The sequence below is a fragment of the Cervus elaphus genome, chromosome 16, assembly GCF_910594005.1.
Source record: "Cervus elaphus chromosome 16, mCerEla1.1, whole genome shotgun sequence".
Lineage (NCBI taxonomy): Eukaryota > Metazoa > Chordata > Mammalia > Artiodactyla > Cervidae > Cervus > Cervus elaphus.
The window spans coordinates 44452586-44596764 of record NC_057830.1 but is presented as its reverse complement, the minus strand read 5'-3'; the positions used below and the strand labels follow the sequence as shown (position 1 = coordinate 44596764).

The 144179-nt window shown below is 43.4% G+C and overlaps 2 protein-coding genes and 1 pseudogene across 2 annotated transcripts; 2 read left to right on the top strand and 1 right to left on the bottom strand.

Annotated features, from left to right (window-relative positions):
* Positions 1-29746: 29746 nt before the first annotated feature.
* On the top strand, positions 29747-30496 carry LOC122710055 (annotated as a pseudogene).
* Positions 30497-32368: 1872 nt separating this feature from the next.
* On the bottom strand, positions 32369-82320 carry SLC18A1 (solute carrier family 18 member A1). The gene is made up of 16 exons (XM_043870584.1): positions 82194-82320; positions 63086-63300; positions 60307-60667; positions 59650-59708; positions 54627-54710; positions 53666-53758; positions 51289-51378; positions 51002-51045; positions 47838-47898; positions 47661-47756; positions 38757-38835; positions 37780-37831; positions 35208-35271; positions 34811-34930; positions 34456-34589; positions 32369-33157 (listed from the first exon to the last, which is right to left on the bottom strand). The coding sequence occupies exons 2-16, from the start codon at positions 63207-63209 to the stop codon at positions 33047-33049; spliced, it is 1572 nt and encodes a 523-aa protein (XP_043726519.1). The 5' UTR covers positions 63210-63300; positions 82194-82320; the 3' UTR covers positions 32369-33046.
* Positions 82321-86724: 4404 nt separating this feature from the next.
* Positions 86725-110770, top strand: ATP6V1B2 (ATPase H+ transporting V1 subunit B2). The gene is made up of 14 exons (XM_043927679.1): positions 86725-86914; positions 94162-94217; positions 98514-98612; positions 99812-99905; positions 100060-100137; positions 100569-100708; positions 101046-101147; positions 101517-101614; positions 102225-102348; positions 104277-104427; positions 105837-105919; positions 107170-107274; positions 108494-108623; positions 110495-110770. The coding sequence occupies exons 1-14, from the start codon at positions 86779-86781 to the stop codon at positions 110632-110634; spliced, it is 1536 nt and encodes a 511-aa protein (XP_043783614.1). The 5' UTR covers positions 86725-86778; the 3' UTR covers positions 110635-110770.
* Positions 110771-144179: the final 33409 nt, after the last annotated feature.

Sequence of the window (144179 nt, the reverse complement as noted above, 5' to 3'; positions counted from 1 at the left end):
CCATGTAAGTAAATTAATGAAAATAAATAAATAATGGACCTGAGTTTGAGCAAATTCTGGGAGCTGGTAATGGACAGGGAAGCCTGGCATGCTGTAGTCTATGGGGTTGCAAAGAGTTGGACATGACTGAGCAACTGAGCTAAACTAAAGAAAAAAAAAAAATATGCAACAGAAACCTTATTTCAAAAACAGAAAAAGAAAGAAAGTGACACAGGCATTTGGAATGCTATGAAGTTGTGGCTGCCAGCTTCCAAGGCTGGAAGGTGCTTTAAGGACACGCTGAAACATACAAGCTGGTCCACGTGCTCGCCCTGCCCCCAGCACTGTGTGACCTACCAGTTCACCTCTTCCCAAGACCATTTCCACTGCTACCCCATGTTCATTTCAGCCTCTTGAGTAAATGAGCCAAATCCATTCATTCATACTCTCCTGCGTGTCATTGACTCATCAGATGCTTTTTGAGCACCTTCTGTGTCCAAAGCACTGGCCAGGTGCAGTGAGGAACTCAGGGTGACTCCCCAAGCACCAGAGAGTCCTGCCACCTTCACCATCTCCTACTGGCTCCAACACAGCCCGCACCATATCCCCTGCTGCTGTCCACATCCCCTGCCTGAATTAACTTTGTCTTCAATAGAAATTTTAGAGACCTTATCCTTACCAGAGGGTAAAAGCAAGATTCCTAAAATCAGCAGAGTGCTGTTCTAGGAAAATAAAAGTCCAGGTTAGCTAAATGCTGCTGGGTGTCAGGAACTGTGTGCAAGCAAAGAAATTATCTGGAGGGGAATGTGCTCCTCAGCTGTTCACAGGAGGTCAATACAGGCCCATGTGCTGACTTACCAGGGCGGGCTCAACCCCCCCCACCGCCCCGCCCTTTTTAAAATATTTATTTATTTGGCTGTGCCGGGTCTTAGGCTTCCCAGTTTGCATTAGTGGTAAAGAACTCACCTGCCAATGCAGGAGATGTAAGAGACTATGGTTCCATCCCTGGGTCAGAAGATCCCCTGGAGAAGGGCATGGAAACCCACTCCAGTATTCTTGCCTGAAGAATCCCATAAACAGAGAAGCTTGGCAGGATACAGTCCATGGAGTCACAAAGAGTCGGACACAATTGAAGTGTCTTAGCGCTCACGCATGCTGGGTCTTAGTTGCAGCATTAGGGATCTAGTTCCCTGACTGGGGATTGAACCCAGGGCCTCTGCACTGGCAGCACAGAGTTCTAGACACTGGACCACCAGGGACCTCCCGAGAGTGGGCTTCCTAAGAAAGATGGTGGGGCCAGGAATTTTCAAATAGGACGCATGCTGTTTGTTCCAGACCTGACTTCCCCAGCTCCTTCTCCTGAGCCTACTGGATGACAGAGATATTTGACAGTTTGGGGTTTTTTTTTTTCCTTTTAATTGGAGGATAATTGCTTTACAAAATTGTGTTGGTTTCTGCCACACATCAACATGAATCAGCCAGAGGCGTACATATGTCCCCTTCCTCTTGAACCACCCTGCCACCTCCCACCCCATCCCACCCCTAAAGGTTGTCACAGAGCGCCAGTTTGAGCTCCCTGCATCACATGGCAAAGTTCTACTAGCTACCTAATTTTACTTCAGTTCAGTTCAGTTCAGTCACTCAGTCGTGTCCGACTCTTTACAACCCCATGAATAGCAGCACACCAGGCCTCCCTGTCCATCACCAACTCCCGGAGTTTACGCAAACTCATGCCCATCAAGTCTGTGATGCCATCCAGCCATCTCGTCTTCTGTCGTCCCCTTCTCCTCCTGCCCCAATCCCTCCCAGCATCAGGGTCTTTTCCAATGAGACAACTCTTCGCATCAGGTGGCCAAAGTATTGGAGTTTCAGCTTCAGCATCAGTCCTTCCAATGAACACCCAGGACTGATCTCCCTTAGGATGGACTGGTTGGATCTCCTTGCAGTCCCAGGGACTCTCAAGAGTCTTCTCCAACACCACAGTTCAAAAGCACCAATTTTTCGGCACTCAGGTTTCTTCACAGTCCAACTCTCACATCCATACATGACCACTGGAAAAACCATAGCCTTGACCAGACGGACCTTTGTTGGCAAAGTAACGTCTCTGCTAATGGTAATGCATATGTTTCAGTGCTACTCTCTCAATTCATCTTACTCCCCCCTTTCCCCACTGTGTCCCCACTGCTGCCCTGCAAACAGGTTCATCAGTGTTGTCTCTCTAGATTCCATACATACGCATTAAGATATGATATTTGTCTTTCTCTTTCCTACTTCACTCTTCATAATAGGCTCTAGGTTCATCCATCTCCTTAGAACTGAGTCAAATGTTCCCTTTTATATTCCTTTTCATGGCTGAGCAATATTCCATTGTGCATATGTACTACAACTTGTTTATCCATTTATCTGTTGATGGTCATAGAAGCTGCTCCCATGTCCTAGCTACTGTAAACAGTGCTGCGATGAACGTTGGGCTGCATGTGTCTTTTTCAAATATGGTTTTCTTAGAGTATATGTCCAGTAGTGGGCTTGCCGGGTCACACGGTAGTTTTATTCTTCGCTTTTTAAGGACCCTCCATACTGTTCTCCACAGTGGCCGTCAACAGTGCAAGAGAGTTCCCTTTCCTCCACACCCTCTCCATTGGCGGGATTTTTGAGTGCTCAGGCTATCTAGCTCTAAACTAGATACCAAGAAAACTTCAGCAATTAGAAGTCCCACTTTCAGGCTGGGAAGAGCCCGGACAGTGATCTGTACAGAGAAGATCCACGGGTACATATAAACTTACAGTCAAACACGGGGGCTGTCGGCAACCCCAAGTAGAAGGAAATCTCATTGTCAGGAACCCTTTATTAGAAATATCTGCAAATAAAAAACTTAGAATTCACTTGGGACTGCTGAGGCAACACCTTGGGTGTTTTTGCATGTATGATACCATTAAACCCCAGCACAAGGCCTGAAGGAAGATGTTACCCCTTTTCCTCAGAAGAAAACAGGTACAGGGGGACTCCGCTGGTGGTCCAGTGGTTAAGAATCCAGTTTGCAATGCAGGGGATGTGGCTCCGATCACTGGTCGGGGAAGCTAGGATCCCACATGCCACAGGGCGGCTGAGCACACACACCACAGCTGCAGAGCCTGTGTGCTGAAAATAAGACTCAACACGGTTAAATAAATTAAAGACAGAAAAACCTACAACCTGAGGAGCAGAGGCAATCTCACTTGCCTGGTGTGACAACGGGCAGGACATGGATGGGTGCCTCATTCTGTCTAATCGCTCCTCTCAGGCTTGTCCCAGAAATCAACGCCCCACAATTCTCTCCTCTGAGACACACAAGAGACAGGGCTGCCCATTCAGCCAATGGGGAAACCGAGGCCCACTGAGTGGAGCTTTGGGGTGCTGCCAACTGAAAAGTTCCCCTCAAAATCTACCCAGCAGTGCCTGAAATTCAGACCAAAATTGTTCCCCTGGTTTGAACTGTTAAGTACATTTATCTATATTTGCTCTCTTCCTTTTTGCTGACTTCCCCTCAGCCACCACAAAACATTCAACTCCAAAATTTCTCAAAATCTTTGACACAGAGGGGGAAGGAGAGGGTGGACAAATGGAGAGAGTAGCATTGAAACATGTACATTACCATATGTAAAATTAGGCGGCCAGTGGGAATTTGCTAAATTGACACAGCAAGCTCAAATCCGGTGCTCTGTGACAACCCAAAAGGGTGCGAAAGGGTGGGAGGTGGGAGGGAAACTCAAGAGAGAGCAGACATACATAAACCTATGGCTGACTCATGTTGATGTTTGACAGAAACCAACATATTGTAAAGCAATTATCCTCCAATTAAAAATAAATTTAAATTAAAAAAAAAAAACTTTGCACATTTCTGTCTCCCTACTTATAGCCTTCCTTTCAATAGTCCAGCCCTGGAAGAGAAGCATCAAGGTGCTAATGAGTTTCTTCATCATCCTGTAGCCCGTCCCCAGGTCCACTAAGCCAAGCCTTCATATGGTCCTGGTGACCCCAACATGTCCCTGTAATGATATCCTTTGGCTCCTCTTCCTGCCTGGCCTTTCCACAGCATCCGATGTCTTAACTACCTCTTTCTTGAACTGTCTTCTTTCTCAGCTTCAGGCAAACTCCATCTTTTCAGGACTCACTTATGCTGTTCTGTTTCTCCCTCTTCTTTGCCTGACTGGCCTCTAAGGTAAAATCCACACCGCCCCCTCATCTTACTCCTCCTTTATTCTCACTCTTGGTCAAAGTCTTCACCATAGAAACCATCTCCCAGATTGAAGACACACGGCCTCATTTTTGGACACCTCCTTCTATTCCTTGCTAACGGTGTTCATCTTAACCAAGTCCCATAATTCTCCTTTCACTCATCCTGTCTCCTCTGTTATCTCTGCTTCTGCCCCTTCTCGGGTCCTTCTCCTTTCTCATGTGTAATGAAGAGATTCTGAGCAGGTATTCCTTTTCAGAGTGTCTCCCAACCTCATAGAACCTCCACATGTTTGTCAGAGAGATCTTTTAAAAATGTAAACATGGCCGTGTCAGGACACGAATAAAACCCCTAAATAATCCCAACTGACCATGGATTAATGTCCAAACTCGCTGGTCTGGCCTTTCAGCCCCTTGACAAATGAATCCCCCTGTGCTTTGCTGGCTGCCTCTATCCTCTCCCACCACTCACCTGGCCTTCCAGACCATCAGAAGGACCTGACCCTCTTCAAAAGTCATACCCGCTTTCTCTGCTGCTCCCCTTCCCTTTATGAGAAACACACTCCTAACCCTCTCCCAGGGCCAACTCAATATCACCTCCCCTGGCCAAGTCTCTCTCCTTCTCCAAGGATGGTTGAACTTAGGTGCCTTTCATGGCCCCATAGCACTTTCATCCTTCTGCTAATAGAGCCCCACTCCAAATTCCTCTTTAATATTGAGTCAGTGGTCCAGAGGCTAAGTCTCCAAGCTCCCAGTTCAGGGGACCTGGGTTCAATCCCTGGTCAGGGAACCTAATCCCACATGCCACAAAGAAGAGTGGTGATCCCTTGTGCCACAGTTAAGACCTATCAGAGCCAAATAAATAATTTAAAATAATAATAATAATAATAATATTGAGTCAATGGACAGGTAACAGCCAGGTTTTACTTAACATTGTTTTTCTAGAACAGTAACCAATACCTCATAGGAACTTGAAAGTGAAAGTGTTAGTCAGTCATATCCAACTCTGCAACCCCATAGCCCATCAGGCTCCTCTGTCCAGGGAATTTTCCAAACAAGAATACTGAAGTGGTTTTCCATTCCCTTCCCCAGATGATCTTCCGGGCCCATGGATCAAACCTGGGTCTTCTGTATTACAGGAGGATTCTTTATCGTCTGAGCCGCCAAGGAAGACTGTTTTTGTTTTTCTAGAACAGTAACCAATACTTCATAGGAGCTTAATAAATAATAATGATGACCATGAAAATATATCCAGGGGATATTCCCAAGTCAGGGATCAAACCAACATGTCCTGCGTCTCCTGTGTTGGCAAGTGGATTCCTTACCACTGTGCCACCTGGGAAGTCATAAATTATCTTATTAGCTTATAAATATGGTTGCATAAATACATCTGGATCTCCAGCTATATTTATTTTTTATTGAACTGTAATTGATTTACAATGATGCGTTAGTTTCACATGTGTAGCAAAGTGATTCAGTCACACATGTGTTTATCTATCCTTTTTCAGATTCTTTTCCCTTATAGGTCATTACAGAGTATTGAGAAGAGTCCCCTGTGCTATACAGTGAAATCTTGTGGCTTATCTATTTTATGTATAGTAGTGTGTATATCTGGAGAAGGAAATGGCAACCCACTCCAGTGTTCTTGCCTGGAGAATCCCAGGGACGGGGGAGCCTGGTGGGCTGCCGTCTATTGGGTCCAACCAAGTCGGACACAACCGAAGTGACTCAGCCCCAGCAGTAGCAGCGTGTATATGTCAGTCCCAAACTCTTAATTTATCCTCCCCAACCTTTTCTCTTTGGTAACCGTAAGTCTGCTTTCTATATCTGTGGGTCTATTTCTCTTTTGTACATAATTTCACTTGTACGCTAGCCTTATTTAGATGAAAGGGCTAGGTAGACTTTATCCGGCGGATTGTTGGCTGGCAGTGCAGCCGCTTTGGGCGCTGTCTTTGGATCCCCAGGTCAGGTAAGAAGCAGCAGTGAGCAGACCCCACCCTGGACGTGGCGAGGGGCTGTTCCTGGCCTCCAGAAGACCTTTGCATTCTAACCTGAAAAGGGATAAAAGAATGAGCAAAATTGCCACTTCACAGTTTTCCCTTGAACCTTTTTGTGGAGTAGCAGCTTTCCACGCCTGAAGAAAACTGCCTGCGATGGGAAAAAAATGAGGCGCTTTCGAAGAGGAGCTTTACTTCAATACTGTAGTTAGAGCGCCACCTAGTGGAACGATATACAAAAGAACCGTTCAGTCGCTCCGTCGTGTCGGAATCTGGGACCCCATTGAGTGCAGCACGCCAGGCTTCCCTGTCCATCACGAACTCCGGGAGCCTGCTCAAACTCATCTCCATCGAATCGGTGATGCCATCAACCCTCTCATCCTCTGTCGTCCCCTTCTCCTCCTGCCTTCAATCTTTCTCAGCATCAGGGTCTTTTCAAATGAGTCGGTGTTTCGTTATCGTGTGGCCAAAGTATTGGAGTTTCAGCTTCGACATTAGTCCTTCCAATGAACATTTAGGACTGATTTCCTTTAGGATGGACTGGTTTGATCTCCTTTCAGTCCAAGAGACTCTCAAGAGTCTTCTCCAACACCACAGTTCAGAAGCATCAATTCTTTGGCGCTCAGCTTTCTTTATAGTCCAACTCTCACATCCACACATGACTGCTGGAAAAGCCATAGTTTTGACTAGACTGACCTTTGTTAGCAAACTCTTTCATATACTCTCAAGGTTGGTCATAACTTTTCTTCCAAGGAGCAAGCGTCTTTTAATTTCATGGCTGCAATCACCATATACAGTGATTTTGGAGCCCAAATAAATAAAGTCTCCCACTGTTTTCATTGTTTTCCCCATCTATTTGCCATGAAATGGTGGAACTGGATGCCATGATCTTAGTTTTCTGAATGTAGAGTTTTAAGCCAACTTTTTCACTCTCCTCTTTCACTTTCATCAAGAGGCTCTTCAGTTCTTCTTCACTTTCTGCCATAAGGGTGGTGTCATCTGCATACCTGAGGTTATTGATATTTCTCCCGGCAATCTTGATTCCAGCTTGTGCTTCTTCCAGCCCAGTGTTTCTCTTGATGTACTCTGCATTTAAGTTAAATGAGCAGGGTGACAATATACAGCCCTGACGTTCTCCTTTCCCAATTTGGAGCCAGTCTGTTGTTTCATGTCCAGTTCTAACTGTTGCTTCTTGACTTGCATATAGATCTCTTAGGTAAGGTCATCTGGTATTCCCACCTCTTGAAAAATTTTCCAGTATGTTGTGATCCACACAGTTAAAGGCTTTGGCATAGTCAATAAAGCAGAAGTAGATGTTTTTCTGGGACTCTCTTGCTTTCTCGATGATCCAACGGATGTTGGCAATTTGATCTCTGATTCCTCTGCCTTTTCTAAAACCAGCTTGAACATCTGGAAGTTCATGGTTCTCATACTGTTGAAGCCTGGCTTGGAGAACTTTGAGCATTACTTTGCTAGTGTGTGAGATGAGTGCAACTGTGCGGTAGTTAGAACATTCTTTGGCATTGCCTTTCTTAGGGATTGGAATGAAAACTGACCTCTTCCAGTCCTGTGGCCACTGCTGAGTTTTCCAAATTTGCTGGCATATTGAGTGCAACACTTTCACAGCATTATCTTTCAGGAGTTGAAATAGCTCAACTGGAATTCCATCACCTCTATTAACTTTGTTCATAATGATACTTCCTAAGGCCCACTTGACTTCACATTCCAGGATGTCAGGCTCTAGGTGAGTGATCCCACCATCGTGGTTATTTAGGTCATGAAGATCTTTTTTGTATAGTTCTGTGTATTCTTGCCACCTCTTCTTAATATCTTCTGAACAAAGAAGCCTAATTCTCTCATTCATTTATTCAACTTTCTCTTCATCAGTTTTTGTATCTGTATTTGTTTTATATTGATGGGTTACAAGTTATGACAAACTTAATGACTTAAAACAACATAAACATTATGTTATGGCTCTCTAGGTTAGAAAGTCAAAATGAGGCTTATTAGGCTAATATCAAGGAGTTGAAAGGGCTGCCTTTCTTCTGGAGGCTGGTAAATTTCTCTCAGTTGAAATGGATTAGGGGTAGCATTTCCTGAATGCTTTATCCAGGCCTAGAGCCTGCTCTATCACTCTTTATAGCCATCTCCTTTCCATAGAAGAAGGAATGCTATTTAAAAAGCAGGGGATGCTTAAATGTTCAAAAACTGTCATTCCTAGAAGGTATGGGAGCCATTGGGAAACATAGGTTTTAATTTTTTTAATTGATATTTATCCTCAAAAATTTTATCTGGATATTCAATAAGCAAAACAAGTGAAAACAGAGCTCCCTTAAATAACGGTACCACTAGACTGGTGGCTCAGACAGTAAGGAATCTGTCGGCAATGCGGGAGACCCAAGTTCGATTCCTGGGTTGGGAAGATACCCTGGAGGAGGAAATGGCAACCCTCTCCAGTATTCTTGCCTGGAGAATCCCATGGACAGAGGAGCCTAGCGGGCTACTGCTCATGGGGTCAAAAACGAGTCAGACATGACTTAGCAACTAAACAACAACAAAGTAATGGTCACCCTTGAGCTCAACTGACTGATTGGGGCAGCAGGGAGCCTTCTGGGGTGCTACAATTCCTTTATATCTTGACCTAGGGGTGGCTCCCCATGTGCTAGTGAAAGTCGCTCAGTCGTGTCTGACTCTTTGTGAGCCTATGGACTATACAGTCCATGGAATTCTCCAGGCCAGAGAGTGGAGTGTGTAGCCTTTCCCTTCTCCAGGGGATCTTCCCAACCCAGGGGTTGAACCCAGGTCTCCCACCTTCGAGGTGGATTCATTACCAGCTGAGCCACAAGGAAGCCCAAGAATACTGGAGTGGATCTTCCCGACCTAGGAATTGAACTGGGGTCTCCTGCCTTGCAGGCGGATTCTTTACCAGCTGAGCTATCAGGGGTGCATACATATGTAAAATGGTTTCATAAAAACCCTGCTCTGGGGCCCCAGGACAATATTTTAGAAGAAGCCTTTGTCTTGGACCGTAGTTTGAAGTCCACCAACTTGTTTTGAACATAAACTTTGGAGAAGGCACCCTATGTAAGGTACAGAGTGGGTCCAAATTAAGTGCAGATCCAAGCTCTTTGATGTGATTAAGTCTAGAAGGGAGAACACAGCCCAATCTCTCATAAGTAAACACATTCCCTCATAAGTAAACACCTAGATAAAATATCATATACACACAGAATAGTGATTGAAACCTAAATGAATGTACCCATGAATCCGCTATCAAAATCAAGAAATAGAGCATCTCTCTCTCTCTCTCTCACACACACACACACACACACACCATGCCCCACCCACTGTTCAGCCATACCTTCCTCCTAGAATAACCCCTGACTTCTAACCCCATAAATCAGCTTTACCTGATTTTGAACTTTATATAAATAGACTCTTACAGAATATATTCTTTTCCATCTGGTTTTTCTTTTCTCTCAATAGCATGCTTCGGGATTTATCTATCTTGTTGAAGATAACAGTAGTTCATTTATTCCTAATGCTGCATAGTATTTCTTGCGTAAGAATGGTGCTGTTTATTTATCTATTTTTGCAAATGATTTATATCTGGATTGTTTTCAACCTTTCTATCCCCCCGAAACCTAAAGAAAGTGATGCTTTTGAGAGCATCAAGTAGTAGAAGCAGATATATATAACTGAATCACTGTGCCATACACCTGAACCTAACACAGCACTGTAAATCAACTGCACTTCAATTTAAAAAATGGAGCAGGTAAGACTGGAAGCTGAGTCCAGCATCAGGCTTCCACAGCACCCTCAGGCCATATGATAGCCACAGCATCAGACACAACTTACTGACCTAATGTATCCACCTGTGTGTGTAAGTACCCAGACCTCCCCAGCCAGGCTAAGAGCCCCTGGAGGGCCAGATCAATTTCCCTCTGTCACGCCAGCTCCCAGCACGGTGCCGAGCGCCTGCAGATGCTCACAGGTCTCTGTGTAATGAAGGCCTGTTCCCCACTACTTCCCACGGCAGGCTTAGAACTGATCCCTTTGCCTTCCAACTTTCTCCTGCTAATTTGCAAAAAAAAAAAAAAATCAAAAGAAGATAAATTTCTGTTATTATAATGGAAGAGCCTCAGAAGAAGGAGGCCCCGAAGCTGTCTGCAGTCCCTTGCATCTCAGTGTGACGGCTGATTTACAACGTTGTGTTAATTTTTGCTATATGGTAGAGTGATTCATTTATACATACATATATTCTTTTTCATATTCTTTTCCCTTATGATCTATCACAGGATATTGAATATAGCTCCCTGTTCTATACAATGAGGTTTTGTTGTTTGCCCAAGTGCAAGTGCAAATGAAGTTGCTCAATCGTGTCCAACTCTTTGCAACCCCATGGGCTGTAACCTACCAGGCTCCTCCGTCCATGGAATTTTCCAGGCAAGAATACTGGAGTGGGTTGCCGTTTCCTTCTCCAGGGGATCTTCCCGACCCAGGGATTGAACCTGGGTCTCCCACACTGCAGGCAGACGCTTTACCATCTGAGCCACGGGGAAGCTGTTTACCCATCCTGTATGTAATAGCTTGCCTCTGCTAAAATCCCAAACTCCTGTCGATGGACATTTAGACTGTTTCCATTTCTTGGCTACTGTAAATAGACTCAGTGTGAGTATTTATCAGAGAGCCCTCCTCCCTACAGACAGCTCCCTGAGACCCTTCCGAGAGGCCCTTGGCTACAGCCCTCGCTCTAATCCAGACCTCACTCTGCCGCACGGCAGCCACTCTGCTGTAGGACATCCCCTCACTGTAAAAATGAGCCATGTCTCTGCCTGGACAGGCAGCCTGATCTGGGCAATGTCCATCTCTATTGCTTCCTCCACCATCCCCAAGGGGAGCGTTTAAGAGGCTCCCATGGAGCCCAGAGACCATGCAGGGGATTGATCCCCAACCTTGTGTCTTTAGTCTTTAAGCAACATAATCTTTTGTTGAAACAAGATTTTAGGTGAACATTTTGGGGAAACACTGACTGTACCTACCCATCTTTATAGATTGCCCTCGGAGAAGGTAATGGCACCCCACTCCAGTACTCTTTCCTGGAAAATCCCATGGACAGAGGAGCCTGGTGGGCTGCAGTCCATGGGGTCGCTAAGAGTCGGGCACAACTGAGCGACTTCACTTTCACTTTTCACTTTCATGCATTGGAGAAGGAAATGGCAACCCACTCCAGTGTTCTTGCCTGGAGAATCCCAGGGATGGGGGAGCCTGGTGGGCTGCCGTTTATGGGGTCGCACAGAGTCGGACACGACTGACGTGACTTAGCAGCAGAGCTCCGGGAGGACAAGTAAAAATCTCTACTTTCTTTGACCAAACAAAGAAGTTAACCAAAGTCCAGAGAGTGACCACTGGACTTTGCTGGTGGCTCAGATGGTAAAGAATCTGCCTGCAATGCAGAAGACCCGGGTTCGATCCCTGCGTCAGAAACATGCCCTGGAGAAGGGAATGGCTATCCATTCCAGTATTCTTGCCTGGAGAATTCCATGGACAGAAGATCCTGACAGTCCATTAGGTGGCAGAGTTGAACACACGTGAGCGGCTAACACATACATGTGTACATAGAGAGTGACTGCTACTCCGGTGGATGGTACCATAATTCTTCCTCATGTTAAAGCCTGTGGTACACTCGAGGGCTGGACCAGAGGAGCGTGTCATGCCTTGTGTAACAACCCTGAAAGGAAAAGATGCAGAGAACTTAATTTCAGAGGACGCTGTTAACGGGCTTGCCCATCAGATTCCCTCCAGTGAAGATTAGTGAAATTCTTCTAATTGGAGCTACAGAGAAGTTCAAGACCTTCCACCTCACAAGAAGACCGCTCCTCTCTGACTGAGGGAGCCAAGAGCTTTCTTGGACCCAAGAGCTTTCTTGGACCCAGAGCCTCTTCTGAGCTATAGGGAGGTCGGGGTGCCCCCTGCTGGCCAGACTGCAACAGAGCACTCTGGGTTTCTTCCAAAGGACAAAGGAACTGAAGTGATGAGCTCCTTATAGACCCAAAGCTTCAAGCTAAGTCTGGAAATTAATTTCTAACAAATTGGCAGGAAGGGTCTTTCCACTTTTGGTTTATTGCAAAGTTCATGGATTACAAAAACATTTCTTGCAGAGTGGGCCACACACAGCCCTGGGACAAAAGAGGGGCCATGGATGAAATGCTTCCCATGCAGGCCTCCTCTAATGCCACCTCACGAGTCAACCTCATAAGACACTTCTGGGGACAATATGGTTTGGTGCACCATCACCTATTCATAATGCAAATTCACTGAAGAGCTATAAAACAAAAAGATTTCTTGTTTGTGTTCATGGCCACAACTATTGAGGCCATGACCTGGAGCCCAAGTGCTGCAACTACTGGAGCTGGTGAGCCCTAGAGCCCATGCTCTGCAACAAGAGAAGCCACTGCAATGAGAAGCTGGGGCCCCACAACTAGAAAACAGCCCCAGCTTGCCACAGCTAGAGAAAGCCTGCACATAGCAATGAAGACCCAGGACAGCCAGTAATAAGTAAACAAACATATTTTTTAAACAGTGAATTTGTTTTGAAAAAATACATAAATAAAAACAGGTGGGTAAAGTGTTTACCTTTCGATCCTGTCTCTCAGAATTATTCTGCACTGCAGTTCAAGGAAATTCATGTCCAATACTTTGATCTAACGGCTGGAGATGCTACATGTAAAGCAAATGAGGCATCTGGCAGTGAAATTTTGGATAGAAACTTAGAAACACTGTGCCAAGTTCGGGCAGAAATGCACCAGACGTCACGCCAGCAGTCAGATGCTTCCAGTCCCTGAATTGTAAAAGGCATCAATCTTGTTGGAAGATGTACATTCAAGCCTTTCAAAAGATATACCGATGCGCACCTATTAAGAATACGTTTCCTGGGACTTTCCATATTGGTCCAGTGGTTGATTCCACACTTTCAGTGCTTCCACTGCAGGAGGTGCAGGTTTGGTCCCTGGTCAGGGTACTAAGATCCCACATGCTGTGCGACGCAGTCAAAAATAAAATAAAGAAATGGATAGCACCATTAAAAAATACATGACTAGAGTCAAACCTTAAATTAAAAAAAAGTAAATAGATAAATGGTACATTTAAAAAATAAGTAAAAGGATACCTTTCCTGAAATCCTCCCAGGAAGGCAACTTCCATGAAACTAGTTCTAACAGAAAGGATGCACAAAGGAGAATTTCATTGCAGGGTAAAATTTTTTTCTTTACAGATCAGAAAAACACGACCCAAACAGAGCAATGGATTCTCCTTTTCTGTCCCCTATAAAGAACACAAATATCAGTTCTTCTGGACTCTAACATATTGACTTCATTTTTCAAATGGTCACTTCATTTTCCCTGTGAGGCAGCCATGCATTACCCAGGGGACAATCCCATGATTTCTTCAATAAGCCCGGGAGCCTGCAGCCTGAGTGGTCCTGAGGAATCAAACAGAAAAGGTTTCTCCACAGCTACATGTTCCTTTAGTGTCTGGGCTATTGAACACACACTCACTGGATAATTTGTCTTCAATGAATCCATGTCTATTTCTAAAGATGTTAACTGTGCATTCTTCTTTTTTTTCTTTTTAAATTTTATTTACTTTTTAAAACACCAAAAACATTTTGTATTGGGGTATAGCTGATTAACAGCATCGTGATAGTTTCAGGTGATCAGTGGAGGGACTCAGCCATACATAAACATGTATCTGTTCTCCCCCGACCTACCTGTTGTGTTTCCGTCTTGATGAACATGCTGTCTTCACGTTGGCAGGTGGATTCTTTACCGCTAGCACCACCTGGGAAGCTCTACTGTGGGAATTGGAAAAACAGGCCCAGAGAGGTTGTGCAGTTTGTCCCAGGTCACACAGGTCTGGTCTCCTCAGCTGGACTTTAAGATATCTGAGGCTGGCTCTTCTCTTTGCACTCTCCTTGCCATATTTGTTTGCTGGTTTTTTAATTTGGTTGCAATATGCAGCATGCCGGATTTTAGCTCCCCAAACAGGGATCAAACCCTTACCCCCAACAGTGGAAGTGTCAAGTCTTAACTACTGGACTTCCAGGAAATCCAGGAACTTCCTCCTTGCCATCTTTGGTAAAGACACTAACACTAAATGCTAACTAGATGATACATGTGTGTGACTCACAGGCTATCCTTCAGCCTGCCAGCCTAGACCCTGCACCAACACAAGCATGAAGTGTTTGTGCAGACATAGATCGGGGCACCGTGAGCTGGTTCCTGACTTCAAAACCACAGACAGAAGGTCCCTGCTGGAAATATGTCACGTGTGTATGTTCATTGTGTCCCTGGCTTTGTACCAACACATGCTGATCAGATGGTTCAGGCTGAGCCGGCTTCCTCTCTTCCCAGCTGGACTTGTGACTAGTCAAGGAGTTTACAGGGATCGGTTCAGCATTTGAATGTGCCAGCTTTCCTCCTTCCTGGTCCTTGCCTCCTAAAATAAGATTCAGATGCTCAGACGCTGGCACCTGTGTTAACCCCAGTTGGTGCTGAAAACTGATGCACTGGGCCTTCTCCTCCTCCTTCCCACAGTCATCTCTTCTGTGGGTTAAAAACCCAGCATCGGGCTTCCCTAGTGGCTCAGTGGTAAAGAATCTGCTTGCCAGTGCTAGAGACACCAGTTCGATCCCTGGTCCAGGAAGATCCCACAAGCTGTGACGCAGCGAAGTCCGTGCGTCACGACCACTGAGCCTGTGCTCTGGCGCCCGGGAGCCACGACCATTGAGATGGCCTGCTGCAGCTCCTGAAGCCCAAGCTCCCTGGAGCCTGTGCTCCATGAGAAGAGGAGCCTGCAGCCACGACTAAAGGAAAGCCCGTGAAGCAACAAAGAGCTAGCACAGTCATAAATAAACACATTAAAACACCGGCCTCCACAAGACCCAGCTGAACTCATCAAGATGTTCTAGAAAGGAAGGAAGCTTTCCAAAGTCCTTGAGGCCTGAGACATGTCCATCACCATTTGGGCAGCACTTTGGGGCCCTCGAGGTAACTTCCCATGTGTGACCCTAGTTGGCCCTGAGATTCTGGCTTAAGTATTAGTTACACCCAGCACCCAGACCAAAACCCCAGACCCTGAAACGTGGAGCCTTTTCCGCACTGTCTAGTTGGTCTATAGAGCAAGGTTTGGCTGCCCCTTGGCAAAGGGGTGAGCAAGACATTCGGGGCTGAGATCCAGAGACATGAGTGGTGGTGGGATGAGGAAGTTCCAGGGCGAGCAGGCTCTGCTCAGATGCACTGGGCAGATGACAGCAGATCATGGGGACCAAAACTAAACTTTAGCACTCATGATGGCCACACTTGGGTGCTGAATCTGAGACGGTAGCTTGTCGGAATTCTAAGTGTTTGAGGACACAGCCCAGGGTGGGCCATATCCTGTCCCATGGGCCTGACCCATGAGGGGACTCTAAGGGGTCCTGACCTGGTGTCACTGTCCTTGTCCTGATGCCTGCAGAGCTGAGCCATGGACATGGGGACACCCCGGGCGAGGCTGTCAGGGGACAGAGACCACAGGGGCAGCCAGAGGGGCATGAGTGCCCCCGGGCGAGAGGACTAGGAGACCAGCGTCAAAAACGGAGCAGAACTGATGAAAGCCACCCAAACAGACAGCACCGCACGCTGGACTAAACATGCAAAATTAAGTGCTCTGTGAGGGCAAGAAATGTGGCCAGATGATGCTTAGAGTCCAGCTCCATCTTCTGGACCCCTTCATCCAGTGTGACACAGCCAAGCCCCTCTTTCCCACAGGCTTTGACCTTGGATTTCTTTCTGATTCCTGGTGCCGGCAGAAGACAGCCGGTAGACCCCAGTCTGTGGCTACCATCTCCTGTCGCGACCTCACCACCTTTCCACTCTTGTCTCCTCACTGAAGGCCCCTCGCACACCCTGTAAGGTGACCTGCTCCCTCACTTGCCCAAGCCAGCCTGACACGTAAGACATGAGTCTCACACTCAAGGGAATGGGATTCAACAAGGTGAAGCCCTCACCTCCCTTGGGTCCCTAGAGGATTCTGAACAGGACTTCATTTTGAAGCCCAGGCTTGTTCCCACTGTTTGACAATTATTTTAGAAAATGAACACACCAAAACTAATATTTTGAGGTTTTTAATACCCACGAAGTGTGTCCATTACTCTTAATAAATAATTTCTGAACTTCACATAAAAAAAAAAAACCTTTGTTTATACTTTAATTCTATTTTCTTAACTTTTTATTTTGTATTGGAGTGTAGCTAATTCCAAGTATTGTGATAGTTTCAGGTGGAAGCAGCCTTACATGTACATGAATCCATTCTCCCCCAAACTCCCCTTCCATCCAGGCTGCCACATAACACAGAGTTCCCTGTGCTACACAGTAGGTCCTTGCTGGTTACCCATTTTAAATATTTCAGTGTGTGCCTGTCCATCTCAGACTCCCTAACTATCCCTTCCCCCGTCCTTCCCCCCAACAACCATAAGTTCCTGTTCGAAGTCTGTGAGTTTGTTTCTGTTTTGTAAATAAGTTCATTTGTATCATTTCTTTTTAGATTCCACATATAAGGGATGTCATATGATGTTTCTGCTTCTCCGTCTGATTTATCTCACTCAGGATGACATTCTCTATGACCCTCACATTTTTCATGATCTCCTTTGTCCTTAGCATTGAATACCATTTCAAGTCTGATCAACAATGAATTAAATCTTTTAACGGAACACAAATGTGAAGCAATGTCATCAACTGTAAGACAACATTATCAGATTCACATGACATCATTGTGTTTCATAAACAAATCTACCTTTTGTTGTTATTTTTGTTCAATTACTGAGTCATGTCCGATTCTGTGACCCCACGGACTGCAGCACCCCAGGCTCCTCTGTCCTCCACTGTCTACTGGAGTTTGCTCAAACTCATGTCCATTGAGTCAGTGATGCTGTCTAACCAGCTCATCCTCTGCCGCCCTCTTCTCCTTTTGCCTTCAGTCTTTTCCAGCATCAGGGTCTTTTCCAATGAGTCGGCTCTTTACATCAGGTGGCCAAAGTATCTACTTAGCGAGCCATTTATTTGAATGCAGATTTTTCTTCAATTTAGTCTTATGCCAAGGAAAGCTCTGCTGGTGACCTGCTCTCCTGGCCCTTTGGGAGAGCTTTGTTCTCCATTTCTCTGCAGCCTTTTAGTGATCTAAATGTAACGCTTCTATTGTTTCTGAAGAGCAAAGCTGATGCCAAAGCAAACGCAGAACTTTCATCTAATGTGGTGAAACCTCCCAGGTTTCAACCAAACCTCCTTGTCCCCCTTTGACTCCTGAGAACTCACCTGATATTGACATGCGCCCCGCCCCCTCCTCTGCCACACCAACTTCCCCCACCAAGTAACTGCCTGATCTCAGCCACTCTGACATTTCTCTATGCAGACCCTAAAAAAGACTAGCATACACAGAATTCCAGAATGGCGGGATTGGTAAGGACCAACCTTTCTGTTTAACACATGAAGACACCGTTCCCACACTGGGGAAATTCAAGCTAGTAAGGGCTAGTGTCAGTGAAAGATTCATCCAGCAATCTAAGAAAGAAGTGGAACATTTTATTCAAGCCAAATTTGAAGATTATAACCCAGGAAGAGCATCTCAGAAAACTCTGAGAACTGTTTCAAGTCAAAACACAGTTTATGTTTACATAAGATTTTTTTGAAGACAGAAGGCTGTTAAAGGTACATTAAACCATGTATTCAATATTATTGTCAGTTTACATAATCCAGATCTAAGCACCATTGTGGTTCACCATGTGACTCTTACAAGATCAAGAAGGAATGTTATCTCTTAAGGAGTTGTGTTGGTGTGGGCAGAGTCACTGTTTATGGTTAAGCAGGTATCCATTCCCGCCTGTGGGGGAGGTCTGGTGATGCATAATGCAGATACAAAATGCACAGTGAGCAGAGAGGAAGCCAAAAGGCAGAGATTTTTCTGTTTCAATTTTGCTCATCTTGCCATAAAAATAGAACTTTTATTTCACACGAGCAACAGGACTCTCACCCTAAGTTTCAATCAATGAAGACTTTCTAAGCTAATGTACATGGAAAGTTACAAGGGGGTCAAAAATTGTGCATCATGGAAGGATCCTTGGGGAACCCATAATCTGGCTGAGGGAGGTGCCATTCATGCAGTCAGAACGTGTGCATATGTGCTAAGTCGTTTCAGTCTGACTCTACGACCCCATGGACTGTAGCCCGCCAGGCTCCTCTGTCCATAGGATTCTCCAGGCAAGAATACTGGGGTGGGTTGCCATGCCCTCCTCCAGGAGATTTTCCCAACCCAGGGATCGAACCATTGTCTCTTGTATTGGCAGTGGGTCCTTTATCACTAGTGCCGTCTGGGAAGCCCACAGTCAGAATAATAAAGATGAACACAAGGCAACGTAGACAACAACCCAGGTAAGGGATACAGCCGTGAGGTCTATGGGACATCAAAGGCAGAAGGGGTCAATCAAGCTCGCCGAGGTTTGAGTAGTGAGGCAGAGGATTTTCTCCACCAACTGCAGATGAATGGCAAGTTCGGCACTAAAGTAAGATCTTTGTTGTTGTCTAGTTGCTCAGCCGTGTCAGACTCTGTGCGACCCCACAGACTATAGTCCACCAGGCTCCTCTGTCCATGGGATTCTCCAGGCAAGAATATTGGAGTCAACTGCATTTTCTTTTCCAGAAAGTAAACTCTTAAGTTACAAGAATTAGACTTTCAGTGATCCTCCAAGGCCTCTAACTCCTGTAGTCTCTGCACCTTGAATCTGGACTCACCCACACATGCACGGCTGCATAGGGGTCTTCAAAGACTTGTGTGGGCACCTGGGCTTAAAAAGTGCCAGGCACTTAGTAAAGGCATGGTAAGTGTCAGTTATTTTTATTTCTGGGCTTCCCTGATGGCTCAGTGGTAAAGAATCACCCTGCCAGTGCAGAAGACTTGGGTTTGATTCCTGGGTCTGAAAGAGCCCCTGGAGAAGGAAATGGCAACCCACTCCAGTATTCTTGCCTGGAAAAATCCCAAGGACAGGAAGCCTGGCAGGCTATAGTCCATGGGGTAGCAAAAGAGTCAGCCACGACTTGGCAACTAAACAACAACAACAAAATTGTTACTTGTAGTTTCCAGGTTTTTTTAACTATCTTATAGATTTGGCCAATACTAACCAGATGTTCAGAGAAGGCAATGGCACCCCACTCCAGCACTCTTGCCTGGAAAATCCCATGGACGGAGGAGCCTGGTGGGCTGCAGTCCATGGGGTCCTGGGAGTCGGACACGACTGAGCGACTTCACTTTCACTTTTCACTTTCATGCATTGGAGAAGGAAATGACAACCCACTCCAGTGTTCTTGCCTGGAGAATCCCAGGGATGGAGGAGCCTGGTGGGCTACCGTCTATGGGGTCGCACAGGGTCGGGCACGACTGAAGCGACTTAGCAGCAGCAGCAGCAACCAGATGTTAGGCTATGCTTGTTGCGCTGGAGTCAGCCATTAGCAGTCACTTTGAGGTAAGCCATAAACACAAACCACCAAACATCTTTCTAGGACTGACTTTGGAAGAAAACAGAGCCCAAAGGAAGCAGAATCCTCTCTCACTCACTTTGCAGCTGGGAGGAGGTCAGGAGCAGGGAAAGTGAGAGGCTTCAGTAAGAAAAAAGAAAAGAAGAATGTACAATCTGTTTGTAGGACATATATTAAGTTAACCTTAAAATGCATTCTAATATACATTAGGTGCAAACAAATACTGTTTGATTCCACTTATGCAAGGTTACTCGCATGTATGCTAGGTCGATTCAGCCCTGTCTGACTCTGTGACTCCATGGACTGAAGCTTGCCTGCCAGGCTCCTCTGTCCATGGGATTCTCCAGGCAAGAATACTGGGGTGGGTTGCCATGCCCTTCTCCAGGCAAGGTGTCTAGAATAGTCAAATTCACAGAGTCAGAAAATACACTGGTAGGTGCCAGGGGCTGGAGCGGGGTGGGGATGGAGGTGGGGGTACGGAGTGCAAGCTGATGTTCAATGGGGACAAAGTTTCAGTTTAGGAAGGTGAAAAACCCGAGAGACTACGACGGCGAGAGCTGCCGGACAGCGTGGGTGCACTCAGCGCCGCTGAGCCGCGCAGGGAACACGGTTACAGTAGCGCGCTTTGCAGGGCGTGACTGAGGCTTCCCAGGTGGTTCAGAGGGTAGAGAGTCTGTCTGTAAAGGAGAGTTCAAAAGGAGACATAGGTTCGATCACCTGGCGGAAGAAATACTAACTCAATCCAGTATTCTTGCATGGAGAATAGACAGAGACCTCTGGTGGGGTCCCGTAGAGACTGAGCAACAAACACTTTCACTTTTTTTCACCGCAATTAAAAAATAAAAAAAGAGAGACGGTCAGGTTGTGGATGAGTTCTAACCAATTTAGTGTGGACGCTGCTGCCCTCTTCTGGAAAGAATGGAGAATTGACCATTATTCTTGATGGTATAAATCGATCAAAAAGACTAGAAGCCCTGTTGTTGCACCGTGGAAATCGGGGCAGAATTTGGTAGGTGTTTCGAAAGGAAGGGGGGCTTCCCTTGTAGCTCAGACGGTAAAGCGTCTGCCTACAGTGCGGGAGACCCGGGTTCGATCCCTGGGTCGGGAAGATCCACTGGAGAAGGAAATGGCAACCCGCTCCAGTACTCTTGCCAGGAAAATCCCATGGACCGAGGAGCAGGGGTAGGCTACAGTTCATGGGGTCGCAAAGAGTCGGACACGACTGAGCAACTTCACTTCACTTCACTTCGAGGGGAAGGAGAAGCTGGGTGGGAGCAAAAATGATAATGTAGCATATTTCTCAAAATATACAGAAAAGATTCTACAGTCCCTCCAAACTTTAGTAATAATTCACTGCTGTGAAAAAGGGCCCTGCACTAAATTTTGTTCATGTGTAGAAGGCATTTGTTGAGATGCTAGTTCGCAGAGGAAAGAGCTCAAACTTTGGAGGCAGGCCAACATGAATTTAAATCTGGACTCTGCTGTTTGTTCTCTGAGAAGGTGAGCTCAAGCTGATTATTTAACCTCTCAACCTGTCTTTCCGCTGTAAAATGGGGACAGTAACACCTAACCCAGGAAGATGAAGTGAGATGCCATGTTTAAAAGGTCCAATACATCCATAGATTTTCCTTTCAGAAATTTAAGGGGCAAGATGGTGGTGTAAAGGATTAGAAGATACAAACTACTATTTATAAAATAGATAAGCAATAATGATATATTATACAGCACAGGCTTCTCTCATGGCTCAGATAGTAAAGAATCTGCCTGTAAAGCAGGAGATCCAGGTTCAATCCCTGGGTCAGGAAGATCCCCTGGAGAAGGGAATGGCTACCTACTCCAGTATTCTTGCCTGGAGTATCCTCCCATGGACAGAGGAGCCTGGTGGGCTACAGTCCATGGAGTCACAAAGAGTCAGACACGACTGAGCGAATACCACTTTCATGGGGAAATATAGCTATTATTTTGTAATAACCTTAAATGGAGTATAATCTATAAAAATATTGAATCATCATGTTGTATACCTAAAACTAATTTAATATTGTAAATCAATTATACATTCATCAAGAAAAGGAACAAAAGGAAATTTATTTGAAGAAAATTATAAAATCATCTTGAGAAAAATAAAGAGGAAGTGGAGAAATATATATGAAGTTCAAAAACAGGCAAAAACAACTGAAGGGGATAAAAGTCAGAAGAGTATTTATACTTGGGTGCAAGGGTGGGTGTTGCTTGAAGAAGGAGAGCCTTCTGGGGTGATGGGAGTGTTCTATATTTTTATCTGAGTGGTAGTTACACAGTCATACGTACATTTATCCGGCATAGGAGAGGGTGTAGACAAAAGGGACCCCTCCTACACTGTTGGTGGGAATGTAAATTGGTACAGCCACTACCGAGAATAGCTGAAGTTCCTCAAAAAACTGAAAACAGAGTAACAATACAATCCTGCAATCACAATCCTGGGCATATATCTGGACTATAATTCAAAAAGATACATGCACTCCAATGTTACCAGCAGCACTGTTTACAATAGCCAAGACATGGAAGCCACCTCAACAAATGAAAGGATAAAGAAGATGGATTACTTAGCTATAAGGAAAAAATGAAACAATGAAATCTGCAGCAACGTGGGTGAACCTAGAGATCATCATCCTTAGTCAGAGAAAGACAAATACTATGTTATCACTTACATGTGAAATCTACAATATGACGCAAATGGACTTATATACAAAACAGAAACAGATTCTATTCAGACACAGAGAAAAGATTTGTGGTTGCCAAGAGGGAGGAAGGGTGAGGAAGGGATGGGTTGTGAGTTTAGGGTTAGCAGATGCAAACGATTATGAATGAATCAACAACAACGTAGTACTGTATAGCACAGGGAACTACACTCACTATCTTGTAATGAACCATAGTGGGCAAGAATGTGTGTATGTGTAAGTGGATCATTTCTCTGTACACCAGAAACTAATACAACACTGTAAATCAACTATTATACTTCAAGAACAAATAAATTTAAAAAACAAAGAAAAGGAAAAGTTCTCAGGGCTTCCTCAGTCGTCCAGTGGTTAAGAACTCACCTTGGAGTGCAGGGCACACCAGTTCAATCCCTGGTCTGGGAAGACCCCACATGCCATGGGGCAGTGAAGGCCATGGACCATGACTGCCAAATGAAGCCTGCACGCCCTACAGCCCGTGCTCCACAGCAAGAGAGGCCACGGCGATGATAAGCCCATGCACTGCAACTAGAGAGTAGCCCCCTACTCGCCACAACTAGAGAAAGCCCATGTACAGCAACGAAGACCAGAGTGACGAAGAACAAATAAATACTTTTTAAAATATATATATTTCTTCCAGGGCTTCCCAGGTGGCTCAGTGGTAAAGAACCCGCATGCCATTGCAGGAGATGCAGCGTCAACCCTTGAGTTGGGAAGATATTCTGGAAAAAGAAATGGCACCCACCCCAGTATTCTTGCCTGGGAAATCCCATGGACAGAGGAGTCTGGAAGGCTACAGTCCATGGGGCTGCAAAAGAGTCAGACATGACTTAACAACTAAACAACAATAACAAATATTTCTTTCAAGCCCCCAAATACTGATATAAGAAAAAGGGAAAGCTCTCAGAAATAAATAAATACATGTCTCCAGTATACCCTTATTAGTACCTGTAGGGTCAGGCCACTCAAGACAGCTGTTCCCTTGCTCTCTGTGCATTTCCTTCTGGACCTGTGCCTGTCCCACCTATATCCAACTCCTATGACTGAACTTCTACATACTTATTCCAGACCCCAGCCCCTCTGCTGCGTTCCCTGGTAACAGTGAGCCAGCCCGACATCAGTTCCCTCTATAACTGACAGTCACCCTCTCCCCTGGTGACAAAGACTGCCACCATGCCCTGCCCACTGCCCACTGCATATAGTGGGCTGTGACTCCAGGATCTTGCCTCAGATGTGTAAGATTCCACATCCATTAAACCCCTGACATCTCTGTCACTGATTCAGGGCTCTTTCTTTGGTCTAAAAGCTGGATGAGTGCAACCCAACCATGCACTTTTCTGTATATATAGCATACATAAATATTTTAAAAAGGAGAGAAGAGAAGGGGAGGAAAAGGAAGTGGGGGAGAAGAAAAGAGAAAAAGAATGGAAAGGAAAAGGGAAAATGTTTAAGAAAACTGCAGGGGGAGTGGGGAAGTCAGAACTGGAGTCAAGATAGTGGTCTAAGCGCTTTTAACTCTACCCCACCCCACCCCTCATCCATGGCCCTCCGGACATGACCGGGCAACTGAAAAACAACAACAGCCCACTCTTCCTAAGGGCTCATTAAATGGCCTGTATCGGTCCTGGAACCAATGGGAAGAGACATCCTCTTGCTGAGACTATGAGGAATTTCTGCTGATAATGATGTAAGGAGATAGAGCAAAAGTAGACTGACCTATGAATCACCAATGTGAAGGGAAAGCCTGTGCAGAGTGCATGAAAGTGATTTCTGTAAGAAACTCCTTGGCTCATAATGCCCAGGACTGGAGGCCACGATAGAGCAAGAGGCCAGAGTAGAGTTAGGTATGTAAAACTGGCTGCTATCACAAGTTCTGGGGGCTTCCCAGGCACTAGTGGTAAAGAACCCACCGGCCAATGCAAGAGACATGAGATGCAGGTTCTATCCTTGGGTCAGGAGAGTCCCCTGGAGAAGGGCATGGCAACCCACTCCAGTACTCTTGCCTGGAGAATCCCATGGACAGAGGAGCCTGGTGGGCTACAGTCCACGGGGTCACAAAGATTCGGACATGACTGAAGCGACTGAGCACGCATGCATAGCTTCTGGAACGTGCTCAGGATGCAGGGGTCAACACAGTCATTCACCCATGGCCTTGTGTCAACTACAAATGGGCACTTTCCAAGAGCATTGCCAATGACTGAACAACAAAGGCATTTGCCATCTGCCTCTGTGGAAACTGAACCCCATGCTGCTATAGCTGTTGACCTTTCAACAACCCCTGGGTGGAATGAGGCACCCTGTGATCCAGGGAATCTGGTGGGACAGGTCTTTAGATAGCTGGATATTTTTAGGAATGGATTTTATGATCTCCATCCTTGCATCTCCTCATATCTAGAGAAGCAATAAATCCCTTCATGGTGATATCAGATCCTCATGACTAACAAAAAAAAAAAAACTTTTGTAAAATGAGTACTTCATGGTATTGAACTCCCCCTTCATCAAAACCTTATATATTGGCCTTCCCCCACTGCCGCTTTGGAGCAGTCTCTCAGAGCTATCTGAGATACTGCCTCCCGGGCTGCAGTCCTCATTTTGTCCCAAATAAAACTTAACTCAAAACTTTCAAGTTGTACATCTTTTTTGTCAACACTTGCATGCCAAAAACAAGTTCTACCGTGGTCCTGCCCCCAACTAATTGCTAACAAGAGCAATCAGGCCAATTACAAAAATAAAGGACTTAACTTCAGACTACTCCAGCAAATGTGAAAAATAAATGCAGGCACAGGCCAAACTCTCTTCCAAACTTGTCTCAACTCTGGCTCTTTTCAATGTCTTTATAAGCAAACTGAAACTATGAGCAATTTTTCCCTCCATCTTTCTTTAAATGAGCTAGAAAGATTTCAACTCACATAAGCTTCTATAGCTACCCTATGAAAGGATTCAGAAGAAAGATTTGGGAAAAGTAGATGAAACTACATGAAATAGTAAGAATTTTTTGGAAATCATTGGGATGAAAATGTTGGATAAATAAATACAGGTGGCAAACAGGCACATGAAAAGATGCTCAGCATCACTGATCATCAGAGAAATGCAAATCACAATCATAATGAGATATCATCTCACACCTGTCATAATGGCTAATATTAAAAAGACCACAGTGTTGGCGAAGATGTGGAGAAAAGGGATTCCTTTTACATTGTTGGTGAGCATGTAAATTGATGCAGGCACCATGGAAAACAGTATAGAAGTTCCTCAAAAAAATAAAAATAAAATTACTATTGATACAATAATTTCACTCCCAGTTATATATCTAAAGCAAATGAAAACCCTAATTGGAAAAGATAAATGCACCTCAATGTTCATAGCAGCATTATTTACCATAATGAAGATATGAAAGTAATGTAAGTGTCCATCAACAGATGAATGGATAAAGAAGACATAGAATAAATACACGATGGAATACCATTCAGCGATAAAAAATGAAATTTTACCATTTGTAACGACATGGATAGACCTGGAGGGTATTGCACTTAATGAAATAAGTTATATAGGATAGATAAATACTGTATGGTATCACTTTTATGGGAAATCTAAAAAATAAAACAAAGTAGTGAATATAACAAAAAAGAGACAGACTTACAGATATACAGAACAAACTAGTGGCAACCAGTGGGGAGAGGAAAGGAGGGAGGGGCAATATAGGGGTAAGTGATTAAGTAGCACAAACTACTATGTATAAAATAAACAAGAACCAGAGGGATCGGGTAGAGAGGGAGGTGGGAGGGGGATCGGGATGGGGAATACATGTAACTCCATGGCTGATTCATGTCAATGTATGACAAAACCCACTACAATATTGTAAAGTAATTAGCCAAAAAAAATAAATAAACAAGCAACAAGAATATATCATATAGCACAGGGATTTTAGCCAATATTTTATAACTGTAACTAGAGTATAATCTATAAAAATATTGAATCAGTATGTTGTACATTTGAAACTAATGTAATATTGTATATCAACTATACCTCAGTTTTAAAAAACTCAATTAATGTTGACAGATATCACCTTACCCAAGTGATCAAGGTTAAAATTGCCAATAATAAGAGATATTATGTTTTCCTTGATGTGATGCATTGGGAAGAGTTGATCATCTCTGTAGTGCATGTCTCAAAAATGCAAAACGTCAATCTAATCATAAGAAGACATCAGAAAAACAAAGATTAAAGGATATGATACTAGTGATAAAGGACCCACCTGCCAATGCAGAAGACATCATAAGCGACATAGGTTCAATCTCTGGGTTGGGAAGGCCCCCCAGAGGAGGGCATGGTAACCCACTCCAGTATTCCTGCCTGGAGAATCCCATGGACAGAGGAGCCTGGCAAGCTATAGTTCAAGGACTTCATGATTGATAAAGTGTATTCTTATTTCATCTATTATTATCTCATTTAATCTTCATCACACACAATAATAGCATTGCTATTATTTTCACTTTACAAATAAGGACATTTTCATCGTCACGTTGCTTCTATGCAGTGGAGTTCTGCCACCAGCTCTGCTGCCCTGTCCTCGGATCCCCGACACTCCACTCTTCATGGGTGATCTCGGGTGAGCGCCAGGCCATCTGCACACTGTCACGTCCCTCTATTGCGCTGCACCTGTCTACACAGAGCTGCTTGCTTTCCTGCGAGGATTTGCTCAGCAATCAGTCATGACATCCACCTTGTCTGGCTGGCCCTTCAAGACCAAGGACCATGCAGTTCTCCCTTTAAGAATAGTTGTCAGGGGACTTCCCTGGAGGTCTGGTGGTTAAGACTCCACTTCCAGTGCAGGGGGCACAGATTCAGTCCCTGGTTGAGGAGCTAAAGATCCAGTATGCCACTCGGCACAGCCCAAAATAAATAAAATAAAATAAAACTTAAAAAAAAAAAGAATAGTTGTCTGTTACTGACATGAACCAAGAGTCTGAGTAGCCGAAACAAGCAAGATGTGACCCAACAACCTCAATCTTCTCCCTTGTGACTTCGGGAGACTGTATAGTGACTCAGCTTGGAAGATGAATGAAAACAGACCTTGATCAGGCCTCTGCTTACCCTATGCTCTTCACCTTTCAGAAGAAGAGCAAAGAAGAAAGGGGGAAAGGGGAAGAAGAACAGGTGGACGAAGAGGATGGGGAAGAAGAAAGAGAGGAGGAGGAGGAGGAAGGAACATAGTCTATTTCCAATAATCTCCTGAATACAGGAACTCAAGCCTCAAGTCACATTTGTATTTCTGAGTTGCTGCCGGAGCACTGGATGGACTTCTCGTCTCTGACTCGGCCTTTCACATGGGCCCACTCCTGGTACTCACTGAAGATGGCCCCCAAAATAAGCCAGTACCGAGATGGAACCACAGAAAGCCAGATTTGCAGGGTGAGGGCATGCTAGAGCCCAGAGGTGTGAAATGACCCGTCCCAGGACACGTAGCTGGTAAACAGGTCTGATCTGGTCTTCCTTCTATCACCTTATGACCTCAGCATTCCTCTCTCAAGACCCTCACAGCAAGGGAGGGGGGTGCTGGGTGCCAAAGCCACTTGTTTCGACCCTCCCTTGTTCGAGAGAAAGTTGTACTCCTCTCAACAGCATCGTATAGGTGAACTCAGCATGACTAGTTGGTGTGACTCAGTGACCCTGGTGCATCACCCACAAAGCTCAGTCTACAGGTGGAGGACAAGCAGGCATTGGAGATGACAGAGACAGATTCAGGCCACTCAAGAATGCTGTATGGAAGGGCTACGCTGCCTTTTCTTCAGGTCAGCCTCAGAGAATTGACTTACATGAGCATTACAGGGTTGCCTCCAGAAACACTTAAATTTTCCTAGAAAATTTATTTTTTTCAGTTTGGGCTATATCTTGGAGTTATGATACTCCAAAAAGTAAAACAAACCAGTGGGGGATAATATTCCCCAATATTAACTCTTGCCTTAGCTATGTAGTGCTTTTTTTTTTTTTTTTTTTAAATTTTTATTTATTTTGTTTAGTTATTTTTGGCTGCTCTGGGTCTTTGTTGCTGTGAAGGGGCTACTCTCCAGTTGTGGTGCACAGGCTGCTCATTGCAATTTCTCTTGTTTCAGAGCATGGGCTCTAGGCTTGGGGGCTCAGTCGTTGCGGCACTTGGGCCTAGTTGCTTCTCAGCATGTGGGATCTTCCTGGACTGGGAGCTGAACAGGTGTCCTCTGAATTGCAAGCCGAACTCTTAACCACTGGACCACCATATAGTGTATTTGAAATAGCCCCTTGTGGAAGTGTTCCGCAACTCAATGGCCACCCAGACGGAGTCTTTCTTAAAAGTTTTAGCTATTTTACTGACTGCCCTTTGGGTTTGGTCCCTCCCTCCTGTCTCTCTTCACACCACGCTCCCTGCCACTCATTTATCCTCTCATGTGCCTCTTCTGTATTTTCTCCCACTTCATAGTTACTGCCTTAATTTGTGCAGCTCTGGCTTCCACCCAGTTTTTGTACTTTGGAAATAAAATATCTCCTGATTTGTTTCCAACACTCTGAGAAACCCAGTATTTTCTGGCCTGTTGGTGATTGGACAGCATCATTGATTCAATGGACATGAACTTAAGCAAACTCTGGGAAATAGTGAAGGACAGGGAATCCTGGCTTGCTACAGTCCACGGATCACAAAGAGTCAGACATGACTCAGTGACTAAACAACACAAATTGAGCACAATAGTTTGAGTTCCACTGTCTTATTTGTGGCATCTAATTGGTAGTTTGAGCTTCTCACCCTATAAATACATTTATAGTCTCTGCCTCTGCAGCTCCTCCCTTTCATAAGACTCTTCAACCTTTTTATGGTAGAGGCCATCTAACACTTCATGCTACTTACACACACACACACACACACACAAAACCACCACCCCAAACTAAAAACCAAACAAAAGGAAACTTCTTATTGCTCATTTTTGCTGGGTTGGTGTTTTCATTTTTAGAAGAATTTAGTGTCACCTGTGAATGTGAACGTTTACCATGAATTCTTTTCCTAATGTCATTTGTAAAAGCACTAATAAAGACTATTTTTCTATTTTTATGGGATTCTCTTTCTTCTAATAATCTTCCATATATAGGCTATATTTTTTCCTATTTCTGACCTATAATTTAAAAAATAATGTGGAGGGGGGATCGGGATGGGGAATATGTGTAACTCTACGGCTGATTCATATCAATTATGACAAAACCCACTGAAATGTTGTGAAGTAATTAGCCTCCAACTAATAAAAAAAAATAAAAAATAATGTGGACAGTCTTCGCGGAGAGTCGCCGCGGTTTCCTGCTTCAACAGTGCTTGGAGGGAACCCGGCTGCTCGTCTCCCCCAGCCCCGGCAGGCTACGCAGAGCCAGCCCTCGTTACCACTTGCCAACACCCTCCGACCGGCCCAGGGTCCCGGCCGCCGCTCCAGCGCAGCGCAGCCGTCGCCCCTTCCCTTCTCATCCGCCCGCCGTGACGGCCGCATCCCCCTCGCAGCTGCGCCGGAACTGCCGCCAGGCCTCGGAGGCGCCATCAACCGCCAGATCCGCCTGGAGCTCTCCGCCTCCCATGTGTCCCTGTCCATGTCCTACTATTTTGACCAAGATGATGTGGCTTTGAAGAACTTTGCCAAGTACTTTCTTCACCCATCTCATGAGGAGAGGGAACATGCTGAGTGACCAATGAAGCTGCAGAACCAGCGAGGCGGCCGAATCTTCCTTCAGGGTATCAAGAAACCAGACCGTGATGACTGGGAGAATGGGCTGAATGCAATGGAATGTGCGCTGTGCTTGGAAAGAAGTGTGAATCAATCACTACTGGAACTGCACAAACTGACCGCTGAAAAAAATGATCCCCATCTGTGTGATTTCATTGAGACTCATTACCTGAATGAGCAGGTGGAAGCCATCAAAGAATTGGGTGACCACCTAACCAACCTGCGCAAGATGGGGCCCTGGATCTGGCATGGCAGAGTACCTCTTTGGCAAGTCCACCCTGGGACACAGTGAGCGCTGAGCCTCAGGCTGGCTTCCCACGCCACAGGGTGACTCCTCTGGTCACCAAGGCAGTGCATGCACATTTCGGTTACCTTCACCTTTTCTATAAGTTGTAACAAAACATCTACTTAAGTTCTTTCTTTAGTACCATTCCTTCAAATAAAGTAATTTGGTACCCCCAAAAAATAAAAATAAAAAAATGTGTCCTGACTCACTTTGTAGTGTTTGGTGTTGACTCTTATCAACATTATTTTGAAAGCCTGACTAAATTACATCCATTGTTTTTCCTTAAACATGTTTTAAACTGCTAAATGTTAACTGGCAAGTTAAAGATGGATTACTCCCTTAAAAACTCTTCCTATTTCTTTTTTTTCTTCCTATTACTTTAATGTGTGAACAATTTCTGTAACAAGCCTGTCCTTTATTATAAATTGTCCTCCTAGTGGATATGAGAATCAGCAGTGCATTGTTGTCATGCTTCCCTGGTGGCTCAGATGATAAAGAATCCACCTGCAATGCAGGAGACCTGGGTTTGACCCCTGGGTCCAGAGGAGCCCCTGGAGGAGAGCATGGCAACCCACTTCAGTATTCTTGCCTGGAGAATCCCATGGACAGAAGAGCCTGGTGGGCTATAGTCCATGAGGTCACAGAGTCGGACATGACTGAACCAACTTAGCACACATGCACGCGCACACCATTGTCAGTGCCCCTGATGCCTCCACACCTACCCTATTCCACTCCCACCTTGTATAAGAGTCACAGTGGCCACACACTCAGTCTAAATTTGCAGTCTCAGTTTCCATATTTTGACAAATTATTTCCTGATCTTATCTTTGAGCGCCTTCAAAATCTGAGATAACATTATCCTGACTAAATGGTGATACAAGTAGGATGATGTAAGTCGAGTTTTGCAAATCAAGTAAGTCTAGTTAATGCCTACCCCTGAAAAAACACATCCATAAATCACATAGCCATTGTCCAAGTGGTACGAATTCTTTGAGGTTCGGCCGGAATGTGTTCTGATGATTCAGGGCTTGCACTAAACCCACCAAACTCTTGCAGAGGAGTTCCATCATCAGAGCCAGGCACCATTCCAGAGTAAAGTCTGATCACCCCCAATCTAACATCCAGGAGCCCCAAGTCTGTGCCTATGGGTCTTTCCATACCTGCCTCTGCCACTACCTCCACCTTTATTTCCCACCCAGACCATGAGCATGCCTGGATGTATATTCTGGAATACAGGGTATATACAAACCTGCAGCACTGATCATTTTTATTTGGTGTATATCCACTTTGGAGCTTCCCAAGTGGCACTAGTGGCCAAGAATCTGCCTGCCAGTGCAGGAGACAGACACAAGAGATTTGGGTTTGATCCCTGGGTCAGGAGGGTCCTGTGGTGGAGAAAAGGCAACCTGCTCCAGTATTCTTGCTTAGGAAATCCCAAGGACCGTGGAGCCTGACGGGCTTCAGTCCATTTATGGGTTCGCAAAGAGTTGAGCACAACTGAGCCACTGACCACGCACACACATCCAGTTTGCCTAAAGGGATGGAAAGCTACGTGAAGGTAAGTGCTCTGTCTCCCATCTCTGAAATCTTATGTCTTAGCAATTATTACAAAAAAATTTTTGCCAAATGTCAAAATATTTATAGGACTTACTATATTTCCCCCCACACTCTCCTATGCTATAAAAATGTTCCCCTGTCTGCATTAGGGAATAATTTAGTCATTAGCAAATGTGAACAATGCCTCATGATAATCCTTGTGTTAGGAAACCCACAGCTGGAAGGGATTTCAGCACAGCTGCTTTACTTCTTCCCATGAAATCACATTTTCTCTCCTCTTATATTTATTTCTCAGAATCAAAGAAATTTAAGGTAAGGCAGACAAAGCCCACAGAGGACATCATGAGAATGTCAGTAACTCAAGCACAAGAGAAGCAGACTTTTTCCCGTTTCCCCTTGGTAATGAGGAATATAGGAGCCCTCCTGTCACTGAAGACAGACTCATTTCAGCAACTGTAAGTCTGGCCACAGAGAAAACACTCAGCTTAGAAAAAAACGGCCAAAGGATGTCCCAAGTTGGCCACGTAGCAGCAATACAAAGTTGAGGACACTCTAACTCATCTAGGGAAACTCAGGGAAGACCACGTCGAGGAACAGAGAACGAAACTCTTATAGACTGCTGGGAAGTTGCCAGAGAAAATCAGATAACAGATGAAATGAGGTTTGTCAGCCAGCCCACTGGTTTCAGGGAACACAGTGCTCACTGCCGCCTCCATGAAATGAGTCACTCCTTGCAGAACCCATCACAGCCCTACAGAAGCCGAGGAAGAAACAGCACTCCGTCCTCCCACCAAAGGTAGGCCAGCTGAGGCATCAAAGCTGAGAGGGAGAGGTGTCAGTGACAGGTGAGGACAGAACCTGAGGACAGCACCCGCGGGAGGGGAGGAAAGGAGACAGCAGGGAGGCAGTGAAGCTCTGAACAGTCAGTGGTGATCCAGGTCCAGGAACAAAGCGGTCACTGAAGTCTGAGCCTCATGTGACAAGGTCCGGGGGCCGGTTTCTGCAGCTACTCCTCACAGCCAGGCTCCCCATCGCTGTCCGCCCGAGGAAACGGCCTTGTGTGTTTCTCGGCTGCGTACATCCGGGTCTCCATGGGGCAGTCCTGGCTCAGAACCGCCTGCAGCAAGAAGCAGGAAGAGAAATCACTGCCCATCTCTTACCAGCTTCCCCTTCTAAACTAGCTCTTCCCAACTAGCTCATCCAACTAGCTCTTCCCCTTCCCAAACTAGCTCATCCAAGTCTAGGGTTGCTCAGAAAAGACTCAAGGAACCAGCCGAGGACGCTTGTTCTGCTTCATATATGTGCACCGTCCACCCAAAGCACCAAGGTGGAGCCATGCTGGTCAAGACAACCATCTGATATGCTTTTCATTGAGTCCTGGCTATAGCCAGGAGCCGGCTGAAATGGGCATCACCCCTCATCGGACTTCCTGTCTTTCTGTTCCTTTAAGCAGCTTCCACATCCACACCCTTGGGCTTACCAGGTAGCACTAGTAATAAAGAACCCGCCTGCCAAGGCAGGAGATGTAAGTAAGAGACATGGGTTCAATCCCTGGGTCAGGAAGATCCCCTGGAGGACGGGATGGCAACACACTCCAGTATTCTTGCCTGGAAAATCCCATGGACAGAGGAGCCTGGCAGGCTAAAGTCCATGGGTTGCAGAGTCGGACATGACTGAAGTGACTTAGCATGCAGCACACACATCTGCCCCCAACCCGCCCAGACCCTCAAGGTCCTCCTGCTACAGTAAGAAGAAAGTATCTATTAACTAAAATAATCTGTTGTAGTTCTCTCCCCTGGGCTGTTGGTACTTTAGGAAAAGACCTGATAAGGATAATGACAGATGTGACTGAATGAATGAATGCATGAATATGCCCAGTGGAATTCTGTCCATGTTGTGGGCATGATTTGGTAATTCACACCTTGCTAGTAAGTACTGCAAGTACAGGACGCCTTTGATGGTCCTTGACCCCAGCGCATTACAAGCCTCCCATTTTCCTTCTGTACTCAGGACCCTTCCTAACTGACCAGTATGAGAGAGAAAGTGGTTGTGTAGAGAAGGAAAAAGTAAGGAGGGGGACAAAGGAAAGATAGAGATGAAAGGGGAATCAGAAAACATGGCAGAACAGAGAGCCTATCAAAGAGGAAGGAAATAGGAGCACAGGATAGGTATTTCCCAGGTGGTCCAGTGGTTAAGACTCGGCGCTCCCAAAGCAGGGGGCCTGGGTTTGATCCCTGGTCAGGGAACTAGGTTCCATATGCCCCAACTAAGGTCCCGCATGCCACAACTAAGACCCAGCACAGCCAAATAAATAAATAAAAACAAATATATAAAAAAAGAAGCACAGGATGAAAAGGAACGAGAGAGACATGAAAGAAACAAATTATTTTTTCAGCAGTAGTTAGAGTCCCTTACGAGCTTTTCCTCCTTGGCAGGGGGGCTCCTCAAGTAGTAGCAGAGAGGGGCGTAGATGATGTCAGTGACCCCAGTGATGACCATGAGCCAGGGGAAGCCAATGGCCCTCACAATGGCACCCCCGGTGGACGGACCTGTGAGGAATAAAGCAAATCTGCAAGCATCTACTGATTCGTGATCGCTTGGAGGACACCATGCTAGGGGCCGAAGGTGACCCAGAGGATGCCCCAGGGCCAAATATCTCAGAACCCTAGGAGGATGAGCCTCTTGGCTCCACTTCCAGCAGGTAAACCGTCCATAAAGGGAGATTTGAGTTACCAGGTCCTGGTGCTCTCCTGTCTCTCGGCCAACATACCTACTGCAAAGCCCATGCAAAAAGCCACATCAGCGATGGCATAGACACTGCCATAGACCGGGGCATGGCGCAGGTCCACCAAGTGTCCCATGACGGGCATCATAGAGGAATCCACCATGCCTGTGGTCAGAGCAGGTAGGACACCGCCGTCAGTCCTGCCCACAGCCCCCTCCCTGTCTGTAACATGCCCCTCCTCCCCTCCCCACTTTACCCCACTGTCTCTGCCGGCTGTCTGTCCTCCCTCATCACCGACACCCATTCCCACCAGGAGTCATGAGCCTGTCTCTCAACACCCCTGCTGGCTGCTCTCCTATCCCCCCTGCCCTTCCATATACCCCCTCTGATCTGACCCCAAGCCGACATTCAGGGTCTTCCAGTCTCCATGGGTACTTCTTACTTATGGAAATGCCAAGCCCTGCATTAGGGCCAATGAGACCAAAAATATCATGAGCCAGAGGAACCTGCAGGAGGAAAGGAGGAAGAATTATCAGGAATCCGGGCATGGGGTGGGGTGTGGGAAGGATCAGGTTGGACAGAACATAAATAAAGGGTTTTCCTATGAAACACACTTATCAACCAGGTACTATGTGCCACATGTGTTATCTCCTTGGATTCTTATACCTCTGATGAAAAAGAATCTTTACCTCCATTTACAGAGATGAAATCTAAACTGGTGCCATTTGGGTTCAATGTCCCATCAAGAGTTTCAGAACATAAGCAGTGAGATCAAGTGTGAACCTCCGATTTGACTCTGGAGCCACAGCAATGAATGGCCCATGGACGCTCCCTCCCCTTCCTCTGCCCCCTCCACCCAGACATGCACTTCTGTCCTCATTCTACCTAGAGTGGAGTTTCCCCTCTTTTCTATCTGCTATCATCCACAGGTGCTGTTGTTGTTATTTTTTATATCTTTTTTGTAATTGGTGTATAGTTGCTTTCCAATGCTGTGTTAGTTTCTTCTGCACAATGAACTGAATCAGCCATGTGCACACATACATCCTCTCTCTCTTGCCCCTCCCTCCTTCCTCCTCCCCATCCCACACCTCTAGACCATCATAGAGCACCAAGCTGAGCTCCCTGTGCTATACAGGAGCTTCTCACTAGCTAGCTATTTTACACACAGTAGAGTATATATGTCAGTTCCAATCTCCTAATTCATCCCGTCTTCCCTTCCCCCATCCCCATCCTTGTCTGTGTCTGCATCTCTGGACCTAGAGTCTGTCATACAGAGTGAAGTAAGTCAGAAAGAGAAAAACAAATACTGTATATTAACGCATATATGTGGAATCTAGAAAAATGGTACAGATGAATCTATTTGCGAGGCAGAAGTAGAGACACATAAAGAGGTTTTAGTAAAACCCTGGCTTGAAGCCAGTGGAGCAAGAAGACAAAGAGTCGCCAACAACCAATTACCCACAAGCTAGAGGGGCAGGTGGCGTGGTTTGTGTGGCTGCTTCAGCGGCTTGTGACATTCACTCTCTTACCCTCCCGATCCCCAAGAGAAGCCTTGTTTTCCTCTTTTGCTGGGTCCTTACCTCCCTCCCTGGGCATCTGTCTCCCGTATTTCCTACACTTGCATACTCACCCCTGAGAGGTTTTACTAGCTAAAAACAGGGCGTTAGGAATGAATTTTTTAAAATTTTTAATTAATTCATTTTAAATTTTATTTATTTATTGATGTGCTAGGTCTTTGTTGCCATGTGGGCTTTTTTTCCTCTAGTTACACTGAGCAGTGGCTATTCTTCATTGCCGTGTGTGGGCTGCTCACTGTGGTGGCTTCTCTTGTTGTGGAGCACAGGCTCTAAGCACGCAGGCTTCCACAGTTGTGGCACATGGGCTTAGCTGCTCCACAGCATATGGGATCTTCTCAGACCAGAGATCGAACCCACGTCTCCTGCATTGGCAGGAGGATTCTTTATCATTGAGCCACCAGGGAAGCCCGTGGGGGATATTTCTATTTTATTACTAGTACTGGTTAAGATTCACTGTGGGATCCCTATGAGCCAGACGCCGCTGCAGTTTTGGTCTGGATAATCCTTTCAGATGGCATCAGAATCCTCTCTACACAGATGTGGATGCTGAGCCAAGGGAGGTGATGTGATGAACTCAGAGTCACACGAGCAGCAAATGGCCAAACTGGGATTGGACCCAGCCCCCGATCAGGATTTCCTGCCTTTCTTGAGCACTGTACTCAGGGCTTTGCTGCCGTCTCATTTCCCCTCAAGCTTAGGAGGCAAGGGTGCTTCTGATCTCCATGCTGGACAGGAGAAAATGTAGGTTTAGAGAGCTTGGAGGGGACTCCTGAAAATGGAAAAGCCCTTCTTTCTTTCTTCCTCTACCAAACACTCTGGTGCTAGAGATGGAAGCACAGATAATGGTTCCTCTGGTGGCTTCTGGGATCCTGTCGCTGTGAGGTATGTCAGTGAAGGCATAAAATGCACCATTCTACAGACCCCCAAAATAGATGCCAACATGTATTGCTTCATGTGCGTGCATGCTAAGTCCCTTGAGTCGTATCTGACTCTGTGAGACTCTGTGGACTGTAGCCCACCAGGCTCCTCCATCCATGAGATTCTACAGGCAAGAATACTGGAATGGGTTGCCACTTCCTCCTCCAGGAGGTCTTCCTGACCCAGGGATTGAATGCCCATCTCTCTCATCTCCTGCAATGGCAGGCAGGTTCTTCACCACTTGCACCACCTGAGAAGCTCATTGCTTCATGTGGCCATCCATAAAGCCTCAGATTTCCGTCTTCAGGGCCCCCACTGCCCTCTCCCTCTCCTTCCCCACCTCCTTCAGTGGGATGGCGTAGCATCTCCCCTAAGGGTAAATTCCTGCCTACACGGAAACAGTTTTTCTGACAGTCCTTGCCAAGTCAATCCTCTGCTCATTTCAAAGGGAAGTTGTCTTTAAGTGTCTGACACTCTCCCCACCCTTTGACTGTCCCCAAAAGACCTTATTGTACTCACACAAAGCAAGCTGGTACCTACTATCAACATCCCAAGCAGGGCACACAGCCACCTAAAAAAGGAAAACAAATAGCAGTTTTCAAACAGCGCTAAGGGTGGAGATTCCTTCCACTTGCTACCGCATCACCAGCTCACTGGCCAGTCCTACTACCCCTAATTCCAGGAACCCGCTGGGATGTGAGAAGATAAACACATCTCTACAGGACCAGTTTATACTCAGGTGAGCCTTTCCCCAGGCCCTTATTCACCCCTCATCTCTTCCCTGACTCCACACCTCTTCCCATAGTAGAAGCAGATGAGGAGCAATGGGACATAGTCTTCCTTCCCTTAGAAGAGGAATCAGTTGACTCAGAAGGTCCTTTCCCCTTGGGAATAATGCTCTGACTTAATGTTGCTGTTGCTCAACTCAGCCTATACCTCTCATCAATACATATTCCATCTGGTCTTCAGGGTCCATCTCAAAAACCAAAACATACCAAACTTCCTTTCTTCTCTGATTTCCTATGGAGATGGTTTTTAAAATTACTTTTCAAATCTTTATATCACACTCCAAAGGTAAAACTAAAGCTGCTCTCACTGTAGTTGGAGGAATGAAATTCAGACTTGTACCTCTTAGTCCCCACCCTTTTCCACTTGATGGCCTCTGTAGAGCTCTCTGAGGTTCCAACGAAAACAGTTTGACAACCAACTGCCTCTGGGTACTGTTTTCTCCATACCTGTTCTCTGTGGAGTTATTTTATCTCTTCAACTGGACAACAAACATCTGGAAAGTAAAGGTTGCCCCTCATATATTCACTGTATCTTCCATAGCAACAAGCTCAGAACCAATCCTTTCTCTCATTCCCACCCTTAGAACAAGCATTTGCGGGTACTTGTTCTAAATTTTCAACCTCAAGCTATCCCCCATCATCCCAGCTGCAGGGAGCACCTCAGAAGACTCTCCCGTCTGACTTCTCCCAGATCCCCAGGCTACATACCGACCCATCTTGTTGGCCAGCACGCCAAAGAGGCTGGTACCAATGAGGTAGGACACACTGGCGGGCAAGAAGGCTAGACCTGCAGAAAGACACAGGTCCTCACTTAGGCTACTCTGAAACAGCTTGTGTCTTACAGGACAGTGACGTCTCCCCATTACCTTCAAGGATCCCAAACCATGGTTTTGTGGGTTAGAGATCCCTGTGCAAACCCAGAGCAGATGACATAGGGCTCCCATGCCTCTGCTGTCCTCAAGAGCAGGGCTTTGTTTAGATTTTCTTGGGCTCCAAAATCACTGCAGACAGTGACTTCAGCCAGGAAATTAAAAGACACTTGCTCCTTGGAAGAAAAGCTATGACAAACCTAGACAGCGTATTAAAAAGCAGAGACATCACTTTGCTGACTAAGGTCCATATAGTCAAAGCTATGGTTTTTTCAGTAGTCATGTACAGATGGGAGACCTGGACCATAAAGAAGGCTGAGCACTGAAGAACTGATGCTATCAAACTGTGGTACTGGAGAAGACTCTTGAGAATTCCTTGGACTGTAGGGAGATCAAACCAATCAATCCTAAAGGAAATCAACCCCCTGAATATTCATTGGAAGTACTGATGGTGAAGTTTCAATACTTTGGCCACCTGATGTGAAGAACTGACTCATTGGAAAAAACCCCGATGCTGGGAAAGAATGAGGGCAGGAGGAGAAGGGAATGACAGAGGATGAGATGGTTGGATGGCACCACCAACTCAATGGAGGTGAGTTTGAGCAAACTCCAGGAAATAGTGAAGCCTGGCACGCTGCAGTCCATGGGGTTGCAAAGAGTCAAACCAACTTAGCGAGTGAACAAACACATTTAATGTCACGTCCCCCTCCAGCTCCCCTCTTAGACTTCCTGATGAATGACTTTGCTGAGCCATTCTCATGTATAAAATACCCGTGATTATCAGCATAAGAGCATGAGCTTTAGAGAAAGACATACTTCCTGGGAAGTAAAATTTCTACCTGCTCTTCTATTGCTCTGACAGTGCCTTTTATTTTTGGCCACACCACACAGCTTGTGGAAACTTAGTTCCCCAACCAGGGATTGAACCCATGCCCTCTGCAGTGAAAGCATGGAGTCCTGGTCCACCACTGGACTGCCAGGGAATTCCCTCTGATGGTGACTTTGAATAAGTTACTAAACCTTTCTGATCTTTGGTTTCCGCATCCAGTAAACACAAAGCTGTGATTCTATCACATCAGATTACATGAAGAAGCAAATCAGATTAATAAGTGTATGTAAAAGAATATTGTAAACTGGAGCCCTGTCCCATTGTTTTCTGTGAGAATAGAGTCAAGTACCCTGGGGCATGGGCTTTGCTGCTGGGTTCAAACTGTGGCTTAACCACTCTGTGACCATGGGAAATTTGCCCTCTCTGAGTCTTATTTTTTCTTTCATTTTTTGTTTCAGCATTTTTAATGAGCTTTTACTATGTAGCAGGTATTCCAGGAAACAGGATTAGAAGAGTGAATAAAATAGACAAAATCCTAGCCTCCAGGGAGCTTACATTCCAAGGGAGAGAGATAGACAATAAACAAGTAAGTAAATAAATGAAAAAAGATGACTTTGACAGTGATAAGTTCTGTGAAGAAAGTTTAATGTGGTGATATGGAAGAGTGACCAGGAATAAGGGCTAACTTAGATTCAGGGGGTTAGGGAAGACTCCTTTGAGGAGGTAGTATTTAAACTGGGAACTGAATAACCAAAACAGAAGGTTATTTTAGCCAGAAAAACAAACAAAAACACCTAATGCAAATAGGAAGGCTTACTGAATGGACAAGTCTAGAGTTCTGAAGAGAGATTCTAATGAAAAATAAAAGGGTTTAACTAATTGGTTTATGAATTAGTTTTCTTTTTTTTAATTTTTTTAACATTTATTTATTTATTTGTCTATGTCAAGTCTTAGCTTTGTCGTGGGAAATCTTTGCTGCGGTATGCACTATCTTTAGTTGCAGCCTGTGTGATCTCGTTCCCTGTGTTTGTGTGTGTGTACTCAGTTGGGTCAGATTCTTTGCAACCCCACGGACTGTAGCCCTTCAGGGTCCTCTATCAATGGAATTGTCCAGGCAAGAATACTGGAGTGGGTTGCTATTTCCTTCTACAGGGGATCTATCCAACCCAGGAATCTAACCCGAGCCTCTTATATCTCCTGATGCTACTGCTGCTGCTGCTGCTGCTAAGTCACTTCAGTCATGTCCGACTCTGCGACCCCATAGACGGCAGCCCACCAGGCTTCCCTGTCCCTGGGATTCTCCAGGCAAGAACACTGGACTGGGTTGCCATTTCCTTCTCCAATGCATCAAAGTGAAAAGTGAAAGTGAAGTCGCTCAGCCGTGTCTGACTCTTCACGATCCCATGGACTGCAGCCCACCAGGCTCCTCTGCCCATGGGATTTTCCAGGCAAGAGTGCTGGAGCGGGGTGTCATTGCCTTCTCTGTACATCTCCTGCACTGGCAGGCAAATTCTTTACCACTAGCGCCACCTGGGAAGTCACCTGACCGGGGATCAAACCTGGGCCGCCTGCATTAGCAGTGTGGAGCCTCAGCCACTGGACCACCAAGGAAAGTGAAGTCGTTCAGTCATGTCTGACTCTTTGCAACCCCATGGACAGAGGAGCCTGCACCAGGCTCCTCTGTCCATGGGATTTTCTAGGCAAGAGTACTGGAGTGGGCTGCCATTTCCTTCTCCAGGGAATCTTCCCAACCCAGGGATTGAACCTAGGTCTCCTGCATTGTAAACAGACGCTTGACCATCTGAGCCACCAGGGAAGTCCAGACCACCAAGGAAGTCCCTACCAACTCAATTCTTAAAGCCAGGGGAATGGCTGGGATGACCCATGAAGGTCCAGAAAGAGAACACGTATCTATGGTCTGAGCCTTCAGGGACTCCTTCCTTTAAAAGTTAACAAAAGAGGAGGTGATAGCAAAGGTGATATGTAGCCAATTAAGTAGATGAGAGGAAATGGAATCCAGAAGGGAAAGGAAAAGGAAAGAAAATAAAAAAGAAGTTTGGCCTCTGAAGGAGCTGGAACATTTCAACCATACAGAGAAGACCCCAGATGTACACACAGGTCCAGAGTAGTAAGTATATCTAGTGATGAGAACATGCAAGGCCCCTTTTTGTTGCTTCTATTTCCTCAATGAATGACTAGGATTTGAGAATGATGAAGGCAAAGGGATGAGAATGTGGAGGAGGTCTGAATGGAATAGTGTAAGCCAGTCCTTTCAGAAAGTAGGAAGAATGAAATTAGGGACTTAAAAGAAAGATTATCTAAGTGTGATAGTGTGAAAGTCCACTTCAGATTTATGGCCTTTTTCTTTTTTTGGTACCTTTTTTTTTTCTTTTTCCTGTCCTTTTTAAAAATTTTTCATTTTTTCCTTTTTTTTTTTTTTTTAACTTTAGATTTATGGCCATTGATATAAGGTGAGACCAATAGCCAAGAATGTTTTCCTATAGCTCCATTTCTGGAGAAGGCAATGGCACCCCACCCAGGACTCTTGCCGGGAAAATCCCATGGGCAGAGGAGCCTGGTGGGCTGCAGTCCATGGGGTCGCTGGGAGTCAGACACAACTGAGCGACTTCACTTTCACTTTTCACTTTCATGCATTGGAGAAGGAAATGGCAACCCAGTCCAGTGTTCTTGCCTGGAGAATCCCAGGGATGGGGGAGCCTGGTGGGCTGCCGTCTATGGGGTCGCTCAGAGTTGGACATGACTGAAGCGACTTAGCAGCAGCAGTAGCATGGCCCCATTTCACTGCTCAGGTGCAGGCAAGGAGTGGGCAACCAGACAGGCTTAACGAGACTTAAGGCTTCTCATGTGACAATCCCAGAGGGAGAAGGAATGGGGCAAAGGCATTAACAATGCTTTCAAAGGAGTGACATTAATGATGGACGTGGATTCATCATATGAACTCCAAACTGAGTAAAGAAAGAACTGCAGGGACCTCTCTGGTGGTCTGGAGATTAAAACTCTGTGTTTCTGATGCCAAGGATATGAGTTCGATCCCTAGCTCATGGGAGAGAACTAAGATCCCACATGCCTCACAGTCAATAAATAAATAAGAAAGAAGTGAACACATGAGTAGTGATGTGAACAGAGAAAGAACCAAATGGACTGGTGATCTCAGTGTAGCCAAAATGTGTTAATATAAGGGTATTAGAAGACCTAATACCCTGGTGGCGTTGGAGAAGATTCTTGGACTGCAAGGAGATCCAACCAATCCATCCTAAAGGAAATCAGTCCTGAATATTCATTGGAAGGACTGGTGTTGAAGCTGAAACTCCAATACTTTGGCCACCTGATGCAAACAGGTGACTCATTTGAAAAGACCCTGATGCTGGGAAAGACTGAAGGCAGGAGGAGAAGGAGACGACAGAGGATGAGATGGTTGGATGGCATCACTGACTCAACAGACATGAATTTGAGTAAGCTCCGGGAGTTGGTGATGGATAGGGAGGCCTGGTGTGCTGCAGGCCATGGGGTCGCAAAAGTCAGACACGACTGAGCGACTAAACTGATACTGATTAGAAGACCTGAGCAGAGAATACGGAAGGTGATAACCTGGAGTTGACATTTCAGAGGTGTTTAAATTCATGTTGATTTCAAGGTCCATATTACAGAAACGCTTGATTGGTTATGGTGGAGAGGAGAAGATCATTGCAAGAAAGTAGATTAAGGAATAGGCCGAGATGCTGGTAGAGTTATCCACCTGGATACTGAAGTCACCAAAAGTGCTGACAGGAGTAAAGGTGAAAAGAATATGAACCAGGTGTTGGTGGATTTAATGAATGAGAAGGGATACCCCAGGGGTCAGTAGATAATTGCAATGAAGAGTGGTGGGGTGGTACAAGCTGATGACATGATCTTCAATGGAATCAGGGTCTTTTTTCCTTCAAGGCTGTACCAGGCAGCATGAACCAGTGGGATCTTGGTTCCCTGACCAAGGATCTATCTAACCTCCGCCCCACGGCTTTAGAAGCACAAAGTCTTAACCATTGGACCACCAGGGAATCAGGGTTGAAGGAAAATGAGGAAGAAATGACTTAGAAGCGGCAAAAGAAAGCCAAGTCTGAAGGAATGTGTGTGTGTGTGTGTGTGCGCACACTTAGTTTCTCAGTTGTGTCTGATGATTTGTGACCCCATGGACTGTAACCCACCAGTCTCCTCTGTCCATGGGATTCTCCAAGCAAGAATACTGGAGTGGGTTTGCCATTCCCTTCTCCAGGGGATCTTCCTGGGTTTCCTGCATTTCAGGTGGATTCTTTACCATCTGAACCACCAGGGAAGCCCCAGAATTTCCATCAGTGGGAGTGTGGGAAAATGGCGTTCTCAGAAAACATTCAGGTCTTAGGGCAAGAAGATGAAAGAAGTGTTCGGAGAAGAGGCTGAGGGCATATGGACACTTGCCTGTGGCAGAGACTTCCACAGGGCTCAGGATTTGGGAGGGCAGTGGGAAATTGGTTCAGATTAAGAAATCTCTGAAATATGGGAATAATAATTCCTACCAGACAGGCTAGTTATCAGGCATAAGTGACCATTAACGTACAACAACTGTTTGGCAAGGCTCCCGGCACAGAGTAAGTGCCCCCCTGAGTATCATCCTTAGCCGGCATCTCCATAGCCAGCGGGTAGCACGCCCAAGACTTGAAACCAGACCTTCTCCCTCTGACGGCAGGGGCCTCCACCACCCACACCAGCACTGTGGCCGCACAGATGGCTCTGGAAAAAACAGCTGTGTGGAATCAGCAGGATGAGTTTCCTTCCGTCTTACTAGCTTCCCTCTGTCTCTCTGCATGGAGAGGAAACAGTGCTGCCTAATAGAAACTGTCGTGATAATTACAAATAAACCAAAAGTCAATAATTCACCAGTTACTGGCTGATGTCTTGTTTGCTTTTAATATCCTCTTCTATGGGCTGGAGGTGACACACACCTTAATATATTTGTCTAGTCTATCTGTGCAGGCGCAATCTGTCTCAAACTGTAACCATGCAACCATGTATTTGTTTCATTGCTTCAAAAAAAAAAGTTAATGGTATAGCCACTCAATTGTTTGAGGCTTCCCAGGTAGCTCAGTGGTAAAGAACCTGCCTGCCAATCCAGGAGATTTGGGTTTGATCCCTGGATCAGAGAGATCCCCTGGAGAAGGAAATAGCAACCCACTCTAGTATTCTTGCCTGGGAAATCCCACAGACAGAGAAGCCTGGAGGGTTACAGTCAGGAATCACAAAAAGTCAGACATAACTTAGCGACTAAACAACCACCCCTCAATTGTTTACCTCATATCTGGAAATGGGCACCAGCAGGAAGACCACAGGCCTGCTAGATCCATCTCCTTGACATCGTTTCAAGTGATGTGGCATTTCCTGAATGAGATTTTCCTCAGTCAACGTGGCTTGTTCTTCAGGATCTGAGTGTAACTTGCAATTCAGTAGCATTTTGTGCAAATGAGTTGTTCCATACTCTATGTCTACAGACATATTATATTTCACAGCATATCTTCAAGGGTTGGGGATTACACATAGCTGTGACTGCTAACGTGATTTCAGCAAAAACAATGATGAAAATAGAAATGGGTTTTATTTCCTGAGTATATACTGTATCCCAAGCGCCATGCCTTTAGAATATGTGTGTGTGCGCTAAGTCGTGTCTGACTCTTTGCGGCCCCATGAACTGTAGCCTTCCAGGCTCCTCTGTATATGGGATTTTCAAGGCAAGAATACTGGAGCGGGTTGCTGTTTCCTACTCCAGGGCGTCTTCCTGAACCAGAGATGGAAGAATCTCTTGTGTCTCCTGCATTGGCAGGTGGAGTCTTCACCACTAGCGCCACCTGGGAAGCCCTTAGAATACATAAGTCTATTTAACCCTGAAAACAACCAGAAAAGTGCCTCTATTTGTACAAATGAAAAAAAAAAAAAGTGGAGTTTGAAGACATTAAGTAACTTATCCAAGGACACACCCAGTAAGTGGTCGAGTCGGGATTTCAACGCAGGTGGGCGTACTTCCAAAGCCTGTCCTTTTCCCTCCACCGGGTGAGTAGTGGGCACACAGCGGGCGGGCCACTTGGAGAGTGTTCAGCCACAGGCTACAAACTGTTCCTCCCAACAACTTGGAGAGGGGTCTGCGTGGAGAGCAGTCTTTCTCTGTGTGGTCACTGACGCATATCAGCATCACCGGGAAGCTTACCAGGAATGCAACTTGCTTCTCCTGAATTGTTGGAAGAGAACTGCAGTCTGAACTTTAATACAATCTCCAGGTGAGAACCTCTGTATTTAGACTTACAGATGCAGAGGGCACTGAAGAAAGTTGTCAGCGATGGTGGAGGACAAGACCTCCTCAGTCTCCCACTCACTCTCCTGTGGGCTTTCTACTGCAGCCTTGTCTGCACAAGGCCCTGTCTGACATCAAGCCTGTGCACTTCACTGGGTCTCACCAGCCTCTCTCTCTGCTTCTCTGTACCCTGAGCAGAAACAGTGCACCCAACAGAAACTGTCAGGGTGATCACAACTAAACCCAAAGTCGGCAGTTCACCAGTTACTGACTGATAGCTAGTTTGCTTTTAAAATTCCTATGGAGTGAAGAAGGGCTGGGGAGGGCCCATTCTGAACTACGGTTGGTGGCCCGTCTGCCCAAGAGCCCAAGCGTCTAGAGTCTTGGGGCAGGGGATGTTTATTTGCATTGAGCACCAACTCAATTAACTGTCAGAGTCAGAGGTAGTTGCAGCTTGGAAAAACCCCATTTGGCGCTAGGACTGCAGCTGGAAGCCTTGCTTAGCATGGTCCCCTAAAAAATTAGATTTCGTACTTGTCATTGCACATTTAGCTATATCAGGTCCTTACCAGTTCCCCCTCTGGCCACATAAGCTCTCCTCCCGGCAGTGACTGAGTGATTTGCACATAACCTCTGTTGCCTTTCTTTAGGCTTCCTGGAAAGATCCAGGGCCTCCTCCCTCAGATGAGTCATGAGGACATCTGTCTGTGGAGCAGAGGAGGCTGGAGGCCCTCCTCACAGTACAGTGTACTCCATTAGCACCTTTCTAGAGGTAAAAAAAAAAAAAAAAAAACAGCAAAAGGGTAATCTGGGGGACACTGAGTGGGAAAGATGAAACTGTAAGATTGGTCAAAAAGTCCACTTGGGTTTTTCCATAACACAGAAAAACCCAAATGAACTTTTTGGCAAGCTCAATATCAATGATGGTGATGGTGGTACTTGCTAATATTCTACAGGTAAAAAGCATTTTCACAGATTATGGCACTTATTCCTCAGTTGTTCAGTCGCTAAGTTGTGTCCGACTCTGTGACCCCATGGACTGCAGCACGCCAAGCCTCCTTGTCCCTTACTATCTCCTGGAGTTTACCCATGTTCTTGTCCATTGAGTCAGTGATGCCATCCAACCATCACATCCTCTGCCACCCTCTTCTCCTTTTGCCTTCAATCTTTCCCAGCATCAGGGTCAGATTTACCCTCTGAATTCTTAGTACTCTGATAGCCATTTTAATGATAGGAAAGTGAAGCTCAGAAAGCTGATGTGATTTGCACAAGTTTGCATAGCAAATTAATGGAGCAGAAAGGAAAAGCCAAGGTCATTTGATGAGCAGTCATTCATCCACACAGCTAGGTGAGTTACCCCTCCATAACCCCTGTCAAGGCCCCCAACTCTGTGTACTGGGGACTGCTTCTTGGAGGAACTGCCCACCCAATCAGGCTAGATTCACAGTTGCAGACAGGAGAGAGAACTTGATGAAGGAAGAATGCTGTCCCTCTATGACTCTCAAGATCTGGCCCTGATGATGCTTACTGATGACCTCAGAAACGGTCCCTGGCCCATACCTCTGCCAAAATTCATGTTGAGGACCAAGGTCACTTACCTAGCTGCCACTCAGGGGCACACATGGTCTGCAGCATCCAGATAGGCAGTGTGGGCTCCAGCATGGCCACCCCCATGTTGGCAAAGCAAATGGAGCCTGGGAAGACAGTCCAGTGAGCCCCCGAGGCAGTCCTGAAGCTCAGACCCTCCCTCCCAAAGGGAGGCAATGTCAGCTTACCTGCAGCCACCAGGATATAAGGGTCTCTGAGAAGCGTGAGGAGTGGAGTCCCCTTGGCACTCTGAGAACATGGACAACAAAATACTTCATCTATACAGTGTATATGCCTCTCCTGTTTCATAGGATCTGAGAGCATGCAGGCAGGACCTTAGAGACCACCTACATCAGCTCCCTTCCTGCAGAGATCAGCCACCCACAGGCCACAGAAGGGGAAGTGATGTACCCAGTGTCACAGAGTGAGCTGGTGGCAGCCACATGGCCCCCATGTACAAGGCAGACACAAGGGGTGGGACAACATATTCCAGACATAAGTCCTGCCTTCAAATGACCACCAATCAGATCAGAATGGGTTGTCAGCAAGGCTGCCACTGGACAACAGGTGTCTGGATGCCTGGCCCCGCCACTCGATCTCCGCAGCACTGACATTTATCCAGGGAGGACGGCAGGCAGAGCTCTGGGTTCCGGAGGTGAGCCCAGAGGCGACAACTCACAGTGCCTGCCGCCCAGGCTTTCTGAATGCTTCGTTCTGACGGTGTGCGCCATACTGGACTGGCATTACCACAGAAGCCTGAGCATGCAGATTAAAATGTCAGCCTGAATGTCCAATTATAACACTGCCTGTCCTTCAAAATACTCTGTTCCAGCTAAATTTAGTCATCTACCTTCCTTCCAAGCATACCAGCAAGCCCTTTGTCACTATAGTTACCTTTCCCTAAACTCCCTTCCTCCTTCTTCCAATAGGTCCAAACCTCAGGCATTCATCAAAGTCAAGGTTAAATGGCCCCTTCTCATCCACAGTGTTCCCTAACTCAGTAGCTGGAACTTTTCTCTTCTAAACTTCCTAAGCACTATGTCCTAATCCATGGTATTTACCACTTTCTATCTTGATTTAGTAATTTATTTACTCCAGTGTTCATCGTAGCACTATTTACAATGGTCAGGACATGGAATCAACCTACATGTCCATCAGAAGAGGAATGGATAAAGATGTGGTACATATACACACAATGGAACATTACTCAGACATAAAAAGGGATGAAAAGACGCCATTTGCGGCAATATGGATGGACCTAGAGACTGTCAGACTAAATGAAGTCAGAAAGAGAAAAACAAAAGCCACATGATACCACTCACATGTAGAATCTAAAAAGGGTACAAATGAAGCTATCTACAAAACAGAAATACAGTTACAGATGCAGAAAACAAACTTATGGTCACCAGGGTGTAAGGGGTGGGGGAGAAATAAACTGGGGGATTGAGATTGACATGTATACAGTGCTACATATAAAACAGATCACTAATAAGGACCTACTGTAGACACAGGAAAGTCCACTCAGTACATGGGAGAAGAATCTAAAAAAGAGCGGATTTATGTATGTGTATAACTGATTCACTTCACGGAACACCTGAAACTAACATAGCATTGTAAATCAACTACACTCCAATGCAATTTTTTTAAAATAGCTTAATGGTTGACTTGATACATAGGTTTAATACTTTTGATATGATAACCCTCTCTGCAGACACACAGGGATGGATTAAAATATTCAGAGATACTACAACTAAAAAGATCATGCCCTCTCCCATATATAATTCAAAGTAAAGAGGCAGATCTAAATCACAAAATGTACCTAAAGAAGTTCAATAAACCTTTTGACTCAACAATCTTACTTTTCAAAATTTACTCTAAAGATTACCTCCAATTTTAGAAAAATGCATATATACAAGGTTATTGGGCTTCCGTGATAGCTCAGTTGGTAAAGAATCAGCTTGCAATGCAGGAGATCCCAGTTTGATTCCTGGGTTGGGAAGATCCGCTGGAGAAGGGATAGGCTACCCAATCCAGTATTCTTGGCTTCCCTTGTGGCTCAGCTGGTAAAGAATCTACCTGCAATGCAGGACACATGGGTTCGATCCCTGAGTTGGGAAGATCTCCTGGAGGAGGGAAAGGCTACCCACTCCAGTATTCTAGCCTGGAGAATTCCATGGACTGTATGGTCCATGGGGTCGCAAAGAGTCAGACACGACTGAATGACTTTCACTTTCACAGGATTATTAATTGCAGCACTATTCATATCTGCAAAATACTGGAAATTACTGAAATGCTCAAACAGAGAAGATAGCATAAAACATGGTATGAATACAACAGTATGCCAGCCAGAAAAGGAACCACTTTTTTTTAATATGTAGAACATTATCATCCAAAAATCAAAATTATTCAAAAAATTATTAAAAGGAAATCATTTCTCTAGTCACACTTTTGATACCACAGGGGTGCAGCCTTCACACCAAGGAATTCTCCAGTTCTCTGGACCAACTGAGTGTCCTGGCAAATCAATTCAATTCCGACCCTAATTACTCGCCTGCAATGCAGGAAACCCAGGTTCGAACCGTGGGTCAAGAAGATCCCTGGAGAAAGGAATGGAAACCCATTCCAGTATTCTTCCCTGGGGAATTCCATGGAGAGAGGACTCCAGCAGTCTACAGTCTAGGGTGTTGGAAAGAGTTGGACATGACTGAGCAACCAACAGCTTCACTTTCACGGTGTAGACCCCACAGACTGAACCCCACTACAGACACCAATCACAGGCAGAACACCCAAAGGATACCAACAGCACTGTCTGACTTGGCTACAAAATCAAGGTCTTTGGATCAAGCTTTCCCATATTGTCTGTACTTTCTTATCTCTCTTCATGGTCTGATATGAATTTCTCAGCGCCATCTCTGTCTTAGAGTCAGATAAAGACCAACTCTGATATTTAACTACTACAGAATGACAGTCTGTAAAGATGCTCTGGGGGGAAATGTTGTTTGGATGGCCTCCAAGGTCTTCTTTAGCTCTGAGATGTTAAGATGTTATAACTATAAATACTCAGGTCCCAATGTCATTGTCATCCTGGTTCTCAATTTTATATGACTCAGTAAGGTTTCTTTGACTCTTTATAAGGCCCTTCCTCCATCCTGGTCCAACATCAAGCCAGACTTCCTCCCCCTCCCCCACATGACCCTAAACATGACCCTCTTGGGAACCCAGGATGGTTCTAGCTTTCTCCAGCCACACTTCCTTTTCTGCTTGTGGCTTGATAGGGATGGTCCGGGCAAGCCTGGGTCACTGCACTCAGCCATTCTCTCTCTGTCGGCGATGGAGCTTGATGTTCACTCACCTCAGGAGAGACTTTAGAAGGCTGTAGGATGCAGAGTTGGAGTGCTAAGAGAGGAAGAGGGAGAGAGAACTAGTTCAGCGTGTCCACTTACTAGTTGGAAGATCCGATGCTGGCCACTTTGTCAGCACTCTGCTCCTTCCAGATCTAATTCCCTGAGTTTCTTCCCTCTTTCTTACAATGGGGCAGCCCCCGATCCACCCAGACATGTCTACCTGGACACCACAGCATAATCCATTTCCAACCTGACTGGGACTCTCACCTGTCTGGTGCCTCTTATGGTGACTCACCTCCATCCAGAAGAGCTAGGAAGGCCAAGATGAGGAAGGGTACAGTCCTCCCCAAAAACACATATGTCACACTTCCAAAGGGAGCCCCTACTGAAAAGGAAAACAGCCAAGGATTCCAGAGGTGAGGACCAGTTCCCAGGGAGCATGACTCATTCACATTCATCCAGTGAGCACTTCATGAGGGCCTGCAAGGGGCTGAGCACTGTCGGAGAACATAAGCCTCTGAGGATTCAGAGATGAAGAAGACTTGCTTCCAAGGCATTCAGTTTCTAGTGGAAGTAATGTGTGAGTAGGCATGGGGGGGGGGGGGTGACCCAAATAATTAGAACATGATGAAAAGTAAAGGTTCCATGTAAAGAAATTATACTCCAATAATAAAAATAATAATAATAATAATTAAAAATTTTAAAAAGAGGGGAAAGAAAAGTAAAGTGTCCATCTGCAAAGTGCTAAGTAATCATACTGCATATGTGCTCAGTTGCTCAGTCATGTCCGACTCTTTGTGACCCCACAGACTGTAGCCCGACAGGCTCCTCTGTCCATGGGATTCTGCAGGCAAGAACACTGGAATGGGTTGTATTTCCTTCTCCAGGGGATCGTCCCAACCCAGGGATCAAATCCACATCTCCTGCTTTGGCAGGTGGGTTGCTTACCACTAGCGCCACCTGGGAAGCCCATGTAATCACAGTAGAGTGAGTTCAAGTGGCCATAGGGGCGTTGTCAAGTAGTTAACTCAGGTGGGCACAAAGCCTGTGTGAAGAACACAGAGGTGTCAGGAAAAGAGGAGTGTGGATCAAGAAGCAATGTAAGAAAGTCCCTGTCACTAGAATAGGAGTATTTGGGAGACCAGCAGAGTGAGAACTTCTGGTGGCTCAGCGGTAAAGAATCCAACTGCCAATGCAGGAGATGTGGGTTCAACACTTGGGTCAGGAAGATCCCCTGGTGAAGGAAATTCAACCCACTCCAGTATACTTGCCTGGAGAATCCCATGGACAGAGGAGCCTTGTGGGCTACAATCCATGGGGTCACAAAGCGTCAGACACAACTTAGCAACTAAACAACAACCACCCTGTTACTAAAATAGGAGTGTTTGGGAGACAGGAGATGGGGGAAGGTTGAGACTGAATAGTCGAGGGCTCCGTGTATGCGAATAAAGCATGTATTTGGTCTTGTGGGCAAGAGAGAAGCACCAGTGCTTTTCTGGTGGGGGAGGACCACAAGCTCTGGGCATAGGAAGCTTCTACCGGAGGCACCTTGGAAGAAGGAGGCAACATACAGATCAGGCAGGCAGCTGATGCCATGTTCTAAGTGAGATGTGAAGAGGAACTGGCCTTGAGCAAGGATGATATAGTGGGCTTATTCACTTGGGAGTGAAAGGTGATAAAGGAGACAAGGAGGCACCCAAGTTTTAGCTTGGGTGTTTGCGGAAGTGGATACTAACACAAAGTAGAACTTTGGTTCCCTCTCCTCACCATGGGCGTAAAGAGTAGGGCCAGGGGAGAGATGCTTGGTGTCTTCTTCTCAATTAGCTTGCAAGCTCTTAGATGGTAGGAACCACATCTGAGACTTCTGAGCTATATGCCCTTTGTGCTAGCATTGTACTTGGCATGTACATAATGCCCTAGGAAAGACCAAGGGCAAGGAAAGGGGTGACAGAAGATGAGACGGTTGGATGGTATCACCGACTCAATGGACATGAGTTTGAGTAAACTCAGGGAGATAGCAAAGGGCAGGGAAGCCTGGAGTGCTGCAGTCCATGGGGTCACAGAGTTGGACACAACTTGGAGGCTGAGCAGCAAAACAGTGTATATAATATGTACTCAGTGAAAGGGTGTGACTTGTTGGACTAATAGATTAAACTAGATTTCGAATGAACCTCAAAGAAAGTATAACCTTAGGATTTGGAGCTTGGGATTCGAGCCTAGAAAATCTGAGTCCATATTCTGGCTCTGGCATTTCTTGGCCATGTGACCTTGGATGGCTGTGAACCTTTTTAATCCTCATCTGTGTAATGGGGATAATCATTCCTCCTTCACACTGTGGTGGTGAGGATTTTAAAAAGATTTTGTATATATTTAGCACAAAATCTGGCAAATAGCATGGTCCCCAGTTGAAAGCACTGGCCATGTATGGAAGCAGAGATGAGGCAGCAGCTGCTAACATGTGAAGATTCACTTCCTTGAGTAGACTAGGTGTCTGGACCATTCCCAGCCCCTTATGGGCTATTCAGCTTCTTAAACAGAAAGAGATTCTGCTTTTCCTGCACAGAATTTCAGAAGGAATCAAAACATGGTAGGACAGAGAAGGAAGGAAAATACTGTTTTCCAAGATTTTAGAAATACCTGCCTTCTGGAAATATCTCCCAGGTGCCACTCACCCAGCACTCCCAAGGCCAGGCCCCCCAAAGCAATTCCCATGGCCCGCCCTCTCTGATGGTCATCAGTGTAGACACAGGCCAGCATCCCAAGACCTGAAAGGAGAAAGGCAGGCAGAATTAGCATGCTGTCTCTGCCACTCTCACTGAGTCCTTGGTCTCGGCCCTATTATATCTCCAGGAGTCATCTTAACTAGAGTTTCAGTTGGAAGGGTTTTATGGAACCTAACTCATAGTATTTTACGCATCCTGTCCCCAAGGTCCCCTAAATGCCCACATGATTCACCCCTTCTGCTCAAAATATTACTGGAAGTGCAAAAGTCTCTGAATGCAGAATACCATTATCCAATGAGCCTGTATTTCATATCACTTTATCATTTCCTGGTACATTTCCCTGAATCCATGGATAGGGAGTAGTAGGTCAAGAGAAGGAAAACCCTTGGACACAGAACACTGCTCTACTCGATGAAGGTGCCCATGGAAGAGAATGAAAGCGCCTGGGAGAGTGTGGGCTGGGCTCTTACGTCCATTTACTTACATGTAAAATGGCATAAAATCTCTACTTCATAGGATTACATGAAGTCATGTATTTGATAATACTTTGCAAACTGGGATGTTGTTCCCTATAGTATCAATATTACTGTTTCTATAAAACATTAAGAGGGGGACAGAGAAAAGACCACAGAGTGGCATTAAATTAAAACCTTGCCAACTACACCTTTTTGCCTTGGGCTTGGTCTGACCTGAGCTAACTCCACCTAAATATTACCAGAGAAAGTTACATCAGGCTTAGGGATTTACAGGCCCTGCCAGCAACTCTATAATTATCTTGTTTTTGAATCACAATTTCTGCATTTTCTGATGATAGTTTCCTTAATTTCTTCATATAAATTTTATAGGGTCTGAAGGTATTAATAATAAGAGATGGTAAGAAATGAGTGTGTGTTTAAGATGTCAGCATTACCTGCAACAGATGAAAATGAAGATCCAATGCCTTGAAGAGTTCGGGCCACAAAAAGCAGAGTATAGGTACCAGAAAAGGCAAACACTGGGCAAAGAAAATGGTAAGAATTCCCCAGTTAGCAAATGGCCTTTGATGGTTTGGCCACCAGTAGATGGGCTCATGATGTAACAGACATGAGCCACTATGCTCATGTTTTAATAAAGAGTGATCACTGCTTCCTGTTTTCAGAGCTGCTTTTCTAATCCTCTCCCTTAATTAGGGTTGCATTATAATTGACGTGAAGACTGAGAAACCAAACAAGCATAAACGGATGCATCACATGGTGCACAGAAGGCTGGGTGCCCACATTTCCTGCTTAAAGTTCAACATCCTGCCCACTGGAGCCAGGGCTGAGCATGTAACCCAATGCCCTGGACTGAGAACTGATCCCTAGACCCTGCTTTTGGATTCTCCATATGCAACAACCTGATTTGATCTTTGCCATAGCTGGGTCCTATTGGGTCATCTGGAGTGGGAGACAAAAGCTTTGTGTGCTTGAAGGTCCATGGGTATTTGGTAGAAAAGAATATCTTGTGATTCAATCGGATCCTTCCCCTCATATTGGAAAATCTTTTAGCCAAGTCAGATCAGTGAATATTTGTTAAGTAATACTGACCATGCAGCTGTGCTGGACTCGGCAGCAATGTGAAACAGAGACCACCCAGTTCATGCCCTTGAAGAGATGCAGTCTACTGGAGACTGACAAGCACGCATGAAACTGAGGGCCAAACAGGAGCATGTTGTCAGAGACTAAATTACAGAGTGTTGGAGTTAAGGTCGATGAGTCCAGACATGTCTCATCTCAGATTCTAAGACAACACCGCAGAAAGGGAGAAGACGTGCTCCCAAAGTGTCTGCATCAGCAACGTTGAACCCCTTTGCCCGTTCATTACAATGGCTCTGCTTATAATCTTCCCCCATTACTTCCCCACATGATCACACCGTCTCCCAAACATGCAAATGATTGGCCTCTTCCAGAGGCCAAATGTTTGCCAGACTTCCAATGATCTCTCCCAGGCTTTCTGATTTCAGTCTCTGAGAATAGTTAGACCAGCTCACCCCTGTTTGCCCAGGACCTTCATGATCTTATTTTATTTTAATTTATTTATTTTATTGGTGAACAGTTGCTGCTTTACAGTCTCATGCTAGTTTCTGCTGTAAAATGAGGTCAATCAGCTACATATATATATACAGATATTTCCTCCTTCTTGGACCTCCGTTGCACCCACCCATTCCACCCATCTAGGTCAAGAAGCATGTGAAAAGATGATCAACATCACTAATTATTAAAGAAATGAAGATCAAAACTTCAATGAGGTATCACCTCACGCTGGTTAGAATGACCATCATCAAAAAATCTACAAACAAACAAACAAAAAAAATCTACAAACAATAAAGGGTGGAAAGGAAGTGGAGAAAAGGGAATCCTCTTGCACTGTAGGTGGGAATGTAAATTGATGCAGCCATTATGGAGATCAGTATGGAGGTTCTTTAAAAAACCGAAAATAAAACTATTTTATCTTATTTATTTTTTTGGCCACACCTCACAATATATGGGATCTTAGTTCCCCAACCAGGGAATTGAACCTGTGCCCTTTGCAGTGGCAGCATGGCGTCCTAACCACTGGACCACCAGGGAAGCCTCTAGGACCTTTGAGGTTTTAACATCAAAAGTCTCACATCCTGGGAAGCCCCTCAATCCCAGGCAAACTGGGTGGCTGGTCCCCCCTGTTTAGGAAGACCAAAGTAATTCTGCACCCCTAACACAGGCCACCGTTTAACTCCTAATTACATTAAGTTTGTTTTCCAGCTAGGGGCCATTAGGGAGAGATGGGCATCAGTAACCTTGTTTAGTATTTAAAACCCTGAAGGGGGCTTCCCTGGCGACATAGTGGATAAGAATCCGCCTGCCAATGCAGGGAACATGGGTTCAGTCCCTAGTCCAGGAAAATTCCACTTGCTGCGGGGCAACTAAGCCAGAGTGCCACAGCTATTGAGCCTGCGATTTAGAGCCTGCGCTCCACAGCAGGCGAAGCCACAGCAATAAGAGGCCTGAGCACTGCAACGAGGAATAGCCCCCCCTCCCTGCAGCTGGAGAAAAGCCAGCGCAGCAGCGAAGACCCAGTCCAGCCAAAAATAAAATAAATAAATAGTTTTTTTTTTTTTTAAAAAAAAGACAAAACCCTGAAGGAACGCTACATAGGATCCCCTAAACACCAAATGTTTGCTAGAGTTAGGTCAACTCAGTATAGCAACACTGGTTATGGCATAGAAATAATTATTATTTAATACACACAGTTTGATAGATAAGAAAGCTTTCAAAACATGAGTTCTTGGCAGAGAATCAGGCAAGGACCTTATGCTAAAAAGTATGGGATCCACTAGGACCCTGCGTTATCTTATTTTACAGCGTGTTTGTCGTGTCTCCCAGGCAAGCATCAAGTTTCCCAGGGAAGCCCCTGGGGTCCAGGGGTCAAGAATCACTTGCCAATGCAGGGGGCATGGATAGGATACCTGGTCCAGAAAGATCCCACATGCTGTGGGGCAACTAAGCCTATGCACCACAACGACTGAAACCCGGATGCCTAGAGCCTATATGCTCTCCAACAACAGAAGCCACTGCAATCCTGAGATTGAGAATAGCCCCCTTCCATCTCAACCAGCAGAAGCCTGGGCACAGCAACGAAGACCCAGCACAGTCAAAAATAAAGCAAATAAATCAATAAATATTTTTTAATGGAGTTTATTAAGGAAAAAAAAGAATCTGCCTTCCAATGAAGGGGACATGGATTCAATCCCTGGTCAGAGAACTGAGATCCCACATGCCATGGGGCAACTAAACTTGTGTGTGGCAACAACTGAACCCATGCTCCGCAACTAGAGAGCCCAGTGCTGCAAACTAAAGAGCCCATGCAGTCTGCAGCTTGTGCACCGCGGCCAGAGAGAATCCCACGCAACACAGTGAAAGGTTCTGCTTGCCACAATGAAGACTCAGCGCAGCCAAAAATAAATAAGAACTCCTAGAGTTCTTAGAACTCCAAGAACTCCAAGATGTGTAGAACCACATCCTTTCATTCTTTACATTCCTCAGTGACTTTCCACCATCAAGGCATCATACATGTGCACCACAGACATGAATTCTATCTGTCTCATTTGACGAGACAGAGTGCCTTATTACTTTTTAATTTACTGCTTAGCATAGGTTGTGGCTTCCCTGATAGCTCAGTTGGTAAATAATCCACCTGCAATGCAGGAGACTCCAGTTCAACTCTAGGGTCAGGAAGATCTGCTAGAGAAGGAATAGGCTACCCACTCCAGTATTCTTTGGGCTTCCCTTATGACTCGGTTGGTAAAGAATCTGCCTGCAATTCGGGAAACCTGGGTTCAATCCCAGGGTCGGGGAGATTCCCTGGAGAAGGGAAGGGCTATCCACTCCAGTATTCTGGCTGGAGAATTCCATGGACTGTATAGTTCATGGGGTCGCAAACAGTCAGATACAACTGAGCAACTTTCACTTTCACCACTTTCAGCATAGGTTGAGCTCCTAGAAGTTCTATAAAGATTTCCAACTTTAAGTTCTTCATTTTCTGTGATTCGCCTAGAATGTCACAAGTAGGCTGATGTTCTCAGATAGAACTTCACACATGGAGCTCCTGCACTTTGTAGCTTCCAGCCCTGAATGAAACGAGTTCCTGTTAAGCACTGGTAGAAAGGAGTCCAGTTCCCTGCTGGAAGGGATGGAAGCTTCAGAGGAACAATAGGAAAAGTAGAAAAGTAATAGAAAGGGAGTAAGAAAAACAAGAGGGAGGGTGGTGGTCCAATGGTTAACAGTCCGCCTGCCAATGCAGGGGACGTGAGTTCTGTCCCTGGGCCAGGAGGATCCTACATGCCTCAGGGCAGCCTAGCCCCTTCAGCAAAACTCCTGAGGCATGCACTCTGGAGCCTGCGCTCTGAAGGGGAAGCAGCACATCGAGAAGCCCTGCAACTAGAGAAACCCTGCGCACAGCACCAAAGACCCAGCACAGCCACAAATAAATAAATAAACAAACAATTTGGAAAAGAGAAACAAGAGGCAGAATGGGTGTGCTACTTGGAGCAGAGGCAGCAGAGCCACCAGGCTGCCTTCCCCTTTATTAACCTCTCCCCACCCCCTCACCCTTGCCCCATATTCATTCTTTCTTATTTTTTCAGGGTCGATTTCCAGGTGTATTTTATTTCACTTAATATTCTCATTTTATCTACATTTTATTGGGAACATTTATCTGATGCTGGGTAGACTATTTGTCTTTCTCTTTCTTGTTTCTTTAGCAAATTCATTTTCTAAATCTATAACCTTTAATGGCCTTCCTTGAAGGCAGTAAACTTTTTGGAATTTTCCAGTTGCTATTGACCAATTTAGATTTTTTGTTAGTTGCCCTTTACCCTTGTAGATCAAAACATTATGACCTATTCTTAAAGATGGGAGGTTTGTACTAAATTCATTCAAGGGATTACTCTCACACACGCATACACACATGCACTATATTATACATATTAAAACAGCCTTCACAATTTTCCCCAGCTGGATGAAGTGAACTATCTGTACTTTTACAGTGTAATATACAAATGCTGGGCTTCCCAGTTGGCTCGTGGTAAAGAGCCCACCTGCCAATGGAGGAGATACAGGAGATTCAGGTCCGATCCCTGGGTCGGGAAGATCCCCAGAGGAGGAAAAGGCAACCCACTCCAGTATTCCTGCTGGGATAATCCCAAGGGGTCACAAAGAGTCACATACAACTGAGCACAGATACAAATGCCACATAGACCAAGTTGTCTCTACTGCTCTGGTCCCCATAACAAAACTGTAAAGCATTTAAATCAGTGTCATAGGCCACTTAGTCAAATGACTAATTAGCTGACTTGACTCTGCTATCTTCCCTGTAATGCATGTGATAAAATCAAAGTTAATCAATGAAGGGAAGAATAGAGGGAACAAATTACTTACTAACTGTGGAGATAAACATGATAACAAAGCCAGCAAACATGGGGATGTGATATCCGATCCTAAAAGGGAACTAAAAAAAAAAAGATACAAGTCCAATAGCCATCCATATACTTGCACTATATTGTTTCATGTAATTGGGAACAGAAATGTGGTTATTTGAGTGCCTCTGAATGCAGGTATAGAGATAGAATATGACACTTGAATACATACAAATAAACAGGCAAATTTACCTGTCAGCCAGGACCCAAATCCTCTTTTCCAGAAAAGATAACCTAAGCAGAGTGCATATCTTTTTGAAACATCAGAATAATCCCAACCACGAAGTACTAAGAGGCCAGCACTCTAGACTGCAATAGGCTTGTCCTATTTCCACCCTTTCCCCACTTAAACCATGTTCCAAGGCACTGAAATAACACCAGTAGAATACTTCTGTTCACTGGTTCTCTTCTTGGTACTCAACAGTCATGACGTTACAAAGAAAACCTGAAACCCGTGGCATTACGCCAATATTGTGTTATCCTTCCCAAACAGCTGACTGCCTGGGATACAGACAAGTAATCACCTTTATCCCTTCTAACCACCTTTATGATATCTTAGCCCATTCTCCTACGTCTGAGCCCCTGAGTCCCCTATATGGTACTGCGTCCATCAAGATACTTGTTGGTAAGAGGTCCCATGAAGGGGTTGACCAGAAGTTGCATCAGAGCCTTGGAAGCAAATAGAACCCCGATCCATATGTTCTCTTCCTTCAGGAATTCTGTGGCTTGAAAGCAGTTGTTTCCATGTGCTGGGATGGCTTCAGTGACTGGAGGGGAGATGGTGCCAGAAATGCCACTTGTCCTTGCTATGCCATTGGGCACACTTTCTTCAATAGCCACTGTGTTGTTTTCAAAGAAGGAGAAGATAGTGGAAAAGGTGGGAGTGAGGGCAGGCCGGGAAGTTGTGGTGGAGCCGAGATATAGAGAACCACTGATGTCTTTGAACTCTATGGCATAGAGGTAGGTGGGCGCGATGGGCACTGAAAGTGAAGGACAGTCATGAGGGCCAAGGCCAGATTGTCTTTTGACTGTTAGCTGGTTCAGGGACATTATCACACAATCCAGATTTATGCTCATGGAGATGTCTAAGTGACATGATGTGAAGTCCACTCAAAGGCTGTGCCAGGACTTCCCTGGTGGTCCAGTGGTTAAGGACCCACCTTTCAACTGAGGACATGGGTTTGATCCCTGGTCTGGGAACTTAGATCCCACATGTTGTGGAGCAGCTAAACATGTGTGCCACAACTACTGAGGTCCATGCGCCCTAGAGCCTGTGCTCTGCAACAAGAGAACCCACTGCAATGAGAAGTTCATGTACTACAACTATAGAGTAGCCCCCACCCACCACAACTAGAGAAAGCCCGGGTGCATCAACGAAGAACCCGTGAGCCACAACAAGAACCCAGAACAGCCAAAAAAAAAAGACTGTGCTTGTCCAAATTATCCTATTAGCTCAAGTGCCTGAATTCCAACCATCATATAACTGGTCCTCATTATCCATGGATTCCACATTGGCTCATTCACTCACTGGCTAACATTTATTTGTAATCACCAAAATCAGTGCTCACAGAGCCAGCACGGTTTCTCTCAGACACACACGCAGAAACACTGAGTCATCAGATGCTCAGCTTTGCAGCTGAGGCCGCCTTCTTGTTCGCCTCTCACGCAGGCCTGTGGAGCACACGGTGGGAGGAGAGGTGCAGGGCAGGAAGGTGAAGCTCTGGGGCCAGCTGGGCAGAGCTCGAATCCACTCGGCACCTGTTAGCGGGGCCGCCTCAGGCAAGGCACTTAACACTTCTGAACCTTGCTCTTTTGTAAAAAAAAAAAAATGCAATCTACCAGGATAGATAACATTTTTTTATTTAAGATTATAATCTATATGGGGTATGCGTGTGTATGTGTGTATTTTCCCAAGGAGCAATTATTTAATTGTTATTAAAATATTAATTAACTAAATGCATGCATGCATGTGTGTGCACCAAGTCAATTCTGTTGTGCCTGACTCCATGGACTATAGCCTGCCAGACTTCTCCATCCATAGGATTCTCCAGGCAAGAATACTGGAGTGGGTTGCCATGCCCTCCATCAGGAGTTCTTCTCGACCCAGGGATTGAACCTGAGTCTCCTATGGATCCTGCATTGCAGGCAACCAACTAAATATTAATTGACTAAATCTAGTACTCAGGGACTTCCCTGGTGGTCCAGAGGCTAAGACTCCATGCTTTCACTGCAGCGTCACGGGTTTGACCCCTGGTCAGGAAACCGAGACCCAGCAAGCCCCAAGTGAGGCCATAAATAAATGTGAATATAGACAAATAAACCCAGTGTTCACAGAGACTTACAGAGCATAACTATCACAGATAAGAGCTGACTGTACTGGATTTACAGATTTGTCTCAAGACGATTCTTGTTTAGAAGCATATATTTCACCCAAGGGACTTCCCAGTTGGTGCTAGTGGTAAAGAACCACCTGCCAATGCAGGAGACATAATGAGACATGGCTTCGATCCCTGGGTTGGGAAGATCCCCTGGAGGAGGGCACGGTAACCCACTCCAGTATTCTTGCCTGGAAAATATCAAGGACAGAGGAGCCTAGTGGGCCACAGTCCAGAGGGTCTCAAAGAGTCGGACACAACTGAAGTGACACAGCATGCATGCATGCATTTTATCCGAGGGGAAATATGTTGGCACCCATTTATATACCAGCATAACTAAATGTAAAAATTAATATACTACCAACTTACAAAGAAGAACTGGGAGGGAATGAGCCACAGGAAAGTAAGATTTGGATAAGGAGTTGGAAATCCACATAGAATATGTTAGGCTTCCCTGGCAGCTCAGCTGGTAAAGAATCCGCCTGCAATTCTGCAATGCAGGAGACCGGGGTTTGATTCCTGGATCAGGAAGATGCCCTGGAGGAGGGCATGGCAACCCACTCCAGTATTCTTGCCTGGAGAATCCCCATGGACGGAGGAGCCTGGTGGGCTACAGTCCAAGGGAGAGCAAAGAATCAGACATGACTGAGCAACTAAGCACAGACAAAAGCAACACAGTGAGAAGACACTCACTATCCCAGAGGCCTTTGGAATAATTAGCACCCTGGAAAGGAGTAGGGGGAGGAAGGAAAGGATTTCCAGTTCTGGCTCCAGGTCAGCCTCTTTGATTCGGTCAGATGCTCCCTGAACCTCCTTCTCTTTGAACCTCTGGGGTCTTTCAGCAAAGGTTCGCAAGTTTCAGACTCCATTTCCTGCTGTTTCCTCCAATCCCTAGTGATCTTGGTGTCTTCAAGCACAAAAGGAAAGTCTCCAGTCCTTTCACTGCAGAGTTCTAACCGGGCACATGCTGCCCCCTGCGGCCCAGAGCAAATTAACCCCCAGCACCAAGACCCCCAAACGTACCCACCACCGTGAGCAGCATGTTGTCCAGGAGCAGAGCAACAAACACCACCAGCAGCACCAGCTTCCGGGACTCTCTCCCCTTCTTCAGTAACCGCTGAGGAGCATCCAAGACTGTCCTGAGCATGCTGAGGGCTGGGCCAGGGCAACTTCTCCACCAGGTTCTCAGGGAGGATCCTGTTATAGTTACAGGTCTTTGCAGAAAGAAGGGAGAAATTCTGTCCAGAAAAGTGAAACTCATGATTAAAATAAGAAGTACAAAGAATTGCAAGCGATATTTGTTTTTTTTTTTTCATTTTTTAAAAATATTTTCTTGAAGTATAGTTGATTTACAATGTTGAGTTAATTGCTGCTGTTCAGCAAGGTGATTCAGTTATACCTATGTACATATTCTTTTTCATATTCTTTTCCATTATGTTTTTTTTCTTTTTTTTTTTTTCCATTATGTTTTATCACAGGATTCTGCATATAGTTCCCTGGCCTTGTTGTTCATCCATCCTATATATGATAGTTTGCATTGGCTAATCCCAAACTCCCAAAGATCAGATGGTATTTGAACTTTTCCGCGCTCACATCTCTGTTCACTTCTTATACATCGCCATAATTCTATCCCGTTCCTGGAATGCTTTCCAAGAAAGCACTGCTTATCAGCTTTTTATATCTGGAACTTTACCCTGCACATTAAGCAGGCTTTATAGAGTATCATGGAGTTCTGTGTTTCTCAAACATCAGACATTTGCCCACCACCTTGGTAGTTTATGGCATATCTGAGGACTACTTGTATTGTTATTTACTTAATCTTTTCCTCTAAAGCCACTCTTTTTAAAAGCTGAAACACTATTGTTTAAACACATAACTTTATGTACTTTGTCAAAAAAATAATATTCTACGTCTATGTACCACCCCAAAGTAGCCCATGCGCCGCAGTGTTATTAAAACTTCTGTTGCCAGTGAGAAACACTGACTTCGACCAGCCTTTTCATCTCACAGATGAGAAATCTGAGATTCAAGAAGCTAAGAGGTTTGTCTCTGGTCACACAATTAATGACAAACTAGAACAAAATCCCAAGTTGTTTTTAACTTGCAGGAAAGTACCCCACCACCTTTCCCTGTTCTGTAGTACTAGAAACACACCTGTTTTTTTGTTTAAGCTTACAAACTCCTGCTCAGATATGTGTGCTACTCTGTGTAAGTAAAATCCTAGCTTTCATGATTCATTTTCTACTTAGGACTTCACCTCATTAGTCAGCAAGAAGTCACAGTACTTGGTTAAACTTCAGGTAATAACAGTTGCTGCGAAGAATTCCATTTTCTTTTATGCTGTTTCTGTTGTAGCATCAACAATTCCAATTTTATAATGTTTGAAATAGATTACTGTCAAGAAACATATCAGGCTCAAAAAATTGTGTTCCTCTTAATTTGAAACCTATCTTAAGAAAATAATCAGAAATACAGTCAAATATTTTAAAGTAAATAATTAAATGTTTAAAATAAATAATCCTATTTATGTCAGTGAAGAAATGATACATTTTGATGGTAGAATATAAATAGCTCTCAAAAATAATGTTTTCAAATAATTTTGATGATTTAGAAAATACCATATGTTAAGAAAAAAAGGATATTAGACTGTATTTATAGCCTGACCTCAATTATATAAAAGCTATAGATGCACCATTAAAAGAATAGAAAGATACACACACAAGAGCCACACAAAAGTTATTATAATCAGTGACAAATTATCTTCTTTTTGAGTTATTCTATAGCTTAATTATTCTACAATTAACTAATTCCATAATATAAGAAATAAATAATTTTAAATGATTATCATTGGGCTTCAATAGTCAACTTCACATGTTGGAAATATCCAAGCAGTGAGCTACTCTGTTCTAAGGCAAGGGCTAGAGGAAAAATACCGTCCACACTACAGATCCAAGTGACTGAGGGGTGCCCATGGAACCAAATTTTCAAAACAGAAATTAAGAAATAACCAGAAAATGCATGCAAATCATTTAAGAACCTTCATTTCTCTGAATGCAAGGAAAAGCTATTTCTAAATACAAATTGACTTAGGATATATAAGAAATGCATACATAAGAAAATAAGAAGAGACTAAAAGAAAAACAGTGGAAAGCTAAAAGATGTAAAATGGAGTAAAATAAGTACTCTGAGAACAGACCAAAAATATACAAGTGATCAAAACCAAATGGAACAACAAAGCAGACAAAACCAGGAATTTGTCAACAAATCAGTAGTAAATTTTAAAGTCATAATTCTCTATTCAGAGACACAAATTATAAAGAAGGATTAAATGTAGGCAGAGAGAGAAGCATCTCAGCTTAGAGTTCACCTGGTATGAGGTACGCGGTGAGGTACCGCCAGCTCTTAACAGTTCAGCGCGGACTTCTCTCATAAAGTGTGCTGCTGGCGGATTTATTACCACAGGTTATCTGAGGAGGCCCTGTGTGCCCTTTGTCCACAAAGATTTAATTGGAACCTTAGCTCTGAGCGTCACGGGGAGGAAAGCAGCATTGAAGAGCACGAAGAGAGGGGAGGAATTACCCTAAACAAAGATGCACTGGGCTACACTGTTTTCCATCCATGCTTATCTATCATCAAACACATTAACTTTTGTCTGGGTCTGAATACAAATTGGAAGACAATGGAACCAGGGTACAGATCCTATCCCTTGTTACTTAGTCAAAGAGTTCCACATATCCACTTGCTTTCTGGAAATAAACAAATATTAGAACATCCACAGGACCAATTTAAAAAAAGACAAACATAAACAAAAAAACTGCAATTCTCAAGTATAAAAATCCAACTCCCATGGCCTCTTTGGAGGCATCGACTGTGCACTTCCATTTTTATATCCCAAAACTAGCTCAGTGCCTAGCACATAGCAGCCTCCAGTAAATATTTCTTGTGTTGATGACTGGATGGATGGGTTACATGAGAGAGGATGGCTCTTTATGGAAGCTTGGAGTGGCCCTATAGGTCTATACTTTTATGACATTGAAGAGTCATCACTAGGGCAAAGAACATGCATGCTAAGTCACTTCAGTCATGTCTGACTCTATCCGACCCCACAGGTTGTAACCCGCCAGACTCCTCTGTCCATGGGATTCTCTAGGCAAGAATACTAGAGTGGATTGCCATTTCCTACTCCAGGGGATCTTCCTGACCCAGGGATCTAATTCTTGTGACTCTTGCTTTGACAGGCGGGTTCTTTACCACTAGCACCACCTGGGAAGCTCATGCAAAGAACATAAATAATTTATAAAAGAGCAAATACAACTTTTGAGCAGAGTAGCCGCAGAGTTTTCCTAATTGTGCAAGTTGTAGCCCCTCCTAATTGTCTTAGTTAACTGGGGAACTTTCAACTTAGGGCTTAAAAAAAAAGAGAGATTTTAAGAAAAACTGGGGAAAAAACAGGAAGGAAACAACAGAAACAGGAGGAAGGGAGTATATGAGTTTTCTATTGCTGATGTAACAAATTACCACACACTTAATGGCTTATAAAACACAAACATATTATCTTAGCGTTCTGGAGGTCAGAATTCCAATATAGGTCTTACTGGGCTAAAACTCAAGGAGCTGGCAAGGTTACAGTTATATATTTTCAGTTAACTGTAGCCATACTAGTTCTTACAGACTAGCCAAGTTTGGAGTGTTCTCATAAATGCTCATCATTGTTAATAATCAGACTGTTGTCCATCAAACAGAGGTGAGTTCTTATCTTCCTCTTGCTTAAATTTCTAAAGTTAGGGGAAAAAAAGATGGTGTGAGTATATGCTCAGTTGCAACCAGCCCTTCGAGACCCTATGGATTGTAGCCTGCCAGACTCCTCTGTCCATGGAATTTTCCAGGCAAGAATGCTGGAGTGGGTTGCCATTTCCTACTCCAGGGGATCTTCCCAACCCAGGGATCGAACCCTTGACTCCTGCATTGGCAGGGGGATTCTTTACCACTGAGCCACGTGGGAAGCTCAGTATGAATATAGGGAAATATAAATCAAATACACTATTAGTGTGCAAATAGATACAGTTCTTTTAAGAAGCAATTTGGCTTTCTATCTCTTGTCTTTTTTCATTTTCTGGTTTGGAATAACTTTTTAAATTGATGTATAGTTAATTTACAATGTTGTGTTAGTTCCAACACAGTTGGACTAGTCTAATGACACACAGACTGAGCTCTTACTTTTACTGGTGACTTTTTATTTTTAGATGTCTTCAAAATAATTTGCATAATAAACAAAAAATCTATAGTTTTTGCCATTTAGCATCAGTCAGTTCAGTTCAGTCGCTCGGTCATGTCCAACTCTTTGTGACCCCATGGACTGCAGCACGCCAGGCTTCCCTGTCCATCACCAACTCACAGTTAGACTCAGTTATATATTAATATGTATATATAAATCTTTTCAGACTCTTTTCCATTATAGATTATTATTGAGTACAGTTCCCTGTGCCATACAGTAGGTCCTTACTGCTTACCTATTTTATATACAGTAGTGTGTATATATTAATCCCAAACTCTTTATTTATCTCCCCATCTCTTATCTTTCAAATCATAAAATATCCATATCTTTTAAGCTAGTAATTGCACTTTTAAAGACTCTATTCTAGGAAAATAAGCTAAAATATAGGGGAAATATCACAGGTACAAAATTTTTATCAGCAGTGAGGGAAAAGTTAGAAACATCTCAATGTCCAACTGTAGAAAAAGATTTAAGTGTATGGATTTTAAGGACTGACATGTTGATGCTAAAACAAGGGAAAAAGGTTTATTATGAAGGCTATATGTCAACCTGGAAAAAAAATATGTTTATACCTAAATATTATAAAAGGAAGTAAGAAAGTAGAATGTAAACCTTCATGTAAATTCACAGCAGCGTTGTGCACAATTGCCAAAAGGTGAAAGCAAACCAAGTGTTCACTGATGAATGAACAGATGAGCAAAATGTGATATTTGCATACAGTGGGATATTATTCAGCCTTAAATATGAAGGACATTCTGACATATGCCACATGGATAAACCTTGAGGACATTAGGGTAAGTTTAATTAGCCAGTCACAAGAAGACAAATGCTGTTTGATTTCACTTATTTGAGCTAACTAGAGTAGTGAAATTCACAGAATCAGAAAGTAAAATGGTTTCAGGGATCTGGAGGGAGGAGGAAGTAAGTTTTTGCTTTGTAAGCTGAAAAACTTTCAGAGATTGGTTGGTTGCACAACAATATGAATATACTTAATGCTACTGAACTGTCACTTTAAAATGGCTACAATGATAATTTTTTTATTATGTGAATTTTATTATAATCAATTTTAAATTTTATGTGCATTGCAATTTTTTATCTATAAAAATTCCATACGCATAAGACAAATGCGTGCATGCATGCTCAGTTGCTTTAGTCGTGTGCAACCCCATGGCCTGTAGCCCACCAGGATCCTCTGTTCATGGGATTCTCCAGGCAAGAATACTGGAGTCGGTTGCCATGCCCTTCTCCAACATAAGACAAATACACCTAAGTTATATTAGTGGTTATGCTAAATGGCATAACAGTTCCATCATCTAAATGCTAAATGGAATCCAGTCCCATCACTTCATGGCAAATAGATGGGGAAAGAGTGGAAACAGTGACAAACTTTATTTTTTGGGGCTCCAAAATCACTGCAGATGGTGACTGCAGCCATGAAATTAAAAGACATTTGCTCCTTGGAAGAAAAGTTATGACCAACCTAAACAGCATATTGAAAAGCAGAGGCATTACTTTAGCTACAAAGGTCCATCTAGTCAAAGCTATCGTTTTTCCAGTAGTCAAGTATGGATGTGAGAGTTGGACTATAAAGAAAGCTGAGCACCGAAGAAATGATCCTTTTGAACTGTGGTGGTGAAGAAGACTCTTGAGCGTCCCTTGGACTGCAAGGAGATCCAACCAGTCCATCCTAAAGGAAATCAGTCCTGAATATTCATTGGAAGGACTGATGCTGAAGGTGAAGCTCTAATACTTTGGCCACCTGATGGGAAGAAGTGACTCACTGGAAAAGACCCTGATGCTGGGAAAGATTGAGGGCAGGAGGAGAAGGGGACGACAGAGGATGAGATGGTTGGATGGCATCACTGATTCAACGGACATGAGTTTGAGTAGGCTCCGGGAGTTGGTGATGGACAGGGAAGCCTGGCATGCTGCAGTCCATGGGGTCACAAAGAGTTGGACATGACTGAGCGACTGAACTGAACCAACTGATGCCAAATGGCAAAAAACTATAGATTTTTTGTTTATTATGCAAATTATTTTGAAAACATTTAAAAATAAAAAGTCACCAGTAAAAGTAAGAGCTCAGTCTGTGTGTCATTAGACTTGTAGATGCTGAGTCTCCAGGACTAATACATTTCTAGCAAGAGCAGCCTGTTGAGAATAATCTAGAACTGAAATAGAACTTAGAGGCTCTTTGACAGTGGTTCTGTTACCACTCCAGTTAAAGTGGCTGGAAAACAGCATCATCAGACAGACGGCTTTTTTTCTCCAGACCAAAGAACACGTATAAACCAATTACACTTACGTTTGGCTGTGGTCAATGTGGCCTGCCAGAGTAGATGTTCCTATGACTGCGACACGGAGGGTGCTTTTGTTTCCCATTGCTTCCTCTTTCTCTTGCTGTTCAGATATTTAACAATCAGTCCCAACTTCCTCTTATATTAAGTATAGGTCAGTGTTCCAGCCTCAGACTGGAGAGGTTTGGTTTTTGTCGGGGGCTTCTGAAAAGGCAGCAAGGGGATTGTTGCATTAATGGCTGTGATCTACATGGCATTGTGTGTGCATGCTCAGTTGCTCAGTCATACTCAAGTCTTTTTGACCACACCAGTAGGCCATCAGGCTCCTCTGTCCATGCAACTTTCCAGGCAAGCATTCTGGAGTGGGTTGCCATTTCTTCCTCCTGGGGATCTTCCCGATTCAGGGGTCAAACCTGTGTCGCCTGCTTCTCCTGCATTGATAGACAGATTCTTTACCACTGTGCCACCTGTGGGCCCTGCAAATGGGATCCGTGTCTCCAAACATGGGAATGTCTTTGTCTTGTAAACCGGGGGAAGAGCCTATTTCAGGTAAACAGAAAAAAGATGTTTAAAAAACCAAACTCAAAATAAGCTGGAACCTCACTGAATGTATTATAGAGAACTGGTCGCAAATAGCAATACGTAAGTAGACTGAGGATGGGGACATTCAACCACCTCCCCATGTGCCCACTAGCATAATTTCTCCTTCAGTGCTCTTAAGGAGAAAGTCTTGCCTATGGAGGCAGCAGACTCTGAGAAACTAGCTCCCTTATCCCTGCAGCCAGGTCCCTTCAGACTCAGTCTGGATTTCCTTTGGCCAGTGCCACCAAGGGGAGCCTGCACCTGTCCTATTACAGTGGAGAATATGCTAGGAGAATGCCCTGGTAGCACTTGTCCGTGGTGGGCGCTTCTGCCTGTTGCTTCTCATCTGCTTGTTGCTGTTGCCCAGTCACTAAGTTGTGTCTGACTCTACGCGACCCCATGCTTCCTTGTCCTTCACCATTTCCCGGAGGTTGCTCAGACTCATGTTCCTTGAGTTGGTGATGCCATCCAACCATCTCATCCTCTGTCACCCCCTTCTTCTCCTGCCCTCAATCTTTCCCAGCAATGGGGCCTTTTCCAATGAGTTGGCTATCTCACTCTTTTTTCTTTGATTCTTCAGTATAGTCCTGAGCCTCATGTCCGCACACTTGGCTATCTGGAACTCTCTGCTGCTAAGTCACTTCAGTCGTGTCCGACTCTGTGCGACCCCATCCCTGGGATTCTCCAGGCAAGAACACTGGAGTGGGTTGCCATTTCCTTCTCCAATGCATAAAAGTGAAAAGTGAAAGTGAAGTTGCTCAGTCATGTCTGACTCTTCGCGACCCCGTGGACTGCAGCCTACCAGGCTCCTCCGTCCATGGGATTTTCCAGGCAAGAGTACTGGAGTGGGGTGCCATTGCCTTCTCCATCTGGAACTCTCTACCTACTATCAACACCCCTTCATCTTCTCTTCCCTGGTCAGGGCCCTCCTTTCTAATTCTTTACTGCCTCTCGTTATGTCATTTCAAAGTCTTCCCTTAACCTGGCATCTTCCCCTGATGACCAGGGGGTACCACCTCCGCCTAATTTGACTCAAGCCTGCTCTGCTCAGGACACAGAGCCCCAGCTACACCTTACCAGTCAGTGTTCCCACCTCCTTTCCTTTAGTACCCATTGTATCTCTGAAGGAGTTGGTTAAGAACAAAACTGGGAGAGGGAAGGATTATTATGAGATTATATGAAATTTTCTGTGTGCAACTTTTAAAAATTGTAAGAAAGAAAGAAAGCAAAGTGCTCAGTTGTGTCCAACTCTTTGCGACCCTATGGACTGTAGCCTGCACCAGGGACCTCCATCCATGGGATTTTTTAGGCAAGAATACTGGAGTGGGTTGCCATTTCCTCTCCAGGGGATCATCTCGACCCAGAGATTGAACCCCGGTCTCCTGCATTTCAGGCAGACGCTTTACCCTCAGCCATCAGGGAAGCTATCCCCAAAATTGTAAAGCACTATAGAATTTTAATTATTTTCTTGGGCTTCAAAATCACTGCGGACAGTGACTGCAGCCATTAGATTAAAAGACACTTGCTCTTTGGAAGAAAAGCCTGACAAAACTAGACAGCATATTAAAAGGCAGATATCACTTTGATGACAAAGGTTGGGATAGTCAAAGCTATGGTCTTTTCAGTAGTCATATACAGATGAGAGAGCTGGACCCTAAAGAAGGCTGAGAGCCAAAGAATTGATGCTTTTGAACTGCAGTGCTGGAGAAGACTCTTGGGAGTCTCTTGGACAGCAAGGGGATCAAGCCAATGAATCCTAAAGGAAATCAACCCTGAATATTCGTTGGAAGGACTAATGCTGAAATTGAAGCTCCAATACTTTGGCCACCTGATGCAAAGAGCTGACTCATTAGAAAAGACCCTGTTGTTTGGAAAGACTGAAGGCAGGAGGAGAAGGGGATGACAGAGGGTGAGATGGTTGGATGATATCACTGAGTCGATGGACAGGAGTTTGAGCAAACTCTGGAAGACTGTGAAGAACAGGAAATCCTGGCATGCTGCATTCCACGGGATTGTAAAGAGTTGGACATGACTTAGCTACTGAAAAATGACAATAGAATTTAAATAATCTGGGACTTCCCTGGGGGCCCAGCAGTAAAGAGTCCACTTTACAATATAGGGGAAGTAGGTTCAATCTCTGATGAGGGAACTAGAGAGCCTGTGCACCAAAACTACTGCTCCTGTGGGCTCCCTAGAGCCTGTGCACCACAACAGGAGCCCATGGAGCACAACTAGAGAAAGCCTGAGCATGCAGTGAAGAACCCAAAGGCCACAGTAAAGATCCAGCAGAACCAAAATTTTAAAAAAATATTTCTTTAAATATTTATTCCAATAAATAAAAATAAAATGTAATCTGTGGTACATATACACCATGCAATATTACTCAGCCGTTAAAAAGAATTCATTTGAACCAGTTCTAATGAGATGGATGAAACTGGAGCCCATTATACAGAGTGAAGTAAGCCAGAAAGATAAAGACCAATACAGTATACTAACACATATATATGGAATTTAGAAAGATGGTAACGACAACCCTATATGCAAAACAGAAAAAGAGACACAGAAGTACAGAACAGACTTTTGAACTCTGTGGGAGAAGGTGAGGGTGGGATGTTTCGAAAGAACGGCATGTGTATTATCTATGGTGAAGCAGATCACCAGCCCAGGTGGGATGCATGAGACAAGTGCTCGGGCCTGGTGCACTGGGAAGACGCGGAGGAATCGGGTGGAGAGGGAGGTGGGAGGGGGGATCGGGATGGGGAATACGTGTAAATCTACCTTCCATTCAGAATTCAGCTACCAAATGTACCCGTCCTTGACAATGTGAGCAGAATTCCACAACCAGGACTGAGGGTTTTAAAATCCACCACTAACCCTTAGAATCAGAGCCTCAGTCATGGCCCCTTATTAACTATATTTATTTATTTATTTTTAATATTTTGTCCATTTATTTATATATGTATGGAATTATTAATTGTATTTAAAAAAAAATTTTTTTAACCTCACTGCGAGGTATGTGGAATCTTAGTCCCCCAGTCCAAACCACTGGAGCACCAGAAAGTCCCTCCTTATTAACTTTAATTCGTAGACCAGAGTTGGAAAAGCTACCATCCTACAAACCATTGATCAGAGGGCCTGTGGAAATGTCCATGACTTCAGTGTAGGTATGAAAGGCCAATGGTAATTTCTCATAGGAACAAAAGCCATGCTTTCTATAAATGTCTTTCTACAAATACCAGGAAACAGAGAAGAAGCACCTAGATTAGCAGAGTTTGGGTCTTATGCCATTTATTAGTGGTGAGACTTTGGAGAAACTATCTAATTTTTCTGTGCCTCAACTTAGAGAGTTTTTGCTAAATTTGCTAATTTATAGTACTTTGTAATTTATTGAGTTCCTGTGAAGATTCAGTGAATAAATTAACAGCAAGCACTTAGAAGAACACCCATCACATGGAGGGTACATATTAGATCCTACACACTTATCAGAAAAATAATAACACATTGACTCTGCTCTGACTAAATTCCTCTATTTGTTGGGGGAATTTCCAAACGCTAAGTTCCCTAAAATCAATTCCTCTTCAAAATGCACTACCCACCATGAACTGCTTCAGAGCTATTACGTCTTGCTAACCATGAGAATTTAAGGGACCTTACTCAACAATCACATGGGACACGCCATATTGCTCCCTAATTCAAGTTAGCCCCAAATTCTGTCTAACCAAAAAGATCTGCCTTCCTATGGAGACTAACCTGACTTCAGTAAGTCCTAGGTGACCTCTCTGTTGCCAGTTAGGCAATCCAGCAAGTCATCCCATGCTGTTTTACATGTTCTCTCTGTCAAATCGTACGTGTTAATCTTGTCTCTACAATTTAGCCTTTAGTTCCTTAGAAACAGGGCTTCCCGTGTGGCTCAGCTGATAAAGAATCTGCCTGCAATGCAGAAGACCTGGGTTTGATCCCTGGGTTGGGAAGATCCCCTGGAGAAGGGAAAGGCTACCCACTCCAGTATTCTGGCCTGGAGAATTCCATGGACTGTATAGTCCCGACATGACTGAGCGACTTTCACTTCACTTCCTTAGAAACATTCTTTATAGTAAGGTTTGTTATTGTTTCGTCGCTAAGTTGTGTCTGACTGTTTGTGATCCTGTGGACTGTAGCCTGCCAGGCTCCTCTGTCCATGAGATCTCCCAAGCAAGAATACTGGAGTGAGTTGCCATTTCCTCCTCCAAGGGATCTTCCCAACCCAGAGATTGAACCCAGGTCTCCTGTACTGGCAGGCAGATTCTTTACCACTAAGCCACCAGGCAAGTTCCATAGTAAGGTTACCTTCACTTTAAAGATGTGGCACAGTGTACAGAAGAAACTAATGTGACATTGTGAAGCAATTACACGTCAATTAAAAAAGAAGATGTGATACAGGGTCAGAGATTCTCTGCCTGAGGTTACAGAGCTTAGCCCAATGCTCTCTAGTTCCTTGGAGGCTTTCCAGTGCCTAGCACGATGCTGAGTGCATTATCAGTGCTCACTCAATATGCACGCATGCATGCTCAGTCACTTCAGTTGTGTCCAACTCTATGCAACCCTATGGACTGTAGCCCACCAGGCTCCTCTGTCCATGGAATTTTCCAGGCAAGAATACTGGGGTGGGATGCCATGCCCTCCTCCAGGGGATCTTCCCAACCCAGGGATTGAACCGGCGTCTCCTACATCTCCAGCATTGCAGGCAGGTTCTTTACGCACTGCGATACCTGGGAAGCCTCATTCGATATGCATTGCTTGCTAAAAAATGTCACTCTAGCTCTCAGCCTTAACGCCATCTTTTGAGAAACCTCTGTGATATGAGAGCAAAGTGGAGGAAGAAGCGAATGTGCTGGGTGAAGCACAAAAGAAGAAAGATGAGCAGAGGTCCAAGTGAACTTGTACACCCAAGGAAGCAACAGAAACGAGAGAAGTCAGAGGCCAGGGACACTGGTACTAATTGTTGGACTGCATGCCTACAATCTAGAACTTGTCTCAGTGGGTCTGGAATATCTATGGCCATTCTGATCACCTCAACCACCTTTGAGAGACCCACCTTGCTCATATCAAAGTGGTCCCTTTTGGTCCTTTGCCCTGGACCTGTTATATTATGGACTAGTTCTCTTCTCAGTTGTGGCTGAATGTAAAATGTGTATAATAAATCATCTCTTGTGCTGTCTTAGCTAAAGAAAACAAAAAATATCACTAAAGCTTTTACTGCCCCTCCCATCAGACATCATAAGTAAGCTAGGAAATAAGGCCTCTTTCTGGCAATGGTCAGACTCTGATGTTGAGACAGTACATGCACATTGCCATGACAACTGATGGAAAAGTGGAAATGATACAAATTAGAATAAACCCTTAGAATTTTTTCCTGAGAATCCCAGATGTTCCAAGTCTAGCTTATCCCCAGGTCATCTTGCAAGCAAAGAAGGGGCTTCAGACAGATACCAGGTCAGAGCTTGGTCTGGAATCCTTATTTCAGATCATCAGAAACACCCACCTGTCTTAGAAATAATTTGGTCTTCCAAAGTTCCCCTACATGGAGATAAGAGCAGCTCATCTAGAATTAACCTGCATCAGAGGGAATCTTCCAGATTTATCCAAAAGCATAATAGGGGACAGAGCCAGAACTGGGCAGCTATGGATCCTATAGAGCAAAAAAAAAAAAGCATGGTCTAAAGTCTAGGAAGATTAGGGCTTCCCTGGTCCAGTGGTTAATAGTCTGCCTGCCAATTCAGGCTACATGGGTTCAATTCCTGGTCCCAGAAGATCCCACATACTGTAGAGTGACTAAGCCTATGTGCCACAAATATTGAGCCCTTGTGCTGCAACTATTGAAGTCCATGCACCCTAGAGCCTGTGCTCCAAAACAAGAGAAGCCACTGCAATGAAAAGCCTGAGCACCACAATGAAGAGTAGCCCCCGCTCTTTAAAACTAGAGGAACACAACTCAGCAACTTTCACTTTCAGTTTAGTTCTTTGTTTGCTTACGTGAGATTAGTGTAAAAAAAATTTTTTTAAAAACATCTCCTTTTGCCTTTAGCAATTTTTGTATTTGTAAAGTTTAACCCTTAGTTGGTTCTTAACAATCCAGTCTTTGTTTGACCTTAGGTCTCATGAGCTGAGTGCCTACCCTCTCCAGGAAGGAAACTGCACCAATATTTGTTCCTGTTAAATAGCAACTTAGCTTGTTTTGCCTTGATGTCAATAAATATCAACATCACTCAAAACAAAAAAAAAAAAACTAGAGGAAGCCCACACACGTCAACAAAGACCCAGCGCAACCATAAATAAATAAATAAATAAAATAAGAAAATTAAAAATAAAATCTAGGAAAGTTAGATTTGTCTTCCTAGCTTAGCCACTAACTTGCTTCTGGAACTTGGGAAATCACCTTACTTCCCTGAGCTTCAGTTTCCTCATTTGTAAATTGGAGAAGTTAGGTTTAGTTGATCCCCAAGCAGGAAAGACAAGAGACATGGGTTTGATCCCTGGGTCAGGAAGATCCCCTGCAGTAGGAAATGGCACCCACTCCAATATTCTTGCCTGGAAAATTCCATGAGCAGAGGAGCCTGGTGGGTTACAGTCCATGGGGCCGCGAAGAATCAGACATGATTGAACAACTAAACACATACACACACAAGGTCTACAGTTTTAACAATCAAACTAGTCTCAGAGGTAAAACAACAAGCTCCCATCAAATGTTGAGTCTATGTTGTCCTTCACCACTTTCTTTGTCCCAAATTCCTTCCAGATCTCTGCAATACAGAACTTTTAATTTGCCTGATCAGGTGCTTATTTTGCCATGAGTTGAAACTGCTTCCTATTAAAATGAAAACCATAATATTCTAAACAGGTGTATCTTAATATTCCTAATTTTATTTCTGATTAAAAAGTATAATGTAAGATTATATCAATAAAATGACAATTATAAAGAATGCAAATATCCCATAACTCAGAGATAGTCACTGTTAACATCTATCTATATATATATATATATATATATTTCTTTCCAATATTTTCTCAAGGGTGCATGTACATCTATAGATAATAGAAATTTTACTGTGTATGACATTTCCTATAGAATTTCTACTTAACACTGTATTGTGAAGAATTTTCCCATGTTTAAGATATTTTTCTGTCTGTCCAAGAGTCTGAATAATATTTTATCAAATAAATGCATAAACATTTACAGAAATGATTCATTTTGTTTGAAACATTTGGGGTGAGAAACAGCTGTCTTTGATCTAGCAATAAAAGGAAGTCTTTGACACAGGGCACCTAGAGTTTCAAGGACACTTTTTCCCATGACCATATCATGATAAGGCCAACATCTTATTGCATAAACATTGGTGCATTATGTTTAAACACTGCTCACTCTTAAGTAGCCATGTTCTTATCATAGGGGGCCCTCTTCGGTCTGCATCCTTCCCACAACACAACAGTGACCCTAGTGACAATGAAAGTGACATGAAACAGAACCAGAGGCCTCAGTGTTCAGAAGGCCAAGGTCAGTTTCAAGTCTATAAAGCTCACTCTGCATCTGAGAGTCAGAATTAGGAAATACCCGTATACATAAATATGTTCAGTTCAGTTCAGCTGCTCGGTCATGTCCAACTCTTTGTGACCCCATGGACTGCAGCACGCCAGGCTTCCCTGTCCATCACCAACTCCCAGAGCCTACTCAAACTCATGTCCGTTGAATCAGTGATGCCATCCAACCATCTCATCCTCTGTCGTCCCCTTCTCCTCCTGCCTTCAATCTTTCCCAGCATCAGGGTCTTTTCAAATGAGTCGGTTCTTCCCATCAGGTGGCCAAAATATCGGAGCTTCAGCTTCAATATCAGTCCTTCCAATGAATATTCAGGACTGATTTCCTTTAGGATGGACTGGTTGGATCTCCTTACAGTCCAAGAGACTCTCAAGAGTCTTCTCCAACACCACAGTTCAAAAGCAAAGCATCAGTTCTTCGGTGCTCAGCTTTCTTTATAGTCCAACTCTCACATCCATACATGACTACTGGAAAAACAGTAGCTTTGATTAGATGGACTTTTGTTGGCAAAGTAATGTCTGTGCTTTTTAATATGCTGTCTAGGTTGGTCATAACTTTTCTTCCGAGGAGCAAACGTCTTTTAATTTCATGGTTGCAGTCACCATCTGCAGTGATTTTAGAGCCCCAAAAAATAAAGTCTGTCACTGTTTCCACTGTTTCCTCATCCATTTCCCATGAATATATATAAAAATATGTAAATATACATAAATATAATTAGCTTATTCTCCCATCTCAGGCTGAAAATTTCATATTGATGATATTACTCTTGTTTATGCCTTGTTACATGGAAATGTATAGACCTAGTGATTTAATTTGCTGTGATTTGTCTTCATAATGTTTTCCTTGTCCCAGATTTTCCAGCAAAGACAGACACACATTATATGGGGAAAATTAGGTCACTGGCATGAGCTTTTCTTTCCCTGCCCTTCTGTTAATATAATTTTCTTCCTCTTAATCGTTTGTGAAAAAGAGTAAGTTACATTTACATTTACAGTAAATTTACATTTCTGTTTGCAATGTTGATTTCTGGAAGTCTTCTTTTAAATCCCTGAAAACAATGACATGAAATCTTCCCAACTGATATAAGGAGACTCAGAGACAAAAAGAACTGAGGACTGGTCCAGGGTCACACTGTTCATAAGGGGACAGTCCGCTGAGACGGAGCTGGTGACTCTGAGTCCCATGTTCCAACCACATTCCCTGCTGCTGAGATCCACTGGTCTTGCCTTCGGGGTAAAATAAGGATAGGATTTCAATACAACAAGAGGATAGTAACCAGCATACAATCTGACAGGGTGAGTGTTCCTTAGGAAAAACCCTTCATTTAGAAGTATAATGTTAGTGGAGAACTGTTCATCCTTAGGAAAGGAGAAACTCATTTGCATTCGTCTACTAGATATTTTGGAGAAGGAAATGGCAACCCACTCCAGTATTCTTGCCAAGGGTAATCCCATGGACAGAGAAGCCTGGTGGGCTACGGTCCAAAGAGTCGCAAAGAGCCAGACATGACTGAAGTGATGTAGCATGCACGCACTACATACTTATTATGTTTATGTGCAAGTTACCTTGCACTAGGTACTACAGATAACTACTACAGGTAATACCTACAGATATCTAGGTACTACAGATAGAATACACAAGATATTTATAAGATATGTGTGTGTGCACATGTGTGTGGGCATGCACGTGTGCATGCTAAACCACTTCAGTTGTGTCTGACTGTTTGTGACCCTGTGGATTGTAACCCACCAGGCTCCTCTGTCCACGGGATTCTCCAGGCAAGAATACTGGAGTTGATAGCCATGCCCTCCTCCAAGGGATCTTCCTGACCCAGGGACTGAATCCACGTCTCTTAAGTCTCCTGCATTGGCAAGCAGGTTCTTTACCACTAGCGCCACCTGGGAAGCTCACTTATAAGATATGCTGCTAAGTCACTTCAGTCATGTCCGACTCTGTGCAACCCCATAGACAGAAGCCCACCAGACTTCCCCGTCCCTGGGATTCTCCAGGTAAGAACACTGGACTGGGTCGCCATTTCCTTCTCCAATGCATGAAAGTGAAAAGTGAAAGGGAAGTCGCTCAGTCCTGTCCAACACTTAGCAACCCCATGGACTGCAGCCTACCAGGTTCCTCCATCCATGGGATTTTCCAGGCAAGAGTACTGCACTGGGGTGCCATTGCCTTCTCCAACTTATAAGACAGTCCCTGCTTAATACAAACTAGTCATGGAGATGGGCCATTTATCAAGCTGTGAGAAAAGAGCCTGAGACAAAGTAATTAATATGCACATGATTGATCAAAGTATACAATAATAATGCTACTTAAAACATATTTAGCACTTGCTATTTGCCAAACACTTTGCAGTAATCTCTTTTAAGGCTTACAACAAGTTTATGAAGATGGTAGCATTGTGATCTCCAGTTTGCAAATGAGACCTTGAGACAATAAATAAGCAAATGAATTTTTGTTCAAGACCACAGGACTAAGGAAACTAGGACTTCAACTAAGCTGTCTGGGTCCAGAACCTGTTAAACATAATACTGTATTCCACCCCCTCCCTCAGGTGATGCTCTGTGTGTGAATGTATGTGACTTTGAACATTTAACATTCAATTTAGAACAGAAAAATAGACCTCTGCAATTATCAATTATTTATATCACTGCACTATGTCTTCTGACTTTTAGCAGTGTACAAAAGTGTTTTACACTATTGCAATTGTTCAATATCTGTGTTTAGCTCACTATTATTTTATATAAATAGTTCCATATACTTAAATTCCACTATCTTATACATCATATGCATGCCACTAAATATAGAATCCTTGTCTAAACCACTATTGCTATTTAGGTTACTACTTCATTTTCTCTATGAGTACTCATTTTGCCATTACAAGCTATAAACACATTCCTTTGGTTAATAATCCCATTACTGAGATTGCTAAAACAAACGATTGGATCAAACACTATGAACAGTTTTATGATCCCCAACCCATACCGGGTTGCTCTCCAGAAGGACTGGCCAATTTACAAAGCCAGGAGTAATGTGTTGGTGCCCTTCTTATTCCCTAATCCTGCCAGTGCTTAAAAAAGAATCCCTGGGTTAGTTTTGCTAATTTAACAAATACAGTAAAACCTCATGATATTCCAGCTTGAGTTTCTTCATTATTAAGAAAGCTAAGATTTTCCCCATGATTTCCTATCTATATTTTTCTATGTGTACAATATTTGTTTCACCATTTCTCTTTCTTATATGCTAAGGAAATACTTTTAAAAAAATGAGGAACAGTGTTCAAATATTAATGCTTTCATAACTGGGAAATTCTCATATTCAATTCACTTGACTAAGATTTTTTAATTACTTGTACTACACAGATACCATCATAAGACTCTAAGAAATTGCAAAATAAAAATAATTGTAATTATTTAAAAGTTGGAGATGGGACTTCCCTTAGTGGTCCAGTAGGGAAGACTCCATGCTCCCAATGCAAGTTTGATCCCTGGTCAGGGAACTAGATCCCACATGCCACAACTAAAGACCCAGTGCAGCCAAATAAATAAATAAATACTTATTATTTTTTATTTTATTTAGAATCATTTATTTTATTTTAAAATAAATTTTAAAAGTTGGAGATAGTGCCAAGTAATACCAGATATCTGATATTACCATTCAGAAATATGATTCTATAAATGGAAATGCCACTTTTTCAATTAATGACACTTAGCTATGTTGTTGTCTTTAAGAGTTTCAGGCTTCTTTGAGATTCTGACAAAAACCTATGGGTCATCTCCATGAAAGATACCCATATGCATACATTTTGCACAAGGTCTCATAGATTTCCATGGGTCCCCAGTTAATGATTCCTGTCTCAGCAATATTATTTGTATCATTTTTTTTTTCTTCAAAATGTTTCTCCTAACTACCCTCTTCACTATATCCCATTGCCAATCCCCCTGGTTTGTATCTGGGGTTACAGAGAGGAACAGCATGGGAGAAAGGTGTAAATAACTCTAATGCTGTCATGGCAGTGATGAGTTCTTTCATGGAGGTAAGGCCAGCATGTGGTGGGGGTGTGCTAAAGAAGATCCATCAGTATAGTTTGACTCACCACTGCTCACCCCAGATAATTTCAATAGCTTCCTAACTGGTCTTGATTTCTCCTTTGCCTTTTGCCCCAATTCACTTTTTGCTTACTAGAACAAAATGTCTTCTTAAAGCCTAACCAGATCACATTATCCCTTTGTAAAACTCTCTAATCACACTAAGAATAAAATTCAAACCCTATCCATAGCTTCCAAGGCTCTACTTTGTCTGGCCCAGTCCTCTCTCTTACTATTCTTTGCTAAGTTGAATCCATCCTAGTGCCACTGCCCTTTCACCCAAGGACTTTTGCACTTCTTTCCCTACCTGAATCACACGTCTCCTGGAGCTTCCAGAACTTTCTTTCTCTCTTCATTTAGATCTCAGGTGGCTGAGAGGTGCATTCCCTGAACACACTGTCTAAAATCTTCTCTCAGGACTTCCCTGGTGGTCCAGTGGTCAAGACTGCACATTTCCAATGCAGGGGCTGCAGGTTGGACCCCTGGTCAAGGAACTAGATCCCACATGCAGCCACTAAGAGCTGGAACAGCCAAATAAAGAAAGAAATATTTTAAAAAGCTAAAATAAAATCTTCTCTCCACCCTGATCATTCTTTTACTGTTCACTCTGTTTTATAATTTTTCGTCACACTTGCCATCACCAGGCACTTTATTAATATGCGGTTTGGTTTCTGATTTTTCCACTCATAAATACCATGAGTAGAGGGACTTTGTTTAGGTACTGGTGCAACCGTACCTAACAGTGCCTGCCCAGTACACCTAATAAGTTGTTCCAATATTTATTAAATAAATGTTGGGATTCATACTTTGCTTATGCACTACAGATCATAACTGTTTTCTGTTTACAGAGTAAAAAGTTAAAGAAAGCTTTTTAAAAGTTAAAAATCTTCAACTACTATAAAAGGGTAAAAGGTGTAATGATAGTTAGCAGTCTAGTATTCACATTTTAAATGTACCTACTATTGTGAAAAATTAGCATGAGAAGACCAGATTTGTAATTTTTATCAAAAAATAAAGCTGTCTATAAAAAGGAATGCATTTCAGTTCTCATGAGATGGATAAACCTAAAGCCTATTATACAGAGTGAAAGTAAGTCAGAAAGAGAAAGACAAATATCGTATATTAATGCATATATATGGAGTCTGGAAAGATGGTACTGACTATCCTATATGCAGAGCAGCAAAGGAGACACAGATATAAAGAACAGACTTTGGACACAGTGGGGGAAGGAGAGGGTGGGATGATTTGAGAGAAAAGCATTGAAACATATACATTACCAAATGTAAAACAGTTAGCCAGTGGGAATTCGATGCATGACACAAGAAACCCAAAGCCAGTGCACTGTGACCACCAAAAGGGATGTGATAGCGAGGGAGACAGGAGGAGGGTTCAAGAGGGAGGAGACACATGTATGCCTGAATCATGGCTGATTCATGTTGATGCATGGCAAAAGCCATCACAATATTGCAAAGTAATTATCCTCTAATTAAAAACAAATAAATAATAAAGCTGTCACACACTGTATTTGAAAAAATTCAGTGTAAACACATATTAAAGGGTTGAAACTACATAGAAAGTTTATTTAATTAAAAGTAGAATTCTCTCCTATTCATATTCAAATATCCCTGTGTGAACCAAGTTGCTTTAGTCCTGTCCAACTCTTTGTGACTCTATGGACTGTTGCCCACCAGTCTCCTCTGTCCAAGGGATTCTCTAGGCAAGAATACTGGAGTGGCTTGCCATAACCTCCTCCAGGTAATCGTCCTGACCCAGTGATGCAACCCACATCTCTTACACTTCCTGCACTGACAGGTGGGTTCTTTACCACTAGTGCCACCCAGGAAGGCTTCACACACACACACACACACACACACACACACATTCACATATGTATATGTATATACTTGAAATGTATACAAATCAATCTACTCTACATACCATTTTTCCATTTCTTTAAAAAATGCTAAATTTATCTTGGAGGATTTTTAAGATTTCAACACTTAAGGCTACGTATACATATACCCAGGAAGCCTTCATACACACACACACACACACACACATTCACATATATGTAAGTATATATATATAATATATACTTGAAATGTATACAAATTAATCTACTCTACATACTATTTTTCAATTTCTTCAAAAAATGCTGAATTTATCTTGGAGGATTTTTAAGATTTCAACACTTAAGGCTACACTAAGGGCTTCCATGGAGTCCAAGACTCCACGTTCCCCGTGCAGGGGTCCTGGGTTTGATCCCTGGTCAGGGAACTAGATCCCCCATGCTACAACAAAGAGTCTGCATGTCTCTAAGAGCTCATATGCCACAGCTAAATATTCCACATGCTGCAACTAAAGATCCCACATGCTGAAGCTAAGACCCTGGGGCTGCCAAAGGAATAAATAAATAAAAAATATTAAAGCAAAAAAAGCTACACTAATTCTTCAAAGGCTGAGGAATACATTTGACTAAACAGGTCATAACTTATGAATGGGCATTTAATTTAGATTAATTCTACAATTTTGCTATTTCTAAAATGGTTCAATAGATATCTCTGTGTGCATGCTTAGTCACTCAGTTGTGTCCGACTCTTTGCAACTTCATGGACTGTAGCCCACCAGGCTCCTCTGTCCATGAGATTCTCCAGGCAAGAATACTGGAGTGGGTTGCCATTTCCTTCTCCAGTCTCTGTATAGATACATGTAATAAATATAGATTAATAGGGATCATACATATTATATAATATGTGATATTTAATGTATCATGTATAATTGAAAACATTTGCCATTTATGATATAATTTTACTGAGGATAAATAAAGTTCCTGGAAATAAAATATTTGAATTTGATACCATCAAATTGCTCTTTGAGATATCAGTTATTCTTTAATAAATAAAATGTGTAACTTCTTATTTTCTTATACTCTTGACAACTTTGGACATTAATTAAAAATTACAGTCATTCCATGAATTAAAACAAAATGGTGCCTCATATTGTTTTGCCTTTTTAAAAAAATTATAAGACATACTAAATGATGCTCTATCTGACTCAAAATTATGGAACACTTCCTTCAGTGATTCAGTTCAAAAAGGTTATGAGTATTTATGCCAAAAGGAAGATAGACTTTAATTAACTTAAATAATGATCATTTCACTTGTAATATAACACCATCACATTCAGTTCAACTACAATTTCCACCTATGTAAAAAAGTTTATTGTTATCCATTAAGCATCTATCTTTCCATTATACTACAATGGTCTTCTAAAGGTCAAATACACGGAGTACTAGTACTACTTTTATTATTTGCCTTCTCTTCAGTTTTTGGTATTAACAGTACAATAACCCCTCAAATTTTTCTCTTCATTTTTGCTTCTGGGACATGTGCTCTGGGTTCTAACTCCAATATCACTCCAGGTTTGATTACAGCATACTCTTCCTCAGTACATCCCCTAACCTTAGAGATCTCTTAAAAGTTGGTCTTTAGCATCTTCACAATACACACACAACCTGGCTTACCTCTTATATTTTCATATTACCAGCATGGTGATAAGTTATTAATTTTGAGCTCAGTTCAGCCCAGATATCTTCTCCTGGGATATTCACCTATTTAGTCAAATAGAAATCTCATTCTGAACATTCCACAAGAAGCTTAAAACTGAACAGATCCCCAGACAATTAGCTTTTCTCTTTTCTTTCTCCACCACCGGTAATGTTCCTCACTTCCTTATTTCTGTCCCACCCAGTAAATAGCACCACCATCAACCAATCACTCAGGCAGCAAGCCTTCACAGATACATTCTACAGCCAACTACTCATTCCTGCATTAGTGCTATTGTTACCGAGCCCAGGCTTTCTCTGCTCGCCCGTACCATAGGCAAGAGACGAAATGTTGAGACAAGGAAGAGACTTTAACTGGGAAGCTGGCAGACCAAGAAGATGGCAGGCTAGCGCCTCAAAATAACCATCTTATTGGGGTCCGGATGGCAAGTTCTTTCATAGATCAAAGAGAAAGAAGCAATGAGTAACTAAAGTCAAAAGGCAGAAGAGAGCGGGAGATGCAGTGGTGAAGTAAAGCGAAAAGGGTCTTCAGTCTCGCAAAACATCTCCAAGGGAATGGCCAGCCTTTGGAAGGGGTGAGTTAATTTCTTCTATTCACAGGTGGGCAGGGACAAACTCTGTCTCTGCAAGTTGAACAAAGGCACTTTAGTTTACAGTCAAGCAGAGGGGCAGGGTTCTCCAGACAAGCCATTGAACATGATTATAATAATAAAAGCAAATCAAAGAAACAGTTTCCGACGTGCAGTCAAAATTGGCTTCCTCCCTCCAACACTATCCTTTAAATAGTTTCCAAATACACGACAGCTTGTCTTTCACACTCTGAAACAGTCCAATATGCTTTTTGAATGGTCAAGTGAGCGAATACATTGGAAAGGAAGATAATAAAGTGAGAAAGATGATGGCACATAGTGCCCTATGTTAATATTCAACGGAATAGGTTTTATATTGTTTTTCAAAGTGTTTCTCTTTTTTTTGAACTTGAGGTCTCTTCATTCAGCGTTAGGAAATGACTGTTGACTTTTTTCTTGTATGAAGTTGTCTTTTTTCCCTCTCCCTCCCTTCTTCTCTTTCTCCCTTAAATATTGCCTCTCTCTGGGTCCCTCTCGCTGCCGGGGAGCCCTCCTCCCAGCACGCTGGTCAGCTCCTCTCCCAGCCCGCGGGCTTAGCCCCGCCCACGCGGAGCCCAAGTCACGAGGCCGCGGGCGGGGCGCAGCCAAGGGGGCGGGGGCTCCACAGCGCGCATGGGCGGAGCGGGGAGCGGGCCGCCCCAGCTATATCTGCGCCTGCGCGGTGCGGCTGCGGGGCCAGTCGGGACGGAGGAGACAAGATGGCGCTGCGGGCGATGAGGGGGATCGTGAACGGGGCCGCGCCTGAGCTACCAGTACCCACCAGCGGGCCCCTGGCTGGGTCTCGAGAGCAGGCGCTGGCAGTTAGCCGGAACTACCTCTCCCAGCCTCGTCTCAGTAAGTATCAGAGAGCAAGACGAATCCTGTCTTTGCTCTTAGCCCCTTGCTCCCACTCACCTGCTTAACCAGAGGGGTGGGGTGGGGTGGGGTGGGTTTCTCGGTCTCGCGCCCCTGTACCCCGACCTCCGCGTCTCTCTCTAGAAGGAGATTTTCAGTGTTTCTTAATTTCCGTGCCAGCGGTGGGCTAAGGGGAAGAGCACCATCGGGAACTTTTTCCTGGGTTGGTGGGCTCCGGGCTGTTGCGCTACCCTGTGCAGCTTCCCGAGGCTGAAGTATGCTCAGGCGCTTGCTTCCTGTCCTGGAGCCAAGGCCGCTCCTTGCAGCGCTCATCCTGATCTTCTGCTGGCCTCGTTTGGATCTGCAAGGGTCTAGGGAACGCCCCTCCCCATCCCTCTGCCTCGGGTGTGGACCTCAGGGCAGGTTGTGAGCTCCTGCCGAGGTTTACGGTGTAGTGTCGTCGCTGACGTGGTCAGGCTTTTCTCGGATGGAGGTCAGGCCCACAGCCAGAGGGAGATGTTGTTCGGTGGAGAGGCAGCCCCGCAGGAGGACACCTAGAAACCAGCGAAAGCCAGAGCTGAAAAGTACCCCGCGGGTCATCCCAGTCTAACCCTCTCATTTTACAGTGAGAAGCCTAAGGTTCTGAGAGAGACAGCCTTGCCAGGCTTTAGACACCTAATTACTGACAAAGCAGGAAAATTCCAGATGTCTTCATTCCTGCTGGACCTTTTTCCTACCATTAACTTGAGCGCAAGGTTGTCTTAGGGAAGACAAGCAGTTTTGCCTGTATATGTAGAATATATGCAAAACTATGCAGAGGCATGTTTAAAATGTTGTTATTGTGAAAAAATCCTGATAGCCAGGCTTAAGTGGGCTGCTCAGCAATTCCAAAAGAAATGGTTCTTTATTACTAAACAGTACCAATGTGTAGCGTCAGACCTTTAGGCATTGGGGATGAGCCCTGAAAGTAGACTGTCTACAATTTAGGAAAGCACCTGATGTTTTCCAACACTGGTTAATTGCCAGAGTGCCTATTTGTGGGTGGCTCTTGGGTTAAAAAGAATTTCAGATGAAGGGTTTCAGTCTGGGCGCTCTCTTCCTGACTAATCCCATCCTGATCAGTCACTGGGTCATGTGACAGCACTGCAGTGTGAAGGAAAGACTTGATCATAGGTTTGCTGAGATGTGCTCTTTTTTTCTTTTTTGAGATATAGTTGATCTGTAACGTTGTGTTAGTTTCAGGTGGACAGCAGAATGATTCAGTTATATGTGTGTGTATGTGTGTGTCTCCTTTTTTAGATTCCTTCCCACTGTAGGTTATTACAAGGTATTGAGTATAGTTCCCTGTGCTGTAAAGTATGTCCTATTGCCTAGTAGTGTATAAATTTTAATTCCAAACTCCTAATTTATCCTGCCCCCCAACCATGTGCTTTTTATAATGGGAATTATTTGCATTAGAGAATGCCTGTTGGGAGTTTGTGTGAGCTGAAGTAAATATTTCAAGAAATTGACAGAAGTTACATCCATAAGAATACGTTTGTGCCTAACAATTACAGATACTCTCACTAATTGCATTTGTATGCTTTGATGTTCTTTGGGTAGAACAGATAAGACATTAGTGGTGCTTCTAGGAAAAGATTAGAAGAGGCAGTAGTCATTTTTCCATATAATAATTCACTCGGTCTCAATTCAGAGTATCAACTGAAACATAGTTGAAAGAGTACTCCATGAGTGAGGTTTTGAGCTCTTAAGGGAGGTGAGTATGATTTCTGGACATTCTGTGTGTGCTTAGCCTGGCTGAAGAACTTCAGGAGATGAGATTCCTCCTGACAAGATACAAGATTGCAACACAGTGCTTAAAACTGAAACTTTGTGGTTCAGGAATCCATTTTATCCTCAGTGCCTAGTCCAGTGCTCACACATAAAGAGGCATTCTGTTTTGTAATTGTTGTGTAGCTTGCATTTAAACCCCTTATTCTGATAATTTAGTGTTTGAATCCTTAATGTGGATGGAACCGGAGTAGGGAGTTGGGGTACTTGGTTGGAGTTTTCCTTCTGTGTCTGGATTATTCTAAAAAGCACAAATGATACCATACTTATGCTAACAGCTAACAGCGTTTGAATGTCATTTTTTTTTTCTTACATTGCCACATTCTTGGTTCTGGTTAACACTTTAATCACTTCTGAATAAATATTGGTTAACCTTGTCACTTTTCTAATTAAAGATGTTACCATCCTAAGTGAAAAGTTATAGTTTTTTAATGTGTGTTTTTTGAATAAAGGAATGGAATATTGGCACTTCCACTGTACAAAGAGGATGCTGGTTTTGAAAAGTTTGGGAATTGTGGGGCTGTTAACAAGGTCTGGAAAATGAGATCTGCAGGCTTGAAATAATCTTGAGCACATTGGTTGAATTTCTAGTCACAAGGAAAGAAAACTTGATTTTCTTTTACACTTTGAGCACGATTCAGTAATACACGTAGAGCTTTTGGATGTTAAGCATTTTGAATTAATCTCCTGTTTCTTGAGATCCTAGATCCTCCTGTCTTGCAGTTCTTATGTCACAAAGCAGACCTAACCTCAGTGAAAAGTCCAGTAAAGGAATCATTGGCCTGCCCTTTTTCTAGAACCTCTCTCTCCTTGCCCCATGCAAGGTGTGGGTCCCTACTTTTCTTGCACAATAGATGATGATTGTTCTGGTTTTGTTTTGCTAATAAGGTAGAGGCTGAAGGACCAGATCCCATATTGTGCAATGGTTGTTGAATTTTCTCTTTGAAAGTTTCACAATCATCAAGTAGTGTGTGTTCTGGTGAACAGTCTCGTATCCTTTAGGAGGAAGAGGATGTCATCTGACCAAGTACATGCTTCTTAAAACCTTTGTAGATTTGGGGTTTAAAATGTTGTTGTCTAAATATTTATCACCCCCCTAAATATTCAGGATCAAAGATGTAACCATGTCTGCTTTGTTGTCAGAAGTTCTAATCATTTCCTGCAGACCCAAGTTCTTGTTTGTTTGGAATTTTCAAGAGAAGAGTGGTCATTATTACTGTCAAACACAGGCATATTTATGTAATTTGTGAATGGATTTTGATTATTTTGAAGAACAGCTTAATGTCTTTGGCAGCTTCACTCTAAACAGTTGTCTCTGCTTTGGGCTGCTAATAGTAATGGTGAGGCGTGCTTAGTCGCTTCAGTTGTGTCTGACTCTTTGCGACCCTACGGAGTGTAGCCCACCAGGCTTCTCTGTCCATTGGGATTTTCCAGGCAAGAATACTGGCGTGAGTTGCCGTGCTCTCCTTCAGGGAATCTTCCTGACCCAGGATTCGAACCTACATCTCTTAAGTTTCCTGCATTGGCAGGTGAATTCTTTACCACTAGTGCCTCCTGGGAAGGCCCAATAATGATGAGGAAAGGTGGGCAATTGTTGAGAGTTGAAAGGTGGTGTTTGATGTTGTTTTCTTTGCTTGTCCACCCCCCTCCACCGTTTTATTATTATGGAAAGGAGCTATAGTTTGTATATAAACTGTCTTCTCCCTGTTTGTAGTCCAATGCTAGGAACTGTGCTATCTCCATACTTTTAAATTATACTGGAGACTAAGGATTATAAAGTACAAACTTAGAATTAGGAGAAGGAGGCATAAACAAAAATAATTTTAACCCTGTCTCTTTGATTTAGTAACAGATTTCTCAGAGATGTAGTTTAAGTGTGGAATCTGTGTCAGCCTTGCCTACCTCCCAGTGCTTCCTTGTGAACTGGAACAAGGTAGCCTATCCGCAGATGCTCTGTGAAGTGTGAAGCAGTTTGTTTTGGTGATATGTTTTGTTTAGTTTGGATTATGCCATGTATTAGTTTCTTTTGTATCCAACTTTAATTTAAATCAAGCGTGTTGCTTAAATGCTGCTTTTTATCTGAAGTGGTCTCCTGATGCTTACCAGGGAGAGAAAACTGCTGAAACATCTCCATCAGTTTCTACCTTTTCTGCTTTAACTTGTCTAATTGGAGAAAGATTATTTTTCAGTAATGATACAAGAGTGTCCCAGACCACAGAAAAGCACCAGTTCAGTTTTAGAATTTGAGCTGTAGCACAGAGTTAAAGAAAAAGTGACTGGAGGTGGACTGGGTAAGTTCAGATCCTTAGGGAAGTTACTTAATTTCTGGGGGGAAAAAAAAACAACTTGGAATAATATTCATTAACTCATAGACCTTTTATGGAGAGTAAAAAAGAATTCCTGACAAGTACTTATGAAATATTATTGGTGGTTTTGGTATTAATCAATTTGAATGGTTCTTGACTTTTTTGAAGGCTATGTACATTGTTTTAAATTTCGAGACTGTGGTGAAGTAGAATCTTGTCTTCTATAGTAGCAATCAACTTGATTCACTATTTCCGGGAAAAGCAATCATTAGTGGGGTTTTTTTTTTCTTGGTCATACTTTTGTCTTGTGACTGGCAAAACTTCATAGTTTTGAATGAGCTTGAGTTTAAACATGAGATTCTAAAGGATCATTGTTGAAGAGGTTAAAAATTCAAAGTTGCAAATCTTGTCCAGAAAGTAAAGAGAATTTCAGAACCTGAAGCGTTTTACTGATGTTAGGGTCAGCAGTTGCCTATAAATCTCAAAACAGAATTCCTCTACCCTCACTGGCCCACTCTCTCCTCCTGTTCCCAACTGTTAAGTTTTTTGAAAAGGTCAGTGTTTTAAAAGCCAGGTGCTAAGAAAATGTGTTTCCAATGTAGTTCACTTTGCATATCCACATAGCAATTTTAGAAAATCATTGAAAATCAGCATTTGGAATCTTAAAATGAAAACAATGAGGAAAAGAATCTAAAAAGAGTAAATGTGTGTGTGTGTGTGTGTATAACTGATTCACTTTGCAGTACATCTGAAATTAACACAACATTGTAAATCAACTATATGCCAATAAAAATTTTTTCAAAATTATATACAAAAGTATTCTTAAAAAATGAGAAACATCAGGGAATTCCCTGGTGGTCCAGTGGTTAGGACTGTGTGCACTTTTAACTCCCTGGCCTGGGTTCAGTCCCCGATCAGGGAACTACGATCCCTCACGCCAGGTGACACTGCCAAAAATAAAATAAGAACAAGGAAGAAATTGTTTCAGGGGTAGGAATTATTTCTAAGAGTAAGGTTGTTTTAAAACTGTAGGGAGGATGAATCAGTAGTATGTTAACTGTCTTTCAGGTTGGTGGAAGTCATTTATAACATTTGTAATATTCTCTACCTGGTCTGTAGCTGTGACTGTGATATATAGGCAAAGCATAAATTAAAAAAAGAACTTATGAAAACAAATAATGCAGTGATATTAGGATATGCGCTTTTGTATTTTTATTCGTATATAAAGGCATTTGCTGGCTATTGTTGGCCTCTAGTTCAGTCTGTGTTATTTAAAATCTAATATATGAATTATTTGGATTGAATTCATGTTTGGGGCCATGTTGTTGTATGTATGGCTGTACAGCCTTAAATGTGAATAATTATTGTAAACTATATTTTACAACTTTTTTTTCTGGCTTTATTACACACATTGTCTATTTGGTCGATGATTTAATCATATCATAATTTAATGAATCTGTTTATTCTTTTTTTTCCCTCCAAATATCTGTGCTTTAGATATAGCTACCGGATGATGAATTTTCCATGTATGCCCGGTAGTCTTATAATAAAAAAGTTTAAAAAAAAAACAAAACAGAGTCGGGAGGATTACCATATAAGTAGTAGAAAATATAATAATTGAGATCTTTCTAATAATCTTGAATTGCTTGCTTGCTTGGGTGCACAGTCATATCCTACTTACTCTTCGAGACCCCATGAATTGTAGCCCAGCAGCCTCCTCTGTCCATGGGATTTCCCAGGCAAGAATACTGGAGTGGATTGCTGTTTTCTCCTCCAGGGGATCTTCCTGACACAAGGATCGAACCCACATCTCCTGTGTGTCTTACATTGTAGGTGTATTCTTGACCACTTGAGCCATTGGGGAAAATCTTGGAGGCATGGTTAACTTGTTTACATGGACATCCATTCAGGTTGTGACTTCCTTTTTATCTAATGTTGAAAAAAGTAAAAAAGAGCACTTAGGGACCTCTGTTGATCTTTACAGTCATAAATGTATTCAAGCAAATATCCGGTGTCAGGAGGTCAGTGTCCTCAAAATGAGACGAGTGTTCCTGACGGCACTGGCCTGCGCTCTCCCTGTTTGTACTGGAGCACTTGCTCCCTGGCTAAAGAAATTGTCTTTTTAAATTCTGAAGCTCCTTGAGTGATCAGACTGCTTGTTTAAACAGTTTCCTTATTCTTGGACATCTACATTCATGCAGAAAATAAGAAATCACACAAGTGAAAGTTTCCCAACTGATTGACAGCTTCTTATAAATTATTGATTTCATTTGTTTTTTCAGCTTTTCTGATTATGAAATTTTGTTAATTCTGACATTGTTGGATTTGCTCTCCTGAGTTCTGATTTATATGTGATCACTGTTAATTACATTTGGCATGTGTGGAGCTGTGTTGTGGTTCACCGATGGCTGCATCTTTTCTAAAATGAGGGATTTGGGTAGCTTGTTGCTATGCATAATTTGCAGTAGAAAATATAAGCTTCTACAATGACAGTAACTTTTGACATTTTTTTAATAGGATACTTGTATGTTCTCTGGCCTTTTATCCCTCTTCATAAGCTCTTTTTTCACAGTTTTTATGGTACCATTTAATGATGGCTTTTTATCTTAACAGACTACTTTTTCTCAGATTTCTTTCATGAGTTTTGTCACTTTTGCTTAAAAAGGGTTCCCTTCCCCTTCTCTGTCTATTTTGCAAAGTGCCACCTTTTCTATAAAGTCATTTCTCTTCTAAATAAGAACAGCTGCATTGTCTTCCCCATGCTCCACAGATCCTCTGAACACCTCTGTTAGAACCCTTAACTCCCCTCCTCCTCATAAAATTGTGGACTCTCAGGAACTCTCTCTCTTTGCCTTTGTTTTTGTAGCCTGGGTCCTTGAAGCAGTGTGATTTATAGTAAGAATTCAACATGGTTTGGGTTGAATGAAGGGGAATTATGGAAAGTTGTACAGATGGGGGCATATTTTATGAATTCAGTGAAAACTTGCATACTGTTTGAGTGCTCCATATAATAATGGATGTGACAAAGCAGAGGATTTTTGGTAATACCAGAGAGGTAATGGAGACTGTTGTCCTATTTGATTAGCACTGACTGTTTCTGTTTCTTTCCAGCATACAAGACAGTATCAGGAGTTAATGGTCCATTAGTGATCTTAGATCATGTTAAGGTAATACCACTGTCATTATCATCTATTTATGCAGTTAAAAGCTTAGTACTAAAAACTGTAATTTTTTGTAATTAAAAATTACAAATTTTAAGCCATTCCTTGGTCTGAATGTCATTGCTACATAGGAGATAAGAATTTTAGAGCAGAAGTCAGAAGATAGGATTCTAGTACTGGATCAGTTCTGGATTCTGTTTGTGGCATTGAGTCCCTTATCTGCAAAATTTTTAATTTCTATTTTTTAAAAAAATTAAATTTTTAATAAAATTATTTCATTTAATTAAAATTAAATTTTTAATGAATTAAATTTTTAAATTAAAAAAACCTCACAGGTTTATTAGGGAAATAACTGTAATATCTGTAAGTATGTTTTATGACTTGTAGGATATTAGATATACAGTATCTTTTGGCTCTTGTCATAGACTGCCATATATTATAAGTACTTGTTACATATATGTTTTATCTTCTGTACTAAATTTTAAGGTCTTTAAATGAATAAACAATAAACTTTATCTTTGAGGGCCTGACACTGGTGTTCAATTAATGAATAAACAGGTTATCTCAACAGTGGCTAAAACCATAAAGTAAAGAATAGCTTTTACTTACTCAGTTTGTTGAAAGATTCTTTTGTTACATTTTGTTTTTTTTAGCCACACCTATATAATAAGAATTATCTTAGAAAAAGAGGCACGTAATATAGTTTATAATTGAGTACCTTGGGTGAAGCCTCCTGAGTTTTGTGATTAAAGTATCTTCAGAGGAGATTATTTGTGTAATATGCTCAGTGATTCTGCTTTGGTTATTGTTGAGAGTGGATTGGGGGAAAGGTACACATTTATTAGTTTGTTGAGAGAAGTAATGATGAAAGTACGTTTGGCATGTGGCCCTTCTAGATGCAGAAAGCAATCAAAAGACATTTCCTAAAAGAGTGCAAAGTGCATTGTCTGTTCAGCTTTATCACTAAGTTAATATTTTTATGCATGACAGGGTACCTATACAAATCAGACTAAGCATGTAGCTTACTCCTGGCCATAGCTTCATGCTAGTATGCAGTTTGATTCAAAGCTTCAGTATGTAGCACTGAAGTTGTACAATATATATGCAGATATCCATTAATGTTTTGTGAAAGGATGGAGCATACATTTTTCTTTTTTGAGAAAATATTGAAAATGTTGTTTTTTTGTCCTTTATTCTTTTTTACATACTTTTTATTAGATAAAATTGGGGCTTATATTTTAAGAGTATGAAGCATATTAGTAAATATACTTTCAAACAGTTTAAAAATATTCACGTTTCAACTATATTAAATGTTGAACTCAGCACCAAAAATATACAATACAAATATGTAAATATCTAATTGGTAAGGGCTCTGAAGGGTAAGTACACGATACTATGAGAGTCAGTAACAGGAAGGACTTCGAAAACATCTTGGAGGAAGTAATTTTAAGAAAGCTGAGAAGGTTTTATTGAATGTTTGGGGTATGACTCCAACTGAGGAAAAACTGGTAAATAAAGCTTATGTAGTTGTAAGCATTTATATGCCATAATGCATATACATAGGATCCAGGAATAGATAATTTTATACAAATTGTATCAGAATAGATGATGATGGAGACTGCTATATTTAACTCATTTTCTGAAGGTAGCACATCTTTCATTTCTAAACCAGACAAAAGATAGTATCAGAGAAGAAACAGTATAGCTATTCTCACTCACAGGCATAGATTCCAAAATGTGAGCATAAATGTATGCTCACATATTGGATATTAGCAGGAGTATATTTTAAAAAGTCAACAGGATTATGACAAAGTAGAATTTATCCTAGTAATACAAAGATGATTTGATATTAGAAAATGTCGGTATGATTCAGGTCATTCATAGATTAAGCTAGAGAAAGTTTATGCTCTTCTCAGTAAATGCCAAAAATATATCTGATAAAATTACTTGCTTCTTAAAAAAAAAAAAGAAGAAGAAGAAAAAGAGGGTGGTTTTAGAAATAAGGAATATGACAGACTTTCAAAACCTCTTAAAGGCTATCCATGATAACCTACGGCCAACAGCACCCTTAAGGGGACACACCTTTGGGAACACTCCCATTTAAGTCAGGAACAAGGTGAGGGGGTCCGCTGTCCCCACCACTCTCCATCTTTGTTGGTTCTTTTGCTTGAACCCTAAGCAGTGTTGTGGGAAAAAGAAATTAGGGGATATAGGGATTAAAAAGGAAAAGGCACAACTATCATCATTTTTTGGTACTATGATTAAACGGAAAACACAAGTCATTCAGTGGACAGACTATTAGAAACAGTAGTGTGAAACAGTGTTGCTGGATACAGAAGATCAGTCTGTAGAAATCTGGAGAAGGCAATGGCACCCCACTCCAGTACTCTTGCCTGGAAAATCCCATGGACGGTGGAGCCTGGTAGGCTGCAGTCCACGGCGTCGCTAAGAGTGGGACACGACTGAGCGACTTCCCTTTCACTTCTCACTTACATGCATTGGAGAAGGAAATGGCAACCCACTCCAGTGTTCTTGCCTGGAGAATCCCAGGGACAGGGGAGCCTGGTGGGCTGCCGTCTGTGGGGTCGCACAGAGTCGGACACGACTGAAGTGACTTAGCAGCAGCGGCAGCAGTGAAACTTTATTGAAAGACATAAAAGAAGACTTCAAATAAGAGGAGATTCCACACCCACGAGTGAAAAGACTCAGAATTCTCCCCAGGTGACAAAGTCAGTTAGGAGCAGATAATAAAGATTTGGTGCAGGAGTGAGCAGGCATTTCAGTGGAACAAAATTAAGATTCTTAAAACCAGCTCTTCTCACACCTGAGAATTTGACTTGGTAAATGATAAAGGCTACATTACAAGTCAGTGGGGGCTATTTGTGTTACTCAGTAGATAAGAATTGGGGCATTTGGCTTCCTATATGGAAAAAAGAAAAATGAGAAAAATACAATTACTTACCAGAAATAAATCCAAATGGATTAAAGACCTAAACATGAAAAACCTATCAGAAGACAATACAGAAGACCATTTTTATTTATGACTTTAGATTGGAAGGTTTTCCTACAAAAAAGAGGCAAATCATAAAACAAGTCATTTTATTGCAAAAACTTCTGTATGATTAAGATTACCATAAATAAAATTAAAAAAAAAAAAAAAGACTGGGAGCAGATACTCGGAAAAGGATTAATATTCAGAATCTATGAAACTTGTCTAAAAGCAGATTTAGTTGAAAAGTGAGGAAAATATGTTAATAAACCAATTACAGGAAGTGAAGTCAGAATTGTCAGTGAGCATGAAAAGATGCTTAGTATTAATAGAAAAATGCAAATTGAAAGATACTATTCTTTATCAAAATGGTAAAAATTAAAGTTTGGTAATATAAGATTGGCAAAGATGTAGGGAAAAGATACTTTTCTATGCTACTAGGAAATTGTAAAGATTACTCCTTTGCAGAGTATAATTTCACAGAAAAATGGACACAACCTGTAACCTGCCACTAGGTAACTAAATACCTTAGGGAAACTTAGGCCCACTTGCATGAGGAGCCACATGTGAGAAAGTCCATTGCAGTATGTTTGTGCTAGTATAAATTTGTAACAACCTTGAACACCACTGGTAGAAGAACAGCTGGATGAAATGTAGTATCACTTGATTTTATCTTAAATATTACCATGACAGACCCAAAATATTTGGGCAAGTGGGAAAAAACCAAATTGCAAGATGATATGTTTAGTATGTTACCATTTAGGTAAATGAAGCGTTAACAGTGTATTTTTGGAAACATGCAATTTAAAGTATTAAAATGGACTAGAGGAATGCACTTCTAGTTAGGAGAAGTGTATATTGAGGGAGGTATATTAGCATTATTTAAAAGGAGTAATTATTTTATTGTTTAGTTGCATTTTATCCCTGTTCCCCGACAGCACGAAGTGACTAAACAGCCCAGAAGCAAGCATCATTGCTGAGTAGAGGGAATGTAGTTATTTGTTAGTTTTACCATCTTTCTATAGTCTGAAAACTTAAAAATATGCATGGAAGAAAAAAAAAATTAACTGCTGTGTTTCCATAGAATCAAGATTCTTTTTTCTATACGTTTTGCTGTGTTTGCCAGAATGTGTGCCAGCAGTGAGTGTTTTAAGGATTTAAACTACCTGAGGATATTTTAACCTCTTGATATATACCTGCATGTATAGGGGACGTGTAGGGATTGCACAAGCATGTGTGCTATGATAGAGCCTATAGATCATTTGGGCTTCTAAAACGTTGGTTTATTGAGCCTTTGTTTTTTTCCTATTTAGTTTCCCAGATATGCTGAGATTGTGCACTTAACACTACCTGATGGGACGAAGCGGAGCGGGCAAGTTCTAGAAGTTAGTGGTTCCAAAGCTGTGGTTCAGGTAAGCATTACTTTAAAAATCTGGCCAGTTGAACATTTTTCTAATCACAAAAAAGCATAAGAAACACCAGTTATGTTTTCTGATGATTATCACATAAGTATACAGATCTTCCTTGACTTAGTAGTGGGGTGACATCTTGATAAACCTCCATCAGTAAGTTGAAAATACATTTAAGTTGAAAATGCATTTAGTACACAGAACCTACTGAACATCACAGCTTAGCTTAACTTCCATTGAAGGTGCTCAGAACACTTAGATTAGCGTGCAGTTGCACAAGACCGTCTAATGCAAAGCCTATTTTATAATAAAATGATATGTATCTAATGTATTTCTACCATATGACCCCTCTGTCTGTTTAGAGGTTGATTACTGACTGTGACGAAAGAAAATTAATTTTTCTTGTTTTCTTGCCAAATGTCTGCCACCTATGTGCATTCTAGCCCAATAGCTCCACTGGTAAAATGGCTTTTTTTTTTTTTAATTGGTAAAATGAAGCAGATAATCACATAGAAGGAAAGAGATAAAAAAACAGAATTCACAGCTTGTGGATTGAAACCAAAACAAGATCTGAATCTGTGTCTTTAAATTGTCTCTGATAAGTCTAGTTTTTAATGTTACTGACTATAGAAAGTGGCAGTTTTCTTGAATAACATATTGCCCTAAAAAGTAATCTGGATGGCACCACTGACTCAATGGACATGAGTTTGAGGAAGCTCTAGGAGATGGTGAAGGACAGGGAAGCCTGGCGTGCGGCAGTCCATGGGGTCGCAGAGTCAGACACGACTGAGCAACTGAATAACAACAAAAAAATAATCTAAAGCAGAGGTCAGCAGAATTTTTGTAAGGGGCCAGATAGATTATTTTAGGCTTCGTGAGATTTTATCTTAGGTCTCCTCTGTTGCATGGTCTTTACACTTTCTTACCCCTTTTTTAAAAAAGAAAAACCACTCTTTCAAACTGTGAAAACAAAAACATTCTTAGCTTGCTTGATAGGTTTGGCCTGCAAGCATGACCCTGGTTATTTAAGAGGTGGAAGTCTGGTTCATCACCCACCATGAACACTTCTTCGTTAGTGGTATTAAAAGTAGTATATACATTTATGTATTTTACTTTATAAGGGCCATTTAAGAGGCAAACAAATGTTAAGCGTCTATGGTCAAATTTCTTTTACTCTTCTGTTTACCTTTCTTTCTTGACAGGTATTTGAAGGGACCTCAGGTATCGATGCCAAGAAAACGTCCTGTGAGTTTACGGGGGATATTCTCCGAACGCCAGTGTCAGAGGATATGCTTGGTAAACAGATACTATTATTCATTCTGAGCAGAGATCTGTTTCCTTTCTGATGTATTTCCATGTAGTCTTTTTAAATGAATGTTTAGAAACATGGTTAAAAAAGTGAATATTTGAGTCATCGCGCGCTCTGTCCTGTCTTGCCGTTGTCTAACAGGTCGGGTGTTCAACGGGTCAGGGAAACCCATTGACAGAGGTCCTGTTGTCCTGGCTGAAGACTTCCTAGACATCATGGGTAGGGACAGAAAATGGACTTTGTGTTTAGGGGGAATAGCATCTGTCTTATACCTTTGTCAGAGAAAGGGGGATTTTTATGATACTTAAGTAAATAACCAACATGCTTCATATTTAATTAGTTATTTTGTTAATTATTTAGTAATTTTATTTTTCCCAGAGCTTATCTTAATTTTTTACATCAAATACTACAAGATATTGTAAAATATTACAAGGATATATCTGAAATATAAGTAGTGGAGCCCTAATGGCTTTGAAATTAGGATTTCTCTCTTGCTACACCATATAATTTATGAATCTACAAAAGATTAATGCAAAAAAGTTTCCGATTTCAAAAATAACTCATTTTTTAAGAGTAGCAGGAAATGCATTATATGACTGTAGTCTTAATATGTAGATGTACTGAAATGTTCTCTTTTGGAAACGCATTAGGCCAGCCAATCAACCCTCAATGTCGAATCTATCCAGAGGAGATGATTCAGACCGGCATTTCGGCCATTGATGGCATGAACAGTATTGCTCGGGGGCAGAAGATTCCTATCTTCTCTGCTGCTGGCTTACCGCACAATGAGGTGAGAACTAGAATCTGTTTGATCTGAAATTTAAGAAGAAAGGATCTCCAAATGTTTCACTGTTAGTGAGAAACCAGATAAAGGATTTTCAAGGTAAATACCCAGTGTTACTGTTTATATAAATCCAGCTCTATTGACTATCTTATCCATGTGTATCTGACTTCTTCCTTACTCAGGAATCTTTGCAAAAATTACAGGATAATTTTGTTAGGGAAAGACCTTTAAGACATTCCAATTTCATTTATGATTTAATTCCCAGAAGTTTAGGATAAAGGTTATTTTGTTATAGAAAATATTATTTTAGATTTCAACTCGGTCCTTTTATACTCCCCATCAGATTGCAGCTCAAATCTGTCGCCAGGCTGGTTTGGTAAAAAAATCCAAAGATGTAGTGGACTACAGTGAGGAAAATTTTGCGATTGTATTTGCTGCTATGGGTGTAAGTATAATCTTTTTCTGTTTTAGAATGAAATGTAAAATTGCTTATGTTCTTAAAACAGTATAGAAAAATACACATGTATCATTCAATTTATCTCCAGGTAGAGAACTTTCAACTTGGCATTTTGGGCAAACCATGGATTAGTATTTAGCAGTTGACTGGAATATAAGAATAATTTTCTCTTTGTACCCAAAGCTGACTGTTTACTCTCTTGGCTTTTGTGAATGTTTTGGGAGTACCTGAAGCTTTAAAAGAAGGAGCAGTGCATATCTATAGCTTGGCCTTCATTAGAAATAAATGCTGGGGGAAAAAAGAAAAATAACTGAGACTCTTGCATCTCTGAGCACTGATGAAGTCATTACCATTTAGGTAAACATGGAAACTGCCCGATTCTTCAAATCTGACTTTGAGGAAAATGGCTCAATGGACAACGTCTGCCTGTTTTTGAACTTGGCTAACGACCCAACGTAAGTAAACAAATATGCTGTTTCTGTTTACACAGGCTTCTGGTCAAAAATATTACCTTAGACTAGGGAGGTAAAACATTATAATGAAAGCTTCATGGGCCTAGGAATAAGATAACCATATGTAAATTCCAGCTCTGCTTTTTGCAGGTTACTTGGCTTTGGGCAAGTTATTCAAGCTCTGAAGCTCACTGTCTGCTTTCGTACAATGTGATAAATGATACTTGCCTCACAGAGTTGTGCATGTTAGATGAGATAATAAGTCACTTAGAGCATGGCCCATGCTCAGTAGATGACCTTTCCTCTTACCTGTGAAGTCTGGCCCCCGTTGTTTCCCCCTTTCTCCTCCTCTCTCCCTTCCTTTCTTGCTAACTTTTGAGAACCATGTAGTTCTGAGGAACTGTGGGGCATTTATAAAATAATCAATTCAGCTGTGTAGCACTGAGTAAATACATAAAAGAACTCTGCCTTACTTAAGAATTTTAAAGAAGTAATTTCTTCACCTTGTCAGTTTGTGTAAAACTTTAAAAGGGAGATTGTGCTATTATTTCCAGAATCAGTTTGTTTTTGGCCTTTTTGTCTGAGTGACATAGTACTTAATGTTTCATTTCAGTATTGAGCGAATTATCACTCCTCGATTGGCTCTAACCACGGCCGAGTTCCTGGCCTATCAGTGTGAGAAACATGTATTGGTTATCCTAACAGACATGAGTTCTTATGCTGAAGCACTTCGAGAGGTAATTTTTCTCTTAATTACAGTAGGTTATCTTGTTAGGGTTATCTTGTTGCTCTGCAAATTTTCATTTTTTTTAATAAATCATTTTTTAAAATTAATTATTCATATATTAGTATAACACTTTAATCAGGAAAGAAAATGCTATTTTTGTCAGCCTAGTTGAAATGATTGAAGATGAGATTTAAATTATTAGCCTGTTTATAATACTGTCACTATCTCCATTGATGAAGACTGGATTCCCAGGACTTTTCCTGGTGGTCCAGTGGTTAAGAACCCACCTTCTAGTGCAGAGGTCACGTGCTCGATCCCAGGTGAGAGAACTGGGATCCCACACGCCGTGGAGCATCTAAGCCCGTGTGCTGCAGCTAAGATGTGATACAGACAAATGAATGAATGAATATTAAAAAAAAAAAAAAGATTGGATTCTTAAAGAGAGTAAATCATGCAAGCTATTTAATCAGCGACTCTACCAGGAAGTTCTGTCTACGTCCGGACAGTCCATTTTTAGCCCTTTTCAAGAATTTCATTTTCAGTGACGTAAATTTTTATATATTTACATAAATAAAGACTATACTCTGGCAGAACCCTCTTCAGAACTTTTTTCCCTTCAGAAAACTCAGTATTTAGAAACAATGTAAGATTCTAGCATCCAGAAGTGTAGGGTGTGTTCTCATGCACATTAGGAAATTTTGAGTGAGTTGCTCTGTTAAGTATGTAAGAAAGAGAAAAAGACTTCTGAAGAGACATGCTATATAAATATCTAGGTTCTTAAAATTCCCTAAGATCTGTCACCATATCTCACTCTGCTTTGGTGTTTTTCCATTGAAGGACTTTTTTTCTCCCATCCATCATAAATACTCACATCAAAGGCAGTAAAAATAAGTATTAATGAAAATTTTTAGGAAAGACAATTTAAAAGCCCTTTTTAAAAAATTATTATTACATCCAACAGACAGCTATTTTGTCAGATAGCCACTTAAGTTTTCTGTATGTTTATCTTACTTTCTGCATGATCTCCTTTGATGTTCAGTTGCTAAGTCATATATGACTGTGACCCCATGGACTGCACCATGCCACATTGATAAAAACTGGTCTGCAGGCCACAGTTTGAGTAGCTCTGATGGAGCATGCTCTTGGAGGTGCCAAAGTAGCCCTTAGAAGTTGGGCTTCATACTTTCGGGTTCTTAGTGGTTGTAGATTAATATGTATACATAATATTCTAGTGTGCATGTCTCTGAGAGACCTTTTATTACTGTTCTTGTGCAGTGATATAGGGAAATTATCTGGCCCTTGATTCCAGTTGTAATTTGGGGTTAATATTAACTTCCTCATTAGAGTTCTTGTGAGGATTAAATTAAAATGATGTATGTAAAGTATATCTGGAGAAGGAAATGGCAACTCACTCCATTCTTGCCTGGGAAATCCCATGGACAGAGGAGCCTGGTGGCTACAGTTTGTGGGTTTGCAGAGTCAGATGCAACTGAGCACACACACATAAGATGCGTTTGATTTTTTCAGAGTTAGTTTATATAAATCTGCAGGATACATAACATGAAATAAATCTTGTGAACTGAGAATGTTCTCTTGGTTTTAAAATGGACCTCCTAAATAAAAAAATAAAATAAATAAATAAAATGGACTTCCTTTGATTTATAAAATTGCAAGCTGGATTTTTTTCTGGCAAGCTATTTAAAGATTCTTGTTATGGCAATAATGATTTTAACAAAAAGCTTCTGGTCCTCAGTTGTCAACATTTCTGTTGTAAAATAATGTGAAATTTTGCTGCTAGATTTTTCTAAATGAGACAGTACTTAAAATGAACAAGGTGATGTATCTGACTTTGTAGTTTGGCCTATTCAAACGTGTTCTGACCAAGCGTTTGTTCTCCTATCCTGGTGTGTGATTCTGTTCTCCTTGATTCACTGTCAGGTTTCAGCAGCTAGGGAAGAGGTTCCTGGTCGACGAGGTTTCCCAGGTTACATGTATACAGATTTAGCCACAATATATGAACGCGCTGGTCGAGTGGAAGGTCGAAATGGCTCTATTACTCAAATTCCTATTCTCACCATGCCTAACGATGGTAAGTTTTGCATCTTCGGATTATAGCAGGCCTGATCATTGTAAGTGCTTTAATTTCAAGAGAGGGGATCATCTATCGTTTTGAGAGTATGCTCCAGGAGTTGAGTTTACCTAATGATTTGTTTCTAATAAAATTTTTTCATTTTAAAGCTACCTATAATTACTATTCTTTAGTAGAAAAAATTTTCTTGTAATTTTAATTTTTATTTGTTAGCTAGAATTTAGTGTCTGCTATTTGCAGGACACTGGTCCAGATGTAAGGAATTTTTTTAAATGTATGAGCTCTTCTTCTTATAAGCTACTCATTCTACTTGGATATTATGTATGTGCACCAGTAATTTAAGGTAGCTTAAGTGCCAGATAAAGAGCGCATGTAGTAAATGCCACAAGACTGGCGGTAGAATGATTGACAAAGGCTCGTTAAAAATTACTTGGTTTTACCACATATGCAAGTGCACAGTGCAGTGCCTGCCTGGGTGTCTGCCCAGTAGCTCCTGGGTGAGACTTTCAGCATTCCCCTTGTGTTAGTGTCTTTTTCTCTTTATCTCAGCTGTTTGTTTGTTTTAGATGCTTTCACAGAATATTTTCAGAAACAGTAATAACTATAACTGAGCACTGTTTCAAGTGTTCTGTAAATACTGACTCATTAATTCTTCATGGTGACTTTGAGGTGTCCGCTCTCCTGTGAGGCACAGGAAGGTAAGGTGTCCCAGATGGGAAGTGGCGGCTTTAGAACCCAGGCAGCCTGAGCGGTACCTCAGACGTGACAGTGACTTGTCCCAAGGAAGCAGCTGCGAGGTTACTCTGGTTGAACAGACTGCGGGACACCTTGCTCTGCGGGGCCTGTCTGGGCTGCCTGTAGTGTTGCTTTACTGGTTTAGCCTGTTTGTACTTCCCATGTTGAAATGTTGGGTGCCCATCTGGGATAATTTATGGAAGAATGCTGTCTCAGTATACATCAAATGGTCAAATCTCTGCATGCGAACTTTGTGTTTAAATGGAACTTTATTTGTACTTGAGGGAGAGGCAGCACATCTAGGAGAAATAGTACATTTTATGAATGTAGCTAATTTAACTTGTGTCAACACATATCTGACTGGTGCTGCAACCAGGTAAGTTAAACTGGCCATCGTGGTAACCTCTAACCATTTTGTCTGTTTAGATTCTAAACTTTATTAAAATCAGATAAAGTTTTGAAATAAAGTGTTTCAGCCACAGTGGCCACATTTCACGTGTTCAGTAGCCACGTTTGACCAGTGGCTGCCATACTGCACAGCACAGATAAAGAATTTTTCCATCATCACAGAAAATTATTTTATATAGCACTGTTTTAAGTAGTACAGATAACTTCCTGTGGTTTTGTTTATATGAGATGGACAGTAACTAACATCAGATGTCTTCCTCTGGTAGATATTACTCACCCGATCCCTGACTTGACTGGATATATTACAGAGGGGCAGATCTATGTGGACAGACAGCTACACAACAGACAGGTATTGAACACTTGTGCAGTGCTATAAGCTTACACATCTATTCTTCAGTTATTCTTTAGTGTCTCTGACTTTGCTCTTAGGAATTATCTATTTAGAAAATATCAACTTGAATTGTTTTTAATATGACTGTGAAACTCTCATTTCTGTAATACTAAAATCTAGTGTGGAAAAGACTGCCAGAATTAAGAATTAAATTTCCACTTTCCTTATTATGCCTCAAAGTAGAATCTGTTGTCTCAAAGAACTTTTTTTGGGTCTTTATTCAAAAATAGTATGGGCCACCAATTTTGTTACTAATATAAAAATAGATTTTTCAGATTTTTCTCCTTTTTATTGTTAATTGTTTTTAATTGATGTATAATTGATAGTCACATGTGTACAGTGTAATGGTTTGATATTTGTATTTGTTGCAAAATGATCACCACAATAAGCCCAGTTAACGTCTGTTACCTTACATAGTTAGTTTTTTTTCTTACGATGAGAATTTTGGAGACCCAGTCTTTTAGCTACCTTTAAATATGCAACACAACATTATTAACTTATGTAGTCACCATGCTGATCATTCCATCTGTGTGACTTACTGACTTTATCACTTACCTTTTGATGTCCCTCACCCATTTTTCCCACCCCATCCCCTGCCTCAGGCAGCCACCAATATGTTATCTGTGAGCTCAACAATTTTTTTGTTTTTCAAGATTCCATGGATGTGAGATGATACATACTCTCTTTTTTTATACATTATACATATTTCTCTTGTATCTCTTTCTCTCTGACTTACTTCAGTTAGCGTAGTGCCTTCAAGGTCAATCCATGTTGTCACAAACAGCAAGATAGCATTCTTTTTTATGCTGAGGAATAAAAAATGGAATCTTTTAATTGTTTTTTAATAGATGCCAGCTTCTAATAATGAGCTTTTTGATGAAACTTAATCTTTTTATGTGTTGTTTGATGAGAGTTCAGAACCATTTTGGATTTGATATTACAGATAGATTTTGAAAATTCAGTTTTTTAAATATAATCTTGTACTGTTTTGTAGATTTTACATTTTGGATTTGATTTCTCAAAAGAAGTCTTAAGCTTTAAAATATTTCTTCCTTATCAGGAAAAGATATTAGGACTCATCTAGGAAACAAATGCAGCAGCTTTATCCAATTTAAATAATAATAATGAGTTTCACAATCCTTTACTACTAGTAAAGCTTGAATTTTGTACTTAAATATAATATTTTCTCCCTTCCCATTTTACCCAAGATTTACCCACCCATTAATGTGCTGCCTTCCTTGTCGCGGTTGATGAAGTCTGCTATTGGAGAAGGCATGACCAGAAAGGATCACGCCGATGTGTCTAACCAGCTGGTATGTGTGTGCTCTCCAGGATGAATGCTTTCTTAGTTCATTCCTTCTGCTTTCTTAACACCCCTTGTCTTTTTTCCACATCACTTTTTTCTCCACCATCAAAGCAAGAGTGTAATATAGAATACTGGAATATCAGTGGAATTCATTAGAGCCAAGTAGTTTTTTCATGAGGATATGCTCATGACAAAGATCAAAATTCACATGCCTTGGAGAAGGAATTGGCAAACCACTCCAGTGTTGTTGCCTGGGAAATCCTATGGACAGAGGAGCCTGGCAGGCTACAGTCCATGGGGTCACAGAGAGTCGGACGTGACCGAGTGACTAAGCACATAGCTGCTGAGGTCCTAGAAGCTGGCCCTTTATGTGGAGCGCCGCTCCCTCTGGCGCTGGGCCCAGGGTCTCTCCCTGAGCTGCCAGTGTCAGTAAAGAGGAGACCTTTCCCCTCCCCGCCCAGTCTGTCCCCCTGACAGCCGTGTAAGGACCCATGTGTCCCGACTGAGACGGTGCCTCCCACCTGCTCCTCAGGTCCTTCATCCCTCCCACCCCATCCCCTCGCCAGTCTCAGATGCGAATAGAGTTTAAAGACAAGAAAAAAGAATCACATGCATGAGACCTGCCTCCCAAAGTGTATGAAGTAGTTTTTAAATAAAAAATCAAGGCCTAAAGCCTTTAAGTTTTTATTAGTAATCTTAATAGTAATTATACAGTATTTCTGAAAGAATATTCTACCTTATTTTTTGTTTAACATAGTAGGCAATCACCAGAACACTAAGGGGTAGTACATACGTATTCTGTGAAATCCTTGGTTTCTATAGCCCTGAGATTGTATAGCAAGCATAATTAAAGGAAAATGCATGTGACCTTAAAATAGGCATGATAAACCTACTAATATCACAAATATTTTTTTGAATAGAATTTAGAGATGGATTTCTCCCATAGTGTAAGTTATATGAAAATGTTTTACAAAATGTAAGCTCATTGATATGTTTAGAGAGCATTTTTTTGTACATTGTTGGTATTGTTGATGTATTGTATGCCTGAAGACTCCTTTATGAGTGAGACTATTGTATAATAAAGTCTTTCTGACTTGCATATGAACTTTGTGAATTACGTTTGGAAGTACTGTGAAATCCTATGAAGATAGCTGTAGCAATACACTTCCATAGCCCAGATTATTGTTAACGTTTATGAAACCTTGTCTCTGCTTTTGTCTCTGTAGTATGCATGCTATGCTATTGGTAAGGATGTACAAGCCATGAAAGCTGTCGTTGGAGAAGAAGCCCTTACCTCAGATGATCTTCTTTACTTGGAATTCCTGCAGAAGTTTGAGAGGAACTTTATTGCTCAGGGTAAGATGACTGTTTTCCCATGAATATAAACAGCATCCTAGGTAGTTTTGAGGACTTCTTTCCTAGTCTGAGAGAATTTACGTTGGTCTCCATGCAGTTTTCCCTTTGATCAGAGAAGAGGTTCTCCCAGCCACCTGCCATGTCTTTGTTCTTAGCCCTCTGCCTTCAACTCCTTGATCCAGTTGTGTGGCTCCTGTCTTACTCTTTCCCTTCTTACAACCAGCCTTCTGCTCTGCTGCCTCCCTTGTCCCTTCTTCTTAACCTCCCTGCAGTGCTCTACTCTGGTTTTGGGGCTTTCAGACTTTTCCAGTCCATCTATCTTCATCTTCCTGATTTCCTGTCTTCTTGCTTCTCAATTGTTAATGTTTCCAAAGGCTTAATTACTTCTTTCTGTGCTTTTCCCCCTACGCTGATGACTGACTTCCTGTTTATGAGCCTTTAGCCTCTTTCTGAAGCTCTAGTCCCACGTTTCTAACTGGGATACCTTTGTTTATGCCACGATCTTCTCAGGCTTAGCGTGGTGAGAACCAGAGGATTTTCCCAGCTGACCACCTGCCTAGCAGTTAACTCCCTTTTCAGTTTCTGTCTGCCTCTGGCATGACCGTTGTCCCGGTTAGCCCAGGCTCCGGAATTAGGGATTCTTAACCTTTTTCATTTATTTTCCACTATCAAATATTCACTAATTTGCATTGTTCTCCTTTAAAACATCCTGTTCTGTTTTTTTTTGTTGTTGTTCCTATTATAACTTAGGCCAATGTTTCTCAAAATGGAACATACTTTTGAATCTACTGGGGATCTTGTTGAAATGCAGATCTGATTCAGTAGAACTGGGTGGGGCCAGAGAGTCTGTTTTGACAAGTTCCTGGGTGATGTTGAAGCTGCAGTGATCTCTGTCCACTCTTGAGTCCGAAGACCTAGTCCAGTCCTTCTCTCATCATCTGTGGCTGGTGTCTTCACTAGTCTCCCCAGTTCTATACCACTGCAGGAGTAAATTTACTGTTAACTATGTTGATTGTCCTTCTGTTAAAAAGTCTGTAGTGGTTTTAATCACATAGCATATGTAGGGCTTTTGAGCTGTGTTGTTTGGTCTCTCCCCTGTCACTTCTACTAATGCTGATGAACTCTATTTTTTACCTCAGTGATACTTACAATAGATGTGTTTATTTTGGAATAATGCTTCAGCTATACACATAGGATTTGTGCACTTTTGAGTTTACTTGATATAGTTTTTGTTAACATTAAAAATCTCCCAAATATGTTTGTTGGGTTTTCTTTAAAAAAAAAAAAATTATGTAGAACCACAAAGGATAACAACTATTCTGGTAGAGAAAAGGACCAAGAACTCTAATTCCTTAGCCAAAATATGAGATTCATTTGCAGGATAAGGATGATTTTGCTATTAAAAATAATAATGGCAGTAACAACTTTGAAAACCACTGCCTTATTCAGGAGCTTAATTGGCCTTTAAGGCCTTTTATGTGTCTGTACTAGACTCCTTCAGGTCGGCCTCTTTTCTGGGGAACAGCTTTCTCGTTAATCCCTGGATAAAACCCTGACTCTGGTTTCCATTATTCAGTGGAATGTATTTAGATCCCACCCAGTTATCAGAAAAAGGCATGTATGCGTGTACATCAAGAGCCACTGCTGTCTCGCCTGTGGCTTTCTCGCTTTTCTCTTATTCTCAGAGATACTTACTGTCTAAACCCTCATTTCTAAATTCAGTCACATCAGTCCGGGGAGACCTAGCTATTTGTGTATCTTTTTTATACTCCACGCTCCCAGTGTTAGGTCCATAACAGAGTAAATTTTGAATAACTCTGGTAAGTTGATAGTAGTTGGCCTTTACTCATCTGATCTCAATTTTTTGTAAGGTCCTTATGAAAACCGCACTGTGTATGAGACTTTGGACATTGGCTGGCAACTGCTCCGAATCTTCCCCAAAGAAATGCTGAAGAGGATCCCTCAGAGCACCCTGAGCGAATTCTACCCTCGAGACTCTGCGAAGCATTAGCTGCTACTTCATCGCTGGCTCGATGCTCTTGTGAAGTACTGGTTCTGTTTTCTTTATTCCTTTTGCACTCCCCCATCCCCACCTTTGTGTTGGAGTTTACTGTGTTACCCTGTAATTAAAAACAAAGACTAGGTAACATACTGTGCCAGTGTTGCAATGTTTTAAACTGCTAACAGACTTTAAAATATCCCCTGTTTAGAAAAACCTGGATCCTTCCAACGCTTGCTTTAAAGCATCTGAGAGTTGGAGGTGAAGTTTTTCACTGATGTGTGTATTTGTACATAGTGGTGTACCTAACTGTCTAATGTCCTCATTATTGGAGTCTCTTAGCCCTTCCCTCTCCACCCTGGCAAGAGTATCACTATCTGGAGTTCAGTGCTTTGGTCCCCAAGCTAGGCGCAAGAGAGGGGTCTGAAAGACACTTCTCAGAGCCAAGAGGCTTTCCTGAGCACTGGTTTTAGATTTTGGTATGCCTCAGGGTCTGTGCCGCTGCTCTCAGCAGATGGTTTTTGCTGCCCGCCTGCTCTTTCCTGTCTAATGGATAGATTGGAAAAGGAGTTTCCTTTTCCTCTTTGGTACGGATTAGCTTCAACCCCGTGTCTTACTGCTCTTCCTCCCTGTGAGTAACACGGAACCATGCCACTGTTGCCCCGCTGGCATTGCTCTGAGCAGCAAAGTAGCCTGTCCTAATGGTCCTTCCTGGGTTTCCATGCAGAAGAAGCATCATTACAGTAATTAATAGAACTGTTGCTTGGGAAGAGTTGGGATACAATTTTTTAAGAGTAAAAAAGAAAATATCCTTTCTACATTTGGACATGCCAACAGTGGTTTTAAGTTTCTAGAATGTTGACCAGATGCTAAAAAGGCAAGTGGGGAAGAGAAAGCACTTCTGTGTATGGATTTGTTAATTTAATGTATGGATATTTTAAACTCTGTTAGATAGTAGCCTTTGGGAAATCCCCTGTTCGGTCCTGCTTTTCGACCTCTTTGCCTTTTCAGGGTGATCTTGTGGCGCAAGTGGCAGCGTTAAAAGCTTTAGCCTTCTTACTCCTCCCCCTTCCTGCTGCGAGCCCTGAGCTGTCTTCTATGCACTTCTGACCTGTCTGCTGTTGGGTCTGTCTGTGTTCTTTGTTCCTTGGGTGCAATAGCAGCTTCTCCGTGCATTCCATCTTTCTTTCAAGTTGTGTAAAGTTCACGTTTTTCTCTGAAGGTGTAGGGGGTGGGGGTGGGGGAAGTCAGCATGATTATATTTTAATGTAGAAAATGTGACCTGGATATAAAATGAAAATAAATATTAAATTAAACGAAAGTTACCTATAGTGACTCTGTATCTTCTCATCAAAAGAGTAGTAGCAATGAGCAAGTATATAATAATAATGCACCTCCTTGATTCACAGTTTTGAGCATCATAACCAATATTGTGAGCCAGGTCCTCTTGCAAGGGTATGTTTGGTATACCTGTCTGCATTGTAGGTTGCCCTTTCAAGCTCTTTTCTATAATACCTCTTCTACTGTATTGTAGTTTGATTCAGGGTTGGGAGTCCCTAAGGTTATTATACCATTGTTTGTTGCAAACATTCTCCAGATTTTGAGAGCCTATATGCCATGAATGAAAGAGGGTAATAAATAGAAAGTGAAAGACAGACTGAAGCAAGCCGAAACTTATTTTCAGTAAAATCTGAAACAGATTTCTAGTATATAAAGAAAACATAGTGGTTAAAGCACAAGAACGTGGCATCATGGTGGCCTCCCACTTCTTTCCCCTCCTCAACTCAAAGCAGCATTCAGATGTGGAGGAGAGGCTCCGTCAGGGCAAGAACAGGGAGACCTGGGCTCTGAGTCTGGTGCTGCCACTGAGCATGTGATCTTGCTAAGTCACTTAACAGATCTGTATTCCTGTTAGGGTTATTATATGGACTTGAGGTTTTGTGTGTGAAACACTAAAACAGTGTCGGGTCAATGGTAGGTCCACAGTAGGCCAGTTTTAATAGCAAAGCTTTATTAAGGCAGACTTAACTACTCTTAAATGATACTTGGAACTAGTTAGTTAAGTAGTGCTCTTGTTAGTTTGTTATCTTTTAGTGAAAACATTTTAATTAAAAGACCAGTTAAAGTTATGCTTTAATGTGGACTCTCACTATGATTGAATTTTTTAAAGAGAAAAAGTTTTCTTTGCAGTTGGCTTAGAGTATTTGGGAGGTCTCTTCAAAGATCAGGCTAACTAAGCCATTAAGCATTTATTGCTTGAAGTTGACTGTCACTTCAGTCTGTAAGGTTTCGTGTAAGTGAAAAAATGTTTTCTGGCTAATAAATGCCTCACTGAGATGTTTTATTCTCAGCAGCTGTGGATGGTGTCTGATGTCTGGGGTGAACAAAGCACTGTCTGCTTTTGAAATTTTCTCTTATACCAGTAATGGAAAGTTAGCTTAGTCCAATATTAGGGAACAAAAGAAAATAGTTTCCTAGGTCTAACTGAAAATACAGTTTAAAGATGACAAGAAAAGCTCAGCAAGGAAATTTTTGAAGGACAGAGAACTTAACTACAAAGAAATGGGTTTGGGGGACTTCTCTAGTGGCTAAGACTCCATGCTTCCAATGCAGGGGGCCAGGGTTTGATCCCTGGTCAGGGAACTAGCTCCCACATGCTGCAGCAGATCCAGTGCAGTCAAGTAAATAAAGATATATAATAAAACTAAAATTGTTTTTTTAAATGAAAATCACATTCCTAACTCAGCTACCAACTGTAGTTTTATTCCAAACTTTCTCCAGTCTGGAGTTAAATACCTGCCTAGCACTGAAGCAAATCATGTGGTGTCCTAGCCTGCATTCGCCCTGCAAAAGCAACAGAGAACCGATGTTGAGAGACAGAAATCTCGATAGTGACTTATCAGTCATAGAGCTTTGTATCTTCGGCAAGAATGGCAAAACCTGCCCAGAAAATGTGGTAAATGTTTTCAGACAGCTGGGCGACTTGGACATTGTTGATCCCCTCCTAATGAGTCTGCTGCAGCTCCCTGCTGAGGAAAGAGCAGCCTCTGCCTGTGGCTGCCCTTGAGGCTGAAGACAGATGACTGGTGTTCAGTCACTCAGTCATGTCTGACTCTTTGTGACCCCATGGGCTGCAGCACACCAGGCTTCCCTTCTTTCACCATCTCCCCAAGTCTGTTCATACTCATGTCCACTGACTCAGTGATGCCATCCAACCATCTCATCCTCTGTTGTCCCCTTCTCCTCCTGCCCTCAATCTTTCCCAGCATCAGGGTCTTCCAGTGAGTCAGCTCTTCGCATCAGGTGGCCAAAGTATTAGGGCTTCAGCTTCAGCATCTGTCCTTTCAATGAATATTCGAGGTTGATTTCCTTTAGGATATTCTGGTTGTCTGGGCTTGGTCAGTCCCCTGGCAGACCTAACCTTGAGTGGGACACAAGGCAATTTGCTGTGATTAGTGGCAATAAGTAGTACACATATGACCGACCACTTTTCTCCAAACTCTACAGCATTTTATACATTTAAAAAATTTGTGACTTTTTCAGGGCCCTGCAAGAACAGCAGAACATGAGCTAGAACCTGGATCTTTAAAGAGTTTACAGCACTTTCTAGAGTGCTCTTCTAACAGCCAAGTGTCACTCTATAACTGAAACAGGCATCCACAAATCTGGCCATTCTCTGGAAACTAGGACTTCACGTAGTGGCTAAAGTTCCAGTATTTTATGGGACATAGTGGTACTGTGGATATAAACAAAAGCCTTGATGGCCTCGGGACAGGAACCTTGGGGGTCACAACACAAGCTAAGCTCTTTGAGACAGCAGACTCAAAACGCTACGAGGTTACTTTTCAGTTCGGTTCAGTTGCTCAGTCATGTCCGACTCTTTACTACCCTATAGACTGCTGCACGCCAGGCTTCCCTGTCCATCACCAACTCCCGGGGTTTATTCAAACTCATGTCCATTGAGTCGATGATGCCATCCAACCATCTCATCCTCTGTCATCCCCTTCTCCTCCTGCCTTCAATCTTTCCCAGCATCAGGGTCTTTTCAAACATGTTACTTCTTTGCATCAGGTGGCCAAAGTATTGGAGTTTCAGCTTCAGCATCAGTCCTTCCAATGAACACCCAGGACTGATCTCCTTTAGGATGGACTGGTTGGATCTCCTTACAGTCCAAGGGACTCTGAAGAGTCTTCTCCAACACCACAGTTCAAAAGCATAAATTCTTCAGTGCTCAGCTGTCTTTATAGTCCAACTCTCACATCCATACATGACTACTGGAAAAATCGTAGCTTTGACTAGACAGAACTTTGTTGGCAAAGTAAAGTCTCTACTTTTTATGCTAAGTTGGTCATAACTTCTCAAGCAGTTGTGTTCTTCGTCCCACTAGAGGGCAGCAGCTCCCGAACCGTCGGGCACATGCAGACACTTCTTGCAGCAGAAGGGCAGTCAGGGTTCACTGAACCACATGGTGTTTTTTTGGAGCTGCACGTTAGCCTGGGTGCCATCATGGAACACGCTCTAATAAAAATAAACCAAAACAGACCAAAACTTGTACAAACAGGCTTACACTGTAGAATCGGGAGATCTAGAAGGATCGTAAGGGTTTTCTTGTCCAACCCTCCTGATAACTAAAAGCCCTTTTAAGCCTCTGCAGTGGTAAGTCTCAGCTTCTGGTGAGTCTGGAGGTGTCTCAGGAGGCAGTCCACTCCAGGGATGGACCTCTCTCATGGTTGATATCTTCCTGAATCAAGGTAAAACTTGTCTCTCTGTAAGCCTTCCCAGATGACACTAGTGGTAAAGAACCCACCTGCCAGTGCAGGAGACGTAAGAGAGGTGAGTATGATCCCTTGGTCGGGAGGATCCCCTGGAGGAGGGCATGGGAGCCCACTCCAGAGTTCTTGCTTGGAGAATCCTATGGACAGAGGAGCCTGGCAGGCTGCAGTCCATGGGGTTGCAAAGAGTTGGACACGACTGAAGCTACATAGCACACGTGCGTAGGGTCACATAGTGGTGTCCTTGACCTTCCTCCCAGGGCCCTTGGGTGTGAAAACACACTACCGCTCTGAACATAGTTGCCACTTCTATATCTTCAGTCTAAATATTTCTAGATCCCTCAACCGTCTTTCACTTCATGGGTGATAGGATTACAAACCTAGGAAGCATATTAAAAAGCAGAAACATCACTTTGCCTACAAAGGTCCGTATAGTCAAAGCTGTGGTTTTTCCAGTGGTCATGTGTGGATGTGAGAATTGGACCATAAAGAAGGCTGAGCAGTGAAGAACCGGTGCTTTTGAACTGTGGCGTTGGAGACTCTTGAGAGTCCCTTGGACAGCAAGGAGATCAAACCAGTCAATCCTAAAGGAACTCAGCCCTGAATATTCATTGGAAGGACTGGTGCTGAAGCTGAGACTCCAACACTTTGGCCACCTGATGTGAAGCGCTGACTCACTGGAAAAGACCTTGATGCTGGAAAAGATTGAAGGCAGGAGGAGAAGAGGGTGACAGAGGATGAAATGATTGGATGACTCATTGATTGAATGGACATAAGTTTGAGCAAGCTTTGAGAGATGGTGAAGGACAGGGAAGCCTGGTGTGCTACAGTCCATGGGATCACAAAGAGTCAGACATAACTGAGCAATTGAACAACAACAATGAGGATTATTTATCCCTTCAGTAACTGACCCAGATCTAATATAAAACAGGGATCTTTGTACTTCAGTTTTAGCTTTATGTTGTAGCTTTATGTCTGTAGATGGTCTCCAAAATGTAGAGGCTTAATTCATGGAAATCGAGGAGTTGGAGTTGATCTTTAGTTGACCTTCAGTTGATCTCCTCAATTCTCACTGAGGCTAAGGTTCCTGGAAACCTCAGTATGCTCAAAGCTAAAGCATTCTAATCTCTGGTTCTATTATACTTTCCCCCTGATCTGCCACTCAGCAATCAGGTGTAACCCAAGCACAAAGGACATTTCTTTAACACTTTACATAATAAATACCTTACTCACTGTACAGATAAGCCTCAAGTACAGATAAGTACAAACACATAAGAATCCCATAAACCTATCACTCAGAAAAACTATGAACATTTTGTCCTACAGAATCCCCAAACAGTCATGCGTTTGCCAACTGTGGCTTTGCCCACCCATCTTTCTAAGCCAAAGCCCTTGGCAATTATGGCTTCTTTTTCCCACAGACTGGGTATACTGACCGTGGGACTTACGTCAAGAAGAGATGTGTTTAAGCTATAAATTCTCAATGTGTTCTGCTCAGTCACTTCAGTCATGTAAAGCTCTTTGTGACCCTATGGATTGTAGCCCACCAGGCTCCTCTGTCCTTGGGATTCTTCAGGCAAGAATACTGGAGTGGGTTGCTGTGCCCTCCTCGAGGGGATCTTCCCAACCAAGGGATTGAATCCTCATCTCTTGCTTCTCCAGCATTGGCAGGTGGGTTCTTTACCACTAGCACCACCTGGGAAGCCCCTTAAATTCTCAATACATACACTTACAAAACAGTGAGCCACATGGTTTAATTAGAGTGCCATCAGAGTTAAAGCAACACAGATCATGGATCTCTCCAACCTCCATGAAGGGAATTATGGTCCCCTAGTACTACTTCTCACAATGGTGTGATCACTCACCTAGAGCCAGACATCCTGGAATATGAAGTCAAGTAGGCTTTAGGAAGCATCACTACGAACAAAGCTAGTGGAGGTGATGGAATTCCAGTTAAGCTATTTCAAATCCTGAAAGATGATGCTGTGAAAGTGCTGTACTCAATATGCCAGCAAATTTGGAAAACTCAGCAGTGGCCACAGGACTGGAAAAGGTCAGTTTTCATTCCAATCCCAAGGAAAGGCAATACCAAAGAATGTTCAAACTACCACACAATTGCACTTATCTCACATGCTAGCAAAGTAATGCTTAAAATTCTCCAAGCCAGGCTTCAGCAATACATGAACCATGAACATCCAGATGTTCAAGCTGGTTTTAGAAAAGGCAGAGGAACCAGAGGTCAAATTGCCAACATCTGCTGAATCATTGAAAAAGCAAGAGAGTTCCAGAAAAACATCTATTTCTGCTTTATTGACTATGCCAAAGCCTTTGACTGTGTGGATCACAATAAACTGTGGAAAATTATGAAAGAGATGGGAATACCAGACCACCTGACCTGCCTCTTGAGAAACCTGTATGCAGGTCAGGAAGCAGCAGTTAGAACTGGACATGGAACAACAGATTGGTTCCAAAGAGGAAAAGGAGTATGTCAAGGCTGTATAATGTCACCCTGCTTATTTAACTTATATGCAGAGTACATCGTGAGAAATGCTGGGCTGGAGGAAGCACAAGCTGGGATCAGGATTGCCTGGAGAAATATCAGTAACTTCAGATATGCAGATGACACCACCCTTATGGCAGAAAGTTAAGAAGAACTGAAGAGCTTCTTGATGCAAGTGAAAGAGGAGAGTGAAAAAGTTGGCTTAAATTAGCTCAACATTCAGAAAACTAAGATCATGGCATCTGGTCCCATCACTTTGTGGCAAATAGATGGGGAAACAGTGGAAACAGTGTCAGACTTTATTTTTTTGGGCTCCAAAATCACTGCAGATGGTGACTGTAGCCATGAAATTAAAAGACGCTTACTACCTGGAAGGAAAGTTATGACCAAACTAGATAGCATATTAAAAAGCAGGGACATTACTTTGCCAACAAAGGTCCATCTATTCAAGGCCATGGTTTTTCCAGTGGTCATGTATGGATGTGAGAGTTGGACTATAAAGAAAACTGAGTGCCAAAGAATTGATGCTTTTGAACTGTGGTGTTGGAGAAGACTCTTGAGAGTCCCTTGGACTGCAAGGAGATCCAACCAGTCCATCCTAAAGGAGATTAGTCCTGGGTGTTCACTGGAAGGACTGATGCCGAAGCTGAAACTCCAATACTTTGGCCACCTGATTCGAAGAGCTGACTGATTTGAAAAGACCCTGATGCTGGGAAAGATTGAAGGCAGGAGGAGAAGGGGACAACAGAGGATGAGATGGTTGGGTGGCATCACTGACTTGATGGACATGGGTTTGGGTGGACTCTGGGAGTTGGTGATGGACAGGGAGGCCTGGCGTGCTGTGGTTTATGGGGTTGCAAAGAGTCGGACACGACTGAGCAACTGAACTGAACTGAGCACTGCTTCTCAGGCTTCCTAAGGGCTTCAACAACCCGTGAAAACATCAGGCAGTTATTTGCGTTTTTGTCAAGGATTCTGAAAGATACAAGAACATGAGTGTAAAAGATGTTTTAAGCCAGTAAGGGCTGGTATGAAGAAATGTAATCACAGGAGTTCTCTGGTGGCCTAGTGGTTAGGATTCCAGGCTTTCATTGCCATGGCCTGGGTTCCACCCCTGGTCAGGGAACTGAGATTCTGCAAGCCAAATGGTGAAGCAAAAAAACAAAAAGAGAAATATAATTATAGCTTACTTCTACAACCATGCTTTCCGGGAGAATCTGTTTGACAAATCATTACCTGAAGCAGGAACACTGAAGGTCTGGCAGAAGAATGGTTATTATGACTGTGTGCATTTTTCTAAAAACAACAACTTTATTGAGATTTTATTCACATACCATACAATTCATCCATTTAAAGTATGCCTTTAATTTTTTTTTTTTTTTTTTTTTAGTATAGTTATGGAGTTGTGCAACTGGCCCTACAGTCAATTTTAAAACATTTTGACATTCACCCTCTCCCCAAAAATAACAAATCCTGTACCCATGAGAAGTTATTTCCTATTTCCCCCAAGCGTGTTAGTCCTAGGCAACCACTAACTTCTCTGTCCCTGTGGTTTTGCCTATTCTGGACATTTCACATAGATGGAGTCTGCTTTCACTTAGCCTGATGTTTTCAAGGCTTGTCCACATGGCAGAGTACATATGTCAGTGCTGCTCTCTCAATTCATCCCACCCTCTCCTTCCCCTCCCTCAGCCCCACCATGTCCACAAGCCTGTTCTTTACGTCTTCATCTCCATTCCTGCCCAAGAAGTAGGTTAATCTGCACCACTGGGCTTCCCAGGTGGCTCTCGTGGTAAAGAACCCACCTGCCAATGCAGGAAACATAAGACAGGTGGGTTCGATCCCTGGGTCAGGACGATCCCCTGGAGAAGGGCGCAACAACCCATTCCAGTATTCTTGCCTGGAGAATCCCATGGACAGAGGATCCTTTTGGGCTGCAGTCCATAGGATTGCACAGCGTAGGACACGACTGAAGTGACTCGGCATGCACACGCATGCCATTGTTAAGTTATCACAAAATTCCTAACCTTTTCCACCTTTCATTTCTTTTGATAATCCAGAGCCTATGCTTTGCAAAGGTAGGTTTATTTCCAGGTCCCCACCTGGTGGGAAAAGAGAACCACGTGATACCTAATCCCAAGGGCTCAGACTTGGCCTCAGCTGTGTGCTTGGCCTGTGCCCAGCATCCCTCTTAAGACTTCGTCCTTCCCGTCTTGCTTATGTAATGAGGGACATTTTTTGCCCTTCATAAATTATCAGACAAAACTCTAGAGGATGTCGTTCTAGGATTCTATGACAGCAACAGAATTTTCACACAATGGGTGAACCATTTCACTCAAGGAAAGACCACTGTTAAACCCACAGTTCTGCTTCCAGATCAGTTTTTCTACTGGAGATGATCTTTTCTAGAACAAGAGAGAGCGAGGACGTTAGGAAGCCACTGCTCTTTCCCCCACATACCTGGCAGAAGCCTGGAATGAAGGAGTTCTTGTTTTTCCAGGGCTGGGAGTGACAGGACATTTTTCTGCAGCCTGCCTGGTCAGCTCTGGTCTTCCCTTTCTATCAAAACCTGGAAACTTACACATAGGAAGAGATGGCACCACAGATTCAGGTGACGAGAGCTTTTGGGGGGCACGTGGTTCTCTGCTGCTGCCACGTGAAGAGAAGGGATGTGAAACAGGATTTTACTCAGAGTCTCTTCGAAGATTCCAGCTGTATTGCTATTCTCAGCCCTGTCCCTCGACCTCACCTCAGCCCACCGAATTATATTATTTACAACCATCCCAAGTTAGGCTGAGAAAACATTGTTCCCCTTCACTGGAGAATCATGGCAGCCAAGCAACGGGCCTGGATTTGATGGCAGAACTGGGATCGGAACTCGGGAGATCCTGAAGTCAAGCTGAGTGTCCTTCTGTCATCCTGTATCTCTTGTGGATAGAAGCCTTCAGACGGAGCCAGCCTAAGTGGGAAATTGTGTGCTTTGGAGCACAACAGACCCAAGCGGAAATCTGTGGTCTACACTAAACTATAAGAATGTAGGCAGGTCATTTACCAACTCTGAATTTTATCATACAATGGAGACAACACCTACTCTAAACTTAAGGATTAAGTGAAAACACTACAAAATACCTAGTCGAAAACATGGGTTTGGAAAAAAAAAAATTCCTCTTTATTTTACTAATGGTAACTGATCACAGCTATGGAGAAATCAAATGCCTGCTTCTCAGTGATTAAGTCGTTTAACCTTAGTTTCTTCAACTATAAAACAAAATGAGCACTGTAGGGTGGTGGTAGAAATCAAAAGTCATTAAGAGGACTTCCCTTGTGGGCCAGCGGTTAAGAATCTGGCTGCCAATGCAGGGGACACAGGTTCGATCCACAGTCTGGAAAGATTCCACATACCTCTGGGCAACTAAGCCCATTTGCCACAACTACTGAAGCCCACATACCCTAGATGTGGGCTTATCAACAAGAGAAGCCACTGCAGGGTGAAGCCAGAGCACCGCAACTAGAAAAAGCCCACTTGCAGCAACAAAGACCCAGCACAAATTAAAAAAAAAAAAAAAGTCATTAAGAACCATTTAAAAACTCATGATCTCAAAACGAGGAAATATTAAGGCTCCATATTTCTTTTTTTTTTTTTTTTTTCTTTTTTAAGGCTCCATGTTTCTTGAAAGAATTTCTGATCTTAAGATGCTTTAAGGGACTTCCCTGGTGGTCCAGTGGTTCGGTTCAGTTCAGTTCAGTTACTCAGTCATGTCCAACTCTTTGCAACCCCATGGACTGCAGCACACCAGGCCTCCCTGTTCATCACCAACTCCCGGAGCTTACTCAAACATGTCCATTGAGTCGGTGATGCCATCCAACCATCTCATCCTCTGTCGTCCCCTTCTCCTCCTGCCCTCAATCTTTCCCAGCACCAGGGTCTTTTCAAATGAGTCAGCTCTTCGCATCAGGTGGCCAAAGTATTGGAGCTTCAGCTTCAACATCAGTCCTTCCAATGACTATTCAAGACTGATTTCCTTTAGGAGAGACTGGTTGGATCTCCTTGCTGTCCAAGGGACTCTCAAGAGTCTTCTCCAACACCACAGTTCAAAACCATCAATTCTTTGGTGTTCAGCTTTCTTTATAGTCCATCTCTCACATCCATACATCACTACTGGAAAAACCATAGCTTTGACTAGATGGACCTTTGTTGGCAAAGTAATGTCTCTGCTTTTTAATATGCTGTCTAGTTTGGTCATAACTCTTCCTTCCAAGGAGCAAGCGTCTTTTAATTTCATGGCTACAGTCACCATCTGCAGTGATTTTGGAGCCCAGAAAAATAGTCTGTCACTGTTTCCCCATCTATTTGCCACAAAGTGATGGGACCAGATGCCATGATCTTAGTTTTCTGAATGTTGAGCTTTAAGCCAACTTTTTCACTCTCCTCTTTCACTTTCATCAAGAGGCTCTTTAGTTCTTCATTTTCTGCCATTTAAGGATGGAGTCATCTGCATATCTGAAGTTATTGATATTTCTCCAGACAATCTTGATTCCAGCTTGTGCTTCATCCAGTCCAGCATTTCTCATGATGTACTCTGCATATAAATTAAATAAGCAGGGTGACAATATACAGCCTTGACGTATTCCTTTCCCGATTTGGAACCAGTCTGTTGTTCCATATCTAGTTCTAACTGTTGCTTCTTGACCTGCATACAGATTTCTCAGGAGGCAGGTCAGGTGGTCTGGTATTCCCATCTCTTTAAGGTCCAGTGGTTAAGACTCTGCAATCCCAATGCAGATCTGGGTTCAATCCCTGGTCAGGGAACTAGAACACACACGCAGAAAGTAAAGATCCTACAAACCCTGATGAAGATCTAAGATCCTGTGTGTTGCAACTACAACCTGGGGCAAAGTTAAAAAAAGAAAAGAAAAGGAAGTCTTAAAAAAAATACTTTGTGTATCCAGGGGAAGTTACACTGTACTGTGTCTATTACGTGTGTGTTTAAATACTTTCCATTTTGTTAAGGTCAGTACTGAGCTGAGACACTGAATAACTTGCCCAAAGTCACAGACATGGTATGATTGACCTGCTGTGACTCGCAGCTTCTTCTTCAAAGACTGTTTTTTTCAGGATGTAAAGGTCATGACCAGGCCCTTGAGTCTTGTTAGGAAAATGAGGCCTCTGGCCATAACGATGGGTCACACAGAGACTTGGAAGAGCCCCATAGGGCTACTGGAGTATTTGTTGTTTTCAGTTGCTCAGTCATGTCCGACTTTTTGCGACCCCATGGACTGCAGCATGCCAGGCTTCCCTGTCCTTCACTATCTCCTGGAGCTTACTCAAACATGTCTGTTGAGCCAGTGATGCCATCCAACTATCTTACCCTTTGTCGTCCACTTTTCCTCGTGCCCTCAATCTTTCCTAGCATCAGGGTCTTTTTCAGTGAGTCAGCCCTTTGCCTCAGGTAGCCAGTACTGGAGCTTCAGCTTCAGCATCAGTCCTTCCAATGAATATTCATGGTTGAGTTCCTTTAGGATTGACTGGTTTGATCTCCGTGCAGTCCAATGGGCTCTCAAGAGTCTTTTCCAACACCATAGCTCAAAAGCATCAATTCTTCAGCACTCAGTCTTCTTTATGATCCAACTCTCACATATCCATAAGCAAATCTGAGAGATGATGGGCTCAGGATTGACATTTTTTTCCAGAAAAGCAGAACAAAACCCTACTGAGCCCGTATTGCCTTCTCTCCTTATCCACTGTCACTGCCCCCAAATGGATCAGGAGAGAAGCCTCCAGAGACCTGGTGTGAGGCTGGTCACCTGGCATCTATGTGGCCCCATCCTTCTCGCCCACCGGGAGTGTGTCTCATTTCTGCTATGTGGTATCCACCCAGGAGTGGCTCTCAGGGGACAGGGTGGCAGTGATGAGGGAACCCTCAAAGCCTCAGGACAAGACAGGCCCCGTGCTTCCAAGAAGGCATTACCCTGCCGGCTGCAGAGTCTCAGCGGCACATCCCCGTCCTCTCCAAGAGAGGTTCCCTTCCCCAAGGAGAAGCTCAGGAAGACAGCCTTGGCATCACCCCTAGGCAGCAGCTGAGTGCAGAGAGGCATCCTGAGACAGGCTTATCTGAGAGCTGAAGTGCTTCTGGACTCAGTGCCCCCAAAGAGGAGAAAGCTTGCCTCTCCTCCCCAGCCTGATCAGTTTACTGAGATGTAAACGATATACAGGGCTTCCCTGGTGGCTCAGTAGTAAGGAATCCACCCGACAGTATGGGAGATGTAGGTTTCTCCCTGCGTCTGGAGGATGCCCGAGAGAGGGGAATGGTAACCCACTCCAGTACTCTTGCCTGGAGAATCCCATCGACAGAGGCGCCTGGAGAGCTACAGTTCCTTGGGGTGGCAAAAGAGACACCACTTAGCAACTGAACAACAATTGACATATAACATTGTATAAGGGGAGGAGCCAAGATGGTGGAGGAGTAGGATGGGAGACCACTTTCTCTCCTACAAATTCATCAAAAGAATAACTGAACACAGAGCAATCTTCACAAAACAACTTCTGATCGCTAGCTGAGGTCATCAGGCGCCCAGAAAAGCAACCCATTGTCTTCAAAAGGAGGTAGGACAAAATATAAAAGATAATAAGAGAGACAAAAGAGCTAAGGACGGAGATCCGTCCTGGGAAGGGACTCTTTTAGAGGAAGTTTTCAAACACCAGGAAACCCTCGCACTGGCGGGTCTGGGGGAAGTGTTTGAATCTTGGAGGGCAACCTGACTGGGAGGGGAACAATAAATAAAACCCACAGATTATGTGCCTAAAAGCAACTCCCAGCAGAAAAGTACCCCAGACGCCCGCATCCACCACCAGCAAGTGGGGGCAGAACGGAGAGGAGCGGGCGGCATTGCTTAGGGTAAGGACCGGGCCTGAGTGCCCTGAGGGCCATCGGAGGGAGCTTTTGTGAGTTACCAACTTAAACTGTAGGGCAGCAAAAGAGAGAGAGAAAATTAACCGGCCCGAACACACTGCCGGCCGTTCGCAGAACAAAGGGACCGAGCAAGTCCAGAGAAGAGCTTGCAGGCTGCGGACCGGCCCAGCCCCGCCAGAGGCTGGAGGCAGCGGGGAGGGGAAAGGGGCAGGCTCGGCCCCAAGGACCACATCCCCTGCCGCACTGCAAACAGGCCTCCAGTTTCTAATCAAAGACCTCCTGAGATTCTGCATGGTGGACATCCGCCGGGAGGGGCTCGGCAAGACACAGGGCGCACGCACCCGACCGTCGCGAGTGGGAGCTGGGGCTGGCGACGCGGAGGGCAGAAGGCGCGCCGCACCTGGGGAGAGGGCGCCCGTCAAGCGACTGGCTGCCTGAGCCACTCGGAAGGCGTAGGCACAAAACGCTGGCGCAGCTTTTTGTTCTACGCCTTGGTGGAACACCCGAGGGCTGGAACCGCGCGCAGCGCAGGGCACGCTCCATATAGAACAGCCAGGAGCCTGAGCAGCGTAGACAGAGAAAGCAGCGCCAGCCCCTCCCCGCAGCGCGACGGAACTAGCTACCTGAATAAGAGTCCACCTCCGCCCGCCTGTGTCAGGTCGGAAATTAAGCATGGAAGAGACCGGCAAACAGAAGCCAAATAAACAAAGGGGGAACCACTTCAGAAGGGACCGGTGCAACAGATTAAAATCCCTGTAGGTAACACCAACTACACCGGAAGGGGCCTGTAGATATCGAGAAGTGCAAGCTGGAACGAGGAGCTATCAGAAACTGAACCAAACCCACACTGACCACAACAGCTCCAGAGAAATTCCTAGATATATTTTTATTTTTTTTTTTAAGTAAAAAAAAAAATTTTTTTTTCTTTTTTATTTTTTCTCTTTTATTTTCTTTTAAAATTCCCTATTACTCCCCCATTACTCCTTAACTTTCATTTTCATAGATTTTTATGATTTTCTTAATTAGGAAAAATTTTTTTTTCTTGTGTTTCTTTTTTTTCCCCTTTTTCTCTTCTATTTTCTATTTTTCTTTTTCTCTTATTTCCTTTTAAAGTCCTCTATTACTCCTCTACTACTCCTTAATTTTCATTTTCATTACACTATAACCTTACCAAAAAAAAAAAAGAGAGAGAGAAGCCCTATTTTTAAACCGAACTTCATATATATTTCTAAAATTTTTTGTGTGTGTTTTGGTTTTTGTTTTTAATATAGTCTTTTTAAGAGTCTAACCTCTACTCTAAATTTTTAATCTTTGTTTTTCAGTATATGATATAAATTGTGGACATTTAAGAATCCAACATTCAGTTCCCATTTTTATTCAGGAGCGTGTTGATTATTCTCTCCCAATCTTGACACTCCTTTTTCTACCTCAGAACACCTCTATTTCCTCCTTTCCCCTTCTCTTCCCAATCCAAATCTGTGAATCTTTGTGGGTGTCTGGGCTACGGAGAACACTCTGGGAACAGACAACTGCATAGATCGGTCTCTCTCCTCTTGAGTCCCCGTTTTTCTCCTCCTGCTCATCTCTATCTCCCTCCTCCCTCTCCTCTTCTTCATGTAACTCTGTGAACCTCTCTGGGCGTCCCTCACGGGGGAGAATCTTTCGCCATTAACCTAGAAGTTTTATTAGCAGTGCAGTATAGTGGGAGAAGTCTTGAGACTACTGGAAGAATAAAACTGAAATCCAGAGGCAGGAGACTTAAGCCCAAAACCCGAGAACACCAGAAAACTCCTGACTACATGGAACTTTAAGTAATAAGAGACCGTCCAAAAGCCTCCATACCTACACTGAAACCAACCACCACCCAAGAGCCAATAAGTTCCAGAGCAAGACATACCACGCAAATTCTCCAGCAACACAGGAACATAGCCCTGAACATCAACATACAGGCTGCCCAAGGTCACACCTAACACATAGACCCATCTCAAAACTCATTACTGGGCACTCCACTGCACTCCAGAGAGAAGAAATCAAGTTCCACGCACCAGAACACTGATGCAAGCTTCCCTAACCAGGAAACCTTGACAAGCCAATCGTCCAACCCCACCTACTGGGTAAAACCTCCACAATAAAAAGGAATCACAGACCACCAGAATACAGAAAGCCCACTCCAGACACAGCAATCTAAACAAGATGAAAAGGCAGAGAAATACCCAACAGGTAAAGGAGCATGAAAAATGCCCACCAACTCAAACTAAAGAGGAGGAGATAGGGAATCTACCTGAAAAAGAATTCAGAATAATGATAATAAAAATGATCCAAAATCTTGAAAACAAAATGGAGTTACAGATAAATGGCCTGGAGACAAAGATTGAGAAGATGCAAGAAATGTTTAATAAAGACCTAGAAGAAATAGGTCAATTAAAAATGAATAATGCAATAAATGAGATCAAAAACACTCTGGAGGGAACCAAGAGTAGAATAACGGAGACAGAAGATAGGATAAGTGAGGTAGAAGATAAAATGGTGGAAATAAATGAAGCAGAGAGGAAAAAAGAAAAAAGGATCAAAAGAAATGAGGACAACCTCAGGGACCTCTGGGACAATGTGAAACGCCCCAACATTCGAATCATAGGAGCCCCAGAAGAAGAAGACAAAAAGAAAGGCCATGAGAAAATACTCGAGGAGATAATAGCTGAAAACTTCCCTAAAATGGGGAAGGAAATAGCCACCCAAGTCCAAGAAACCCAGAGAGTCCCAAACAGGATAAACCCAAGGCGAAACACCCCAAGACACATATTAATCAAATTAACAAAGATCAAACACAAAGAACAAATATTAAAAGCAGCAAGGGAGAAACAACAAATAACACACAAAGGGATTCCCATAAGGATAACAGCTGATCTATCAATAGAAACCCTCCAGGCCAGAAGGGAATGGCAGGACATACTTAAGGTAATGAAAGAGAATAACCTACAACCTAGATTACTGTACCCAGCAAGGATCTCATTCAGATATGAAGGAGAATTCAAAAGCTTTACAGACAAGCAAAAGCTGAGAGAATTCAGCACCACCAAACCAGCTCTTCAACAAATGCTAAAGGATCTTCTCTAGACAGGAAATGCAGAAAGGTTGTATAAACGTGAACCCAAAACAATAAAGTAAATGGCAATGGGACCACACCTATCAATAATTACCTTAAATGTAAATGGGTTGAATGCCCCAACCAAAAGACAAAGATTGGCTGAATGGATACAAAAACAAGACCCCTATATATGCTGTCTACAAGAGGCCCACCTCAAAACACGAGACACATACAGACTAAAAGTGAAGGGCTGGAAAAAAATATTTCACGCAAACGGAGAACAAAAGAAAGCAGGAGTCGCAATACTCATATCAGATAAAATAGACTTTCAAATAAAGGATGTGAAAAGAGACAAAGAAGGGCACTGCATAATGATCAAAGGATCAATCCAAGAAGAGGATATAACAATTATAAATATATATGCACCCAACATAGGAGCACCGCAATATGTACGGCAAATGCTAACGAGTATGAAAGAGGAAATTAATAGTAACACAATAATAGTGGGAGACTTTAATACCCCACTCACAACTATGGATAGATCAACTAAACAGAAAATTAACAAGGAAACACAAACCTTAAATGACACAATGGACCAGCTAGACCTAATTGATATCTATAGGACATTTCACCCCAAAACAATCAACTTCACCTTTTTCTCAAGTGCACACGGAACCTTCTCCAGAATAGATCACATCCTGGGCCACGGAAAATTCAAAAAAATTGAAATAATTCCAGTCATCTTTTCTGACCACAGTGCAGTAAGATTAGATCTCAACTATAGGAAAAAAATTGTTAAAAATTCAAACATATGGAGGCTAAATAACACGCTTCTGAATAACCAACAAATCATAGAAGAAATCAAAAAAGAAATCAAAATATGCATAGAAATGAATGAAAATGAAAACACAACAACCCAAAACCTATGGGATACTGTAAAAGCAGTGCTAAGGGGAAGGTTCATAGCATTACAGGCTCACATCAAGAAACAAGAAAAAAGCCAAATAAATAACCTAACTCTACACCTAAAGCAATTAGAGAAGGAAGAAATGAAGAACCCCAGGGTTAGTAGAAGGAAAGAAATCTTAAAAATTAGGGCAGAAATAAATGTAAAAGAAACTAAAGAGACCATAGCAAAAATCAACAAAGCTAAAAGCTGGTTTTTTGAAAAAATAAACAAAATTGACAAACCATTAGCAAGACTCATTAAGAAACAAAGAGAGAAGAACCAAATTAACAAAATTAGAAATGAAAATGGAGAGATCACAACAGACAACACTGAAATACAAACGATCATAAGAAACTATTACCAACAGCTCTATGCCAATAAAATGGACAACTTGGATGAAATGGGCAAATTCTTAGAAAAGTATAATTTTCCAAAACTGAACCAGGAAGAAATAGAGGATCTTAACATAGCTATTACAAGCAAGGAAATCGAAACTGTAATCAGAAATCTTCCAGCAAACAAAAGCCCAGGACCTGATGGCTTCACAGCTGAATTCTACCAAAAATTTAGAGAAGAGCTAACACCTATCTTACTCAAACTCTTCCAGAAAGTTGCAGAAGAAGGTAAACTTCCAAACTCATTCTATGAGGCCACCATCACCCTAATTCCAAAGCCAGACAAAGATGCCACAAAAAAGGAAAACTACAGGCCAATATCACTGATGAACATAGATGCAAAAATCCTTAACAAAATTCTAGTAAACAGAATCCAACAACATATTAAAAAAATCATACACCATGACCAAGTGGGCTTTATCCCAGGAATGCAAGGATTCTTTAATATCCGCAAATCAATCAATGTAATACACCACATTAACAAATTGAAAGATAAAAACCATATGATTATCTCAATAGATGCAGAGAAAGCCTTTGACAAAATTCAACACTCATTTATGATTAAAACTCTCCAGAAAGCAGGAATAGAAGGAACATACCTCAACATAATAAAAGCTATATATGACAAACCCACAGCAAGCATTACCCTCAATGGTGAAAAATTGAAAGCATTTCCCCTGAAATCAGGAACAAGACAAGGGTGCCCACTCTCACCACTACTATTCAACATAGTGTTGGAAGTTTTGGCCACAGCAATCAGAGCAGAAAAAGAAGTAAAAGGAATCCAGATAGGAAAAGAAGAAGTGAAACTCTCGCTGTTTGCAGATGACATGATCCTCTACATAGAAAACCCTAAAGACTCTACCAGAAAATTACTAGAGCTAATCAATGAATATAGTAAAGTTGCAGGATATAAAATTAACACACAGAAATCCCTTGCATTCCTATACACTAACAATGAAAAAACAGAAAGAGAAATTAAGGAAACAATACCATTCACCATTGCAACAAAAAGAATAAAATACTTAGGAGTACATCTACCTAAAGAAACAAAAGATCTATACATAGAAAACTATAAAACACTGATGAAAGAAATCAAAGAGGACACAAACAGATGGTGAAACATACCGTGTTCATGGATTGGAAGAATCAATATTGTCAAAATGGCTATTCTACCCAAAGCAATCTATAGATTCAATGCAATCCCTATCAAGCTACCAACGGTATTTTTCACAGAACTAGAACAGATAATTTCACAATTTGTATGGAAATACAAAAAACCTCAAATAGCCAAAGTAATCTTGAGAAAGAAGAATGGAACTGGAGGAATCAACCTGCCTGACTTCAGACTCTACTACAAAGCCACAGTCATCAAGACAGTATGGTACTGGCACAAAGACAGAAATATAGATCAATGGAACAGAATAGAAAGCCCAGAGATAAATCCACGAACTTATGGACACCTTATCTTTGACAAAGGAGGCAAGGATATACAATGGAAAAAAGACAACCTCTTTAAAAAGTGGTGCTGGGAAAACTGGTCAACCACTTGTAAAAGAATGAAACTAGAAAACATTCTAACACCATACACAAAAATAAACTCAAAATGGATTAAAGATCTAAATGTAAGACCAGAAACTGTAAAACTCCTAGAGGAGCACATAGGCAAAACACTCTCCAACATGAATCACAGCAGGATCCTCTATGAGCCACCTCCCAGAATATTGGAAATAAAAGCAAAACTAAACAAATGGGACCTAATGAAACTTAAAAGCTTTTGCACTACAAAGGAATCTATAAGTAAGGTGAAAAGACAGCCCTCAGATTGGGAGAAAATATTAGCAGATGAAGCAACAGACAAAGGATTAATCTCAAAAATATACAAGCAACTCCTGAAGCTCAATTCCAGAAAAATAAATAACCCAATCAAAAAATGGGCCAAAGAACTAAACAGACATTTCTCCAAAGAAGACATACAGATGGCTAACAAACACATGAAAAGATGCTCAACATCACTCATTATCAGAGAAATGCAAATCAAAACTACAATGAGGTACCATTACACGCCAGTCAGGATGGCTGCTATCCAAAAGTCTACAAGCAATAAATGCTGGAGAGGGTGTGGAGAAAAGGGAACCCTTTTACACTGTTGGTGGGAATGCAAACTAGTACAGCCACTATGGAGAACAGTGTGGAGATTCCTTAAAAAACTGGAAATAGAACTGCCATATGACCCAGCAATACCACTTCTGGGCATACACACTGAGGAAACCAGATCTGAAAGAGACACGTGCACCCCAATGTTCATCGCAGCACTGTTTACAATAGCCAGGACATGGAAGCAACCTAGATGCCCATCAGCAGACGAATGGATAAGGAAGCTGTGGTACATATACACCATGGAATATTACTCATCTGTTAAAAAGAATTCATTTGAATCAGTTCTAATGAGATGGATGAAACCGGAGCCCATTATACAGAGTGAAGTAAGCCAGAAAGATAAAGATCATTACAGCATACTAACACATATATATGGAATTTAGAAAGATGGTAATGATAACCCTATATGCAAAACAGAAAAAGAGACACAGATGTACAGAACAGACTTTTGGACTCTGTGGGAGAAGGCGAGGGTGGGATGTTTTGAGAGAACAGCATCTATATTATCTATATTGAAACAGATCACCAGCCCAGGTGGGATGCATGAGACAAGTGCTCGGGCCTGGTGCACTGGGAAGACCCAGAGGAATCGGGTGGAGAGGGAGGTGGGAGGGGGGATCGGGATGGGGAATGCATGTAACTCCATGGCTGATTCATGTCAATGTATGACAAAACCCACTGAAATGTTGTGAAGTAATTAGCCTCCAACTAATAAAAATAATTGAAAAAAAAACATTGTATAAGTTTAAGATATAACAAAGTAAGGATTTATGTATCTATTGCAAAATCATTGCCACAATAAAAGATCCTTCACCTCGCAGGGTTAAAACTTTTCTTCCTTGTGATGAGAGTTTTGAGAGTTACTCTTTCAGCAACTTTTTTTTTTTAAACAACTTTCAAATATGCTGCTGTTAACTACAGAAGAAAGCTGAGCACCGAAAAATTGATGCTTTTGAACTGTGGTGTTGGAGAAGACTCTTGAGAGTCCCTTGGACTGCAAGGAGATCCAACCAGTCCTTCCTAAAAGAGATCAGTCCTGGGTGTTCATTGGAAGGACTGATGCTGAAGCTGAAACTCCAATACTTTGGCCACCTCATGCGAAGAGTTGACTCATTGGAAAAGACCCTGATGCTGGGAAGGATTGGGGGCAGGAGGAGAAGGGGACGATAGAGGATAAGATGGCTGGATGGCATCACTGACTCGATGGGCATGAGTTTGAATAAACTCCGGGAGTTGGTGATTGACAACAGTAGTGCTGCGATTCATGGGGTCACAAAGAGTCAGACACGACTGAGCGACTGAACTGAACTGAACTGAACTATAGTCACTATGTTGCACATTGCATCCCTAGGACTTACCAGATAAGTGGAAGTTCGGACCTTTGGATCACGTTCCCCCAATTCTCCCTCCCCAACCACCTGCTTTTGGGAACCACCTTCTGGTCTCTTGTTTGTACAAGTTCAGTTTTTGTTTTTTTTTTTTTAATTCATGTATAAGTGAGATCACACAATATTATTTGTCTTTCTTATTTCATTTAGCATAATGCCCTTCAAGTCCATCTGCATTGTTGCCAAAAGGGCCTGGACTTTAATTCTGAGATAGTTGTCTGACAACATCAGCATCCCCGTGCACGTGCATACTGAGTTGCTTCCGTTGTGTCTGACTCATTGCGAGCCCATGGACAGTAGTCTGCCAGGCCCTTCCATCCGTGGAATTCTCCAGGCAAGAATATGGGAATGGGTTGTTATGCCCTCCTCCTGGGCGTCTTCCTGACCCAGGGATCAAGCTGGCATCCCTTATGTCTCCTGCACTGGTGGGCAGGTTCTTTACCACTAGTGCCACTTGGGAAGCCCATAGCACCCCAGGGAATACCAATTCCTTCACAGATTTTCTAGAAAGGGTCAGATATATCCTTCTCAACCTGTTCTCTCTTCTCTGCTCTCTCCTCCCTTCCTGTCTCCTTCTTGCCAATGTACACATGTCCTCAAATAGTTGCAGTGAGATGTCAGTTCTGACTCCACAATGGAACTGCTTTTTTGACTTGCTTTCCATTGCTTTTGTTACTACGATCATACATAATGGCCTGCCTCAGAGAATCCTGCCCCTCTGCCTGACTGTTAAAGTGCCTTTGTTCAGAACACTGTCCACCTGTATGCACATGGCAGAAAGAAAGAAATTAACATCTCCTGGCCTGAGGCTTGTCATTCTAGGAGATATTTGCAAGAATTAAATACTCATTTTACTTTGTTTCCTCACCTCCCCCCATCTCTGATCTATAAAACAACCTGGCATCCAGACCTTGACAAGATGGTTATTTTGAGACGTCTGCTCAAAATAGTCTGCAATTTTCTCAGTCATCCCGCTTTCTGAGTAAGGTCGTATTCCTTGCAGCAACACCTGGTCTCTCAGATTCATTGGTCTGTTGTGTGAGGTGAGCAGAGCAAGATTGGACTCAGTAACAAAATTACCAGCTGCGACCCACACTGCAGGCTTGGGAGTGCCCGTTCAGCCAGGGTTTCTTAACGCTAGATGGAGGGCATGAGGCAAGTAAAGTTCATATCAGGCAGGCAACTGAAACTTCTGCTTTAGAAAACTCTCCAGAAAGCACTGACTGTTTTTCAAATATATACAGTATTATTATTTCTTAATCTTAGTTTGGCCACGTTCATGTGGTATCTTAGTTCCCCAGCCAGGGATTGAACCTGCACGCTCTGCAGTGGAAGCGAGGAGTCTTAACCACTGGACTGCCACAGAAATCCCAGGAAGCACTGACTCTCTTCTGAAGCCTGCTCTGGGGCTGGCCTGGCCTGGGATGGTGGGGAGAGGCTCCTCAGCTGGAAACCCATCAAGAACCAGGACTTGAACTCCTCTGCACTTTGAGGTCCATGTCGGTCACTCAGCAAGTTAGCTGGGGAAACAGATTAGCCATATACTATTAGAAGAGGTGTCTGCGAAGCAGTAAAACTCCTCTAAATCCTGTTACAGGAAGAAAAGCAAACTGGAAACAAAAGCAAAAACAGAGTCGGACACGACTGAGCGACTGAACTGAACTGAACTGAGTGACTCTTGGTGCGTTTCCAGTATCCACCACAAGGTGGCAGTGGGCTACAGGAAAATGAGGGGCTCTTCAGAGCAGGTGTGGGCTTCCCTGGTGGCTCAGAGGTTAAAGCGGCTGCCTGCAATGGGCGAGTTCGATCCCTGGGTCGGGAAGATCCCCTGGAGAAGGAAATGGCAACCCACGCCAGCATCCTTGCCTGGAGAATCCCATGGACAGAGGAGCCTGGTGGGCTACAGTCCACAGGGTCGCAAAGAGACACGACTGAGCGACTTCACTTTCACTTTAGGGGCAGGTATGCTGAGCCCATCAGTCTGGACGTTATGGAAGAGCCCTACTGGCCACTCATATCCTGCTCCCCTCCCCTCATGTGGGAGTCATCCTAGGCACCTCCTTTCCCTACCCTCATTCGACCCCTGGGTCTCACCATAGTCCCAACAGTCCTACACCCCAAGCTCCCTTCTGTGTGTGTGTGTGTGTGTGTGTGTGTGTGTGTGTTTGTTTTTTTTTTTTTTTAGGGATTCATCTCCTCCCCTAGGACTGGGTAGCAATGGCTGCAATTTATATATTTACTCTGTGCCAGGCAGAGATCTAAACATTTACCCAGTTCATTTAATGATCACAACAACAGTATGATGCTGGCACGAGTCACCCTGTTACGAAGTGGGTGAATGGAGATTAAGAGCGGCTTTCTTGATCACACGGATTAAAAGCCCTGGGTGACTTCCCTGGTCATCCAGTGGCTAAGACTCCATGCTCCCAATGCAGAGCACCTGGGTTCGATCCCTAGTCAGGGAACTAGATCCTACATGTTGCAACGAAAGAGTCTGCATACTGCAGCTAAAATTGATGATCCTCATGCCACAACTGGAGCAGTCAAATAAATATATATTTTGTAAAAAGCCCTGAACCCAGGCTTTACCAGAGGCTATTTCCCCAGTGGCAGAGCCGCAGCCACAGAGTAATCCACACCTTCTTTCACAAACTCTTAAGTCACTCGCAGCAAAACTCCCAGGGAACTAACACAATATTGTAAAGCAACTACGTGCATGCATGGATGCTAAGTCATTTCAGTCTTGCCTGGCTCTGTGCCACCCCATGGACCATAAACTACAAGGCTCCTCTGTCCATGGGATTCTCCAGCCAAAGATACTGGAGTGGGTTGCCATGCCCTCCTCCAGGGAATCTTCCTGACCTGGGGATCTATCACAGGTCTCCCGCATTGCAAGCAGATTTTTTTTTTACCATTTGAGCTACCTGGGGAACCCCTCTTACAAAATGAAGGCCATGTGAAAGCAGCGATGTAAAGAGAATGTCGTGTAATGATTATGATGATGCAGCTACAAGCCAAGGGATAGTGAGATGGCCATCAAGCCCCCAGGATCCGGGAGAGATATACTAAACAGATGCTCCCATACAGCCTTCAGAAATAACCTACCCTGCGAATACCTTGATTTGGGGCGTGACTTTAACATGTTGAATTTTGGACCCTCAGAAATGTGAGGCTATACATATCTGTTCAGACTCACAGCTTGTGGTACTTTGTTATGGCAACCTTAGGAAAAGAATACAAGATTCTAATACTTCCTCTTAAGAGCCTGCAGGCATGTCCCCTGCTGTGGATCAGGACTGTCCTCCTTGGGGCCCGAAGGCAAGGGGCAGTTATCATCAGCTGTAGGAAGCCTTTAATCTGCAGGCTCCAGAGTCTTGGTGGCCCAGCCCTGTGCCCGCCCAGAAAGATGCCCTCCAAGGAGTTGCCTTGGTAGCCTTGGTATCACCCCCAGGTCACAGCTGGGCATCCCCTTGAGGGGTAACCCCACATCCTGGCTCTTGCTGAGTTTTTAGACCACAGGCCAGCTGCCCCTGCTCATGGTTTGGTCACCAGTGATGTCAAATGCCCGAGGGCCTGTCTACCTTCAGGCTGAGCACTGTGCAAGGACAGTGTCCTGTTAACCTCAGCCAAGATAGATCCAAATTGGGAACCTGAATGAAGCAGGGGACCCTGGGAAGTGACTGGGGCTGAGAAGAGCAGATCAATGGGATAGAAGGAGGAAGAAGGAAGGGATTCTACATATATGCATTAATATATGATACTTGCTTTTCTCTCTGACTTACTTCACTCTGTGTAATAAGCTCTAGGTTCATCCACCTCATTAGAACCAACTCAGATACGTTCCTTTTTATGGCTGAGTAATATTCCATTGTATATATGTACCACAGCGTCTTTACCCGTTCATCCTTTGATGGACATCTGGGTTGATTCATGTTGATAGGTCAGAAACCAACACAACCTGTGAAACAATTATCTTCCAGTTAAAAATAAATAAAAATTTTTAAAGCCATAAAAATAAAAATTAAAAAAAAGAAGGAAGGGACTGATCAGATTTTACTTGGTCTCAGCACCAAGGATGGCTCTGAGGCTGCTGGGTCTCCAGTTCCAAGTTCCACACTGACCTGCCTTCCCCAGGGATAGTGCTGTGACTTAACCTTTCTGAGGCCCCTTGGGTCCTAGTGGGGAAAAACCTTATTGGAAAAAAAAAAACACTTAATATTTATTTAAAAACAACAACAACAAAAAAAAACCACTTAATATTTCTAGAAAGAAAGCTGAGCACCGAAGAACTGATGCTTTTGAACTGTGGTGTTGGTGAAGACTCTTGAGAGTCTCTTGAGCTGCAAGGAGATCCAACCTGTCAATCCAAAGGAAATCAGTCTTGAATATCCATTGGAAGGACTGATGCTGAAGCTAAAACTCCAATACTTTGGCCCCCTGATGCGAAGAACTGACCTACTGGAAAAGACCCTAATGCTGGGAACCATTAAAGGCAGGAGGAGAAGGGGACGACAGAGGATGAGATGGTTGGATGGCATCACCAACTCAATGGACATGAGTTTGAGTAAGCTCTGGGAATTATTGATGGACAGGGAAGCCTGGCATACTGCAGTCCATGACTGAGTAACTGAACTGAATATTTATTTATTTTAAAATTTTATTTATTTATTTTTGGCTGCTTTGAGTCTGTTGCTGAGCATGGGCTTTCTCTAAATGCAGAGAATGGGGGCTACTCTTCATTGTGGTGCGTGGGCTTCTCATTGCAGTGGCTTCTCTTGTTTCAGAGTATGGGCTCTAAGGCACACAGGTTCAATAGTTGCAGTGCTCAGGCTTAGTTGCCTGACTCAGGCTTAGTTGCATGTGAACTCTTCTCTGGACCAGGGATCAAAACCATGTCCCCTGCATTGCAAGGCAGATTCTTTACCATTGGACCACCAGGGAAGCTCCCTCTTGAGTATTATTGATCTGAGCTCTACATACACATTCTATGCCCGACCCGAATGACCAATCCACGGGGGTATTGTGATTCCTTTTACAGATGAGAAAAATGAGACTTGCATTCCATAACTTGACCACAGACTCATGGAGTCTGTGTTGACAGCAGTCACCCTATCTGGTCTATGACTCCCAAGCTCTGGATTTTGGAGCAGAACCCTCCCTCTCCCCATGCTGGCTGTAGGCTGTGGCCTTGGTTTCCTTTTCCTTTTTCTTTCTTTTCGTTTTTAGCTGCACTGAGTCTTCACTGCTGCAGCGGGCTTCCTCTAGCTGCAGTGCTCAGGCTTCTCGTTGCAGTGGCTTCTCCTGATGTGGAGCACAGGCTCTAGGCACTCGGGCTCCCGCAGGCCCATGGAGCAGGAGTTGCTACTCCGGGCTCTAGAGCACCCCGGCTTCAGTTGTTGAGGCGCCTGACCCAGTAGCTGCGGTTCCCAGGCCCTAAAGCACAGGCTCAGTAGTTGGGGTGCACCGGCGTAGTCAATCCGCAGCGTGTGAGATCGTCCGGGATTGGGGATCAAACTGGGGTCTCCTGCATTGGCAGGCAGACTCTTTACCCCTGAGCCACCAGGGAAGCCCCGTGGCCCTGGGGTTTGAGGTGGGGTCACACAGTGCCACTGGACAGCCAGGCGGGACCCCCTTCTGCCACCCCGGTGCTCTGAACCTCCTTATCAGCAAGCGTCCTCTCCGATTCTCCATTCTCATCAAAACCACCAAAGGCCTGTCCGCATCTCGGGCCAGAGCCCCCTGGCGCCCAGGGCCGCGGGGAAGTCAGCTGCATTGAAACAAAGGGCCGCCCGCGCGCTTCCTGCCCTCCCCCGTCACACACACAGCCCCGCGGGGACAGCAGGTATGAAAGCAAATGGGTAACGGGACCGCAGCTGCCGCCGAGCCCGGGCAACACTCGGTTTTCTTAATTCCCTTTCCCGCTAAGTGGTGATTACGAGACTGCCTGGGGCCTGATCCTTCCAGCCACCTGACTTCAGCCAGAGGGGCTGCGGGAGCGCCGAGCAGCTGGCGGGGCGCATTTCCGGCGGCAGATGCCAGGCCCCCATTATCCCGGGAGGGGCCGCATTTGCACTTCAAAGGGGGTCAGGCCCCAGCGCCCCCTTCTAAGGAGCCGGGTCTATTCTGGGGGAAAATCCAGTTGCTTTGAGAGAGTTCCCCACCCGGGTCCACCCCCTTCTTAACAGGCGGGCGGGTTTAAACAACCCAGGGAGTTACAGCCCACTCGCTGGGCCCTGCCAGGGACCCTCTGTCTGCCAGCGCTCCTTCTGGTGGGGTCTATTCCAGGCTGAAGGGCTCTGGCGTTTAGCCCCCACTGTTTCAACGGCCTTTCATCTCAGTCCTCCCAACATCCCTCCTTAGGAGATAAATCACGTGCCCCCTACCCACCCCAAGGTTGACATCCTAACTCTCGGTACCTGGGAACATGAATTTATTTGGAAATAAGATTACAACAGACATAATTAGTTAAGATGAGACAGGCCTCTAATCCAAGATGTCTGGAGTCCTTACGATAAGAGGAGTGAGACAGATGGGGATAGTAGGCAAAGACAGAGAGGAGAACAGGGCCAGGGGGAGATGCAGGCAGAGACGGGAGTGATGCTGCCACCAGCCAGGGGACACCCAGGGAGACAGAAGCTGGGAGAGGCAGAGAGCAGGTCCCCTAGTGCCTTCAGAGGGAGCATGGTCTTGCCAACACCTCAGTTTCTGACTTCTAGCTTCTAGAGACAGACAAGACATAAACTTGCCCAATTCTGTCCCCCACTGCTAAAAAGCCACTGTCCTGGTTAGCCTCTGGGCAATGGGGCTATAACAGCCATGCCAAGCTCAGGTGTGAGGGTCTTTGCATGCTGTAAATGCTGTTTTAAGCAGATAAGGATGGGGGTTGGGTCCCTGGAGAAAGAGAATCAGACATGGCTCTCTTGATATAACAAAGGCCATTTTGGGGCTGAGTCATTTTGTGATCCAAGCCTGGCCACAGTGAATGTTGAACCGTTTCAGTCATGTCTGATCTTTGTGACCCCATGGACTGTAGCCCATCAGTCTCCTCTGTCCATGGGATTTCCCAGGCAAGAAATCTGGAATGGGTTGCCATTCCCTTCTCTGGGGGATCTTTCCAACCCAGGGATTGAACCCGCATCTCTTACATCTCCTGGGTTCCTTACCATTAGCGCTACCTCCGAAACCCTTAGGTCTCAGTAATTAGTGATTTTAAGGGAAGTAAGGGAATGGCAGAACAAAGGAAAGGTGGTCAAAAAGCAACAGAGTCCTAGTTCCCCCTCCAAGAACAAGTGCATTTTTGAGTTCTGCAGTGACTAAGACCCACACCCAGGTAGAGGGTGGAATGATGATGCTGACCCTCTGAACTTCCATCAGCTAGAGCCTGGACTCTGTTCATCTTTGTCCCAGTTCTATGCTGAATTCTCTTCTGCTTAAGCCCCTTAGTGAATATGCATGTATCCTTAGTGTAAATGTTAGTCACTCAGTTGTTGCTGACTCTTTGTGACCCCATGAACAAAGGATTCTTCAGGCCAGAATACTGGAGTGGGTAGCCATTCCTTTCTCCAGGGGATCTTCCTGACCCAGGGATCAAAACCTGGTCTCCTGCATTGCAGGAGATGTGATTCTTTACCTTCTGAGCCACCAGAGAAGCAAAATTTCCCCAATTTTGCTGTTCAGAGAGGCACTGCTTTGGGAAACATGCCCAGTTCTCCTGACTTGCTGTTAGAAATGGGTCCTTCCTTCTCCTGCTCCTTGCCTTGATTACCTTTGGGCTTCACACCCAGCAAGAGGCAAACCCCATTTTCAGGTAACACTGTGTCCTGTGAGACCCCAACCTACTCCTGGCAGTGGGTAACCTAACAGGTGGGGTTGTGTCCCTACCCACAACCCAGGGCCCCCAGCCATGGCAGAACTGCCTTCCTCCTGGTGCTCCCCTTCTGGAGATGCTGGCCATCAGCTTTCCAGGGCAGGGCTAGTCCAGCACTCAGACCTGCAGAGGTTGCTAGCATTTTTAAAAAAATATATCTATTTATTTGTATTTATTGGCTGCATCTGTTCCAGCATGTAGGCTCTTTCATTGCAGCACATGGCTTCTTATCGTGGTTTCCAGGCTTGCCTGTGGCATGTGGGATCTCAGTTCTTGGACCAGGAATTGAACCTGGGTCCTCTGCATAGGAGGGTGGACTCTTAACCACTGGCTAAGAGGCTCTAGAGCTAATATCTCTCAAAGTGTCTCTGCTGGCCTCAGAAGGTGCAGAAGGGGAGGTGAGGGGGATTGACAGACAAGTGGGAACCAAAGGAAAGTCTTGTTCCAACAGTCACTCGCCGACTGGGTGACTAGCCCTCATCCAAGGCACCTGTGGAGTGAGGACAGGATTCCTCACAGTGCAGGGTCATTGTGCATCCTGGGGGCCATGGACCTGCAGCTATATCACCAGCGTACTTGCCCGGCAGAGTCTGCAGTCATCAGCCTCTCCCCACCAAGAGAAAGGAGGGCCAGTTATTGTGCTTGCCCTCATAGGGACACAAAGCAGGAGGACCCCGCCCCAGCTTCTTTGCCAGGATGCTGTGGCAGCCTCAATGATCTCTGCTTGCCTCATTAGGCTGCTGAGTGGACATTCGCTGCCCTCCCCAGTCTGGCCTCCCCATTGTCTGGCCGTTTGTCCCCTGGCCTTCTCCCTCTCCTCTGCGTACAGCACAATAGCCTGGAAATGGCCACTTCCTCTCTCATTCACGGCCTGGGACAGCCTCCCCAGGCAGTCTGAGGATGCGAGCTTCGCCAAGTACCCTCCAGATCGCCATGGCCAAGGGGGTGGGGGACCCAGACCCTTGGAAGTTAAGAGGTTTGATCAAGGTTATTTTGAATTGTGGTGCTGGAGAAGACTCTTAAGAGTCCCTTGGACAGCAAGGAGATCAAACTAGTTGACCTTAAAGGAAATCAAAGCTGAATATTTATTGGAAGGACTGATGCTGAAGCTCCAATCCTTTAGCCACTTGATAAGAGTCAACTCACTGGAAAAGACCCTAATGCTGGGAAAGATTGAGGGAAGGAGGATAAGGGGGCACCAGAGGATGAGATGATTAGATATATCACCTACCCAACAGACATGAATCTGAGCAAACTCTGGGAGATAGTGAAGAAGAGGGGAAGCTGGTGTGCTGTAGTTCACTGGGTTGAAAATAGTCAGACCAGCTTAGTGACTGAACAATAACAAGGTCATTTACAGGAGCAGGTGGGGGAAGAGAGGAGGGGGTGCGGTGATCTGGTGGCCCAGACCCTCCCCCCACCCCCCACCACAGGAGGAGACTCGCCCCCGTCCTGTCCAGGGTGCAGTGGCTGCCACGCACAGCCGAGTCCTTCTCTTGAGTCTTGCCTTGTGTCCAAGCTGCAGTTCAGCCCAGGAGTGGGAACAGGAGCAAGGCCCAGCCCTGCTGCTCCACCACGCACTAAGATTAGTGGAGGCTCACAGCGAAGTCTTCCTCCATGCCATCCTGCTTGCTTCCTTCTCTGCCATGCAGCTGGGAGAGATTCCTTCTCCAGGAAGATCTCTAGGGGAAACTCGTCTGTGTCAAAGGCACTTTCTGGAGGTTGATCTGTGCCCAGATGGGGGGTAGGGGTGAGAGGGGAGACCTGCAGGGCCTTTCCCCATTTAGAAGTGGCCCCCACTGCACCCTTTGCCACACACACCTACATACTCACACCTCGAGCCTTAATTTTCTTTTCCTTCATTTTTTTTTTTTTGGATGTGTGGCATGTAGGATCTTAGCTCCTCGACCAGGAATCGAACCTGTGCTCCCTACACCAGGGAAGTCTTGGGTCTTAACTCGCTTTATAACAAGATGTGTTTATTTATTGGCTGTAGTCGGTCTTTGCTGCTGTGCCCGGGCTTTCTCTAGTCGCCGCGAGCAGGGGCTGCTCTTCACAGGGTTTCTCCTTGTGGTGTGTCCCTTTCTCATTGCGTTGGCTTCTTTCGTTGCAGAGCGCAGATTCTGGGCGTGCAGGCTTCAGTAGTCGCAGCTCTTGGGCTCTACAGCTTGGACTCTGTAGTTGTGGCACATGGGCCACACGTGGGAGCTTCCTGGACCAGGGATCACACCGGTGTCCGTTGCACTGCAGGGCGGATTCTTAACCACTGGACCACCAGGGAAGCCTGTAGGGTCCCAATTTTCAACATCAACTTTAAAAACATCTAGAAACTGGAGAAAAGTAGCACTATATTTTTGCTGCTTTAACCTTCTACGTGTGTGTATTTGTGTGTGTAAGAAACATAAATTAGCTTAGTAGGCATTTCCTATTCTTTTTTGGGAAGGCAGTTATAATTAAATTTATTTATTTCTAATTGAAGGTAATTGCTCTACAATATTGTGTTGGTTTCTGCCATACATCAACGTGAATCAGCCACGGGTACACCTTTGGCTTTTTCTTTTCTCATAGAGGTATGCCCTTTGGGGATCTGTAGAATTCCCTATGAAACAAAGATATTTGAAAGAAGATGGCCGTGTGAAATTGAGCCTGAGAATGTCTGCTTTTCTCGGGTTCAGGAAGAAGGAGGAGGGGGGTGGTAACCAGATTGAGGAAGACAGGCTTTGGGCTGGGGTGGGGGTGGGGGTTGGCTTACTTAAGTTTTCCCGGAGCTGTGTCTCTTTGCAGTGCCAGCTCTCATTTGGAGCTGGCCACTTGGCATCGCCACAGCCCCTCCCGCTTTCTAAGTATAGTCTTTGAGGCCCAGCCAGCTGGGAGGCAGAGCCAGAATTTCCCTGGAAAGCATTTGCTTTCACAGACCTGGGTAGGGGAAGCTGCTACAGGAGGCTGGGGGTCTGGACAGTGGGCACAGGTGCTCAGACTCCTGTTTCTTGTTTTTTCGGGTGGGCCTGGCTTCTTTGGGCCCCCTGTCTGTACAAGAAGGGCTTGGAGGGACGGTCCTGGGGCTTCTTCCAGGCTGGACCTCTGGCTGGGCAGCCCTCTCCTCCCATCTGCATGCTTACCAAGTCACTTCAGTCATATCTGACTCTTTATGACCATATGGACCACTCCTCTGTCCATGGGATTCTCTAAGCAAGAATACTGGAGTGGGTTGCCATGCCCTCCTCCGAGGGATCTGTCTGATCCAGGGATGGAATTCGTGTCTCTTATGTCTTCTGCGTTGGCAGGCGGGTTCTTTACCACTAGTGCCACCTGGGAAGCCCCTTCTCCCATCTGATGGTGACCAAAGCAGAGGCCAGGAATGGCCGCGCTCTGTGCTGCTCAGACAGGCATTGGCAGGGGCTGGGGGTCAGGTGGCCCCCAAGGGAGCCTGACCCACTCAGATGGGAGTGGGGGAGAAAGGCAAGGTAGCCTTGAGCAGCTGACCCCCCTTGCTGAACCCCTGCCCCATCCGCCCCCCATCCCAGCCCTGA

What these genes read in the sequence shown, in the direction of transcription:
- ATP6V1B2 (XM_043927679.1), top strand. Translation starts at nt 86,779, where the DNA reads ATGGCGCTGCGGGCGATGAGGGGGATCGTGAACGGGGCCGCGCCTGAG. An exon ending in GTTCCAAAGCTGTGGTTCAG is followed by an intron (nt 98,613 to 99,811) that starts GTAAGCATTACT and finishes CTTTCTTGACAG; the next exon opens with GTATTTGAAGGGACCTCAGG. An exon ending in ATGCTGAAGCACTTCGAGAG is followed by an intron (nt 102,349 to 104,276) that starts GTAATTTTTCTC and finishes ATTCACTGTCAG; the next exon opens with GTTTCAGCAGCTAGGGAAGA.
- SLC18A1 (XM_043870584.1), bottom strand. Translation starts at nt 63,209, where the DNA reads ATGCTCAGGACAGTCTTGGATGCTCCTCAGCGGTTACTGAAGAAGGGG. An exon ending in CCTGGCCTTGGGAGTGCTGG is followed by an intron (nt 51,379 to 53,665) that starts GTGAGTGGCACC and finishes TTTCCTTTTCAG; the next exon opens with TAGGGGCTCCCTTTGGAAGT. An exon ending in CTGCCAAGGAGGAAAAGCTC is followed by an intron (nt 33,158 to 34,455) that starts GTAAGGGACTCT and finishes TTCTTGCTGCAG; the next exon opens with GCGGTTCTGAGCCAGGACTG.